Source organism: Hemitrygon akajei, unplaced genomic scaffold (genome assembly GCF_048418815.1).
Source record: "Hemitrygon akajei unplaced genomic scaffold, sHemAka1.3 Scf000160, whole genome shotgun sequence".
NCBI lineage: Eukaryota > Metazoa > Chordata > Chondrichthyes > Myliobatiformes > Dasyatidae > Hemitrygon > Hemitrygon akajei.
Window position 1 is genome coordinate 963195 of NW_027332046.1, and position 127614 is coordinate 1090808.

Here is a 127614-nt window from a genome sequence, read left to right on the forward strand (position 1 = left end):
CGAATTAAAGACAAGAGCGATTTTTTTTTTTTTTAATTGGACGATCTTCCGAATAGAAAGACTTATTAAAACTTAACATACGGGGGGAAAAAAACGAGACGGTGTGGTGACCAAAATGGTAATTAATAGAAAGGAAGTAAGTTGGCCAACTGAACGAAGTGTGTTCTGTTAATCGCTGCCTGTCGAGGGCTCCATTGTGTTTAAGAAGTACAATCCAATAAATCCTGCGGCTGCATTTACAGAGAGCTGATTGAAAGCAAATTATCAGAACTAAGCTGGACAGGCTACACGTATGATTCGAGGAGTTGGCACCCAATCAATATCCCTGCTTCAGCAGGCACTTCCTGGAATATCATCTCATGAAAATGTATTCTGATGGGAAAACGGGAGGAAACCCGAAGTTGCAAATTGGATACTTTATTGCGAATGCACAGCTCTCGGAGGGCGGAGATACGGAATCGAGAACATAAGCCAGAATGGAAGTAGGAGAGAAAAATATGTCATTTTATGAAAGAGTATTGGGATAAATAACGGGAACATTTAGAAAAATATCAGAAAACTTGTAATTGTTAATGTGCAACGTGTTTGATTTTGAGAAGTAGGTCTGGATCGGTTAGTCCTTCGGATCATTAAGACGTCAACAAAAGCAAGAGGTTAAATCGGAATTTCAATACAGAGTGGACTTAATTAATTTACTAGCATTAACTAAATAAGGCGATCATTTAACTGACCGCAGAGCTTTGTAGTATGCAAAGAAGCTTCCAAGTGTTTATTTCTTTGTAAAACCTAGCCCAGTTAGTTAGTTCTCATTCTATTACAAAAACAAAACAAAAAACCTGAGCTCTTTCAGACAGGGTTATTTGAACCGAAATATATCGTCGGGAGTATAAATAAAGACATAATAATGCCATATTTGTAATTATACATAAGTGCAGACGGAAAGGCACAATGGCAGGGAGAGTGGAGTAAAATTGAACTGTGTGTAAAGCTCAACATGACTTGCATCAAGAATAGTTGAATAAAAACAAAACTTACCAGGAACCGCAATAATAACAAGTAAAGCGAAGTAGATTGGCTGGATACCCTTAAGAAGCAAAACAATCCGATCTTCGAGTGGTAAACTGCCATAATGTTCCGTAAGCTCGGTAAATGCCCAGAACACATCTTTTCCCATCCATTGAACATTAAAATCGACTTTTCTCAGTTCTCTCTCCGTTTCTGTATCATTCATCAGCTTCAGATCCGCTGACAGAATGGTGGAATTGATTACCGTCAGGCTGTGATTTCTGCTCTCCATCCTCTGCAGATTTTAGTGTCTGTCAGAGGCGGAGCAGCTGCTTTTATTAACGTCAATGAATCGCTGATGAAGAACTCATTTGTTTCAGACACTCCAAGGAGTCAAATTAGCCCCAGGGAGACTGTGCTTAATTTTATCCAAATAACAATGTTAGCGGGAGGGGCAGATTCAATTAACCATTTTAATTCCACGCTGCACACTGCAGTACACAGAATATATGTCCGCATCAGATTATAATCTGAATTAGTTTTAATATCACTGATATACACCGTGACTTTCTTTTTGACTTTGTGACAGCAGTACAGCTTAATACATTATAATAGAGAAACTGAATTAATAAAGTAACCATAAATAAACTATATATAAAGTAAATATATAGTTATACATTTAAATAAAGTATAAAATGTCATCAGGTAGCGTTCGTTGTTTTCAATGTCCATTCAGATATTAAATAGTGAAGAGGACAAAGCTGTTCCTGTATTTCTAAGTGTTTGCCTTCGGGCTCCGCTAAGTGTATCCAGGTGGTAGAAATGTGAACAGGGCATGTCCTGGGTGATGTGGGTGTTTAACGAGAGACGCCGGCTTTCTGAGGCATCGTTCTTGAAGTTGTCCTCTATTCTGTAGAGGCTATGGAGCTGTGCAGCGTACAACTCTCCGCATCTTATCTCAGTTCTGTGTAGTGATACTCTTCTCCCCAACCCCAACACCCCGCCCCCGCATTCCATACGACAATACAGCCGGTTAGAATGTTCTCCCCGGTGTATCTGCAGAAACGTGCGAGTGTATGCCATACCAAATCTCCCGAAACACCTCATGAAATATAACTGCTGTTCTGCCGTCTTTACAGCGTCATCCCTATGTTGGGCCCAGGATAGAAACTCGGAGAAATTGACAGCCTGGGGCTTGAAATTGCTCACTGGCTCTTCTTCTGTTCCGTCTATGAGGGCTGGGGTGTCTAATCGAGATCCATGAAGAGTTAGCGGTTCAAAATGACGTTTAGTCAATCTGTCTAGAATGTGTCTCTTTTTGCGATTCAGAACTGAAATTAAAAATCGGATTAGATGTAAATAATGTCAGTGCGAAGCCAGTGACTGTTTGAATTATTATTGTTTTTTACGTAGTTGGCGGCCAAAACGTAAGAATCCTTACAGGGCTCATCTTCTAAGTCTTTCGGGGCTCATTTATTTTTGCATCCAGGACCCGTTAGCAGGGTGAGAACACTGTCAGCCTGAGTCTTCATTGGAGTGCGAACAAACTACATAATCAAATGCTGGTCCTTTCTCAATGTTTCCCACACTTTCTGCAGAGTTGCAGCTCTTCCACAGGTGTTGCGGATCTGACAGGCGTGCCGGACTATTCGCTAAGCCTTTCTGCGCTGAAAACGTCGCAGCATGGCCATTCTCTATAGGAAGGCAAACGAATTCTTCAAAGAAATTAATTTGATAGTATTTGATTCCAATGACTATGGAGGGACGAATCCTCTCATGCGCATTGATTCTGGCTTCTGTGGTAAAAATGCTATGTCCTCCTTTGGCACATTTTCTCTGAGGTCCAAACGACGAAGCCAGATGTCTGAATTTACTCTCCGTGCAATTCCGGTCTGGAAAAGCTGGATGGTCAGACCTCGTGAAGTTTGTGACCTTTGTTTGTCGATAGGACGCTGCCCCATGGATTGGAGGCAAATGTACTGTTTCAAATACTTTGCAGACAGTATGAAATCCTTCTTTCTATTTGGTAGTTATACATACAAAAACACACTTTGGATCATTTTGTTCATAATGAATGAGATGTCTATTGGAGTTGCTCTCCTTTTCCTTCAGTTCACCAATAACTTTGTAAACCCTTTTAATTCCTGTACTTACCCGAATGTCCATTAAACTTCGGAAATGGGCAGATTGCGATCTGATCTTTCCGATTCGTGGTCGCTGCTATACTCCGCCAACCTGAGAAACAACTTCAATCGCTTCACGCCAGTGAGTAGAGGTGGTTTTATCACAGCATCCACACCCTGTTTATCAATCTCTCGTCTCCCCAGGTTATGAGCACTCCCAGGTAACCAACCTGCTGCTGCATTACTTGAGTATTTTCATGGTTCCTCTTCAATCCCATCTCCTGTAAGAGTTATTGTAGTTTCTCAAGTATTTCATAATGCTCCTCTCGGGTCTTTGTACGAGGAGATCATCTACATATTGAAGTAAACACTGGGGAGACGAAAGAGCATTCAGTCCATTTGCAAACCATTCGTGGAAAATGGTCGGGGAACTGTGAAATCATTACAGCAGACCGTTCCATGTATGGTGTTGTCCTTGCCAAGTGAAAACAAATGTATGTTAACACTCACTTTTCAATGCAACAAAACTAAATCATTACTTATATCCAGTAAAGTAAACCGCTTTGCTAAAATACACTGTCTAATCCTTGTCTCTGGACTCTTGACTACAGTAGATGTTGTAAAAGAATAACTCGATTCTATTCTTAGTCATCTCCGGTGACTCTACAACTTCCATTGAACTGACCATATGGGCGAATCATTAGTGGATGCAATTTCTTCCAAAATTCCTGTGGTTACAAACCCTAAATAATTTTGTATATATGTGCTTCTGCTTGCTTCGGAGATCCGTATTGTTTCCGAAGTTTTAGATTAGAGACTTACTATCCATCCACATCACTCCAACAGTACATATCCTGTCTTCATATTGTCGTACTGGAATATCAAAAGGGATCTGCTCTCTATCCCAACTGACGTTCTTGATCAGTCCGCAAGTCGATGAGCACAACTGAGTGGAGCAATCTGTTTTGTCCCAACCGTAATTTCAATGGTGCAACCAAATTCTCTCGTCGTGAGTACCTAGTGCATCAAGTTAAAATAATATCTATTTTTATTGTAACTTGGTGCATTAAATGTGGCTGTATTTAGGCTTTCTCCCCAAAGCAGTCTATAGTTGCTTAGGATTTATTTTCTACTTCTACAAATGTTTGGGTTTGCAGATAGTAGCATCCGACCTTGCGGTTCACAATAATGTAACCCGGACCTAACTCCATTACTGAGCCACCATGTAAATCTGGGTGTAGTCTGGACAGAACACAAGAACCGCTATTACGTTCAGAATACAAAGGGCTCAACTCTTGTCAAGCCAAACAAGCTCCGCAGTAAACATTTTGCATCTTTCCTTTGCCCTTTCTCACTGTAGAGAGCACGATTGATGTGTGTTTAAAGAAGTCCCATGGGACAATGCTGTCGATCGTCCTCCACGACCATCCATGCAGTCAATTCCAGACCCTCACCGCTGAAAGATTTCCCTCGTTGTCCTTCGTGTTTCGTTAAACATTCAATTCCTCTGGAGTGGTGCTCCCTCGATAGTACGTGCGGTTTCTTCTGTATCCCTTAATTATTTATGTACAGCCAACAAACCCTCACACAACTGTCCGTATGACCACAATTCTTAACTTAACTTCAGTAAATGTCTTCTTTAATCGAGAAGCGCAACATGAAAAGTATAGGATACATTAAAATGTGTAACTAGAGTAAGTTAAAAGAAAGTAAATTCAAACAATTCCCTTATCTATTGGCGGCATTCAACACTGGTTGGGATAATGCAAATTCCACAAATTAATCACCATATGGGACAATCTGGATAAGATACGACAACGTCAGTGTGGTTGCCTGTCAAACCTGTTGTAATACTTGGCAACCAGAGGCCAAAACCTAATGTGTTCGGCAACGATCATTCATTGTTCATGCGGCTCGTATTAACCCTTCACAATCGTTTTGGTATGATATACTGACGCCAAACTTGATCACTTCTGGAAACGTTTCATATCCAGTGAATAACACAAAGTACTGGTTCCGAGTCGGTTTGAAGAAACGGCATATTCTAGTTATAATGTCCTGGTTAAGATTTTTATTACGTTGTTAACAATGATTCAGTCAATTGCAAAGTCAACACAAAATGACTACTTTTTTCGGGGGCGGGGGAATAATGTACTGCCCTGGTGTTTTAGCGAAATATGAGAGGAGAAAGTTTCACGTCGGACATCGTTGAGCATCGAGGTCTTTTTTTTTGGTGTGGCGGGAACCGCAGGGAGGAGATCGGGAGAGATGGCCGTCGGATTCCATCCGACTGGAAGGTGCGATTGCAAGCGGTAGTTCGCAAGTCGAAGGAGTTCAAGATGGGAAGTTCCACCGGTGAATAGGGATGAGAGGTCGGCGCCGTGAGTTTCGGACACACCCAGGTTTTGTAAGATAGAAGCTCCAGCAATATGCACATTTAAACTGGCTTAATTACAATGGCGCCTTTTCTGTTTTTTATTATTTTATGTTCTTTTCTTCATAATAACTGTTTGATGAAGCTGAAATTAGTAAATGCAGTTTATTTATAAATGAATGGATGTACCATCTGTTACTCCAGCGGGTGGGGATCGTCAGTCTCGGACGGCAGCCCGCCGTAGACAAGCAAAACTGTTTTTCAGTCTCCGCTGACTTGCGGCCATCGTCACCCGGGGAAAAGGCTTCCGGAGTAAACCTCGAGGATGAAATCTGCAGCCGGGATCCCAAAGGCAGTTTGATTTTGTTTAAAATTCACTCTGGTAACCTCTGCGATGATAGTCGTGCCAGGCTGCATTGGCGCTTCTCTTCCTTTAGACTGCACCAGAGACGTGGGCAAACAGCCGTTTCCTCAAAACTCCCGCCCAGTCTTGAACCATGGAGAGGACATAGTCCACCAGACGAGCAAACACGTGATCCCCTGGGATCGACGGCTGCCTGCTACTGTGATCTGTTATTTCATGCCTACGGATAATTGTGTCTCGGCAGCATTTACACAGCATTCTCTCAATCGGGGTTCCACCGTTCCATTGTCTCAACTCAACTTTCCGCTTTGGTGAGAGCCACATCATACCGACCCTAGACGTGTATTGTTTGACAAAGGTGGCTTTCTCACCGCTGAGTCAATTGACTGTAAGCAGAACCGGCTATCGATACAGGTTTCTATCCAAGCCCGGTGACAGGTTTTCGTACTATATGTAGATTCATGAAGTCAAAAAATCACAGAGACACACAGCACGGGAAAGCGCAAATGGTCAATACCGAACAGGATTGTCAGCTTGCATCGTCTCATTTAGCTGGGCTTGGCCAATGTACCTCTACAGCGTTTTGGTATCCGCAGATCCCTTTAGTCGATGTAACTTTCCTGTGCTCTCTAAATGCTGTTGATCGAAGTGACTGAGCTAAGTTCTTGGCAGGTCATTTTAGACAACGGCAGAAAAGGTTAACTCTTCAGTTCCCCTGACATCCTTTCCCTCTCGTCATTAATATATGCCCTATACAACTAAATTCGCCATCCCTGGGGAAACGATTAAGCGCGTTATCTCTCGACATAATATAAGACGCCTCTCCGACCTTTCCAGTGCAAGAAGATCCAGCCTGAGGAATACGTCCCTCGAGTCCCGTCTTCATCTTCGATGATCTTCAATGCATATGTTCCATCTTGTTGGCACCTTCCCTGTTCAAAGGCAACTAAACCCGAACGCAATATTGCAAACAGGGCAAAGTCTGAAGATGCTGGAAATCAGCCAGTGCCGGCGGCACTCAACAGGAAATATTACCAATGCGGTCGCAGCAGCGTCTTCTAGGTCTGCATCGTAAAATCGCAATACCTAAGCTTCATACCCTGACTGAAGTAGGAGAATCACTGTCCCAGACCAAGGTAGATTCAAACCCAGTGCTGCCAACCGCCCCGCAACAAGTTATTTTCAAATCTGCTGTAAATGTTGGTAACCAGCGATGGCCAACAAAACCGGAAATGCAGCAGTGCCTGCGATGGTTAACTCGTCACTGGGAATACCAGTGGATTCGATCTGATCTTTCCAATTCCCCTGAAAAGACATCGGTTAAGATAAAAGCACAGCACACTAAAACGTTCGGAGCTAAAATAAACAGTGAAAAGTCACTTAACCAACTAATTCTGTCAGCAGTGGAAAAACAAATGGATCAGTGAAAGGAACACTTTTGCGGAGTGCCTGCTGCTGTTTTTTACACAACTGCTACCGAAAGGCGGTAGGATGGGCAGGGCCGCTATTTATTTTGGATGTCGTCAGGAAAAATTGCCGGGGATCATAAATCGCTAGTAGACGCTTTCTGCAGTTGCTCTGGCCCTGTGAGCTGTGGGCTCCCACTCTAACGGTCTGTGCTTCACAGGTGACTAGCAATGTGTGGCTACACATGAAAGCCAGAAATACATATTTCACAACGAAACAGTTTCAAAGATGTCTGTAACGGTGCCTATGTGTTGAAAATCTTTTAATGTTTGCTTCATTGGGTGAGAAGATTGACTCAGCTCTAAGTTCGTCGCGCGAAGGTCTGTGTTTAGGATGCAGCCCAGCGTGTTTGTTACAAGAGGAGGTGGGTGGAGAGGAGTTCACTGAACGAACTCTTATACATTCCGGACAATCTGGCACGTCCTCTCCATGACCTACAGAATAAAGAGCAAAACATCCTTTCCAACAGAATATTCAGCACTGTTGCCACAAGGATTTTTGTAAAAAATATTTCCTAACATATGCAATAAAGATATACAACAGTTCATCCCTGTGCGACAGGAGAATATATCATAGTGCAATAGTCTCAGTTTCTCTCATTTCTTACATTGTTATTTTATATTATTTTACTTTATTATTGTTTATTTATTATCCTGTAAGTTATCATTAGTTAAGACTGCACGCTGATAAGTGTGTTTATAAAAGTTGCTGCTGTAACGAAAGAATTTCCCATTCAGGATCAATAAAGTATTGTTGTTATTATTATTATTATTATTATTATTATTATTATTATTATTATTATTATTAATATTATTATTATTATTATTATTATTATTATTCCGGGCTGCAGTTACGCTGTGTTAGGTGCAAAGCCACGTTTTTGCAATCAGGCAAATTTTAAAAGTTTCAGTTTAATTAATTTTGTAAAATACCACAACTTAATTAAAATAAACATGCTAATAAATGTATTTTCAGCTGGACTAAGCAAATGACATGCTCTGCCTACTGACATCAACGTGCCCGGTGTTGAGAGGGTTATCAGTTTTAAGTTGCTCGGCATAAGCATCACCGAGGATCTCACGTGGTCTGTACATACCGGCTGTGGGCATCTTTTACCTCAGACGGTTGAAAAAATTTGGCTTGTGCCCCCGAATCCAATGAAATTTCAATAGAATCACAATTGGGAGAATCCTGACTGGCTGCATCACTGCCTGTTTTTGGGAACTGTACTACCCTCGATCGCAGAACGCTGCAGAGAGCGCTGCGGACACCGCAGCACATGTATACATTTGTACTTCTCACAATTCAGGACAGTTACAGAGAGCAGTGTGTAAAAAGGGTCAGAGTCACTCCAATCACTAACTATTCCATCAACTTCGATCCGGGAACGGCAACGCAGCACAAAAGGCAGGTCCAACAGACTCTAGGACAGCATCTTCCACCAGGACATCTGACTGCTTAACTGATGCTGACACAATTGTATTTCTATCATTTATTGACTCTCTAGTTGAACATATACTGTATGTGAAGGATATAATTAGCACAGTTAAATCAATCTAACAAAGAATATTTAAATGTCGTTTTTTATACTTCCATTTTAAAATGCTTGATTCATGGAAAATTTGGCATATTTTACAATGCATTTGTGTTTGAATATAAACCTTTTAAAAATGGACCGAAGACATTTGCACAGCTGCCCACTGCTCATTGCACAACTAAAAATACTCACAGGTTTCACGGGTCTACACTGCACGGAATCAATACTTCTAACGCAGCACGATCAGAGCGTCCGATGTGCCTTTCAAAGTTAGTTCCTTTCTCCTGTGGTTGGCGCATATCGTGATATTATCCTTATCCGTGCCTAGGAATTCTGGTAACCATGGCAGCCAAGGAAAATAGAACTGGAATATGAAAACAAATGTGTGAAACATAAGCGGGGATTGCAAGTGATCGGAAATAAACTCAGAAAAATAAAACACAAACGGTTGAAGAGCAGACGAGGTGGCCGAGAGGTTAAGGCGATAGACTGTTAATCCATCGTACTTTGCACGAGTGAGTTCGAATCCGGTGCTGATCGTGATAGGTTACGATAGGTTACGAATTCAGAGCCTACATCTTTTGTCACACGAAATATAGAGGGCTTGGCTGGGAGTTATGAATAATAATTCAAAGCTGGGAGTTCTAATAATCTTAATAAATTTGGCCATAATACCAGAAGATATTGGGGCAGAACCCGGCCATTCCGTCCGTTCCATTATGGTTGATATATTATCCCTCTCAATGCCTTTCCCCTGCCGTATCTCCGTCACCTTTGACAGGGTTATTAATCAAGAACCTGTCAATCTCCGCTTAAAAATGGGATTGTGTTTTGGAGCCGGGACATAACGTTACAACTTTATAGGACCGTGGTCAGACCCCACTTGGAGGACTGTACTCAGTTCTGGCCACGTTATTACAGGAAGAATGTGGGAGCTATAGAAATCCTGGATTGGGGAGCATGCCTTATGAGAACAGGTTGAGTGAAAACGGCCTTTTCTCCTTGGAGCGACGGAGGATTAGAGGTGTATAAGATGATGAGGGGCATTGATTGTGAGGACAGTCAGAGTCTTTTTATTTCCAGGGCTGAAATGACTAGCACGAGAGGGCAGAGTTTTAAGTGCTTGGAAGTAGGTACGGAAGAGATGTCAGGGGTAAGATTTTACGCAGTGAGTAGTGAGTCCATGGAATGGGCTGCCGGCGGGGATGGTGGAGGCAGCTACGATAGGGTCTTTTAAGAGTCTACTGGAGAGGTACATGGAGCTTAGAAGATAGAGAGCTATGGTAACGCTTGGTAATTTGCGTAAAGTGCGTACATGTTCGGAACAGCATTGCGGGCCGAAGCGCCTGCTTTGTGCTGAAGCTTTTCTGTTTGTCTGTGCTCGGTTGAAACCATAACGCATCCTCAGCTCTGCGACAACAGCTTCGAAATGCTAATTCTCCGATAACGCAGCCCGGATCATCCATAAATATCCATTTGCTCAAATCTGTTTATTTTCTCCTGAAAATTAAATATCATATTTATTCTTTCTTATTTATTTAATCTACATTTGTCAGGTTTGAAATACTACGTGCTGCTGCTAGGAAAGCGATCTTTCATGACATTTACACCTTGGATGCCCATGACAGTAAACTTGAACACGAACTGAAAAGTTGAGTCTCAATTTCATCCCGAAGAATGATTCTGCCCAGGATTGAACTGGGAACCTTTCGCGTGTGAAGCGAACGTGATAACTACTACACTACAGAAACTGTGCTTTTGAGCAAAGACCCGAGGCATCCCACCCTTCTCTGAAGTACAGCAATAAGAACTAAATGTTGCCAACCGTTCCGTTCCGCTTTCAATATCAAGTATTAAAATTATGCGCGATATAAAATGATATGCATTAACAATTTCATGTTGGTCAGGGCGCGACATGTAACAGGTAACTGAACTATGTTGGATCTATAAAGCAAGGAATAAAAACATCTTCATTAGTCTCAATTCCAGCAGTCTCCTCAGGGTGGCGCCCCGGCTCATGTGCTCATTTCAGCAATGCCTTTAAGATTTCTCACCCTGTCACTCTCGGACGTTCTCTTCACATCAGATTATAAATTAATTGAAGTGAGTGACTGAACCATGTGCCGATACATTTATAGACAACAGAATGCGTTTCAAGCCAGACATACTTGTGAGATGATGCCGGCTGTGGAGTAATGAATTACGGCCAATCGTCCCACCGAGTCCGCACCAGCACCAGACTTACCATCAGACTGATACTTCATTAATGATCATGTTCCAATCTGATCCGGCGGATTGCAACAAGACCAAAACATTAACGGCCAATTAAACGACCTATTGTGAACGAAAATTATATCGGTAACAATAACCTTCAGGAACGGAGCGGCAAGTCGATCAGCTCTGATGTCGCAGTGGAGTGATCGCATTGTAGCCGGAAAGATCTTACCATTGGAAACAGAAGTTCAGCATACCAGTAGAATCAGGGGAGGTGTCATGTATTTAACAGAGGTTGGTGACCACGCGACATGTGAGAATTAATTTATAAATCTGTCCTGAAATATAGCTTCATGTTGAGACAGGGACAGAGGTAATGACATGTCGATACCATTTACGGTATTGAGGCTACGATTAATATTTCAGGCGTGTGCCTGAAACTATTCGCCGATGCAAGTAAACATTGAGTTTAATCGACAGCAGAACGAACCAAGGCGAAGTGCAGTTAGAGCGTTTTCTGAAGTATGGCTTCAGGAAAGGTCGGGCTCGTTACTTCACTATTCTATTAATTGAATTGAGAAGACAGAGATATGGGGGACACGTGATGCCTTGACTCAACAAAGAAACCACTTATTCAGATAAGTTCAACAACGGGACGTGGGGCTACGCGTGTTGTACCAAAGACGAAAAATGCTTGCAGCAATATGGGCACATGTCTTGTAGTGAATAAGGGAGGATATACTGCGACGCTTGTAAACTCATGCTCTCTTGCCCAGATCAAAGTCAAAGAGGTATCACTGCGAAGTTAAATAAAAAATAATAAGCACAGTGTCTCACAAGCACAAAATCAAATGCAACATTTCAGTTGAATGTTCAGCTTGAGAGCGCCCAGTCACCTGGGCGTTGCAAGCATTAAGATCATGAGTGCTCTAGGTAAGGCTCGAAATCACAGCCTCGGCATTTCTCCGCCGTGTACAGCCGTATGAGTACCGCGCCCTAACCGATTGCGTCACTAGAGCCTAGAGCTGCAAACACGTGGTTTTAACTATCTAGAAAGAAAAAAAAGAAGAAATTCATATAACATGGAGCACAGATCATAGAACTATACGTGAGAAGGGCTTTCGGCCCACAATGTATTGCCATATCAACCAGAAAGCAAATCAAAAACACTCAAACTCTAATCTCTCCATCCTACCATGTCCATATCCCTCAATCCTCCTTACCTCCATCTACATATCGAGACATCAAATGTGCTTGTCAAATAACAACTATAAATCTATCGATGATGCAAATATATTTGGTAGAATCGCAGATGGACCCTAGCGGGCACACTGGAGCGAAATATGCCAACTAGTTGAGTAGCGTCGCAGCAACAACCTTACACTGAACGACATTAAGACGAATGAACTTATTCTGTATTTCAGGAAGGATAATACGAAGGAATACATAACAATCCTCATGGAGGGATCAGAAGTAGAGAGAGCAAGCAATATCTCTGAGGACGTAACCTTGTCCCAACATATCGATGCAGTTGCAAAGAAGGCAAGATAACGGCTGTACTTAATTAGGAGTTGAAGAGATTTGGTATATCAAGGAACACAATCAAAATCTGCTCTCGATGTACCGTGGAGAGAGCTCTGACAGGCTGCATCACTGTCTGGTATGGGGGGAGGGGAGTGCTCGGTGGGTGGGGTGCTACTGCACCGGATGGGGAGATAGAGATATCGGGAGGTATGAAATGGGGAGCCTTATGGTCTTGTGGATGTACGCAGAGAGCTACAGGTGGTGGAGAACCCCTGTACAGATTAATGTCTCTCACAATTGAGCTCTGAGTACTCAGTAGATGACCTATAAGTACAGACTTTCCATGAACGAAGGTGGCAGACAATAATTGGCCGTCTGAATCTAAACGTAACAGCGGCATCTAAGCATACTCCGGGGAACAGGAGTACAGAAACTTGGATTGCAGTCGTTGTTATGTTGGAGAAAATGACACTGGAACTTTTCCCTGGTTTGAACTGTATCTTCATTACGTTAATGTTCATCCCCTCTTGAATCTTCCTTTTTACATTGTTCCTTTGTATGTTCAGTCGTGGCGTGCTTGTCTTTAGGCCTGCGAACTTGAGTTTTCATTTTAGTTGATTATCGGCTGACAGTGCTTTGTTTTCTCAGCCAGATCTCGTGAAACTTCAGTTATCTTTTGCACTCTTGGTCCGTCCAACAATATATCATCAATGCTGTTAAATCTGGGACAAAAAGTGAGAGATTAAACTCTACCGACTTGTTGGCTACCGGATCATGACATTCAGTCGGCCTTTATAAATGCCGTCGAAGTAATATTCGAATGGCAAACTGACGTCATTTGCATGTCACAGCGTTTCAATCTTGTGGGCATCGGCCCAGTAAGATTGAGAAAATAATCATTTCCAAAATTCCAAAAGTGCTTCTCATTGATAATCTCCTTGTGAATTCCGCTCCATCAAATTCGCAATATCTGACTCAACAGCAGGTGAATGAAATATAGTTAGAGGGGCAAGCAGACAAAGAAACAGGCAGCCTGACAGACGGATAGATAGATAGATAGATAGAAACACAAACACACAGAGTCGGACAGACAGAAAAAGCAGTCCAGAAAGAACTATAAAGTACAAATCAGTGAACAAGAACAGCTCAAGATTAGATATTCTTACTCAGGGATGGATATTCTTAAACAGATGTGAGCAAGGGAAATGAACATCACTATAGAAGAAACGAGAGAGCAGTTCAGCCGTTGTAAGAAGAAAATACATCGATGTTTGTACCCAATCTTTGCACTTCGGTCAGGTGGATGATGTTCATGCTCTGCCTCACGATGCCAGTGGAGAAGGCCATAGACAGGGGAAATTGTCCTAAGGTCAGTGGTATAAGCTTTAGCAGAGAACGCAGGAATATCCACGTGAACCTTTCGCAAGTATTCCAGAGGCCGAGCACCCAAACACGGTTGTTTTTATTCTAATGTAAAAGAGACATCATTGAGAACTAAAGTTCAGTAGCCTGCTTCGCCGTGTTATAACTAAATTGCTGCGTCATATCCCGACATCAGAAGACAATCAACACCTTCCCCTAAAGTACGATAATACTTCCACTTCCAATAAACCTATTCCTTATTATTAGATACGCCACATATGGAGAAATAGTTAACCACTACGAACACCTGTATGTCTCTAATATTTTTTAAACTTCTTTATGAAGCACCTCTTCCTCCTCCGTTTCCGGAAGCGAATGATAAATTGTCCGCTGATATCTGAAATGTTCCATGTTCGGCAACTTCCCGGTGAAACCCTTCTGCATCGGTTTCTCTGCAATCACATCTAAAAGTCACCTGCTCTAATCAGACCAGAATAATAGATCACTGCATCATGACCTCTCCCGTAAGTGAAGGCGTGGTTTCGGAATGTATTGAACTACACTCTATCCATCCTTCATTCATGTTTGAAATCTCATTTCCTTGTCCTTCTCTAAATGAGCGCCAGAGAACCCCATCACTCTTAGCCAATTTCCCGACCATATTCATCCAATGAAAGCAATCGCCATGTACCTCAATATTTACCATTACGTACTCTTCGATGACTATTGATAGGTTGATCAATTTCACAGCATAACTGACGACCCTTAGGCTTATTACCGCCAGGAGTATCTGGCACTTGAAACGCTCTTATCTTTTATTCAGTTCACTCCATTCAGTACATAAATACCTCCAAGTAGCACGTCACGGCAAAAACAACAAAAAAGTCTGAATATACAATATCGCTATAGATTTAGAGCAGAGGCGCAGTTTAAATCTATCAAGTAAGTGTATGCCACTATGTACCTCACTATCAACAACGCAACCGATGTAGCGTATCTGACACAGTCATTGTTGGTACAAATGTAAGGAATGTAGATACTCTGACCATTGCATGAATTCAATGGTCATGTATACAATGATTGAAATACTGGTGGGAACTTTGAAGGGAGCAGGTTTGCGCTGCGAGGTACTGCACCAATTTGATGTGCATACAAAATGCAGGATGAAAGCAAGTTAGGTAGCGTCTATGGAAATGAATGAGCAATCGGTATTTCGGATCGCAACCTTTCCACTGGAAAATAAAGGGGTTGCGGAGGAGAGGAGGACAATCTACACGGTGTTACTTGGAGCCAAGTGGATGCAGTAGACGGACGAAATAAATGGCTGCGGATAATGTGAAAAAGCATAGAGCTGGAGATGAACGAGTCCAGTAGGAGAGAAGATCATGGGAGAAAGGGGCAGTAAGTAGAGGTGATAAGTTGGTCAGGAGAAGAGAATATGGCCAGAGTGGGGGAATGAAGGAGAGAGAAATTGAGAGGGGGAAAACGGGAAGATAGAGATATTCATCTTCATGCCATTATATTGATCGTTGCCAAGACGTAAGCGGTTACTCCCCCAACGTGAGAGTGGCAGAAGAGGACGCCATGGAGCGACATGTCGGAACAAGATTTGAGATAGAAATTGAAATGGCTGGCTACTGGGAAGTCCTGCTTTTTGGTGATGGAGCTGAGGGGATCGTTGGAGCCTTAATTTTGAAGAGGTTTCGGACAGGGTTTTCATAACTATAGATGTTGCCTGATCTGCTGAGTTCCTGCAACATCTTGTGTGTGTGTAACAATTCATTAGATTAACATTTTACATGCGTTCAGTATCTTCGTCAGCCTGGACGCTTTGCTAGTTTAAGGCTTCCCACTATCTTACAGTAGCCTACAGACAGCATTGACAAATATATTTCTATTCCAAGATCTGCAACCGACAAAGCTACCGGAGTGAAACCGGGCAGTGACTGCCCAGTGACAGTATAGCATAGGACTATGATGACAAAGTCTATGGAGCCGAGGAATGGACAAGAAAACATTCACCACCGTGAGACCGGGAGGTGAGCCTGAGAGTGTTTCGCAACACCATTCACTGACTTCTCGAGTCGTCATCTCTTTGTCTTTGAGATTTTGCAATTTCACGACAAGCTGTGCATACCTCATCACAATTGGGAATTTACTTGAATGACATCATGTTTATTTTTAATCCTGTTGTTGGAAGACACGTCAGCTTTGTGCAGTTTTGAGTATTCGGTGTTCTGGAGCGGGTATAAATGATTGAGCGTGGAGATTCATCGGCTCAGAGTTTCTTTAGCGAGATCGCTGCAGCTGGGAGCAGGGTGAATCTGACACAGTATGCTTGAAACATTCTACATTGTGAGGAAGATATATTACATGATTATTGCAGTTATTGGAGCTCCTGGTAAGAACATAGGAAAACCAAGATTTGCAATTCTGTGTCCACTGTCTTTGGACGCATTCAGTCACCGACAACGTTGTGATGCCGTGTACCAGAGAATGCGCTGCAGACATTGTGACAAAACTCTGTGTTCGTTCAGAAGATCCCTGCGGATAAACGGTGGTCTCAGCTGAATGTACACTGGAATTTGAAAGTGGGAGACGGGGGAGATAGAGTCACTTTTTTTTTCTAGATTCATGGCAGGCAACTTTGATTTATCAACGATAAGCCACTGTCAGAGTAAACACCGATAATCCAGTGCTCTCGGTATCTTTACGGGTTACTTGGTGTTTTTACGTGTCAACAGTAAACAATGATTTAAAGTCAAATTTTAATGTATTGTGCAGCGTTTTAAGAAATTGATTCAATTTTTGAAGGGAATTTGGGATGCGAAACGCCGGTGAGATTCAGCCGTGTGGTAGACATCACTGATGAGTTATATTCTGAACCATCGGGAGTTTCGAAAATTCAAATAGGTGTCGTTTTGTTTCCACGTCCGTGTTGTCAGTGAAGTGAACGGGGAGTGGAGAACGCACATGGTGGTGTACGATCGAGGTACAACGGGGCGAGGTTCTTGTAATTCTCCACTTTGGAACAACAAGCATCGAAACATTTAGAACTGTGCTGCAGTAAACTGGAGCAACTCCTAAAGGACTCAAATTCATTGAAGTACGTAGATTGCCTTTGCTTCGGAATATGGAAGCTTTCAGTGCCAACGTGCACAGTACCTGAAACGCTCAGGGATCAGGCAGTATCTTTAAATACGAAAATAAGATCTTTCTGACCGGGGACATCGACGTATTGTGTACGAATTCGTCAAAAAGTATTAATGAAATTTAAAAGAAGCCAGCTGTGTAGGTGGGTAACATAAGGGAAGTCGAAGAGGAGACGAAGGCATGCGAGCGGGGAAAATAACTTTGTTTTGAATATTCAACTTTGTAAATGTACAGAGGCGGAGCGAGCGGGTATTCGCTGTATGCAGAGAGTGCCAGAACGCAGGTGACGGGGATGCAGCAATCACCATTGCTGATAAGATTGTGGAGGTATCCAGGCTTTATACATCAGTGAAAAACCTGATGGTAGGAGATTTATATAGATTTCTCTAGAGCGCCCTCGGTGATCAGTTGACAAAGCGTCCTTCTCAAGCACTGGTCCTTTTCCGGTCCTGAGTGTCGTATAATTTCACACAGCATCACACTTTCAGAGATTTGAGACTCGCGCTTTACACATTTTAAATCGCCTGAAGTGAGCTATCTGCACAGTTTGATTGGTGTTCATTTACTCCGCACTGAGACATAGCGAGCGGCGAGAGAATAATTAACTAATTATTTTTACTGTTCCCCCAGTGGATTTAGTGGCGATTGTGATCCTGTCCAGGGGTAAATGCGGCCTCTCCACCTGCACCACTCGCTATCTGGTGGCGATGGCAACGGCGGACCTACTAACCATCATCTTCCAGGTCATACTTTGGCAGATCCGTATCGTTTACTTCCCCGGGACATTCCTGGACATCACCCCCGTATGCAGTGTGATCTTTGCGGTGGGAATAGCAGCCACGGGCTGTTCTGTCTGGTTCACTGTCACTTTTACCTTTGATCGGTTTGTCGCCATTTGTTGCCAGAAGCGCAAAGCAAAGTATTGCACCGGGAAAACTGCGGCTGTGGTTGTGACAACAACCGGCGTGTTCCAATTCTTTAAAAATATACCCTACATCTTTATATTTCATCCAGTCAAAGTGATTGACGATGTACCCTGGGACTGTATTATAAAGTCTGCTTACTTTACCGATCACGGGTGGGTGGGATACAGATGGTTTTCTGCCGTTCTAACGCCATTACTCCCGTTCTTGTTATATTACTGTTCAATGGTCTGACAGTGAGACACGTTTTAGTGACTAGTCGTATCCGGAAGGGGCTGAGGGGTCACAGCAAGGCGGAGAACGGAAGTGATCCGGAGATGGAGAGCAGGAGGAGGTCTCTGATCTTACTGCTCACCATCTCCGGAAGCTTCATCATCTTGTGGTCAGTGATGGTTGCCGATTTTTTGTATAACACCAGTACTGGATTGAATCGAAATAATTAAATTCGGAATATATAGCTGATCAATCTGGATCCATGCTGATGATATTAAATTGCTGCACAAACACGTTTATTTATGCAGTAACACAGTCCAAGTTCAGAGAGCAGTTCATCAGGGCAGCGAAATGTCCATTCATATCAACATTTCAACTCGTTAATAAACAAAATAGCTAAGTTCTTCTCAACGATGGTCGCAGTGTCATCCATTTGAAACTACAAAACTGGCGATCATCGGATAACGTAGCAGCGGTGAGAAATGAAAATAGTTTCGAGCCCGAGAGAGTCACAGCACAGGAACAGCCCACTAAACTTAACGTCCACTTCCTTCTAATAACTAACCTGACTTTTACTTGTATTCACCATATTTCCGCTCTCGTCACCGCTACGCCCTTTCGACAATATAGAGCGGGTCCGATTCTGAGGAGGTTCAAGTCAAATCGGCGGAAATGCCTCGCATTCACTACTTTACTCTTTTGCATAAGAATGAAACGAAATAGAGAGTTAGCAGTCTGCTGGAACTTACAGTAATCGTTGCACTGTTCTTTCACATTAGACAAACCTGACATGGCGAAGTGCTGAACACTACAGAATTCATGCATTGGGTTGATAAGTGTCCACATTTCAATGGAACCGCCCCCCCCCACCGCGATGATTATTTTTCATAATGGAAGGACTGTCATCTCACTTTCTGATTTCTAATAAATTCCCATCCGAGCATCTGTATGTTGAATCTCCTGCATTCACTCTCGATAATTCGCATTATTATCATTATTTTTCATTTTTCAGCTAAAACTGGTCAAACCTGCTGTCTGGAGACAGACAAGCACGCTCATTTCTCAATTGCGAGGTGCTCTCGGCCAATTCTAATGCTGTTTCATTCTGTGTCTTTACTATACTATGTAATCACTGCTATGTACTGAATATTACTATGTATTATTTTACTAGACGCATTTCGCTATGCATTGTTTTACTAGATAACTTGTATTCTCTAAGCTACATACCGTGGCAGTCAAAGAACACCTGTTTAGCATTAGCAGCACTAATTAACTGAAATGTACTCCATATATTATACAACAGCATGGCTTATGAAGAGATAACGGTGGCAGACAGGATGGTATGAACAGGAAATGTGAAGTGAGGGAGGTTGAGGGAAGCTGACTGAGGAAGAACTGTGGCCAGGAATGAGGCCCCAAGATGTGAACCGGTAAGAAATACTGGTGGCGCACCGACAGCGAGGCAAGAGCCTTAAATTAGATAATGTATAGATGATATGCAACTAAAAATTTATTGGGTATGCTGATAAAACCGAAAATGTAATTGAGATAAGAAATTACTATAAAGAATGCTGAACACCGGAGCTCGGTGGGCTTTCGGTGATAAGTTCATTGATTGCCTCAGCCTTTGTTTGCAAATAAAGGTTTAAACTTCTCGAAGAATTGTCTGCGTCTCCTGGTCATTTCAAGTAGCCACGACAAAATTGGCGTCGCTAACAGGTTTGGAAAGAGACCCGAGAAAAGGATTCGGCGGGTTGATGCCGCTTCCCAGTCCCTCGAGACCCCTCACAGAGCTAACAGAATTACGGGTGCACCCAGAAAAAATATAAGCTCTTTTTGCGACAATTTGGACAAAAATTCTGTTGGTTTTGGGGGTCTTGGGGACTCAGAGATGTGTACCAACTTCCGAAGGGTCTCTCCGATCCAAAGAATCTGGCAGAATTGGGGGTTTAACAGGAGGCTCAGAGGATTGATCGAGAACACTGCAGTGGGGGTAAGTACGAATAAGGTAATAAGAAGTTGAGTAAAGAAAATTCCACGTGGTGTTGGTAAGATCCTGTGGATACCGCTTCGCACAAAGCGAAGGGCTGAACGGGCAGGGAAAGGAAAAATAGAGAAAATCCCTGTGGATACTGCTTCGTATGAAATGAAGGGCTGAACGGGCAGGGAGAGTGAAGAAAATTCCACGTGGTGTTGGTTAATCCCTGTGGATACTGAACGGGTTGAACGGGCAGGGAGAGTGAAGAGAAACTTCAGTGAGTACTGCCCTAGGTTGAGGGCTGCTCGGACAGAACGGAATACAAGGTAAGGAGAATTTGATAAATTGCTTGAACACTGTAGGGCCAGGCGTGGAGGTAGGATCGGGGAGGTATTTGAACTGTGAGATTTTTTTAAAGAAATAATACCTAAGAGAAGAAGAGAATAACATGGCGGAAGAAAAAAGAACAGCAGTATACATACTGTGCAAGAAATTCCCGGTAAGTAGAGGTGAGATTATTGCAATTTCAGAGAAATGGGAAAAAGAACCAAAAACCTGCGCAGGAAATGGCCAAAAGAAGGGACATTCGATGTAAGCTTGTGTGAAGAGATGGAAGCTCTAATTAAAAATCATAAACCAAACGATATGTCCAAGAAAAGGGAGGAAAGGAGAGAGCAGGAGATGGAAGTACTGAAACCTTTTAGGATGGAGGGAGAGAGATTGAGAAAGACAGGCAGGATATTGATAATAAACGAAAAAGACAACAGGGAACAGGAAAAACAGTCGGGTGGGGGAGAGGAAAAGCCTAACAGAAACCCGGCTTCAGCTCCATACCCGAATCTGAAAGAAGTAGAAAGACCCCCTCCCTATTATGAGAAGGGAACACCCAAGCAGTGCCCCATGATATCAGGAACAGTAAGCCTGCAGGGGGAAGTAGAGGTCTGGGACCCTGAGGAGGAAAGAAGGAAATATGAGAGGGTGAGAGAGGTGCTGAGGAACGAGATAGAGGGAGAAAAGTTAAGGATGGAACAGGAAAGAAGGGAGATGGAAAGAGAAGTGGAAAGGCTACAGCAGCTGAAAGAGAAGAGGGATTATGAGGAGTATCGGTTATACTGTAGAGACGGACAGACTAGAAGAGAACAGGAATCATCTAGACGGCAAGAACGGAGTGAGTTGAGAGGAAGATGGAGGAAGGTAGGAGACGAGAAAGCTTTGGAGGAAGCACGAGAGAGAACAGAGACAGATATTGGAGATGGAAGAGGGGACTAGAGGAGAGAAGGAGCAAGGCAGAAGGTATACCCCAAGGAGGCATGAGTGGCAGCCAGTAGAAATAGGGTCAGCAATAGATGAAGAACCAAGTGCGGAAGGAAGCTTGATTACATGGAACGGGGGAAAGGAAATTCTGCCATTGCTGGTAAAAGGATCAGGACAAGTACAGTATATACCTTAGGGATCCCAGGACCTGGAAGGGCTGAAAAATACTCTGCCTAGTCTGCACGGGGGGGGGGGGGGGAAGAAAGTGGATTAGAGCCTTTGAGGAGGAAACAACGGGACGATTGTTGGCTATGGGAGATTTGAAGGCACTGCTGATAAGGTTGATGGGAACTTCCAAGCTAAAAGAACTGATGGAAATGGCTGGCTTATAGAATGTGGACAGCCCACAGACTGATGGGACCAATTTTGATCCAGTGAGGCAGAGGGTATGGCAGGCCCTCAGGAAGCTTTATCCGCCCAGAGTGGATCCCAAATCCTTAAATGGGGAACCACTGGGAGACACTGAAAACCCAGCAGCCTTTGTAGAAAACCACTTGAAAAAGTGGAGATTGGAGACTGAGCAATAGGTGGAAAATAATTTCTTTCTGAACTCCCGGTTCCGACAGAGCATTCTGGATGCAATGCCTCCACTGGTCAAGTCTAAATTGGCGGAAGTAGTTGGGCTGTCGTCGCTGACCCCAGAAGCATTCAGCGATCACGTAGTCCTCGCGGTGGAGAAATATCGGAGAGACAAATGAAAGCTGGCTGAGCAGACAGAAGAGGTGCAGCGAAAGCTATTGCAAATGCAGCTCGAAGAACTGAAAAAGAAAGAAAAAGAAAAAAGCAATAAGATGCTGCCAGCCACCACCAGTGTGAGTACAGCCATTACACCATTAGATGGAGCAACCGGCCATTCTGTCAGTCAAGGGCCAGAAAACCCCATGCCAATAATGACTGTCTTCGGAGGAGCATTTCCACAGATGCCCTATCAGGGACAGAGTAGATTTAAGCAACAGCACAGACAGGACTGGAAGTCCCAAGGAGGGGGGCAGAGGAGTTATGGGCAAACTGGTTAGAAAGCAGACTAGAGGGATGGGGTGCGTGGCTGACCAAAATGTCAATAGCTGCAGGTGTTGTATTGATAAGTTGTGCATTTATTCTGTGCTGTTTTCTTCCATGTCTCAAGACTTTGATAGTGCGTGCGACAGCAAAACAATTCCCGATGCTCCTGGAAATTGTTGAATCTGGCCCCAGACATGGAGAAAAACTGATGATGTACTGTTACAGTCTGCGCGATGCATCAGATGGACTGGAGGGTGTTAATGATGTGGACACTAGTCTGTAAAGGTGTCTGAGTCCTTTTTCCTGTCTCAGCTACGGAGGGACAGGTTTTTGGCTCAGCAGCCTAGGGTAACAGAAAGAGATCATTTTGAGCTCCGAGTACGGAAATTGTAGTTGACCCAAATTTGGGATTAAAATGCTGGACTTTATTTTGGCTTTTGTGCACGGCCTCTGAGTGTTCTCTTTCTGTGTGAGACCCTGTGGGTCTCAAAAGGGGGATTATATTGAGAAATATACCTGACATAATCATTATATATACCTGAAATATAATCACTATGTACTAGCTATTTACTATACTATGTAATCACTTCTAGGTACTGAATATTACTATGTATTATTTTACTAGACACATTTTGCTGTGTATTGTTTTAACTAGATACTTTATACTCTCTTAGCTGCATACTGTGGCAATTACAGAACACCTGTTTAGCTAGCAGCACTAATTAGCTGAAATGTACTCCATGTATTATACTCAGCCTTTGTTTAGTAAGAGCTAACGGCGGCGGACAGGATGGTACGAGTAGGAATTGTAATGTGAGGGAGGTTGTCTGGAAAAATAGCCTTGGCCAGGAATAGGGCCCCAATGCGAACTGGAGAGAAATAATGGTGGCACACCGAGAGCTAGGCAAGAGCGATTGATTAGTTAATGAATAGATGATAAGCAATTAAAAATTGATTGGGCATGCTAATAAAACCGAAATGTAAATGAGATAAAAATTACTATAAAGAATGCTGTACACCGGAGCTGCAAATTTCCAGCATGCAGCTCATTGAAACTTTCTCCCCAGTGTGAACACGGTAGTGTGTCACAAGTGTAACATGCTGCAAGGTTTCACTGCTCATGTAATGGCCTCTCTGTAATGTTTCACTGCTGAGGTAATGGTTTCTCTGTAGCAGCAATGTTTAGGTTACGACTAGAGGCAACAGGGTTTTGGAGTGTGGGGCTATCCAATGACAGAAATGTTGTTCTTTCTTGTGAGTCTGGAAGAGAGATTTTTGTGGTTTGCAAGCGAGAGATGAGAAGATGTGAATGGAGAGATTGGGCCCAGTTTCTTTTATTTTCATTTTCTTTACTAACCCTAAAGTCAAAGTAAGATTTATAAAGCTCAACCGTTTAATCGCATATTGTGTACCATTTGTTATTTCGGGGTACTGATCTGTAACAGGGGACACATCATGCAGCATCCAGCCAGACGAGATTTCTTAAGTTTGGCCGGACTGGGGGGGGGGGGGGTGGGGGCTATCACCCCCAATATTAAGATGCTAACCGAAACGAGAGTTACATAAGGTTAGATGACTGAGTGGATCTCTTCCCACAGTCTGAGCAGGTGAACGGCCTCTCCCCAGTGTGAACTCGCTGATGTACCTTCAGTTTAGATGACTGAGAGAATCCCTTCCCACAGTCTGAGCAGGTGAATGGCCTCTCTCCAGTGTGAACTCGCTGATGTACCTTCAGTTGCGATGACTGAGTGAATCCCTGCCCAAAGACTGAGCAGGTGAACGACCTCTCTCCAGTGTGAACTAACTGGTGTCTCAGTAATTGAGATGACAATGTGAATCCCTTCCCACAGTCTGAGCAGGTGAATGACCTCTCTCCAGTGTGAACTCGCTGATGTATCTTCAGTTCAGATGGACAAGTGAATCCCTTCCCGCAGTCTGAGCAGATGAATGGCCTCACCCCAGTGTGAACTCGCTGATGTACCCTCAGTTGGGATGACTGAGTGAATTCCTTCTCACAGTCTGAACAGGTGAATGGCCTCTCTCCAGTGTGAACTCGCTGGTGAGCCATTAGGTCAGTTGACCGAGTGAATCCTTCCCCACAAATTCAGCAGAAGCCCAACCTCTGGCCAGTGTGAACTAACTGTTGTGTCCACAGGTGGGTTGACCGACTGAATCCCTTCTCACACACAGAACAGGTGTATGGCCTTGTCCCAGTGTGAACTTGCTGATGACCCTTCAGTTGAGATGACCGAGTGAAACCATTCCCACAGACTGAGCAGGTGAACGGCCTTTCCCTTCGGTAAAATGACGGGCGTGCCAGTCGGTCAGGTGAACGAGTGAATCCCTCCACACAGTCTGAGCAGAAGGATGGTTGAATAAATCCTTTGCTCCTCTTCTTAAATATCTGGATAGAGACAGCAAAACCGGCGTGTTCTGTTCAAGATTCCCGTAGACAAATTCCTTGTCATTTTTAACCTGTAAAATGATTTACAAAATCCATCAATGTGTGAAGGACAACATTTCAGACGAGAGCACTTGGGTTCTCAAGGTGTGATCTGGCATCACACTGTTACAGTGAAGTTCAACCCAAGTGATGGGTAAGTGGCGAAGGTGAAAATTTAACGGGAGTGTGTGGAAAAGCTCTTCACTGAAATAGTTGTGAGAGTGTGGAATGAGATGCCAGCACGTGGTGAATATGAGCTCGGTTTCACCATTTCAAAGCAATTTGGATGGGAGCCTGGATGGTAGGGTTATGGAGGGCGATGGTCCCGGTGTAGATACTTGCATTCGACAATTTATTTATTTTTTTTGACATTGGCAAGATGGGCTAAATAGCCTGTTTCTGTACTGAACTTCTCCATGTTTCTATGACAGAGAAGATGGCCAAACTTGTAAGGGGAAAGGTAGGAGTGACAACGGAGCAGCAATGGCTGGAGTTTCTGGGAGCAATTCGGGAAATGAGTGATCGATACATCCCAAAGAAGTGGAAGCATTGGAAAGGCAGGAGGACACAACCGTGGCTGAAATGAGATGCCAAAGCCAACATAAAAGCCAAAGAGAGGGCAAACAAAAGAGCAAAAACTATTGGGAAGCTTTTGGAAACTAACAGAAGATGAGTAAAAAAAAGTCAGATGAGCTCAGTGCGTGGAATCATGATATTGTAGTCATTAATGAGTCTTGGTAGCACCCAACAGTCTGAGGCATTTAGAGGAACAAAATATCCGGGCCTTCAATATCTCTTGAAAAGCAAGGTTCCCTGCACCAGGTTCCTTTCAATATTTATTTTGACAGACACATGCAAACTCCATACACTCAAAATTTCACTTCTGAAGGCCTCCCACTTACCAAGTACTCCTTTGCCAGAAAACAGCCTGTCCCAAGCCACACTTGTCAGATCCTTTGTGATACCATCAAAACTGACCTTTCTCCAATTTAGAATCTCAGCCCATGGTCCAGACCTCTCTTTTTCCATCTTTATTTTCAATTTCATGTCATTATGATCACTAATCTGTCACCAGCCCTGAATCAGTTCCTAACAGCTAATTGTACACTTCTACATAGGGAATTCTATGCACTGATTAAGGGCACATTTGACAAACTTTACCCCATCTAATCCGTTTACACTATGGGAGTCCCAGTCAATATATGGAAAGTCAAAATCACTTACTGAATCAACCTTTGTTTCTTGGCATGTTCTGCGATCTCTCTACAAATTTATTCCTCTAAATCCCTCAGACTGTTGGGTGCAACCAAGTTCCAGTAATGGCTACAATATCATAATTCCCTGTCCTGAGCACATCTGGCTTTCCTACCATGCTTCTTGCATTGTGATATACACAGCTCAGCACATTCATCGCACCATGCTCAGCCACTTGATTGCTGACTCTGTCTGGGGTCTGAACAACATCTGACTGGTGTCAAGAAAACAATCTCTCCCTCATTGCCACAAAACAAAGGAGCTGATTGTGGACAACAGAAAGAATGAAGACAGGGTACGCTTTTGCCATCAATGGATCTGGGGTCGAGAGGGTGAACAGCTTTAAGTTCCGTGGTATAAACATCACCAAGGATCTCACGTGGTCTGTACATACCAGCTGTGTTGAGAAAAAAAGCATAAAAGCACCTCTTCCACCTCAGATGGTTGAAGAAGTTGAGAGCACCCTTACTGCCTGCATCACTGTCTGGTACAGGAACTGTACTTCCCTTAATCGCAGGAACCTGCAGAGAGTGGTGCGGACAGCCCAGCATATCTGTAGACATGAACTTCCCATGATTCAGGACATTTACAGAGATCGGTGTGTAAAAAAGGCCCAAAGGATATTTGGGACCCAATTCACCACAACTACAAACCGTTCGAACTGCTACCGTCCAGGAAATGGTCCCATAGGAAAAGGACCAACAGGCACTAGGACATTATCTTCCACCAGGCCATCAGACTAATTGATTGATTTCTATGCTATATTGACTGTCCTATGTACAAACTATTTATTATAAATTAATATAAATTTACACATTGCACAATATCTAGGCCTCATATGGAGCCAGTGATCATTAATGGAGAATGTGTGGAGCAGGTTAAGACCTACAAGTATCTGGGAGTACAGTTAGACGAGAAGCTAGACTGGACTGCCAACACAGATGCCTTGTGCAGGAAGGCACAGAGTCGACTGTACTTCCTTAGAAGGTTGGCGTCATTCAATGTCTGTAGTGAGATGCTGAAGATGTTCTATAGGTCAGTTGTGGAGAGCGCCCTCTTCTTTGTGGTGGCGTGTTGGGGAGGAAGCATTAAGAAGAGGGATGCCTCACGTCTTAATAAGCTGGTAAGGAAGGCGGGCTCTGTCGTGGGCAAAGTGCTGGAGAGTTTAACATCGGTAGCTGAGCGAAGGGCGCTGAGTAGGCTACGGTCAATTATGGATAACTCTGAACATCCTCTACATAGCACCATCCAGAGACAGAGAAGCAGTTTCAGCGACAGGTTACTATCGATGCAATGCTCCTCAGACAGGATGAAGAGGTCAATACTCCCCAATGCCATTAGGCTTTACAATTCAACCGCCAGGACTTAAGAACTTTTAAAAAGCTATTATGAATGCTTTTTGAGATAGTGATTTAGATGCATATCATATTTTTTACTGAGTTAAGTATTGTATGTAATTAGTTTTGCTACAACACGTGTATGGGACATTGGAAAAAAAGTTGAATTTCCCCATGGGGATGAATAAAGTATCTATCTATCTATCTATCTATAAGACAGAGACGGAACATAAAGATTTCTACTCCTCATGTATATGAAGAATTTATGTAATAAAGTCAATACAATTCAATTCACCCTCTCCACTATCTGTTCTGTCAGTCTGGCTCCTGTTCCCTCTATAACTTATTAACCACATCACCTTCTCCCCCCACACTAGCTCTAGCAATCCTTACCACGAGGATATTCATCCCCTCTTGTTCTGTTCCCCTAACTAACCAATCCCCTATCACCCCTTTACTTTCCTCTGCCAGGTAATCCCCCCCAAAAGTTTTAAAGTGCTCCACCTGTTGTTGTGTGGCATGGCCATTACAGTACTCTGTGAAGGCTATTTAACCACATTTCCCCTTCCTGACTCTCACCCAGTTTCCTGTGTCCTGCACCTTGGGTGTAACTCACCTTTCTTCATGTCATAACTATCAACCCCTCCAACTCCTGGATGATCCAGAATTCATCCATTTCAGGTTCCAACTCCTTAAACTGCAGGGTTACAAGCTGCAGCTGGATGCACATCTTGTAGGTGAGGGCATCAGGGACACTGGAGGTCTCCCCACCTTCCCACCAATGTCCCCTTTAATTTGTAATGAACAGTGTGCACATAATTCTAGTACTGCGGATTTTTTTACCCAGTGACAACATGTGCACAGTGAATTTTATATAGAGAGGTATTCATTTTATCAGCCAGCAGATCACTGTAGGTAAGAACTTTGATCTCCTTTGGGTTAGATCGAGATCATCTGCATCCTCACACAGCCTATGTAACAGGCCTGTAATGGGTACTGAAGGATTTTCTCACCAGAGCTTTTGTATATTGTCCATATGTGGTTTGCTTGCTAAATTACCCTTAAAAAAAAGTCAGATTTCCAAATATCACTCCACTTCTTCCCACTTGCAAATTCTCCAGCAACTTTTGCATCACCAGAAAAGACACAGGTATCACCAGTTTCTATATTGGACATAAATATTTCCCCGCAACTCTCCTGAGGAATTGAGGATATATAAAAACAAATATTTTGAACCTATGTAACCTCTAGCTAAAAGATTAATTGGGACTGAACAGGGATGTTTGAACTGAAGTAAACTCTGTTTTCAGCAGTTAGCTAAGACAGGCTCACTACTAATTATCTGCGGCTTACAGAGACACACTGAGAGCAGATAACATTATACATTGTAGTCTCATTAGTTGATAACATTTTATATTGTACCCTCGTTTGAGTAAAGGGAGAATTGATAAATAATACATCGTACCCTCGTTTATCTGGGGAAAGGGAGGACTCACTGATAAGGACAGGAATGAACATGTCTGTAGTTAAGTCAGGTCCTTGCAAAGGGAATAAATGATAAGGACTGGACAGTACATCCATCTGTAATTAGACCCTTGATTGAGCAAACTCTTATCTAAGTACAGTCGGCCCTCCTAATCCGCAGGGGATTGGTTCCAGGACCCCTCGTGGATACCAAAATTCACAGATTCTCAAGTCCCTTATACAACCTGTCTCAATGCAGTGGACCTTAGGACCCAGCGGAACCCTAGACCTTATTTAACCTGTGTCTGTACGGTGGACATTAGGACCCGGCGGTAGTGATCCGAATTGGCAGTGTTTCTGTTCGCAAAAATAATCACAAACAGTGGAAATAATAAAGCGATCTGAAAGAGGTGAAACACCATCGGTCATTGGAAATGCGTTAGGCTACGTCGGTCAATGATCGGAACAATTTTAAAGAATAAGGTGAGAAAGACTACCCCGATGAAAGCTACAATCATTACTAAGCAACACAATGGTTTAATTATTGGGTTTTGGGGTTTTGGGTTTTTGATCCTCTGCATCAACCCGACACGGTGGAGAGCACATTCAGGAGCCATCTCTCCCGAGTCCCAAGAACTTCTGTTCCTGAGCCCAGTGTTCTTATACACGATCTAAAATATACGTTCTTAAGTGTTTTTTATATGCATAGAAAGGTAGAATATATACCATATTTTAAGACACTAAATAACTGTCTAAATTGACTAACTGACACTAAATAATACTGGGTGTACCTGTTCCGACTTACTAAGTAAGAGAAATTCCGATTATTTTCGATCCTGATCCATGATAACCTAAGCACATCCTCCCATATATTTTAAATCATCTGTAGATAATTTATCATACCTAATACAACGTAAATGCTATGTAAAGTGATTATTATACTGCATTGTTTTGGGAATAATGACAAGAAAAAAAAGTCTGCACATACTCGAGCAACAAGTGCTGGAAGAGGACTTCTGGGTTTTTGCGATTCGTAGTTGGTTGAGTTCGCGGATGCCGAGTTCGCGGATAAGGAGGGGTGACTGTAATTACATTTTGCACCAACATACCTGTTGGGTGAACCAGTTCAAAAAACATCCTGAAATAGTAATGTATGGGGCTTACTATGTATAAATACATGGCTGTAACCTGACTGAGTCAGTCCACTTGTCATATGGTGGCAGTGCTTACGTGCCTTCCCTTTGACAACTGGGTCTCAAACTCCTACAGGAGAATGCACAATAAACCATGGTGACGATAAGAAGCTGGTCTCCCGGGTTTTATTCAGATTCAACTTTAACATTTGGTGTCACGAACAGGATACCAAATCAAAACTGATGTTCTCTAAGTAATTACCTGGCACAAAGCCTCCTGCTCAATTAACAATCAGATAAATTTACCTGACTGGCACCTCCTGCCCACTTAGTAAAATGTACCCGGTACCGCCTCCTGCTCAGTTAATCAAATTTGCCTACCTTATACCGGTCTCCCGACAGTTCAAGCAGACGGGCTGAGTAAGCGGCTGGACCACTCTGGGGACTGCGGAGACCGACCGGGTGCCCAATAGATATTTTACATGTTGTCGCTCACTGTTAGTTCTTTGGAGGAACAGTACCTCGCCGAAGGCTAATCACATACCTTGACGGGATCGGGGAAAAAACTGTCGGGAGACCGGTATAAGGTAGGCAAATTTGATTAACTGAGCAGGAGGCGGTACCGGGTACATTTTACTAAGCGGGCAGGAGGTGCCAGTCAGGTAAATTTATCTGATTGTTAATTGAGCAGGAGGCTTTGTGCCAGGTAATTACTTAGAGAACATCAGTCAATTGCAGTCGATTGATACAAGTGGTCCGGGAGCAGCCCTAAATAATATATGTGAGAGTTTTCCAGACAAGGAAAAAGATTTGTGAATGTTGAGTGCAGCGCTGAATAAGAAATTGGGGAACAAAATCTGGCCACTGGGGGGGAGCTTGGGATATTACCTCATGAGAACGAGCAGTAAATTTGATATGGAAAAAAGAACTTTGGAAAGAAGTGGAAATTGTTGGAAAGGGAACGGAAGGATAAGGCAAAGTGGAACAGCACATTATTAGCAAGTTGGAGGTATAATGCATGTGACAAAGGGATAGAGGTATGTAGTGCAGAAGGAACACCAGGTGATGCAAATTTCAAAGCTTTATAAATACCCTGAAACCTCAAACCATGTCCCTAGCACTCTGAAAATTAAAATAAATAATGCTCACAAAGCAGGAGAAGGCTATTAGAAGACAGTAACGTGTTTTCAGTTTGTAATGTAATTAAGAAATGACAGTTAACAGGAAGGGTGAAGGTCAAGTTGAAGTCTGGAAGACCAAGAAATCTTTCCGAGCGAACTGTTTGTAGGATTGCGAGAAAGGCAAATCAAAACACCCGTTTGACGGCAAAAGACCTTCAGGGAAGATTTAGCAGGCTCTGGAGTGGTGGTGCACTGTTCTACTGTGCAGCGACACCTGCACAAATATGACCTTCATGGAAGAGTCATCAGAAGAAAAGCTTTCCTGCGTCCACACCACAAAATTCAGCATCAGAAGTTTGCAAAGGAACAGCTAAACAAACCTGATGCTTTTTGGAAACAAGTCATATGAACTAATGAAGTTAAAATAGAACTTTCTGGCCGCAATAAGCGAAGGAATGTTTTGAGCCAAAAAGTGCCGAATTTCATGAAAAGAACACTGCTCCATCTGTTAAGTAAGGAGGTGAATCGAACATGCTTTAGGCTTGTGTTGCAGCCAGTGGCATAGGGAACATTTCACTGGTAGAGGGAAGAATGAATTCAATTAAATAACAGCAAATTCTGGAAGCAAACATCACACCATCTGTAAAAAAGCTGAAGATGAAAACAGGATGGCTTCTGCAACAGGATAATGATCCTAAACACACCTCAAAATCCACAATGGACTACCTTAAGAGGCGCAAGCTGAAGGTTTTGCCATGGCCCTCACAGTCCCCAGATCATTGAAAATCTGTGGATAGACCTCAAAAGAGCAGTGCATGCAAGATGGCCCAAGGATCTCACAGAACTAGAGACATTGAAGAATGGGCGAAAATCCCCCGAACAAGAATTGAAAGACTCTTAGCTGGCTACAAAAAGCATTTACAAGCAGTGATACTTGCCAAAGGGGGTGTTACTAAGTACTGACCATGCAGGGTGCCCAAACATTTGCTTCGGGCCCTTTTCCTTTTCTGTTACTTTGAAACTGTAAAAGTTGGAAATTAAAAAAAAGTAATCTTGCTTAAGATATTAAAGAATGTGTGATCTTTAACTTTCTTCCTTTTGGAAATCAGGTAATCTTTTACTCGCTTAGCTATTCACGGTATCAGAAATTTTGACCACAGTTGCCCAAACTTTTGCATGTCACTGTATGTGATTTTCTTGCTAAATGATGCCTTACAAAGTCAGATTTCCAAATATCGCTCTCCTTCTTCCCACTTGCAAATTCTCCAGCAACTTTTGCATCGCCACAATACACACAGATAACACCAGTTTCTGTATTGTACATAAATATTTCCCGTGAGCCCGTCCCCAGGTGACTGACAGTGGTGAACTCATTAATGACAATGCCAAGGAATATGAAGGGAAGGACAGTAGTCTGTCTCACTGGAGTCTGGCACATTTGTGATGTGAAAGCTACTTGTTGCCCAGGACAAAGATGTTTGATACCATTATGTACCCAGAAAGAATGGGTCAAAACCTGTTCTCACAGGCAGAAAAGTCCAGAACAAGAGGAGGTAGAACAAGCAACGCACACAAAATGCTGGGGGAATTCAGCAGGCCAGGCAGCATCTATGGAAAAGAGTACTAATGCTGAGTTCCTCCGGCATCTTGTGTGTGTTGCTTGCATTTCCAGCATCTGCAGATTTTCTCTTGTTTGTGATTGGAAGTAGAACAAAGGTGATTTTCTCAACTGGTGATGTAAAAGATTGTTGTGCCCTATCTCCGAGTTCCCAATCCTTGCATTTAGATAGCTGGAACTCAGCTGTGTCTGAGAGATCCATCGGTTCCCATTCCCTCATCAGCCGAATGCTCCCAGGGGCCCGTGTAGGGACTGTGGGGCTGAGAGAGAGGGAAAAAACCTGGCCTGTCCCGAGTTTGTGGGCCACGGTGTCCGGAGCTTTCAGCAACTGTCACTCAATTATAGTCGAAAGAGCCCACCCTGCTTCCTTTCTTACCTCTCCGATCCTCCAGAGGCCTTTTGTGTACTGCGCGCATGCGTAATTATCGGAGACAGCGGCAACCCTGACGCCTGCGGATTTGATCGGTGCTTCAAGATCAGCGAAATTTTAAACGCACGGCTTTATGGGTAATCATGCTGCCATTAAAAGTTTCTGCAAGCTCCAGTTCCATGTCCATACCCCAGTCATGTATTTGTGTGTAGAAAACTCAGCAGCTTTTTTAACGCAAAGCGGCTCCCATAAACAATACACTCAATTTCAACAAGCATTTCGTGTATCTAATGTCAAACTACAACCCGCTTACAAATGCAGATATGAAATACAAGAGATTCTGCAGTTGCTGGAAAAAAGGGGCGCACACACACACAATGCTGAAGGAACTCTGCAGTTCAGGCAGCAACTAAGCAGAGGAGTACACAGTCTAGGCATACTGAAGGGGGTCGGCTTAAATGCAGCCTATTTATTCCTCTCCACATTTACTGCCTGACCTGCTGATTACCTGCAATATTTTGTAGAAATTAACCATTTTGTTTTTCAATTAACCAGTTTCCAAATGTTTCTCATCTTTTATTCAAAGCCACATCCTGCTGGTCTGATTCTTCTTCCTCCTCCTGCTCCTTACCTCCAGACCCCATCTCTTTCTAGAGACACAAATCCCTGATTGGTGCTGGCAACTCTTTGGTTTTTGACTCTGCTCCATCGAAGATTCACTCGCTCGTTTGCGGTCAGACTTTGGAGTTGTATTGTAACAACCCAGCTGTCTGAGGTCCAGTCCTTTGAAATGAGTGAAAATGACCAAAACTTTGCAAAGAGCAGGGAAGAAGGAGTTTAACCACCTTAGTCCAGAGCCCTGGGAAAGGTAAAATACTCAGTGAGCTCTTCGTGTTAATTAGCCCAGGGAAAATCATGCAGGAAATTCATACGGTGAATAAGATGATGAGAGGGATTGATCGTGTGAATAGTCAGAAGCCTTTTCTCAGGACTGAGATGGCTAACTCCAGGGGGCATAGCTTAAGGTGCTTGGAAGTAGGTCAAGGCAGATGTCAGAGGTATCTTTTTTTTACACAGAGAGCGGTGTGCATGTGGGATGCTCTGCCAGCGACGGTGGTCGAGGCAGATACAATAGGGTCTTTTAAGAGAATCTGAGATAGGTTCATGGAACTTAGAAAATTAGAGGGCTCTGCGGTAGGGTAATTCTAGGCAAGTTTCTAGAATCGGTTACATGGCCGGCACAACATTGTCAGATTTGCTGCAGATTTCTATGATTCTATGAAATTCGAGGGAAATCTCTTCTCCCACGGAGTAGTGACTCTTTGCAACAGGGAGAGTGAGAAGTAAACGGCAGAGATAAATTTTAAAATACTGATATGGAACAGAAACATGGGCAGGGACCAGATGGGCTGAGTGGCCTCTCTCGTGTACATTGTGAGAAGCGGAGACGGGATTTGATACAAAACTAATTTATCTTTCACAACATTAAACCTCAGTTTAGTTTAAGGCTAACATCAGCAGAACAGACTCCTCCAATGCTCAGTGACCAGGGTTCAGGCCTGGGTGCGATGAGCAGCCGCAAGAACTGCAGAATCTGACAGTAACAGTCCCTCATGATCCTGCAGCTGCCTTCAGTCACCGTGATGGTTAAACATTTAACACGGAGCTGATTAGAACATCCTCCCTGATGTGAAGTTGCTGGTGTTGCCGCAGCTGGGATGACTGAGTAAATCTCTTTGCTCACTCCGGACAGAAACGTGACCTCTATTTATTGTAAACTCACCGGAGCATCACAAGGTGGGTTAACTGAATGAGTCTCTTCGCACACCCGGAGCAGGTGAACGGCCGCTTCCCAATGCGAAGCTGCTGGTGTAATTGCGATGGCCGACTGAATCCCTTCCAAAATGAGAGCCAGTGAATGACGTCACACTGCTATGAACGTCATGGCAATGTATCCAATCAGATGACGGACATGGACACGTGATTGGGCTCTCCTCGTAGCGAGTGGAGCGCTGTCTTCTCCAGCATCTCCGCCTCCACATTCAAGGATCGGTGGCATTCAAGCGCTGGTGAACAGGCAGGTACAACGGAACTAACGTGCTGTTGTGTTTGTGATTCCCATACACAAATCTTTTGCCTTTTCTACACTGTTAAATGTTTACAAAGAATGTCAGGAGGAGAAGTACAACATTTCAACTCAGATAATTTTAGTCTCCATGGTGCCTTCTGATAAAAACACTGTCACAGTTCAAAACAATTTGCAGGAACAAGACTTCATCTTCTAACTGGCTACAGTTCCGGCATCAGGCACACGATCAAACTCTCTGCTTCCCTCTCTGTATCAAAATGGATCATTCCTCCCCTTCATCAGTCTGTGACTTGGCTCAGTTTGTCTGTCTCCTTCGCATTCTGAGCATGCGCCACACACGTACTGAGATCACATTTTACTTACACGGCTACGACTAGAGACTTTCTGATTACTATGTCGCTCCTGGCATTTGACGGTGGTAAACTCAGAGTCAGCAATGGTACTGACCCTCAGGAGTAGGTGATTAGGTTGCTTTTAAGGTGCTTTTAAATACGAACGCTCGCCCACATGTGACGTCACACAGTTCGCCCCTACGCGCCTGACGTCACAGATGGGGTCTCCACACCGGGATCTGCCCTCACGTGCGCGGTGTCTTACGTCACCCGCGCCCTGCCGTGTTCGAGCTTTATCGGTTTAACAGCTGAACCACTAATCACGCGACCAGCCCCTCCCCCACCGCTTTCAGCAGAAGCTTCGGGAGCTACTCGATTTCGGTTGGTGCGAAGTGATGTCAGTGACTGTTTACACACAATAGAGGAGCCGGAGCAGCGGAGAGGGCGTTACCCACGCTGATTCCGTCAGCCACACCGGCCCCGAACTGTCTATCTGAGCCGAATAAACCTCCAAGTAAATGTTCCGCTTTTTGATTTACTTCCATTTCCCTCCGAGGGAGGTTGGGGAGTTTGTGAAGCGTCTCCTGCGGACGGAGTCTGATGTATCGCTGAGAGGTAGGAGGAGACCGCTCGGTCCGTCGGTTTGATGCCGGTTCCCCTGGGAGGGAGGGAGAGGGGGGATTTTATTGAAAGGATAAAGATGGTGTGAGAGGGGGCGGACAGGATGTTTGTCCCGGTGGGGACAGGAGGGGCTCATCTGTGGAAACGTCTGAGCCCACGGTGGTGGCGAGCAGAGGGATTCACCACATTGGGGGCAAATGCCGGCAGACCGTTGACCTGCAAGTGGGGCCAATGGTCTGGGCAAAGTCACAATTATTTGGGATTTGTTGAGCTTTTACCAGGAATATGGTGTAAAATCCCGCTCCCCATACTAACACGGGTTATATAGACCTAAGAACAATCTGCCATAGGAACTCAATGGGTCGGGCAGCATCTGTGGAAGGAAATGGACCGTCAACATTTCTGGCCGAGACCCTCCCTCTGGACTGCGAGTGGACGGGAAATAGTCAGAAAAAAGAGGTGAGGGGTGGGGATGGGGCAAGAGCTGGGGAGTGAGAAGTGGATCCAGGTCAGGGGGGAGGTGGGAAGGTGGAAATAGTGACAGGGGTGGGAGTTGAGTGATTGGGAGTTGGCAACACAGGGATGCAGAAGATGGAAATTAATTCCATAGAGGATTAACAAAGAGGTTAGAGAGTATTTGTTATAGAGATTGCAATGAAGATTCACCAGACTGATCCGTGGAGTGGTGGGGTCATCATATGAAGAAAGATCAAATGTGATAACCTTTTCATTTAGACTAGAGAATCGAGGACTGAGAGGTGAACACATTGAAATGCACAACATCATTACCGGTTGAACGAGGGATCCCAGTCTCTGAAAAAGGGGTGTGGACTGACCGGGACTGAGATAAGGGGAAATGTCTCCACTCCGAGGGTGGTGAATGTTTGTAAATCCCCACCACAGAGGGCGGTGAAGACTCAGTGATTGTCCTCACATAAAACAGAGGCTGGCGTTATGTCGAGACTGAAGGGATCGAGGAAATGAGGATCAGGCAGAAACGTGGCAGAGATGGGAGAGCAGCCGCCATCTTGTTGATGGTTAGAGGGGCTGAATGGCCTACCTGTTTCTCACTTGATGTTTCAGTGTTCCTGTCCACTGAGGCCGGAGGAATGTGAATAGAAATTAGTGTTTATAAACATGGACAGATTTTAATGAAACCAGCACTTTTCCTGTGTGGTCTGAATTGTGTGTCTGCCCGGGATGGGAATCGAAACTTTAGCTCAGAGAACTCTGTGACCTGGGGGTGGAGGGAAAGGGATCGGAGAAGATATGGAGGGAAAAAAAACTAAATACGTATCAAGTGTACATATGAAAATAATACAGGGAAATAATGAAATGATGTGGGAAATGCTGCGGTGGGTCGGGCAGCATGTGAGGGGCGAGAACCGGAGTCTCCGGGTCACGTGGGAGACCCTCCACCGTCATGTGAACCCGTTTTTACCACGGATCGGCGGCACCAGTGGGTTTGTTTCCGAAGCCCCGCCCACTGCCTGATGACGCTATTACAGATCGCGCATGCTCAGTCCTGGATGGGCCCCGTTGTTTTTTCGTCCTTTGCGGAAGCGGGTCGGCGGAGGGATCGGGATCGGGAGGGGTCTTCCCTCCTGGGGCGAGGAGCCGGGACGGATTATTCTCTGCGGGGCAACACCAACAATTTCCCTCCGGTGAGTATTGATGCCGGTCCCGAGCGGAGTGGTCTGACGTTGGGTAGTGAGTTAACTCTCCCGAACTCCAGCAGGAGAAAATCTGCAGATGATGGAATTGAGAGCAACGCGCATGAAATGCTGGAAATCAGCAGGCCACGCAGCATCTAGGAAAAGAGTACAGTTGGCGTTACGGGCCGAAACCCTTCGGCAGGACTGGAGAATAAAAGGTGGGGGTGGGGAAGGGAGAGAGAAACGCAAAGTGATCGGTGAAACCTGAAGGGGGCGGGGGGGGGGGAATGAACTTTCCCGAACTGGCGGCCTCGCCTCGCTTCCTTCATAGAAACTGCCGGGGTCGGTCCGGTTTGTGAGTCCTTCACACAGAACCGTCTGAGATGAGCCGCCGCTCAGCCCCTGTTGTTCTGGTCCTGTTAGCAGGATGACGTAAAACATATTTCTATATTGTTACTGACAGAGAATCGTATAATTTATGTTCCGTGTGTTATCTGAATGTACTTGCCTGTGATGCTGTTACAAGTCAGTGTTTCTCTCAGTTTGTACCTTCCCGTACTTGTGCACTTGGCAACAAATTCAGTAGGACCTGAGAGAACTCAGTGAGATTTGATTAGCGATTATCATCTTGGCAGCTCGGTAGGTCGAATGTATGAGACAGTACACTGTTAAATGCAAAACCCTGAGCAGTGCTGATAATCGGAGGGATCTTAGACTCCAAGTTCATCGCTCCCTGAAAGAGACTGCACAGATTGATCGGGTGGTTAAGAAGGCAAATGGCATGATAGTCTTTATTGAAGCATTGAGTTCAAAAGTCGGGAAGTTGTGTTGCAGCTTTATAAAACTAGTTAGACCACATCTGGAGTGTTTCATACAGTTCTGGGCGCCCCCATTCTCGGAAGGATGTCAGGGCTTTGGAGAGGGCCCAGAAGAGGTTTACCAGGATATTGCCTGGACTAGAGGGCATGAGCTGTAACAAGAGGTTGGATAAAATTGTGTTGTTTTCTCCAGAGCGGCGCAGGCTGGGGTGAGATTAGATAGACGTTTATAAGATTATCAGAGCATTAGAAGCAGCGTCTCAGAAAGGCAGCGTCCATTATTAAGGAGCTACAGCACCCAGGGCAAGCCTGTTTCACAATGTTACCATCAGATGGGGAGGCACAGAAGCCTGAAGGCACACACTCAGTAATTCAGGAACAGTTTCTTCCCCTCTGCCATCCAATGGCTAAATGGACAATGAACCCTTGAACATGACTCAGTTTTTAAATATATAATATTTCTGTTGTTTGCACGATTTTTAATTTATTCATAGAAACATAGAAAACCTACAGTACATTACATGCCCTTTGGCCAAAAAGTTGTGCTGACTTGTCCCGACCTTAGAAATGACTAAGGTTACCCATAGCCTCTAGTTTTCTAAGCTAGTTTATCTGTAGTGTCTCCAGGTACCTATCCAAAAGTCTCTTAAATTCTCAATCATACCCACCTCCACCACCGTTACCGACAGCCAATTCCATGCAGTCACCACTCTCTGAGGGAAAAACTTACCCCTGACTGTAAGTCTCCTCTGTACCTACTCTCCAGCACCTTAAACCTGTGTCCTCTTGTGGCAACCATTTCAGACCTGGGAAGAAGCCTCTGACTATCCACATGATCAATGCCTGTCATCATCTTGTACACCTCTATCAGGTCACCTCTCATCCTCCATCGCTGCAAGGAGAAAAAGCTGAGTTCACTCAACCTATTCTCATAAGGCATGCTCCCCAATCCAGGCAACAGCATTATAAATCTCCCATTTCGAAGGGTTCCATATACTTCCTGTAGTGAGGTGACCAGAATTGAGCACAGTGGGGTGTGACCAGGGTCCTATATAGCTGCAACATTACCTCTCGGCTCCTAAACTCAATCCCATGACTAATGAAGGTCAATGCACCGTACACCTTCTTAACCACTGAGTCAACCTGCATAGCAGCTTTGAATGTCCTGTGGACTCAGACCTCAAGATCCCTCTGATCCTCCATACTGCCAAGTGTCTTACCATTAATGCTATATTCTGCCATCATGTTTGACCTAACAAAATGAATCACTTCATACTTATCTGGGTTGAACTCCATCTGCCATTTCTCAGTCCAGTTTTGCATCCTATCAGTGCCCTGCTGTAACCTCTGACAGCCCTCCACACTATCCACAACACCTCCCACCTTTGTGTCATCAGCAAATTTACTAACCCATCCCTTCACTTCCTCATCCAGGTCATTTATAAAAATCACGATGAGCAAGGGTCCCAGATATATGTATACTGTAATTGATTTAGTTATTTATTTTATTTTGTTTCTTTTTGTTCTATATTATGTATTGTATTGAACTGCTGCTGCAAAGTTAAAAAATTTCATGACACAGGCCGGTGATAATAAACCTGATTCTGCTTCTGAGTCAACAGACGATATATTTTTCCTGGGGGTTGAACTGTTTAATACATTTAAGGTGTGAGGAGATGTAAGTGGCAAGTTTGTCTCTTTCCACAGAGTGGTGGGTAGCTGGAGTGCCTGGTGTGGGAGACCCCACCGGTCTTGTGATCTCATTTGCTCCTCCCATTTAACCGTAGATGGGCAGCATCTGCACATCTGTTTCAGAGCCCCGCCCTCTGGATGATGCAGTAATCTCTTTGTACATGCTCACAGTCTCCAGATGGGTGGTATTTTCCATTCTGCTCAGTGCTGAGGTGGATCATCTGCAGGATGGGAAAGTGTTCTCGCCTCCTGGGTCAGGGAGCCCGTGTCAGGAGCACTGTTTGTGGGCCAAAGGTTTCACTTTCCCATCGGTGAGCATTGAGACAGATCCCGAGCAGGGAGATCTGATGTTGGCTGTGAGTCCCGAACTGAGGGCCAATTACTCATTTATTTTCCAATTATCTGGGCTCATCAAAAATGTGTTGACTTTACTTAATCTGCATTGAATGATCCAGATTCCAGGCTGTCTAGTTCCGCAGAATTGAAATTGGAGTCCTGCCAACAGGTCATGTGAGTCTGTTTACTGCAGATCTGCTTTGTGGTGTGGGTGCGCAGTCTCTGGATGAGTGGTGATGCTTCCTCCGTGTTGTTTTGGGGAATCTGATGTTGGGCACTGAGTCCCTTTAACTTCCCCCAAATCACCTCACTTCCTGAGGCTCCTTGCATTTGTCCTTGCGCTTTATGGCTGTTGTCTCCTCCCAGATTGGGGTGGATGAGAAAGGAGAACAACACTGGGTGTGGAGATCTTTGATTTCACTGCCCGCTTTACTGAGGGACTGGGAAGTCTAGGGGGGGAAAGTGGTTTCTGTGATGTGCTGACCTCTATCCAAAGGTCTCTGCAGTTCCTCACAGTCACAGGCAGAGCAGTTACCATGCAAAGCGTGAAGTGTCCAGATGGGAAACTTTCTATGGTGTGCTGATAAAAATTTGGTGAGGGTCAAAGTGAAAATGCCAAAGTTCTTGTTGCCTGTTGAAACTTTGTCATTTTAGGATGCTTTATACAGTAGCGTGTACTATTAATTCAGTATCTGTGTATTGCCAGAGAACTATCATTGATTGTCCTTGATCTCCTCTCTACCTGCTTCCATCTGCTCATTCCCTGCCATCTTGTTCAACCTCTTGTCCGGTCTCTCTCCCCCCGCACCCCCCGCCCAGCTTCAGTGATGTGCATGAACCATCTGGGTCAACTTGGTCCACCCTGTATCACACCTCTGCAAAGCTATACATCAGCAATCCTTCTTCTCACCTTTGTCTTCAGTGTGAAGTATTCTTTTACACCTGTGTCCTCGCTGGGTTATTTCCAAAATGAGTTTTTGTTAGCTAGAATGCCGGAGGGTCATCAGGTACCAGTTCTGTTGTGCATTGGTGTGGAGGTGCTAGTTTCTGAACTGTGACTGGCTGACATACTTTATCATATTACTGTCAGCAAAGAGTACTGGGAGAGTTGGTATTTGGGCTATAATCCTGTGATCTACATACCAGGCAAATGGAACTGTCAGTGTTTTGGTTTTGACTTTGGTTAGTGCTTATACAGATGGGGATGGATGGTCATCTTTCTGCAATGAAGCAGAAATTTTGAGTAACTGGATATTGGTTATGGGGAAATCCTAGATTGCACTACCCAGTGTGAGATTTGTGGATGATGTGTGAGACTATCAGGGTCGGTGAGTGGCAAATTAAGCTGTGTGACTCTGTGTGCTTTGCTCCTGGGATATCACAGCTTTTCATCCAGGTAAAATGGACCCGGGGATCAAGCTGCTTCAGCTGATGAGGTGTTGAGCGAGTATTTCTGGTCTAGGATCAGATATTTTTTTCTGGAGAAGCAATAACTGCTAATCTGAGGAGAGGATGAGTTCCCATTCCATCCTCACAGGAAGAGGCTATGAGTAAATGGGCTGTTCCATGTTTGCAATAGTAGAAATAGACCCGTGAGTTTGGTGTTCAAAATGTGTTTGTAAATTCCACACCAGCCCCCCCCCCCCACTGTTACCTGTCTGTCACTCGGTGGAAATCAGGCAGAATCTCAAGTTGCTAGAAATCTGCACTAAAAACTGAAAATGTTTGAAGTCATTCTGACGAAACATTATTAGCCTGAATTGTAAAATTTGTTCCTCTCCCTGCAGCTGTTCCTTACCTGCTGAGCATTTCTGGTAATTCCAGTTTCTATTTATTACATTCACCCTGGAATGGCTTATATTTCCTGAAATTAACCTGGGAATGGAAATGGCTCATTCTGTGATAGTAGAACAGCAGAGAAACCACAGCTTTCCCTATAAATTATCCTGGTACCAATTTATCTCTTATTCCTAGAAATGTGTTCAGTACATTTGTTGCTAACGAGGTTTACAGGAATAATCTCAGTAATGTTCGGCTTTATGTATGAGGAGCATTTGATAGTTCTGGACCTGTGTTCAATAGAGTTCAGAGGGATGGTGGGGGTGGTGGAGGGATGTATGGATAAGTAAACCTACCGAATGCTGAAAAGCCTGGATACCGTGGACATGGAGAGGATGTTTCCATTGGACGGAGAGTCGGTGATCTGGCAGCACAGTTTCAGAATAAAGATGCTTCCCTTTAAAACTGAAATGAGAAAAAACATTTTTGGCCAAAAGATGTTTGATCTGTGGAATTTGTTGCCACAGAGGTTGGTTGAGGCTGCCATTTGGGTATGTTTATGACAGAGATTAATATATTGATTGCTAAGTAGCTTCAGGGTTACAGGAGGAAGGCAGGAATATGGTGTTGGAATGAAAATCAGCCATGATTAAATGGTGGAGCAGAGCAGGTGGATCGAATCATGTAATTCTGCTCCTGACTGAATGATGGCTCTTTCTTACCCCATATCGTTTAGTGACGTGTGAGGGACAATAAAAAAAATTGTTTACTGAGATCATTATATCTGTCTTCAACATTTAAATTTCAGTGAGTTTTGTTCTTAGTAACATTAAGCAGAAATGTTTGCTTCTCCTTTTTATTGTTAATCTGCTTTATTATCTCTCTGGTCAAAGTTAGACCTCTAGTGAGCGGTTTATTGGAAGAAAACCCCAAATGGAAGCAAACCACGACTGAAGACGAGGGAGCAGCAACAAGTGAACCAGCCCAAGGACTGAGAGTACCAACTGGAGAGAACCCATCTGACTCGGAGTCACATTTGATTCAGTCAGGAGAAAGTTTGGTGAGTCTCATTTACTCAGTCACTGGTACTTTAGATATTACAAACCTGTTTCCCGGGTAGGAAATAGTTGGAGTGAGACTGAATGTGCCCAGACGAACCAGTTATGCCTCTGTCAGACCCATTTACAATCTCTCCAGGTCTTGTAACGTGCTTCCAACAGCCCAGCCCTTTAAAACCACTCCCATTGTGTGGAAGTCGAATCTGGATAAAGTCACTCAGAAACCGTATAAGTACAATTTTTTTACTCCAAGCACCCAGGGCTTATTCAGCTAGTCGCTCTAACAGGAACAGTCTATGACTATTCCCACCCAATCTACTAACTGATTACAATTCCCCCTACACCACAGATATATCCATCCAGATACCCTCCACACAAGACAGGCTGGAGACAAAGTTATTTACTACATGACTGCCCCTAAAGACAAATTACAAAATAGTCATAATGGCTTACACACACAGAACAGACTGAAGCTGTCCTATCTCTATGCATGAGTGCACAAGGAGATAAGTATCTGGAAACCCTAGCTAGCTGCCCTCAAGAAGAAATATGGCTCAACATGTATTAGATCATCGGTTGATCATCAGCAGTTTCATTCAGAAACCAGGCTGCTATTGTTTAACCAAGTGTTAACCCTTTTACATACGTTATCATTCCCTCCTTTTGATCATTACATGATCATTAAGCAGTAACTTTTTACAGAGAAAGCAACCGAAAGCAACTTTGACATCAGTGGCTAAAAAGAGTGAACATCTGTAATTATAACAATGATATGTACAACTATTAGGCCATAATGCAATATAATGCCCCACATATTACCGAACAGGGCCTCCAAGACCACCATTTCAACCCTTCGGTGGACCTGTGTAAATCTGCCACTAATTTCTTGATGTTGCCAGTCTCCTTGGCAATGTTCTCGGAGAGGGATGTAATGTTAGTAGACTCATCAGGGATATAGGTGCAGCATTCTCTGTCAATAATAGCACAGGTTCCCCCTTTCTCAGATAGGATAAAATCTAAAGCCATATGATTCTGTAGGACTGTTTGCTGGATTGCAATCATTTCAGGAGATATTTCAGTTACTTGGGCCTGTGTTTCTGTCAGGGCCTCTGCAGTATTGTGGCCAGCTCCTCAAGTGCTGTATCCAAATTGATTATCTCTCATGAATTCCTGCAAGTATGGTCAGGATGCATGCTTCCCAGTCTAGGAAGTTCCGCTTGGTGGGGGCCTGAGATACCATCCCTCAGAACACTGACAGCCACAATCATCTCTGATTGAATCACAGTTCCTCACCTCACTTCCCAGGGTGTTATTTGAGAAAGCCTAGTCTGAGAGTTCCTCCTCTGGTTGAGCGGGATTACTGACATTGGAATCATAGTTTCACCATGCTGCAGAATTTCATCATAAACCCTGCCCAGCCCCTAGATCAACTACTTTGGCATAGGTGTGACAGAGAGATAGAAAGGTGTTAGCATGGGGACCCTGAATGCTGGGGTGAGCCCTCTCAAAGAAGTAAACACAAGCACCACTGTTATGTACCCGTAACATTTTAAATGACCTATCAGCAATAGACCAGACCCGGATTCTGGTTTTGTTGTTAAAACCACTAACTTTATTAGTATCTACTTATAATATAACAACTTAAGCAAAATAATCAAAAATTAACAGTGTTATGAGTGTGCATATGTGTAAATAAAACTCCCAAACCATTGAGCTCAGGGGATACCAAGCTTAAAGTCTTGAGATGGTAAGGTATGAAAGTTCAGTTCATCCACGGAATCAATGATGAGAGAGAGATATTTGTAATCCAAGGTGACTGTCGAGAGAGGTAATTACATCAAATTCCATAAATTCCACAGTGGTAAAACAGGATAACAGTTGCCGTAGTTCTTATCCATCGTAATTCCAAATCCACATATGAATTATCATCAAAAGTAGCTTATCACAGCGGTACCGAGTTCAAAGGGAACTACCACCCAGGCAAGGGTGAACATACAGGTAGATTCCACAAGGTTCTCCCAATCCAGATCCAACACACAAAGTATTAGATAGATAGATAGATAGATAGATAGATACTTTATTCATCCCCATGGGGAAATTCAACATTTTTTCCAATGTCCCATACACTTGTTGTAGCAAAAACTCATTACATACAATACTTAACTCAGTAATAATATGATATGCATCTAAATCACTAACTCAAAAAGCATTAATAATAGCTTTAAAAAAAGTTCTTAAGTCCTGGCAGTTGAATTGTAAAGCCTAATGGCATTGGGGAGTATTGACCTCTTCATCCTGTCTGAGGAGCATTGCATCGACAGTAACCTGTCGCTGAAACTGCTTCTCTGTCTCTGGATGGTGCTATGTAGAGGATGTTCAGGGTTTTCCATAATTGACCGTAGCCTACTCAGCGCCCTTCGCTCAGCTACCGATGTTAAACTCTCCAGTACTTTGCCCACGACAGAGCCCGCCTTCCTTATCAGCTTATTAAGACGTGAGGCGTCCTTCTTCTTAATGCTTCCTCCCCAACACGCCACCACAAAGAAGAGGGCGCTCTCAACAACTGACCTATAGAACATCTTCAGCATCTCACTGCAGACATTGAATGACGCCAACCTTCTAAGGAAGTACAGTCGACTCTGTGCCTTCCTGCACAAGGCATCTGTGTTGGCAGTCCAGTCTAGCTTCTCGTCCAACTGTACTCCCAGATACTTGTAGGTCTTAACCTGCTCCACACATTCTCCATTAATGATCACTGGCTTCATATGAGGCCTAGATCTCCTAAAGTCCACCACCATCTCCTTGGTCTTGGTGATATTGAGACGCAGGTAGTTTGAGTTGCACCATATCACAAAGTCCTGTATCAGTTTCCTATACTCCTCCTCCTGTCCATTCCTGACACACCCCACTATGGCCGTGTCATCAGCGAACTTCTGCACATGGCAGGACTCCGAGTTATATTGGAAGTCAGATGTGTACCGACAGTGATTTCCACAGAATACCTTTCTCACAAGTGGTTACCACATAATACTCCCGAATCCAGCTAAGGGTTAACAAAAGTGGTTGCCACGGGATACTCCATCAAAATCTGCATATGGATTATACGAATTATCACCAACAGTGATTTGTCACAGGGGTAGCCTCTTCAAGTGAATTACCACCCCCAGGCAAGGGTTAGCACAAGTGGTCTTCACAGGATACTGCCAAACCTAAAGATCCACTCCAGTGGATCAAACAATGTGACAATCACACATTCGGTATATGCTGGATCAATAATCAACCGCCCCTTGTGTGCACAGGAGAGTCCAAACAGTGACCTTTGGCCACTAGGTTCTTTGTTTCGAACCTTCTATCATCTTTCTCTCCATCCGACTGTGGGTCTATGACCGTGTTTGCTTAAATAAAACAAACTGTGAGCTGTGTAGAGCAAGTGTAAACACGCTGCATTGTCAAATAGTTCCGCCCCTCCCTCTCTCTGTAAGAATCAAACAGGAGCCGAGAAAGCCGGTGACTGACGTCACTCAGGCACTCTCTCTTAAAATGACAGTCCATGGCAAGTAAACTAGGGGTTCATCACTTTCCACTAGCAACCAATAGATTTTACTTTAGTCCGAGAGAGTCCAACTACTCAGTTCCTTCAGTAACACGTTTGCAGTCTGTTTGCTGTATCGACCGAGATTGCCCTTCAATTTCACAGCCGTGGGAGTGGTCAGTAACACCTGAGATGGTCCTCTTCACCGAGGTCCGAGTTTCCCTCAATCCCATTTCTTAATTAGGACAAAAATCCCAGGTTCTGTCGTGGGACAGTCACTCCTCTCTGCGGGGTAGTTCTCTTCCTTATACGCCTGTTGTACCTGTGAATGTAGTGCTTGGAAAATTTTGGTTAATTGGCATATATATTTCCCCATCTCTTCCCTTAGCGTTTGCATATCCAATTTTACTGGTAGACTTTCTAGGAGCAATGGTACACAAGGTCTTGGTCCCCAGGTTGGCCTCATGGGCCGTCCATAAATGATTTCAGCTAGTGCCATCCCTGTTTTCCCCAATGGGGTAACCCTCATGTAGAATAGGGCTAACGGTAGGACCTTCAACCAAGTGCGTCCAGTCTCTGCAAGTCCTGACGAAGGGTCTTGGCCCGTAACATCGACAGTCCTTCTCCTTATAGAAGCTGCCTGGACTGCTGTGTTCCACCAGCATTTTGTGTGTGTTGCTCCAGTCTCCAGCATTAGTTTGGCCAGTTGGGTCTTCAGAGTGCCATTGGCTCTTTCCACTATGCCAGCAGCCCGTGGGTGGTGTACACAGTAGAATTGTTGCTTGATAGCTAGTTTCTTACATACCTCTTTGTTCACTTTCAACACAAAGTGTGGGCCATTGTCAGAGCTCAGCATCTCTGGCTGGCCATACCTGGGAATTATCTCATGTAATAATACCTTCACAACAGTCATAGCAGTATTATTGGGAGTTGGAATAGCTTCAATCCATCTACTGAACACATCTATAATAACTAAGCAGTATCTATCGCAATGTAGTCTAGGCAATACAACAAAATCAAGTTGTAGTCCTGAAGAAGGTCCACCTGTCAAAGGAATCGTACCCGGTGTGCAGGGTACAGGTTACTACTCAGTCCCTCCTTTCCCAGATGCATACAGTTACGTATATAATCAAACAATATTGGTAAGAACTATGTTGGAACACAAACCTGTACCGCTGGGGCGATCCAAAAACCTAGGTCAGGGTCTTTCTGGCACCCCGCCTGGGACCACAGTTTGCGCTGCTCCTCAGAGGCGTTCCCCTGAAAAGTACGTACCTCCTGCATGTCTGGCAAACCCATTCTGCTTAAGTCACAGAGGGTTTCTTGACTAGAACCCGAGGGGACTACGACTAACAAGAACGATGAGTCAGCTTACATTGAGGAGGTGCAGCAGCTAACGGACTGGTGCAGAGCCAACAACCTGTCTCCTAATGTGAACAAAACAAAAGAGATGGTTGTTGACTGCAGGATAGCACAGAGTGACCACTCCCCACTGAACATCGACGGCTCCTCGGTAGAGATTGTTAAGAGCACAAAATTTCTTGGTGTTCACCTGAAGGAGAATCTCACCTGGTCTCTCAAAACCAGCTCCATAGCAAAGAAAGCACAGCAACGTCTCTACTTTCTGCGAAGGCTGAGGAAAGTCCATCTCCCACCCCTCATCCTCATCACATTCTCCGGGGTTGTATGGAGAGCATCCCGAGAAACTGCATCACTGCCTGGTTCAGAAGTTGCACCATCTTGGATAGCAAGACCCTGCAGCGGATAGTGAGGTCAGCTGAGAGGATCATCGGGGTCTCTCTTCCCGCCACTGACATTTACATGACACGCTGCATCTGCAAAGCAAACAGCATTATGAAGGACCCCACACACCCTTCATATGAACTCTTTTCCCTCCTGCCATCTGGGAAAAGGCAGCGAAGCATTTGGACTCTCACGACTAGACTATGTAATAGTTTCTTCCCCCAAGCTATCAGACTCCTCGATACCCAGAGCCTGGACTGACACCTTGCCCTACTGTCCTGTTTAATATTTATTGTAATGCCTGCTCTGTTTTGTGCACTTTATGCAGTCCTGGGTAAGTCTGTAGTCTAGTGTAGTTGTTTTTTTTTTCTCTCTGTGTTGTTTTTTACTTAGTTCAGTCTAGTTTTTGTACTGTGTCATGCAACACCATGGTCATGAAAAACGTTGTCTCATTTTTACTATGTACTGTACCAGCAATTATGGGCAAAATGACAATAAAGTGACTTGACTTGACTTCACTTGATTGTGCTGCAATTTTCGCTGTCTTATCTGCTAAAGCATTGCCTTTGTTGACCCGGTCGGACTTGCGGGTATGGGCTGCACATTTAATAATAGTCAGAACTTGAGGTAGCCCTAGAGCGGTGAGAAAGTTGTTTCAAAGGTGGCATTACTAATGGGGTGGCCAGAGGAAGTCAGGAATACCCATGTTCCCAGAGAGCCCCGTAGTCATGTACAACTTCAAATGCATAACGGGAGTCTGTGTAAATGTTGGCACTTTTGTCTGTTGCCGGGATACAGGCACGAGTCAGAGCAAACAGCTCAGCCTTCTGGGCGGAGACAGCTGCTTCAAAAGAGACCTGCTCAACTATTTCACTGCTCGTCACTATTGCATAGCCAGAATATTATTTTCGAGCTTCCATCCTCATAAAATGTCGCCTCGGGCTTGAGGGTGTATTGCGGAATGGATGGGAGAGTCTGTCCTTCTTTCACGGTGATCCGGACAGTGGATCAGTTGGTGCGGCCAACTTCATGGCCTGAAATTCCCCAGAGATGGGGTACAACGTCCTAGATTCGGTCAATATTAAAATAATGTCTTGCCAGATGTCCCGTCTTCACCTCAGTATCAGAGTTGGCCCGTGGCCGAGTGTTGCCAGTCTCCCTTGGTACTGGAGGCTTGATTCATCAGGGTGTAGGCAAGGAACTGTAGGCTCTTTGGCTTGAACCCAGGGCAAACCCTAACAGTAGTATGGGGAATGACTGGTCCTATCTGTCGCCAAAGGAAATCCGGAACTTCAGCCAGTAATGCACTGCCCTTTCTTCTTGTAACCTCACCAATCTCCGTGACTGGGAATTTCTGTCCCTCGAGGGGTGCATAATACTGGCTTTCCTCAGTGGAGCACCCCGTAGTGTCATAGCACAGAGTCACATCAGAGTTGGCTGCTGGCAGGAGTGGTTCAAATACAGTGGAATTCAGATTAAGTGCCCACCACTGGGGGGGGGGGGGGGGGGGTCGGAAACAGGGGAAGCTGTTGGTTGTTTACTAGTCCCAAGGTGATACCCTCATCTGTGCATAGAATCTCGACTTCCAACGGACAGTGTAAGACTCTCCCTGTTAGATTACACCCCCGACTGGTGGTAACTGTAAATGAAACCTCACACTGGTTCCCCTTGGAATTCCACCTGCAGTGGCTGGGTACATGAATACGTACGTTCCAATCCTGCAAAAGCAAACTGAGTGATTGCAGTGTCTGAGAGATGGAATCCCTTTTCCGATACTATTTCCTGATCGAGAGTGGTTGTGGTTGCCCCCATATCAATCATAAATGGAACAGGAATTCCAGTAACTTGCAATATTACATTGGGCTCCTCCTGAGGGGTGGTACTCACGGTAGGAAGCATCTTTGTTTGATAGGTTTTTGTTCCCATTTCTGATCCCCAGATATAGCCCACTTGCGTCCTTCTTCCCGCTGAACATATTCACCTTTAATATTAGTTCCCTTCGGGGTTGATCAGGAGCCGAGTCTCAATAATATGTCAAAGCTCGTCGCATTCCATTTCAGTCTTTGTCAGGCCAATCCATATTATTTGTTTTAATCATGTTGGCTAACTTAGTTGGTAAGTATTGGAGCAGTAAGGCATTAAACTGGGGGGACAGATTCCCATCTTTAAAGGCTTGGTCTCCTGTGAAAGGGCCCTAGCAGGCCACAAATCTCTCCCAATAGTCTGGTCCTGATTCCCCAGGCTTAGGTTTGCATTCAAGTACTTGAGTGATGTTTCCAGGTTGCTGGAGAGCCCTTTCCAAGGCTTGAATGATCTGGTTTGTCTGTTCATTCTCATTATGGTTTCCTGCCTGTAACTCCTGATAGGTTTGGTATCTGAATTCAGCCTTCCATTTCCGCCCCTCATCAGCTGAGGGAATCATGCAACAGAGACCGAATAAATCTTGTGTGGTTGTATTAAACATTTGTATAGTACTGTGGACACACTGAGCAAACTGTGCTGGTTTTTCTTTTCTTTATGGGGCCTGGTTCATGATCATTATCATTTCTTGAGGATTCCAGGGTGCATACACAGGAATCACTGAGGGCTGTCCCTTCTCCTGATCGTGGATTGGGCAGCATTTGGATGGGCAATTCTCTTTGTGGAGCCATTAATCTGGGGGTTTATTGGATTCTTCCCTCCCTATCTCAGAATAATCCTCAGTATTCCCTTTCTGGATCTCAGGGTATCGAGATCTCTCCTTCCCTGCCGCTAGTGTTTTACCCGAGCACCCACCGTATCGGAGTATTGGGAGGATTGGGGTTCAGGAGCACTGGGTGCACTTGGCCTCTGGTAAGGTGGGGGGTGGGGTACGGTAGGTGCCCACTCCTCATCATTGTCCTCAAACAGGGTTGGTATGCCAGACATGGGTTCGGGATCCCTTGTTTCCCTATCACTTTGAACTTTACGCTGACGTTCCTGCACTTCTCTCCTATCTAGACCAGCCTTGGATTGCTTATGTTGTTTTTCCTGCTCTCGTTTTCGGCGCCCATCCATCCATTCGCGTTCCACCTTTACCGCCTCCCAGCCTTTTGGTGTTTCATCTGCAGTACATACTTATATCCCTTTTTCACATGCATTATTCCTCCAACTTGCTAATAATATACTGTTCCACTTTACGTCTGTCTTTTCCTTCCATTCCCTTTTCAACAATTTCCACTTCTTTCCACAGTTCTTTTGCCTTATCAAATTTACTGCTTGTTCTCAGGAGATAATATCCCAGGTTCCCCCACCCCCACCCCCAGTGGCCACATTTCGTTCCCCAATTTCTTATTCAGCGCTTCACTCAACATTCGCAAATCTTTTTCCTTGTCTGGAAAACTCTCACTCATATTGTGTAGAGCTGCTCCCAGCCCACTTGTATCAATCGACTGCAATTGACCCAAGTTCTCTAAGTAATTCACCCAGCTGGCACCTCCTGCCCACTTAATAAATTTACTCAGCCGGCACCACCTACTCAATTGAGAAATTTGCCCGATACGGCCTCCTGCCGACTTAATAAAACTTATACCTCCTCTTATTTACCCCTCAATCATGACCCTATGAAAGAGCACCAGTCCACTGTCTCCCACACAATCACCAACATTATCAGCTCTGGAGATCTCCCATTCACTGCCACCAACTTCATAGTTCACACACCCCGAACTTCCCATTTCTACCTCATACCCAAGATCCACAAACCTACCTGTCCAGGTAGACCCATTGTCTCAGCTTGCTCCTGCCCCACTGAACACAGTTCTGCATACCTTGACACTGTTTTATCCCTCTTTGGTCAATCCCTTCCCACCTATGTTTGTGACACTTCTCAACACGTTGAATTTTTTCAATGATTTTATGTTCCCTGGCCCCCACCACCTTATTTTCACCCTGGACGTCCAGTCCCTATATACCCCCATCCCCCACCAGGAAGGTCTCAAAGCTCTCCGCTTCTTTTCGGATTCCAGACCTAGCTAATTACCCTCTACCACCACTCTCCTCCGTCTAGAGGAATTAGTTCTTACTCTTAATAATTTCTCCTTTGGCTCCTCCCACTTCTTCCAAACCAAGGGTGTAGCCATGGGCACCCATATGGGTCCCAGTTATGCCTGCCTTTTTGTTGGCTTTGTGGGGCAGTCCATGTTCCAAGTCTATACGGGTATCTATCCCCCTCTTTTCCTTCGCTACATGGACGACTGCATTGGTGCTGCCTCCTACATGCATGCTGAGCTCATTGACCTCATTAACTTTGCCTCCAACTTTCACCCTGCCCTCAAATTTACCTGGTCCATTTCTGACACCTCCCTACCCTTTCTTGATCTTTCTGTCTCCATCTCTGGAGACGGCTTATCTACTGATATCTACTGTAAGTCCACTGACTCTCACAGTTACCTGGACTATTCCTCTTCCCACCCTGTCTCTTTCAAAAATGCCATCCCCTTCTTGCAATTCCTCCATCTCCACCACATCTGCTCTCCCGATGAGGCTTTTCATTCCAAGTCAAAGGAGATGTCTTCCTTTTTTAAACATTGGGGCTTCCCTTCTTCCACCTTCAACTCTGCTCTCAAACACATCTCTCCCGCTTCCCACACATCTGCCCTCAACCCATCCTCCTGCCACCCCACTCCAGATAGGGTTCCCCTTGTCCTCACCTACCACCCCACCAGCCTCTGGGTCCAACGTATAATTCATTTCATTTTTCAATCTTTTTATTGATTTTCAAATAAAGAATATACAAATCAGAGGAGGAGTTTCACAAACAGATAATATAAATGACATTTAAACAACAAGAAAAAAACCAGGAAGTATATAATGTCAAAATCAGATAGGTAAAATGTTATGCTCTTAGATATAAAATATAGTCAAAAAACTTTTGTCCTGCCATCGTACGTGGAGAAGTCTGTGGAGGCAGCTCAAGTGGAAGTGGTTGAACTGTGTGCTGTAGATAGTCCAGGTCTCGCTGGCATAGAGGAGGGTGGTGAGAACCACTTCTCCACGTACGATGGCAGGACAAAGTCCCAGACGCGGAAGTCCTTGAACGGGCTAGCACCCACAGTGTCTACACCCTCCTACAGAAAGCCCAAGCCAGATGGGCTGGCCATGTCGTCAGGATTTCTGACAGTCGGCTACCAAAACAGCTGCTGTATGGTGAGCTAAGCCAGGGCAAGCGCTCAGGTGGAAGGCAGAAGAAACGTTTCAAAGACAAAGTCTCGCTCAAACACCTCAAAATCAGTCTCGGTAGCTGGAAATCGCTGGCTGTGGACCGCCCAACCTGGTGGAGCAGGACCACTAAAAGTGTGTATGCAGCAGAAATCAGACGCACCGCAGAGGCTCAGAGGAAACGCGCCACGCGCAAGGCTCGAGCTACCTCCGCTTCCACTGCAGCACCTACCCTCATGTGTCCCACATGTGGGTGAGCTTTCAGGGCCCAGATTGACCTCATCAGTCACCTCCGGATCCACAGTCACAAACCCTCCACCTGACAGAAGTCGTGGTCATCTTCGACTCCGAAGGTCGAACAACAACAACAACATAGTCCAAAAAAAAAACTACAACTCCTCATAGCAATCATAAAAAAAGATTGGAAATTCTATTTAATAAAATGAAAAAAAACACTAACTAAACAAACAAAAAAAAATGAGAAAGAAAAAAGAAAGAAAAAGGAACATTGAGCAGTCCAATTGAGGATAAAAAAAATTAAAAAAAGAAAACGAAGAAAAACATCCTCCGATCCTTCGAGGATAAGGATTTTCCTAAAAGAGAACAAAGATAGATAGATAGATAAATAAATAAATAAATAAATAGATCGATCAATCAATCATGTGGAAGTATTGAATAAAGGGTTGCCAGACTTGTTCAAAATTAAAGGATATATCAAATGTCTGGCTTCTAATTTTCTCCAAGCTTAGGCACAACATAATGGAGGAGAGGCAATAAAAAACAGTAGGTGGATTAGATTCTTTCCAATATAGCAAGATAGCTCTCCTAGCCAGTAAAGTTGAAAAGGCTATCACACTTTGTTTGCTTCCTCTGGAATAATCCCAAAAATTACAGTAAGTGGATTAGGTTGAACATCCACATCTATAACCTTAGATAATATTCCAAACACATCCCTCCAAAAATTGTTGAAGCTTACACATGACCAAAACATACGAGTTAGAGTAGCCACTTCTGTGTTACATCTGTCACAAATAGGGCTTATATTAGGAAAAATATGCGCCAATTTACCTTTGCATATAAAGGCCCTGTGTACTATCTTAAACTGAATTAAGCTGCGGCTTGCACAGATAGATGAATTATTGAATAGATAATAAATTTTACTCCATTGATTGTCTGAAAGTGAATGTTGAAGTTCTACTTCCCAGATGTGTTGAACCCTATCATTAGGTGACATGCAAGCACTCATTAACTGTTTATAAATGATAGCTATTAATCGTTTCTGAAAAGGTTTAAGCTGAAAAATAGCATGCCAAATTTAATGAACAGGCCAGAGGGTAATTCGGTAAGAAATCACGTAAAAAATTCCTAACCTGTAAGTATCTGAAAAAATGTGTATTAGACATATCATCTTTATCCATTAACTGCGAAAAGGAGATTAAACAGTCCTGTAAAAAACAATCTAAAATAGTTTTTATTCCCTTAACTTTCCGTTAAAAAATCCTTATCCAAAGTTGATGGTTTAAAAAAGAAATTAGAATAAATATTACTAGAAAGTAGAAAATAATTTAATTCAAAAAATCTAAGAAACTGAAACCAAATTTTAGAGTATGTTTAACAATAGCGTTGAGAGCTTGTCTACCTATTCTGGAGAACAAAAACGGAAGGGGAGCTCCTAATAAAGAAGCTAACGAAAACCCCGTTACTGACTTTTCCTCCAACTGCAACCATGAAGGGCGAACTTGGTCATCTATATCATAAATCCAAAAAGTAATATAATGAATATTAATTGCCCAATTGTAAAATCTAAAGTTTGTTAAGGCCAGTCCTCCATCTCTTCTTGGTTTTTGCAATAAAAGTTTACTCACTCTAGAGCTTTTATTATTCCAAACATAAGAAGAAATCAGAGAATCTATTTTATCAAAAAATGTTTTTTGGAATGAAGGACGGAACTGCTTGAAATATATATTAAAATGTTGGTAGAATAACCATTTTTATAACATTTATCCAACTTATCAATGACATTGACATAGGCGACCATTTAGAAAGCACCTGTTACGTATATTCAACTAAAAGGGAGAAATTATACTTATATAGGTCTTTAAAATTTTTAGTAATTTTGATACCAAGGTAAATGAAATGGTTTTTGGCAATATTAAAGGTATTTGATCATAATAATCAGAATAATTTTTAATGGGAAATAATTCACTTTTATGTAAATTAAGTTTATATCCAGAAAAGATACCAAATTCCATAAATATAGATAACATAAAAGGAATAGATTTCCTAGGATTTCAAATGTAAACTAATAAATAATCTGTGTATAACAAAACCCTATGTAATTTATCCCCTCTCCTAATACCCTGCACAGAATTAGAATCCCCAAGAGCAATAGCAAGTGGTTCTAAAGCCAAATTAAATAATAAAGGACTGAGGGGATAACCCTGACGGGTACCTCTATATAATCTATAATAAGGAGACTTTTGATTATTAGTTATAACCGCAGCTACCGGGGCCTGTCAAATCAATTTAATTCTGGAAATAAATCCTGGACCAAAATTAAACCTCTTCAAAACATGAAATAGAGAAGGCCACTCCACCCTATCAAAGGCTTTCTCTGCATCCAAAGATACAATACATTCAGATTCTTTGGCTGAGGGAGAATAAATGATATTGAACAATCTTCGAATATTAAAATGTGAGTACCTATTTTTTATAAATCCTGTTTGATCATTTGAGATAACATTAGGCAGGATATTCTCAAGCCTATTTGTTAGAATCTTAGAGAAAAGTTTAAAATCTGCATTCAGTAAAAAAATAGGTCTATAGGATGCACAATCCACTGGGTCTTTTACTTTTTTTGGAATCAATGAAATTAGTGCCTCATAGAAAGCTTTAGGAAGGTTCCCAGAGGATGTAGAATCAGTAAACGTTTGATGAAGATGTGGTATGAGCATTTCATGAAAAGTCTTGTAAAATTCTACCGTATAACCATCAGGTCCCAGAGCTTTATCTAATTGCATAAAGGATATAGCCTTGGCTATCTCCTCTTGTTAAAAAGGTGCATCTAACATATCAACATCTTGAATCAAAATTTGAGGTATGTTTAACCTTTGCAACAATCTATTCATAATAATAGTGCTATCGGAGAATTCAGATTTATAAAGATTAGAATAGAAGCCCATAAATAACTTGTTAATTTCATAAGGATCTAAAGTTTCTGTTCTATCTGGACGATGAATTTTTAGAATCTGTCTTCTGACCATCTCGGCCTTTAACTGACCCGCTAAAACCTTAGCAGATTTTTCCCCATGTATATGAAATAAATTTTTAGATTTAAAAATTTGCTGTTCAATGTGAAAAGTCAGAAGCAAATCATACTGTGATTGAAGTTCGACCCTTTCTTTATATAGGTCTTCAGTAGGTTTAACTGAACACGCTTTATCTGTCTGTTTAATTTTATTAACAATCTCTGACAATTCCGCTTTGGTTTTCTTTCTCAAGGCTGCTGAATATGAGATTATCTGTCCCCTAGGAAAAGATTTCAGCATGTCCCATAGAACCAGATTTGACATTCCTTCAGTTGTATTAAATTCAGAAAATATTGATATTTGCTCCTTAATAAAATTAACAAAAGCTGGATCCTGAACCAATACGGGATTCAATCTCCACTGTGAGATTTTCAAGAATCTATCGGAAAGCTTAAGGGTTAACATTAAAGGCGTGTAATCTGAGAGCACAATGATGTCATACGCACATTCAACAACGGAATTTAACAGACCTGTAGCGAAGAAAAAGTAATGAATTCGAGAATAACAGTGATGAATGTGTGAGAAATAGAGAAATCTTTATCATTGGGGTGTTTATATCTCCAAATATCGACGAGGGCATATTCTAATAAAAAAGAGTTAATACAAGCTGCCGCTTTATTAGGAAGCAACGGATTGGTTGATGACCTGTCAGTCGCTGGATTTAAACAACAATTAAAGTCACCACCCATGATCTACTTATATTCATTGAGATTCGGTAACTCAGAAAAAAGTTTCTTAAAAAAATCAGAATTATCTACACTTTGTACATTAGGTGCATATACACGCACCAGAGCTACCTTTTGCTCGCATAATAAACCAGTAACAATTAAATATCTTGCAATCAAATCAGTAGTAGTATTGAGGTGTACAAAAGGAATTTTCGGGCTAAGAAATATAGAAACGCCTGTTATTTTACAATTAGATAGCGAGTGGAACAAAGGCGCTTTCCAAAAGCGGAAAAAGCTGTCCTCATCCTGTTTTCGTATATGATTTTCTTGCGCAAAAATAATATCTGCATTAAGAGTTTTTAATTTCTTATTCTTTTTACGCTTAATGGGGTGATTGACACCGTTCCAATTCCAAGATATTATATTGATGTTATTAACATCCATGTTTAAAATTGAATTTAATATATAAAAGAAATGTTACACAAGTACAGATTAAACCAGAATGCGCGGGTATAACCAGAAGGAATGATGCATTTTCAAAAGAGAAATCCATCAAAAGAACTGCCCAATTAAGGAAAAAAATCCTACTCTAATAGACCCCGCCCACACCCGCCTTCCAAAAGATAAGAACTAAGAGACCGATAGGTTGGTCCCATGCTAACTAATAACCCTTGACCCTGTTCTCCATCTTGCAGCTCTGTATATTAAAATAAAGCAAGGATCCCACAGGAAATAGTCATAATAAAAGGCACAAGCAGAATTCAACTACTATAATGTTATGTCTAATAGTAATAAAAACATAATCAACAACGGCCATCTTAGAATCAGCTAAAGTAGCTTAAACACATATTCAAAAAAAGAGAATAAATTTGATCAAATAATATTACAAACATTATTCTTTCTTTCGAAAAAGTAAAGTAAATGAGTATATATGTAACAGACCTAAAACTATAAGTATTGACACAAATAAAATAAATTAAAAAAATAATACACAACAGGTCCTACAGAGACCATTAGTGTACAATACTATAAAGGTACCCTACAAAACAGTTACATATGTACTAATTACTAATAAGGTAAAAAAAAATTAGATCAGCCATGTCCCATACCAAAGACTGAAAAGGTATAGAATGTACTTAACTCAGAAGATCCATAAACAACATACAGCAAATACTTCAAAATTGCGTATTGAATAATTGGAATGACTTTAATATTTTATTCAGTAGGCTTAACTTTAAGATTTTTAATGTACTCCCATCCCTCCTGAGGAGAGTAGATTCTCAGTGACTGAGATTTTTCAGGAAAAATTAGCAGCTTTGCTGGAAAGCGAAAGGATCAGTATAAATCTATACATTTCACTCATAACTTCTCGATATTTCCTTCTTTCAGCAAAGATTTCAGGAGGATAGACTTCGACTATATGAATCTGTGTTGAATTAAAGATTAATTTCTGCTTCTTTCTGGCTTCTTGAAGAATAGCTTCTTTAGTCGTATAATAATGCAAAGAAAGTACAACTGGTCGAGGACGTAATTCGGATGAACGCCGAGAAAATGGAAATCTGTGGGCTCTGTCAATAGACAATAGAGAGTAGGTGCAGGAGTAGGCCATTCGGCCCTTCTAGCTAGCACCCCCATTCACTGTGATCATGGCTGATCATGCACAATCAGTACCCCATTCCTGCTGTCTCCCCATATCCCTTGACCCCTCTATCTATAGGAGCTCTATCTAACTCTAACTTGAATGCATCCAGAGACTTAGCCTCCACTGCCTTCTGGGGCAGAGCATACAACATATCCACCATCAAGGGGATGTCGATTAAGGGGCTTGCTTTGAGGATCACATTAAAAAGTGAGTACAACATATCTGAGAAAAATTTTAACAGATCACCGGCTTCAGTATTTTCAGGCAGTCCCAGAATTTGCAAATTACCTTGATGCCCTCTACTATCTAAATCAACCATTCTTTTCTTTGTTTTGGATAGTTCCTAGGTAACTTCATTGATTTTCTTTTCCATCAAAGATATCTCCTCTCCTTGTTCTTTAATAGTTTGCTTAAATAAATCATGCTCATTCTCAATTCGTGTTGTAGTCTGCTGAAGTGTTAGAAGCTGAGAGTCCAAATTTTTCAGATTCTTGAATCGTAGAAATAGCTTTTTCAAGCTTCTCATTTGAACTGGCCAGATGATCAATTTTAATATTAAGCAATCTGAATTATGATTTCATGTCTTGTATTGAAGAAAATATTCCTGCTAATGTAACAGATTGCTCCGTTTTCTTGGTTTGTTCCGTTTGCTCCATTTCAGGAGAAGTTTTGCCGCATCTCAGTTCAATACCAGAACAATTTTTTTCGGCCATTGTAATTCAGTCGTAAATCCTTCAATAGAAGTAATAGATCCTTCAGTAGAAGTAATAAATTATCAAAGCTAAAAGGGATCTGTTAGTGGGATATAAAATATATTAAAAGAGAGAGCTGCTAGGAAGGCGACTTACTTCATATGCTACAAAATGGAAATTCCCACTGTATAATTCTCCGTAACTTCCGCTACCTCCAACGGAATCCCACTATCAAGCACATCATTCCCTCTGCCTCTTTTTGCTTTCCACAGGGATCACTCCCAATGAGACTCCCTTGTCCACTTGTTCCCCCACCCCCAATCCCTTCCCACCAATCTCTCTCCTGGAACTTATCCTTGTAAGTGGTACAAGTGCTATACCTGCCCTTATACTTCCTCCCTCACCACCATTCAGGGTCACAAGCAGTCCTTCCAGCTGAGGCAACACTTCACTTGTGGGTCGGCTGGAGTGGTATATTGCTTCTGGTGCTCCAGGTGCGGCCTTTTATATATTGGTGAGACCCGACGCAGACTGGGAGACAGTTTCGCTGAATACCTACACTTTGTCAGCCAGAGAAAGCAGGATCTCCCAATGGCCACACATTTTAATTCCCTGTCCCATTCCCATTCTGATATTCCCATTTCCATGGCCTCTACTGTAAAAATGAAGCCACAGTCAGGTTGGAGGAACAACACCTTATATACCGTCTGGGTAGCCTCCAACCTGATGGCATGAACATTGACCTCTAACTTCTGTTAATGCCTCTCCACCTTATCCCTGATTTATTTATTTCCCCCCTCCCTTTTTTTCCTCTCTCTTCCCATCACTCTGCCTGTTCTCCATGTCCCTTCCTGCTTTTGTTCTCCCGAGGCCTCCTGTCCCATGATCCTTTCCCTGCTCCAGCTCTGTATCCCTTTCGCCAATCACGTTTCCAGCTCTTAACTTAATCCCACCCCATCCAGTCTTCTCTCATCTTTTCACATTTCCCCCTTCCCCCACTACTTTCAAATCTCTTACTATCTTTTCTTTCAGTTAGTCCTGACGAAGGGTCTCGGCTGGAAACATCAACATTGCTTCTTCCTATAGACGCTGCCTGGCCTGTTGCGTTCCACCAGCATTTTGTGTGTGTTGCTTGAAATTCCAGCATCTGCAGATTTCCTCATGTTTGCTGAGATAAGAGAGTTCGCTAAATCAAGGTTTTAATTACAGATGGATGTACTTTCCGGTCCTTATCAGTTATTACCTTTGCAAGGCCCTGACATAATTACAGACAGATGTTCATTCCTGTCCTCCTCCCTTTACTCAAATGAGGGTACAATGTATAATGTTATCATCTCTCAGTGTGTCTCTCTGAAAGCCGCAGAGAACTGGTAATGAGCCTGCATTAGCTAGCCAGAGAAGTCGGGAGTTTATTTCAGTTGAAAAAATCCTATTCAGTCCCAATTATTCTTTTAGCCAGAGGTTACATAGGTTCAAAATGATTTTTTTTTTATATATCCTGAATTCCTTAGGAGGTTTCAGGAGAAATACTTATGTCCAATATAGAAACTTGTACTACTTGTGCGTATTGTGGTGATGCAAAGGTTGCTGGAAACTTTACAAACGGGATGAAGTGGAGTGATATTTGGAAATTTGACTTTTTAAAGCATTATTTAGCAAGACAACCACATATGGACAGTGTGCGGAAGCTCTGGTGAGAAAATCCTTCATTACCTGTTACAGGCCTGCTACATAGATTTCGTGAGAGTGCAGATGAACTTGATCATACCAAGAGGAGATCAAAGTTCTTGTCGACAGTTATGTGCTAGTTGTTAAAATGAATACGTCTCTATATAAAATTCACTGTGCACATGTTGTCACTGGGTTGAAAATGCACAGTACAAGAATTATGTGCACACTGGTCATTAAAAATTAGTGTGGTCATTGGTGAAAAGGTGGGAGATCTCTAGTGTCCCTGATGCCCTCACCTACAAGGTGTGCATCCAGCTGCAGCTTGTAGCCCTGCACTTTAAGGAGTAGGAACTTGAAATGGATGAATTCCAGATCATCCAGGAGATGGAGGGGATGACAGATATGACGGGAAGAGAGGTGAGTTGCACCCAAGTTGCAGGACACAAGAAACTGGGTGAGAGTTAGGAAGAGGAATTATGTTAAATAGCCATTGCAGAAAACTCTTGTTGCTGTCCCACACAACAGCAGGTGGACCACATTAGAAACTGTTGCAGGAGAATAACTTGGCAGAGGAAAGTCAAAGGGTTGATATAGGATTTGTTAGTTACAGGAACAGAACAAGAGGGGACTAATATCCCAGTGGTAAGGTTGCTAGTGCTAGTGTAGGGGAGGAGGGTGATGTGGTTAAAATAAGTTGTAGGGGGAATGGGAGCCAGAATGACAGAACAGATAGTGGAGAGGGTGAATTGAATTGAATTGAATTGACTTTCTCACATACATCCTTCATATACATGAGTAGAAATCTTTATGATACTTTACATCTCCTTCTAAATGTGGAGTGTATAATTTATAGTAATTTATAATAAATAGTTTGTACATAGGATAGTCAACATCACACAGAAATGCAATCGCATCAGCATGAATTAATCAGTCTGATCGCCTGGTTGAAGATGATGTCCCGGAGCCTGTTGATCCTTTTGCTGTGGTACCATTTCCTGGATGGTTGCAGCAGGAACAGTTTGTGGTTGTGATGAATTGGGTCCCCAGTATCCTTTGGGCCCCTTTTACACACCTGTCTCTGTAAATTTCCTGAATAGTGGCAAGCTCACATCTACAGATGCACTGGGCTGTTTGCACCACTCTCTGCAGGGTCCTGAGATTAAAAGAAGTACAGTTCCCATACCAGACAGTGATGCAGCCAGTCAGGATGCTCTCAATTCTGTTCCTGTAGATAGTTCTTAGGATTTGAGGCCCCATCCCAAAGTTCTTCAACCATCTGAAGTGAAAGAGGTCTGTTGTGCTCTTTTCACAACACAGTCGGTATGTACAGACAATGTGAGATCCTTGGTGATGTTTATGCCGAGGAACTTAAAGCTGTTTACCCTCTCAATCCCAGATCAATTGATGTCAATAGGGGTTAGCCTGTCTCCATTCCTCCTGTCATCCACAATCAGCTGCTTTGTTTTTGTGACAATGATGGAGAGTTTGTTTTCTTGACACCAGTCAGATGTTGTTCAGACCTCTGACAGAGTCAGCAATCAAATGGTTGAGCATGGTGCGATGAATGTGCTGAGCTGTGTATATCACAATGCAAGAAGCATCGTAGGAAAACCAGATGAGCTCAGGACAGGGAATTATTATATTGTAGCCATTATTGGGACTTGGTTGCACCCAACAGTCTGAGGGATTTAGATGAACAAATTTCTAGAGAGATTGCAGACCATGCCAAAAAACAAAGGTTGATTCAGTAAGTGATTTTAACTTTCCATATATTGACTGGGACTCCCACACTGTAAAAGGACTCGATGGGGTAGAGTTTGTCAAATGTGCCCTTAGCCAGTATGTTGATTTCCCGACATAGAAGTGTGCAATAAGCTGTTAGGAAATGATCCAGGGCTGGTGACAGCAATTAGTGATCATATTGCCATGAGATTCAAAGTAACTATGGAAAAAGAGAGGTCTGGAGCACAGGTTGAGATTCTAAATTGGAGAAAGGACAATTTTGATGGTAACAGAAAGAATCTGACAAGTGTGGTTTGGGACAGGCTGTTTCCTGGCAAAGGAGTACTTGTAAGTGGGAGGCCTTCAGAAGTGGAAATTTTGAGTGTGTGGAGTTTGTATGTGCCTGCCAAAATATAAGTTGAAAGGTATCTGGTGCAGGGAACCTGGGTTTTCAAGAGATATTGAGGCCCCGGATATTTTGTTCCTCTAAATGCCTCAGACTGTTGAGTGCTACCAAGACTCATTAATGACTACAATATCATAATTCCAAGCCCTCAGTTCATCTGACTTTCTATTTAGTCGACTTCTGTTGGTTTCTAAAAGCTTCCCAATAGTTTTTGCTCTTTTGTTTGCCCTCTCTTTGGCCTTTATGTTGCTTTGACTTCTCATTTCAGCCACGGTTGTGTCCTCCGGCCTCTCCAATGCTTCCATTTCTTTGGGATGTATCGATCACTCATCTCCCGAATTGCTACCAGAACTCCAGCCATTGCTGCTGCATTGTTACTCCTACCAATTTTCCCTTCAAAACAGTTTTCCAAACAAGTTTGTCCAGATTCTCTGTCATAGAAACATGGAGAAATTCAGTACAGAAACAGGCGATTTAGCCCATCTTGCAATGCGGAACAAATATTTAATCTGTGTAATGCAACTGCCTGCACCGGGACCATTGCCCTCCATTCCCCTACCATCCAGGCTCCCATCCAAACCTCTTTTAAATGGTGAAATTGAGCTCATATTCACCACTTGTGCTGACATCTCATTCCACACTCTCACGACCATTTCAGTGAAGAGCTTTTCCACATGTTCCCTTTAAATTTTCACCTTCCCCATTTACCCATGACCTCTGGTTGTCATCCCACACAACCTCAGTGGAAAAAGCTGCTTGCATTTACCCTATCTATACGCCCATAATTTTGTAGACTTCAAACAAATCCTCAAAGCAATGTATAATTTCCTTATTTATGTTTAGAGCCTTTTTTTTTAGATGTATATGATGAGGGGCATTGATCATGTGGATAGCCAGAGGTTTCTTCCCAGCACTGAAATGGCGAACTCAAGGGACCATAGTTTTAAGGTGCTTGGAAATAGATACCGAAGGGATGTCAAGGGTAAGTTTTTTACTGAGAGAGTGGTGGGTGCGTGAAATGCACTACCGGCTATTTGTGTGAGAGTGTTTCAGTTATTGTGGGGCCAGGCACCCAGGCAGCTCAGTGGGAACAAGGAATAATACAAATAGAGAGAGTCAAACTGAGCCAGGTCACAGATTGGAGATGGCAGAAATGCCCCATTCTTATAGAGACAGGAAGGGCATCAGAGAATTTGTTGGTCATTCCAGATACCAGCACTGTGCCGAGTTAAAAATGATTTCTCTCTCCAATTTGGATTGAACTTCACTGTAACAGTGTGATGCCAGATCACACCTTCACAACTCTAGTGATCTCATCTGAAATGTTGTCCTACACCCACTGATGGATTTTGTTAATATGATTACAGGTTAAAAATGACAAGGAATTTGTCTATGGGAGCTTGAACCTAGCATGCCAGTTTTGCGGTCTCTGTCCAGATACTTAAGAAGAGGAGCAAGGGATTCACTCGATCAACCTTCCTGCTCAGACTGTGGGGAGGGATTCACTCGGTCATTTCAACTGAACATACATCAGAAAGTTCACACTGGGTAAGGCCATTCATCTGTTCTGTGGCTGAGAAGGCATTCAGTTGGTCATTCCAACTGTGGACACACTAGTCAGTTCACACTGGGCAGAGGCTTGTCATCTGCTGAACTTGTGGGGAAGGATTCACTCGGTTACTTGACCTAATGGCTCACCAGGGAGTTCACATTTGGGAGCAGCCGTTCACCTGCTCAGAATGTGGGAAGGGATTCACCTGCTCATCGAACCTGAAGGTCCATCAGCGAGTTCACACTGGAGAGAGGCCATTCACCTGCTCAGACTGTGGGAAGGGATTCACTAAGTCATCTCACCTACTGAGACACCAGTCAGTTCACACTGGAGAGAGGCCGTTTATCTGCTCAAAATGTGGGATGGGATTTACTCAGTCATCTGAACTGAAGGTACACCAGCGAGTTCACACTGGGGAGAGGCCATTCACCTGCACAGACTGTGGGAAGGGATTTACTCAGTCATCCACACTGAAGGTACACCAGCGAGTTCACACTGGAGAGAGGCCGTTCACCTGCTCAGTGTGTGGGAAGGGATTCATTTGCTCATCTAAACTGAAAGTGCACCAGTTAGTTCACACTGGCGAGCGGCCATTCACCTGCTCAGATTGTGGGAAGGGATTCACTTGCTCTTCCAGACTGAAGGTACACCAGCGAGTTCACACTTGGGAGAGGACGTTCACCTGCTCAGACTGTGGGAAGGGATTCACTCAGTCATCAGAACTGAAGGTACATCAGCGAGTTCACACTGGAGAGAGGTCGTTCACCTGCTCAGACTGTGGGAAGGGATTCACTTCCTCATCCAAATTGAAGATACATAGGCGAGTTCACACTGGGGAGCGGCCGTTCATCTGCTCAAACTGCGGGAAGGGATTCACTCAGTCATCTGAACTGAAGGTACATCAGCGAGTTCACACTGGAGAGAGGCCATTCACCTGCTCAGACTGTGGGAAGGGATTCACTTCCTCATCCAAATTGAAGATACATAGGCGAGTTCACACTGGGGAGCAGCCGTTCATCTGCTCAAACTGCGGGAAGGGATTCACTCAGTCAACTGAACTGAAGGTACACCAGCGAGTTCACACTGGGGAGAGGCCATTCACCTGCTCAGACTGTGGGAAGAGATTCACTCAGTCATCCACACTGAAGGTACACCAGTTAGTTCACACTGGCGAGCAGCCATTCACCTGCTCAGACTGTGGGAAGGGATTCACTTGCTCATCTAAACTAAAAGTGCACCAGCGAGTTCACACTGGAGAGAGGCCGTTCGTCTGCTCAGACTGTGGGAAGGGATTCACCAAATCATCTTACCTACTGAGACACCAGTCAGTTCACACAGGGGAGAGGCCATTCACCTGCTCAGACTGTGGGAAAGGATTCACTTGCTCTTCCAGACTGAAGGTACACCAGCGAGTTCACACTGGGGAGAGGCCATTCACCTGCTCAGACTGTGGGAAGGGATTCACTCAGTCATCAGAACTGAAGGTACATCAGCGAGTTCACACTGGAGAGAGGCCATTCACCTGCTCAGACTGTGGGAAGGGATTCACTTCCTCATCCAAATTGAAGATACATAGGCGAGTTCACACTGGGGAGCGGCCGTTCACCTGCTCAAACTGCGGGAAGGGATTCTCTCAGTCATCTGAATTGAAGGTACATCAGCGAGTTCACACTGGAGAGAGGCCATTCACCTGCTCGGACTGTGGGAAGGGATTCACTAAATCATCTCATCTACTGAGACACCAGTCAGTTCACACTGGGGAGATGCCGTTCACCTGCTCAGTCTGTGGGAAGGGATTCACTTGCTCATCCGAACTGAAGCTACATCAGCGAGTTCACACTGGAGAAAGGCCGTTCCCATGCTCAAACTGTGGGAAGTGATACACTCAGTCATCTAAACTGAAGGTCCACCAGCGAATTCACACTGGGGAGAGGCCAATCACCTGCTCAGACTGTGGGAAGGGATTCGCTCAGTCATCCTAACTGAAGATACATAGATGAGTTCACACTGGGGAGCGGCCGTTCACCTGCTCAAACTGCGGGAAGGGATTCACTCAGTCATCCCATCTGAAGGTACATCAGAAATTTCACACTGGAGTGAGGCCATTCACTGCTCAGACTGTGGGAAGTGATTTACTCGGTCATCCACCCTAATGGCACACCAGCGAGGTACTGTGGGGAGCAGCCATTCACCTGCTCCGACTGCGGGAAGAGCTTCTCTCAGCCAATTCAACCAAATGTGCATCATTGAGTTCACAGTGGGGAGAGGCCGTTCACCTGCTGTGAATGTGGGAAGGGATTCACTCAGTCATCAAACCCTGTGTAACTCTTGCTTCAGCTAGCAGCTTAATATTGGGGGTGATAGCCTCCCAGCCCGCCCAAACTTAAGAAATCTCGTTTGGGTGGATGCTGCTTGATGTTACAAATCAGTAACATGAAATAACAAACAGTACACAAAATGCGATTAAATGATTAAGTTTTATAATTCTTACTTTGACTATATGGTTAGTGAAGTAAACTAAAAACAAAGAAAAAGGGCCCACTCTCACCATTCGTGTCTTCTCATCTCTCCGTGGCAAAAGTCCACGAAAACCTATCTTCCAGACTGACAAGAAAGAACAACATTTCTCTCATCAGATAGCCCCGAACTCCAAAACCCTGTTATCTCTGGTCATAACCTTAACATTGCTGCTGCAGAGAAATCATTACCTCAGCAGTGAAACATTACAGAGAGGCCATTACAAGAGCAGTGAAACCTTGCAACATGTTACACTTGTGACACAATACCATGGAGAAGGTTTCAATAAGCTGTTCGCTGGATATTTATCCATCACCATTGCTGAACACTATTTTGAGAGTAACTGTCGGTGCTGAACTCTGTAATTATTGCTGCTGCTCACCACACCCAGTTATCACCCTGGTCACTGTGCATGGGAGGAATTTCTGCTGCATATTCACCTTTAATGGGACTTGAGTTTAATATGGACTGGAGTGGAGAGCGGCCAGTGAAGGAGTGGAGCTATGAGGCTTTGGCTTGAGAGGTTTTGGCGAGCAGAGGGGGAAGACGAGTTTGCTCCCAGTAAGGTAAGGCCGGGTAGGTTTCTTTAATTAATTTCATTATCTTTGGAGTTGGTAATGGAGGCAGAAGATAAGGCAGTCCAGTGCTCCAATTGTAGAATGTGGGAAGTCAGGGACAGTACAGTTGTCTCTGATGACTACACCTGAGAGAAGTGCATCCAGCTGTGGCTCTTGTCAAACCGAGTTAGGGAACTGGAGCTGGAGCAGATCAGAGTTTCAGGGAGGCAATCATCCCTAAAAGTCAGGAGGCAGGTAACTGGTTAACTGTCAGGAGAGGGAAGGAGGATAGACAGAAAGAGCAGAGCACCCCTGTGGCCGTTCCCATCAATAATAAGTATACCATTTTGGATACAGTTGGGAGTGACCTACCAGGGACAAGTTGTAGTGGTCGTGTCTCTGGCACCGCAACTGGACCCTCAGCTCAGAAAGGAAGGAGTGAAAAGAGGAGAGCAGTAGTGATCGGGGATTCGATAGTTTGCGGGACAGATAAGAGGTCCTGTGGGAAAGATTGAGAATCCCGGATAGTCTGTTGCCTCCTTGGTGCCAGGGTCTGCGATATCTTGGATCGAGTTCTCAGCATTCTCAGGAAAGGGGGTGAGCAGCCAGATGTCGTGGTCCATGTGGGGACCAATGACATATATAGGAGTTAGGAAAAAAGTTAAAAAGCAGGACCTCAGGGGTGGTAATCTCAGGATTGCTACTTGTGCCATGAGACAGAGAGGGTAGGAACAGGAAGTCACGGCAGATGAATGCGTGACTGAAGAGTAGATGCTTTAGGCAGGAGTTCAGATTTCTGGAACTTTGGGATCTCTTCTGGGGAAGGTCTGACCTGTACAAAAAGGACGGGCTGCACATGAACTGGAAAGGGACCTGGTGGCCAGTTTTGTTAGAGCTGTTGGGGAGGGTTTAAACTAGTTTGGCGGGGGGGGGGGCGGAATCAGAATGTGAGTGTAGAGTTTAGAGTAGAAGGACAAGGGCATGATGCTATGTGTTCTGAGTTGGTGAGGAAGGACAGGCAGGCGATAAAACATAAATGTAGCCACAGAGGGGTTGAAATTTGTCTATTTCAACGCTAGGAGTATTAGGAATAAACGGAATGAACTTAGAGCATGGATCAGTACGTGGATCTACGACGTTGTGGCTGTTGTTGAAACTTGGCTGATGCAGGTACCGGGGTTTAGGTGTTTTAAAAGGAATAGGATAGGAGGTAGCAAAGGGGGAGGTGAGTAGCATTGCTGGTATCATGGCTACTATCAGGGATAGTATCATGGCTATAGAAATGGAGAGGGAGTATCCACTGTGTCGGTCTGGGTGGAAGTCAGAAATAGGAAAGGATCAATCACTGTGCTGGGAGTAGTCTGTAGGCTCCCAAATTGCCCTTGGGACAGCGAGGAGCAGATAAGAAGGCAGATTTTAGAATGGTGCAGGAAAGACAGGGTGGTAGTTATGGGTGATTTCAACTTCCCTCATATTGACTGGCACCTCCTGAATGCAAGGGGGATTGATGGGGCTGAATTTGTCAGGTGTGATCAAGGATTCCTGACGCAGTATGTGGACTGGCCGATGAGAGGAGAGGCTATATTGGATCTAGTTCTGGGTAATGAACCTGGTCAGGTGACAGACCTCTTGGTGGGGAAGCATTTTGGTGAGAGTGACTGCAACTCCCTTAGCTTTAGCATAGCTATGGAAAAGGTTGAAAACAGATAAAATTTGAAAGTCCTTAACTGGGGAAGGGCTAACTATGAAGGGATGAGGCAGGAACTAGCGAGAGTAAATTGGAAACAGATGTACAAAGGTGAAAGCACAGAAGTAATGTGAAGGAAGTTTAGGGAACACTTGTGCTGGGTCAGGATAGGTATGTCCCACTGAGGCAAGGAAAAATGGTAGGAAAGGGGAACCGTGGCTGATGAAACACGTGAGGCAACACATCGAGGAAGAAGGAAGCATATGTTAGATATATGGAGCAGGAAGCAGGAGGGGCTCATGAGAAATTTAAGGTAGCCAGGAAGGAGAGTAAGAAAGGACTTAGGAGAGCTCAAAGGGGGCATGAGAAGGCCTTGACATGTAGGATTAAGGAGAACCCCAATGTGTTCTATCCATATATCAAGAACAGAAAGATGACAAGAATGAAGGTGGGGTCAATAAAGGATAAAGATGTCAACATGTGCCTGGAGGCGGAGGAGGTTGGGGAGGTCCTAAGTGAATACTTTGCTTCAGTATTCACAAGTGAAAATGATGTTGGTCAGGCTGAGGTTGAAATAGAACAGGCCTGTGTGCTGGACAATGTGGACATTAAGGAAGAAGAAGTGTTGGATCTTCTTAAGAACATCAAGATTGATAAATCCCCAGGGCTGCGGACATGATATACCCCAGGTTGCTGTGGGAAGTGAGAGAAGAGATTGCTGGAGCAGTAGCTTTGCTCTTTGAATCCTCTTTGGCTGCAGGGGAGGTGCTGGAGGATTGGAGAATGGCAAATGTAGTACCCTTGCTTGAAAAAGGTAATAGGGAGAATCCTGGAACTATAGACCAGTGAATCTTATGTTGGTGGTCTGCAAACTATTGGAAAGGATTCTTAAGGGTAGGATCTACGAGTATTTGGAGAAGTACAGTCTACTCAAGGATAGTCAACATGGCTTTGTGAAGGGAAGATCTTGCCCCATGAGCCTAATAGAGTTTTTTGAAGAGGGAACAAAAGAAATTGATGAGGGTAGCATGGAAGATGTGGTCTACATGGATTTTATTAAGGCATTTGACAGGAGCCTCACAAGAGACTCATCCAGAAAGTCAAGAGGCATGGGATCAATGGAAACTTATTTGTTTGAATAAAAATTGGCTTAAAGGAAGAAAGTAGAGAGTAGTAGTAAAACGAAAGTATTCTGCCTGGAGGTTGGTGACTAGTGGAGTACTGCAGTTATCTGTCCTGGGACCCTTGCTTGTGTGATTTTTATAAATGACATGGATGAAGAGGTGGAAGGATGGGTGAGCAAGATTGCAGATGACATGAAGATTGGAGGAGTTGTGTATGGAGCTGTAGGTTGTTGAAGGTTACAAGAGGATATAGGCAGGATATAGAGGTGGGCAGAAAAGTGGCAGATGGACTTCAATCCGGATCAGTGTGAGGTGATGCATTTTGGAAGGACAAACTAGAAGGCTGAATACAGGGTTAGTGGTCGGTTACTTAAGAGTGTGGATGGAAAAAGGGGCCTTGGGTTTCAAATCCATACATCCCTCAAGGTCGCTGCACAGGTTGATATGGAGATTACAAAGGCCTATGGGATGCTAGGCTTTATTAATAATGGGATTGAGTTCAAGAGTAGAGAGCTCATGTTGCAACTCTACAAATCTCTGGTGAGACCACACTTAGAGTGTTGTGATCAATTCTGGTAACCTTATTATAGGAAGAATGTGGAAGCTATGCAGAGGGTGCAGAGGAGATTTACCAGGATGTTGCCTGGATTGGAAAACAAGTTTTATGAGGTGAGATTATCAGAGCTGGGACTTTTTTCTTTGAAGCGTAGAAGAATGAGAGGGGACTTGATAGAGGTCTACAAGATTATAAGAGGCATAGATAGGGTGGATAGCCAGGATCTGAATAGCAAACACCAGAGGGCATATGTACAAAGTTAAGGGAAGGAAGCTTAGGGGAGACATCAGGGGTAAGTTTTTTTACACAAAGGTTTGTAGTTGCCAGGAATGACTTGCCGGGGATGCTGGTGGAGGATAAAATATTAGGGGTTTTTCAGAGCCTCTTGGACAGCCACATGGATGAAAGAAAAATAGAGGGTTACCGGGTGGTGTGGGTTTAGTACTTTTTTTAGGGGATTATATGGGTGGGCACAACATTGCAGGGCTGAAGGGCCTGTACTGTGAGGTAGTGTTCTATGGTTCTGTATCTGTGACAAATAAATCAGTTCTATTTTAAACTCTGTCTTTGGTACTTAGTGAATTTATAACACAACTAGTGCACTCAGGCCTGCTGGACCCGGCCAGTGATTCTGTTCCATGACAGTCCTTTAAAATCCTCCCCTGTTGTTCCCCTCTTGCTCTCCCTGTGGTGATGGGTTCCAAACAGTCACCACTATGTGGGTGAAGAGGTTCCCCTTGAATTTTCTGCAGACTGAAGAAGTCGAGATGACTGCAGTTCTGTCTGAGATGTTCTTCGCTCCTCAAATCTCTGGGCTGAGGAAAAATGACATTGGGAGTTAACCTCCTTAATCAGGGTTCATTTCAATATTATGGGTCATTTTCCCTGCTTCTAAAGGGTTGTTAGAAAACACCACTGTCCTCTAGAGACTGAAAGCAGAATAGGAAACCATTAGTTGGATGTTCAATGGAGCAGAATGAGAAACCACAGGCGGGTCCACTCAGGGCCGAATTTGGGGCTCTGGATGATGGTCGGGGTAAGAACGTATGATGAGCAGAAGGGATTCAGCAGCGGGGCGTGGCAACAAATGATAGAGTAGCAACATTTCGAAGCTGATTGACGGAAAATAATTTGGTTGTCAGACTAACAACACAAACAATGTCTGTGGTGAGATGCCCCGTTGGTCGAGGCAGATGTATGTGTTCAGAATGGTTATATCCATTGAGGGAGTTGTTCCTGCTTGTTTATCCTTTAATATTATATCCGGGTGTTTACTGTAGATTATCCTATCTGTATTAACTTATTGATGATCATATAAATTGTGAGATTCTGTCCCTAACTGGATCAGGCTTGAATTTATGGAGCCTTAGTGAAGTTATGGTTGTGATTCATGAGTTTATATTTTAAAGCAAGATTTTGGTGAATGATATATGCCACTTGATTGTACCTGCATAAGTAATCCGATTGAGTTAAACTGCTGCAGGATCCTGGAATGTGTTAGATTGTGTCTGGTTTCTCATGGCATTTTCTGCACTTGCTGCCTTGTTTGTTTGTATTGTATGTATTTCTGATATTTTTATTCGTTTTGTTAACCACCTTGTCCTGTATTTCTGCAAGGAATCCCTCTGTTTCTGGGAAGAGGTCTCCAAATCTCAGTCAGGTGCTCGATGCTTCCTCGTCACCACCTCGTCTGCTCAGATTGTTGAGATGTCTCCCTTGGAGGGTCATACTCATTCCACTGGTTAATGTTTTCTTTCATATTGATAATTTATTTTTCTGAGTTAGACTCTCATTTAAGTTTTCTGGTCTGTATTTCTGATTGCAATTGCATATACACACAAGGAGCGTTGAATCCTGTTCATTTCTGATGAAAGTATATAGTTAGAAGTGTAAGGGGTTTCTTTTTCATGTTAACTGCTATGGCTAATAAAATGGCTTCTTTGTAATATTAAGTGCTGATGTAAAGGGTTCTCTATAGCAGCATATTTGGGTTTTAACCATAGATTACTTGACTTTGGATTGCCGTTGCTAAGCAACTGAATAGATGTAATTCTTTCTTGCGTGTGAAAGCTATTGTTTTTCGCAGGCTTTGGTCAGAAGGCACAGTGGGGACAGAGGGAGGAGACACGACCCGAGAAATTCTGTAAGCTGGCTGACTGAACCCACCCCAAGTGGCAGTCCGAGGCCCAGGGTCTTTAGTGAGGAGAGGGGACAAGGACAGACTTTTGTGGAGCATTTTGGTCGACATCTAAGGGTGGTCCCATTCGAGGGTCGGTGGAGTTTGGAGGACATCGTCTGGAGGAAAAGATACCTGATTCATGAGCAACGAATTATTTGTGCACAGAACTGATAGAGTTACTGTCTTGGTGCCTTTATTGCATTTATTTCTACTAACCCATCACCCAGAAGTACTTATAAAGTGTAATTATTTAATTGCATATGGTGTACTGTCTGTTATTTTGCAGTGTGGGGTACATCACACAGCATCCACACACACTCGATTACACACCTTGGCAGGGGCAAAGACTGCTCCTCCTAGAAGAAAGTGAGCTGAGCGAGCCTGAGGCTTACCAGAAGGCTACAGAAGTTTTATCTGACTGTTGTGTGATTTTTTTTTCGTTTGTTTTTCCTCTTCCTCCTTTTGTCCAAGGTAGTTTAATCTTACGTGGGTCTGAGTGTAAATAGAGTTCTCTAATGTTGTCATTTCTTATTTATCTCTGTAAATTTTACTGATGAAATGAGAGCGATATTTTCATTAAAAAGTCAATGTTGGTATTGATGGAAGTGTTTATTGCCTTTGTTGTATTTGTTAATTATTGAGCTCTGTTTGACAGGTTTCAGCCTTGAACTAAATTTTGGCAAAGGTTTTCCTGATTTTGCACTACTTTCTATTGTCTTTGCTTGTTAATTCTCCAGATATGTGGGTATCAATGAAGAAGGATCTTGGTAAAAGAAGTGGTATTCTAAAGGTAAGGTGTGAAAACCATGGCTCATAACAGATGTCAAAGACAACATAAAACCCAACCAGAGGGCTTAGAGCAAAAATTACTTGGCAGTTAGAGGATTGGGAAGCTTTTAAAAACAAACAGAATGCAACTAAAATAATTAAAGAAGGAAAAGATGGAATACATAGGTGAGCTAGCCATTAATATTAAAGAGGTTTCCACAGTTTTCTTCAGGTACATATAGTGTAAAAGAGAGGCGGAAGTGGATATCAGACCTCTGAAAGATAATGCTGGAGAGGTAGTAATGGGGTCGGGGTACAAAGTGATGGCAGGTGAACCGAATAAGTATTATAAATCACTCCTATCGAAGACACTGGCAGGAATATGGAAGTCACAGTTGTCAGTGGTCAGAATTGTAAAGTTCTCGGGAGAAGGTTCTTGGGAAACAGAGATTGTCTGAAGGTAAATAGGTCACTGGACCAGATGATGTACACCCCAGAGAACTGAAAGTTGTGGCTGAAGAGATGTGGAGGCATTAGCAATGAACTTCCGAGAATCGTTAAGGAAATTATATCCTAAGAAGTTTTTTTTTTCCTTCACTAATCCTCCTCTCCCAGTTTCACCTATCGCCTACCACTTCTTCCACCCCTTTCTCCCCCACTCTGCTTCCTCTGACGTCTCATCTCCCCACACCACCCCCCCGACCTGATGAAGAGTCTCGGTGCGAAACATCGACTGTTTACCATTTCCCATATATGCTGCCTGGCCTCCGAGGTTCCTGCAGCATTTTGTGTTTGTGTCGCTTGGATTTCCAGCATCCACAGAATTTGAAAGAAATAAAAGAAAAAGTGGGGTCATATAACACTGCAAGAAAATAGTGGGAAGTTCGACGATTTTAAAGCTTTTACATAACCAACAGGAGACAACTTAAAAAAACACACACGGGAGAGACAAGATGAAAAATTAAGGTAAGTGAACCATAATATCAAGTATCAAAAGTTGTTTAGATATATAAAGAGTAAAAGAGAGGCAAGAGTTGATATTGTACCGCTGGAAGATGATGCTGGTGATTTGGTAATAGAGCAAAGAAATAGCGGCCAAACGTAACAGGTATTTTGTGAAAGTCTTCACTGTGTAAGACACTAGCAGTATAAGACCATAAGACATTGGAGCAGAATTAGGCCATTCAGCCCCATCGAGTCTGCTCCAGCGTTCTATCATGGCTGATCGTGGTTCTCACTCAACCCCACGCACCTTCCTCCTCGACATATCCTGCAATGCCCTGACTGATCAACAAACTATTAGCTTCTGCCTTAAATGTACCCACAGTTTAGCTCCCGCCGCTGTCTGTGTCAGAGAATTCCACAGATTCACTACTCTGACTAAATAAAATCCTCCTTAACTACTCGAAAAGGTTGCTCCTGAGTTTTGAGGCTGTGCCTTCTGTTATGGCTACCCCCACCATACGAGAAGTCATCTCCTCAACCACACTATCTACACCTTTCCAAATTCGGTGAATTTCTGTGAGATTTAACACCCCTTTCCACACCACCCGCATTTATTAAATGTAGGTCAGTGCAGGAGTACAGGTCCAAGGCGGGCAAACGCTCCTCATATCTTAACCCCTTCATTCCCGGAATCATCTTCTTGAGCATCCGCTGGACTCTCTCCAATAACAACACGCATTTTCTGAGATATGGGTCCCAAATACTCTCAGTGCAGCCTAAGTTGTGTCTTATAAAGTACCAGCATTATCTTCTTGCTTATAGATTCTACTTCACCTTAAATAAATGCCAGCATTGCATTTGCCTTCTTTACCACAGGCTCAACCTGTAAATTAACCTGCGAGTCTTACCTGAGGACTCATATATACTTCTGTACTTCTGTTGTTTGAACCTTCTCCCTGATCAGATAATAGTTCACTATTGTTCCTTTTGCCAAAATGCACTATCGTACATTGCCCAACATTGTATTCCATCTTCCACTTTTTTGCCCATTCTTCAAATTTGTCTGTGTCCTGCTGCAATCGCATCGCTTCCCCAGCACTACCAACACCTCCACCTATCTTTGAATCATCCACAAACTTGCCACAAAGCCATCAGTTCCATTATCCAAATCACTGACAAACAATGGGAAAAGTAGCGGACCAATTACTGACCCCTGAAGACCACTAGTCACTGTTAGCCATCCAGAAAAGGCAACTTTTCTTCCGACTTGCCACCTCTTGGCTGTCAACCATTCCTCTATCCACACCAGCATTTCTTCTGATTTTTATCCTTTAAGCAGTCTCATATGTGACACGTTATCAGATGCCTTCTGAAAATCCAAGTAAATTACATCCACTGCCTCTTGTTTGTCCATCCTGATTATGACTTCCTCCAAGAACTCTAACAGATTTTTCAGCAAGATTTCCCTGTACAGAAGCTGTGCTGGCTTTGACTTATTTTATCATTAGTCTCCGAGTACCCCGAAACATCATCTGTTGTAATAGACTCAAACGCTTTCCCAGCCACTGAAGTTAGGCTAACTGGACTATAACTAGCTTTCTTTTGCCTTCATCCCTTCTCAAAGAGAGGATTGACATTTGCAATCTTCCTTTCCTCCGGGACCTCAGCAGAATCAAATGATTCTTGACAGGTCATGACCAATGAATCTGTTAGCTCTTCAGCAACCTGTCTCAGGACTCTGGGATGTAGTCCGTCTGGTCCAGGTGACTTATCCACTTTAAGAACCTGAGTTTGCCTAGCACGTTTTCCTTTGTAATCGCAATGGCACTCACTCTTCCTCCCTGACACTCACGGATCTCTGGCACACTGGCGGTGTCTTCCACAGAGAAGTCGGATGCAAAGTACCTGACAAGTTCATCTACCATCTCTTTCCCATTTGTACCCCATGAGCATCATTTTCCAGTGGTCCAATATCAACTCTCGCCTCACTTTTGCATTTTTATAATAGTTTATATTATTGTCTAGTTTCTGTCAGAATTTCACCTTTCCCCTTCATATAGTTTTTCCTTTAGTTGCTTGTTGTTGGATTTTAAAAGCTATCCAAATATCGAACTTCCTATTCACTTTTGCTACCTTATATGCACTTTCCTTGAGTTTTACACAGTCCTTAACTTATATTGTCAGCCACCGTAGCCTAGCCCCACTGTTTGAGAACTACTTCTGCGGGACATATCTATCCGGTACATTATGAACTATTCCCAGTAATGTCAGCCATTTCTGCTTTGGTATCATCCCCACCAGTATCCTTCTCCAATCCACTTGGGGAATCACCTCTCTCATGCCTCTATAATTCCCTTTATTCCATTGCGATACAACACATGTGACCTATGCTTCTCCCTCACAAATTGCAGTAGGAATTCAACCATATTATGATCACTGCCTTCTAGTTTCCTTTACATTAACCTCCCTAATAATATCTGTGTTATTACACAAAACCCTATGTAAGATAGCAGTTCCTCGAATAGCCTCAACCATCAGCTGCTCTAAAAAGCCATTTTTTAAGCATTCAATACATTCCCTCTCTTGAGATCTGACTTTCCCTATTCTCCTGCAGATTGAAATCAGTTACTACAATTGTGTCATTGAATTTATTACATAAATGCCAAACATTTAGGAGTACCTGGGGCAGAAGTGGGGATACATGCTTTTACGTGTTTTGAAGCTGAAAGGCCTGAAGGCAGATAAGAATCCTGGACCAGTAGGTGAACACCCCAGGGTTCAGAAAGAGGTAGCTGAAGAAATTGTGAAGGCATTGGAGTCATAGAACACTACAACACAGGGAAATGCCACTCGGCCAATCTAGTCAGAGCCAAAGCATTAATCTGCCGAGTTCCAACAACTTCCTACTGGACAGCACTAAGTTTTCTCTTAAAGTAGTGAGTAATGATCTATGAAGAATCGCTAGATTTTGGAACGGTTCTGGCGGACTAAAAAGTTGCAAATATCACCCCACTCTTTAAGAAGAGAGGGAGGCAGAAGAATGAAAATTATAGTACAGTTAGTCTGACCTCAGTGGTCAGGAATATGTTCGAGTGTATTAAGGGTGAGTTTTTTGGAAACTGTAATTGCAGATGCATGTTGAAGTAGGACAAAGTCAGCACGATGCTTTTACAGGAAATCGTGTCGGACAAATCTCTTGGAATACTTTGCGGAAATAACAGGCAGGATAGATAAAGCAGAGGCAGAGGCTGTTGTTTGCTCCGATTTTCAGATCATCTTTAACAAGATACCCTATGCAAGGCTTATTGAGAATATAAGGAGGCATGGGATCCAAGGGGACATTGCTTTGTGCATCCAGAACTGGCTTGGCCACAGAGGCAAAGAGTAGTTGTAGACGAGTCGTATTCTGCATGGAGGTCGGTGACCTCTGGTGTGCTTCAGGGATCTGCTCTCAGACCCCTACGCTTTGTGGTTTTTATAAATGACCTGGATGAGGAAGTGGAGGGATGGGACAGTAATTTTGCTGATGATGCAAAGTTCGGGGTGTTGTGGATAGTGTGGGGGGCTGTCAGAGGTTACAGCGGGTTTTTGCGAGGATGCCAAACTGTGCTGAGAAGTGGCAAATAGAGTTCAACCCAGATAAGTGTGAGGTTATTCATTTTATTAGGTCAAATATGATGGCAGAATATAGCATTAATGGTGAGACTCATGGCAGGGTGGAGGATCAGAGGGATCTTGGGGTCCGAGTCTATAGGACACTCAAAGCTGTTACGCAGTTTGACCCTGTGGTTAAGAAGGCATACGGTGCATTGGCCTTCCGTGGGATTGAGTTTAAGAGCAGATTGGTAATGCTGCAGGTATACAGGACTCTGGTCAGACCCCACTTGGAGTTATTTGCTAAATTCCGGTCGCTTCATTACAAGAAGGATATGGAAACCATAGAAAGGGTGCAGAGGGGATATACAAGTCGTGTTGCCTGGATTGGGGAGCATGCCTTATGAGAATAGTTTGAGTAGAATCAGCCTTTTCTCCTTGGAGTGACGGAGGATGAGAAGTGACCTGATAGAGTTGTATAAGATGATGAGAGGCATTGATCGTGTGGACAGACAGGGTTTGTCCCAGGGCTGAATTGGTTAACACGAGAGGGCACAGTTTTAAAGTGCTTGGAAGTAGGTACAGAGGAGATATCAGGGGTAAGTTTTTTGTGCAGAGAGTAGTGAGTGAGTGGAATGGGCTGCCAGCGACGGTGGTTGAGGTAGAAACGATAGGGTCTTTTAAGTGTCTCCTGGATATGCACATGAAGCTAAAAAAAAAATAGAGGACTATAGGTAAGCCTAGCTAGTTCTAGGGTAAGGACATGTTCAGCACAGCTTTGTGGGCCGAAGGGCCTGCATTTTGTTGCAGGTTTTCTATGTTTCTAAGGTGCTGCACGTGAGACTGCTTAACAAGATCACAGCTCATGGAATTACGGGGAAGATACTTGTCTGGATCGAACGTCGGCTGACTGACAAGGGAGAAAGAGTCAGAATAATGTGGAGAATTCTGTTTTGCTGCTGGTAACTAATGATGTTCCGTAGGGGTCAGTATTGAGACCGCATCTTTTCATGCTAATTATGAATGATATTGATGACGGAGTTGATACCTTGGTGACGAACTTGGCAGTTGATGCAAAGTTAGGTATGGGACAGGTAGTTTAGAGCAAAGTGAGTGTCTGCAGCAGGTCTTCGATAGGTTTGGAGAACAGGCAACGAAGTAGCAGATGACATATAGTGTATGCAAGTGTACGGTCATGTACATCTGGTAGAAGGAATAAGGGCGTAGGGAAAGAAAATTGAGAAAATTCAAAAATCAGACGTGTATAGAGACTTCGGAGTCCTTGAGAAGGAGTTCCTAAAGGTTTGCTTGAAGATTGAGTCGATTAAGGATGACAACTGTAATATCAGCATGTAAGAGCAAGGACGTGATACTGTAGCTTTATAACGTATTGGTCAGATCGCTCTTAGTGTATTGTGAGCAGTTTCCGACCTCCTATCTGAGAAAAAGATGTGCTTGCATTGGAGCGGGTCCAGAGAAAGTTCACGAGAATGATTCCAGGAATGAAAGGGTTAACGTAAGAGCAGCGTTAGATGGCTTTGACCCCGTACTCTCTGGTCTAGAAGAAAGAGAGGGGATCTCATTGAAACCTATTTAATATTCAAAGGCCTCGACAGAGTGGCTATGAAGAAGATGTTTCCTATACTGTGAGTCTGGGGCCAGAGGCCACGGCCTCAATATACAGGGCATCCGCTGAGAGCAGAGATGAGGAGGAATTTCTTCAGTTAGGGACTGGTAAATATTTGGAATTCGTTGCCACGGACGGAGTAGAGGCCAAGTCATTGAGTGTATTTTAAATGGATGTGCAAAGATTATGTGGAGAAGACGGGAGATTGGGATTGAGAGAGATGATCAATTGGACCCAAAGGAATGGCTGAGCAGCCTCTGTCTCATATCTCATGGTCTGAAGAAGAGGCTAGTAAGGTTGCATTAGGGTAAGGTTATTGTTGGTCGTGCTGCTTTCGGAGAGAGGACGTCAAGCAGTGAGTACAGTGTCGATTTACTCGAGGGGCTGAGTTCTGGAGAGAGGTTGGGCAGGTTGGAATTTCACACCTGTGGTGAATTACATATACCTGTCTGGACACCCCCCACTGCTGACTGCTCCTGGGGCTCCTCCCACGGACCGTGGCTCCTCCCACGGACCCCGGTCTAAAGGCGATTGGAGACACAGCCCCGGCCTCAGTCTCCAGGATGTAGTGTGGTGGTCATTTGTTGCTTGTTCCAGCTAATAAAAGCCTATATCTCGCCTCACGTCTCCGAGAGTTATTGATGGTCCATCAACACCTTCAAGTGCAGGAGATTGAGGCTGACATTATTCAGGTGTTCCAAAATATGAGAGTACAGAAATGGGGAATGTGCGCAGTCCTTTTCCCCACTTTTCTGGAATCAACAACCAGAGGACACCGGTTTAAGGTGAGAGAATGTTGATTTAATAGGGATCCCAGGGGAAAATTATTAATCCACTCTCTCTTCCGGTTCATCTTTTAACTAACTCGATGTGTGCACCCTCAGGTTGGAGAAGCAACACCTCATATTACATCCGGGTAGTTTACAACCCGATGGCATGAACATCGATATCTTTAACTTCTACCTCCACCTTTTCTTTTCATCAACCCATACGCCCGTCTCCTCCATTCTGTCTCCCCACTTCTCTCTTCTCCACTGCGGATCGTCTCACTCTGGTTCCTCTTTTACTTCAATTTTTTTCCCATGGTCCGCTCTCCTATCCCATCAGATTCCTTCTTTTCAGCCCTTTGATTTTCCACCTCCCACCTCTCAACGTTTCACTTCATCTCCCATCTCCCCCCACCCACTCACCTTCACTCTTATCTGCCTTCACCGATCATCTACCAGCTTGGACTCTTTCCACTCCCTGCACCATCTTATTCCGGCTTCTCCCCACTTCCAGTCCCAATGAAGGGTCTCGGCAGGAAATCTCAGTTTTGCTTTATCCCCTCTATAGAAGCTACCTGACCTCCTGACTTCCTCCAACATTTTGTGTATGTTACTCTGCATCTCCAACACCTGCAGAATCTCATCGGGACAGAGTGCAGAATGCAGAGACTACATCGGGTCTCACTGATGTCGAGGAGGCCACAACTGGAAAACTGGAAACAGTGGATGACCCCAACAGGCACGATGTTGAAGAGTTGCCTCATGTGCAAGGACCGTTCGGGACGGTGACTAATGATGAGGGGAATTGTTTGGGGCAGATCTACCACTTCATCCACTTGCAGAGTTGGCTTCCAGCCCCTACACCCCTGCTTATCGCTGTTAACCTCTCCCTTTTGAGGACAACACTTCCCCCTGGTGGTGATTTGCCGCTGTAACAGGACCCCCGATTTGTGGACTCCATTGTCACCAGGTGGCGCTCTGCCACAATAACGCTGAGAGACGGAAATGTGACGCAGCAGCCTGCTGAAATGTTTATTCAAGATTCAAGTTTGTTTAATTCCATTTCCAGAAGACAAGTCTAAATGAGATGGAAATAATTCTTACTCCGTCTCCAAAGCAGTACAAAAACACGATAGTGAAAACATATATCCACAGCTTATATAATGTGCATGGATTGATTGTATGGCCATAAAGTGACGCTCGGCATAGGATGCCTGCAAATAAGATGACAGACAGAAAATTATAAAGTAGCGGTGTTTGGTGATGTGGAAGGATAGGTTAGTGGTTAGGGGTATTTAACAGCCTTAACTGCTTGGGAAAAGTAGCTGTCCCAGAGTCTGGTTGTTCTGGTGAGGAAGCTGCATAGTCTACCCACATCACACCCCCCCCCCCACCACCACCCCCGATGGGAGTGGGACAAACAGTTCACGAGCGGGATGGGTGGAGGTTGATTATGAAAATCAGATTGATCTCAAGAGAGGGAGTTTGGAAATACCTGTGAGATGCTATTAGAATAGCTTGTAATTGTGCACATTAGAGTAAAAATAATTCTGGATTGGGTTTTGTGCAAAGAAGCAAATTTGATTAGGGAGTCTCTGGTAAAGGAAACATGTGGACGCAGTGATCACAACAGGTTAGAATTAACCCTGCACTTCGAGAGGGGAAAGGTACAAAATGCATCAGTATTAGTACAGTGAGGGGAACTATGGAGGCACGGGAGAAGAGCTCACCAATGTTGATTGGAAGGGGACACTAGCAGGGATGATGGCAGAATAGCGATGGCTGGAGTTGATGAACTTGACAGTCTCCCGGTTGAAAAGAAATATTCCAACTGCGTAGCTCCGACCTGAAGGCATGAATAGCGATGTATCTTTCCAGTAAAAAAATCACTGCTCACGTGCATTAAGATGTTTTTAAATACGACAGGTCCCGCAGGTGACGTCACACAGCCCCCCCCCCCCCACGCGCCTTACGTCACCCACGCGCTGCTGTGCTCGAGCCTGGTCGGTTCAACGGCTGGTCTGCTAACCGCGTGACTACTCCCCACCGCAGACAACAAACGCTTCAGGCGCTGCGCTTTTGCCATTGGTGCGCAGGACTGTCAATCACTGGTTACACCCAATAGAGGAGGCGGACCAGCGCAATGGGCGTTACCCCTGTTAACATCGTCTCCCACTCCAGTTCGATTTCCCGTTTACTGATTTATTTCCATTTCCCTCCGAGGGAAGTTGCGGGGTTTGTGAAGCGTCTACTGCGCCCGGAGTCTGATGTAGCGCTGAGAGGTAGGAGAAGACCGCTCGGGCCGTCGGTTTGATGCCGGTTCCCCGCGGAGGGAGGTAGAGGGGGATTTTATTGAAAGGATGAAGATGGTGTGAGAGGGGGCGGACAGGATGCTTGTCCCGGTGGGGACAGGAGGGGCTCATCTGTGGAAATGTCTGAGCCCACGGTGGTGGCGAGCAGAGGGATTCACCACATTGGGGGGCAAACACCGGCAGACTGTTGCCCTGCAAGTGGGGCCAATGGTTCGGGCAAAGTGACAATTATTAGGGATTTGTTGAGACTGTCCCTGGAATATGGTGTAAAATCCCGCTCCTCATACTAACACGGGTTATACAGACCAAAGAACAAACTGCCGGAGGAACTCAGTGGGTCAGGCAGCATCTGTGGAGGGAAATGGACCGTCAACATTTCGGGCCGAGACCCTCCCTCTGGACTGAGAGTGGACGGGAAATAGTCAGAGAAAAGAGGTGAGGGGTGGGGATGGGGCAAGAGCTGGGGAGTGAGAGGTGGATCCAGGTGAGGGGGAGGTGAGAAGGTGGAAATAGTGACGGGGGGGGGGGGAGGTGAGTGTTTGGGGCAACACCGGGCTGCAGAAGATGGAAATAAATTCCATAAAAGATTAACAAAGAGGTTAGAGAGTATTTGTTATAGAGAGTGCAATGAAGATTCACCAGACCGATCCCTGGAGTGGTGGGTCATCATACGAAGAAAGATCAAATGCGATAACCCTTTCATTTAGAGAATCGAGGACTGAGAGATGAACACATTGAAATGAACAACATTATTACCGGTTGAACCAGGGATCCCAGTCTCTGAAAAGGGAGTGGACTGTCCGGGACTGAGATGAGGGGAAATGTCTCCATTCCACGGGTTGTGAATGTCTGTAAATCCCCACCACAGAGGGCGGTGAAGACTCGGTGATCGTCCTCACATAAAACCGAGGCCGGCAGATGTGTGGAGACCGAAGGGATCGAGGAAATGAGGATCGGGCAGAAACATGTAACTGTGATGGGTGAACAGCCGTCATCTTGTTGATGGTTATTGGGGTTGAATGGCCCACCTGTTTCTCACTTGATGTCTCAGTGTTCCTATCCAGTGAGGCCAGAGAAATGTGAATAGAAATTAGTGTTTATAAACATAGGCTGATTTAAATGAAACCAGAAAATTTCCTGTGTGGTGTGAATTGTGTGTCTGACCGAGCTGGGAATCGAAACTCTAACTATAAGAACTCTGTGACCTGGGGGTGGAGGGAAAGGGATCGGAGAAGATATGGAGGGAAAAACTAAATACATATCTGGTGTAAATATGGAAATTACATTGGGAAATATTGAAATAATGTGGGAAGGCGGCGGTGGGTCCGGCAGCGTGTGAGGGGAGAGGAGCGAAGACTCCGGGTCACGTGGGAGGCGCTCCACCGTCACGTGATCCCGTTTATCGCAGATCCGCAGCATCTGCAGGTTTGGTTGCGATGTCCCGCCCACTGCCTCATGACGCCTGTTTCGCAGCACGCATGCTCAGTCCGAGATGGGCCCTGTTGTTTTTCGTTCTTTGTGGAAGCGGGCCGGCGGTGGGATCGGTATCGGGAGGGGTCTTCCCTCCTGGGGCGGGGAGCTGGGACGGATTATTATCTGCGGGGCAACACCAACAATTTCCTTTCGGTGAGTATTGAAGCCGGTCCTGAGCGGAGAGGTCTGACGGTGGGTGGTGAGTTAACTTTCCCGAACTCAAACAAGAGAAAATCTGCAGATTCTGGAAATGCGAGAAACGCGCACAAAATCCTGGGGGAACTCAGCAGGCCGGGCAGCATCTAGGAAAAGAGTACGGTCGACGTTACCGGACGAAACCCTTCGGCAGGACCTGACAATAAAAGGTGGGAGTGAGGAAGAGACAGAGATAGATAGATAGATTCTTTATTTATCCCCATGGGGAAATTCAACTTTTTTTTTCCCAATGTCCCATACACTTGTTGTAGCAAAACTAATTACATACAATACTTAACTCAGTAAAAAGTATGATATGCATCTAAATCACTATCTCAAAAAGCATTAATAATAGCTTTTAAAAAAGTTCTTAAGTCCTGGCGGTTGAATTGTAAAGCCTAATGGCATTGGGGAGTATTGACCTCTTCATCCTGTCTGAGGAGCATTGCAACGATAGTAACCTGTCACTGAAACTGCTTCTCTGTCTCTGGATGGTGCTATGTAGAGGATGTTCAGAGTTTTCCGTAATTGACCGTAGCCTACTCAGCGCCCTTCGCTCAGCTACCGATGTTAAACTCTCCAGTACTTTGCCCACGACAGAGCCCGCCTTCCTTACCAGCTTATTAAGACGTGAGGCGTCCCTCTTCTTAATGCTTCCTCCCCAACACGCCAATGAAACTCAAGGTGATCGGTGAAGAGGGAGAGGGAGGGGATGAACTTTCCTGAACTGGCGGCCTCGCCTCGCTTCCTTCACAGAATCTGCCGGGGTCGGTCCGGGTTGTGAGACCTTCACACCGAACCGTCTGAGATGAGCCGCCGCTCAGCCCCTGTTGTTCCGGTCCGATTAGCAGGATGACGTTAAACATGTTTCTATATTGTTACTGACAGAGAATTGCATATTTATGTTCCGTGTGTTATCTGAATGTACTTGCCTGTGATGCTGCTACACGTCAGTGTTTCCCTGTGCCTGTACCTACCCGTACTTTCTCACTTGGCAACAAATTCAGCAGGATCTGGAAGAACTGTGACATTTGATTAGTGATGATCATCTTGGCAGCTCGGTAGGTCGAATGTATGAGACAGTATACTGTTAAATGCAAAATGCTGAACAGTGTTGATAATCAGAGGGATCTCAGACTCCAAGTTTATCGCTCCCTGAAAGAGACTGCACAGATTGATCGGGTGGTTAAGAAGGCAAATGGCGTGGTTGTCTTTATTAGTTGAAGCAGTGAGTTCAAAAGTCGGGAAGTAGTGTCGCAGCTTTATAAAACTAGTTAGAGCACATCTGGAGTGTTTCTGACAGTTCTGGTCGCCCTCATTCTCAGAAGGATGTTGGGGCTTTGGAGAGGGCACAGAAGAGGTTTACCAGGATACTGCCTGGATTAGAGGACCTGAACTATAACGAGAGGTTGGACAAGATTGTGTTGTTTTCTCTGGAGCCGTGCCGGCTGGGGTGAGACTGGGTAGACGTTTATAAGATTACCAGAGGATTATAAGCAGTGTCTCAGAAAGGCAGCGTCCATTATCAAGGACCTCCAGTACCCAAGGAATGCCCTTTTCTCAATGTTACCATCAGATAGGGAGGTTCGGAAGCCTGAACGCGCACACTCAGTAATTCAAGAACTGATTCTTCTTCTCTGCCATCCAGTTGCTAAATGGACATTGAACCCAGAAACACTAACTCACTTTTAAAATATATAGTATTTCTGTTTCTTGCACGATTTTTACTCTATTCATAGAAACATAGAAAACCTACAGCACAATATAAGCCCTTTGGCCCACAAAGTTGTGCCAACATGTCCCGACCTTAGAAATTACTCAGCTTACCCATAGCCCTCTATTTTTCCAAGCTAGTTTGTTTTCTATTTTTCTCTGATGTGTCTATGTACCTATCCAAATGTCTCTTAAAAAACCCTATCGTATCTGCCTCCAGCACCGTAGCTGGCAGCCCATTCCACATACTCACCACTCTCTGAGTAAAAAAAAAACTTGCCTCTGACATCTCCTCTCTACCTACTCCCCAGCACCTTAAACCTGTGTCCTCTTGTGGCAACCATTTCAGCCCTGGGAAAAAGCCTCTGAGTATCCACATGATCAATACCACTTACTATCTATGCACCTCTGTCAGGTCACGTCTCATCTTCTGTCACTCCAAGGAGAAAAGGCTGAGTTCACTAAACCTATTTCCATATGGCATGCTCCCCAATCCAGGCAACATCCTTGTAAGTCTCCTCTGCACACTTACTAAGGTTCCACGTCATTCCTGTAGTGAGGCGACCAGAACTGAGCACAGTGGGGGGTGAGCAGGGTCCTATATAGCTGTGACTTTACCTCTCAGCTACTGAATTCAGTCCCATGATTGATGAAGGTCAATGCACTGTACGCCACCTTAACTACAGTGTCAACCTGCTTAGCAGCTTTGAGTGTCCTATGGACTCGGATCCAAGATCCCTCTAATCCTCCGCACTGCCAAGTCTTACCATTAATGCTATATTCTGCCATCATGTTTGACTTAACAAAATGAATCACTTCACACTTATCTGGGTTGAACTCCATTTGCCACTTCTTAGCCCAGTTTTGCATCTTAACTATATCCCACTGTAACCTCTAACAGCCCTCAACAATATCCACAACACATCCAACCTTTGTGTCATCAGCAAATTTACTAACCCATCCCTCCACTTCCTCATCCAGGTCATTTATAAAAATCATGATGAGCAAGGGTCCCAGATATATATATACTGTAATTGATATAGTTATTTATTTTTATTATTTTATTTTGTGTTTTTTTTCTTCTGTATTATGCATTGCATTGAAATGCTGCTGCAAAGATAACAAATTTCATGACACATGCCGGTGATAATAAACCTGATTCTGATTCTGAGAGGCACATTCAGAGAGTTCAGAGGTAATCTACTGTAAACAGAGTACTAATTGTCTGTAAATGATTGAAAATGATTTATTCCGTGAACTTCTCTAACTGGATCACCTACTGCAAATTCTAATCTGTGATTAAGATAGTGCCAAATTGTCACATCACGGTAATGTTCCTTGAGAATTGTAGCAACACCAGATTTTACGCCATGCATGACGCTCACTCCGTCACTAGCAAATGCTACAAGGTTCTGTTTCAAGTAAGAGTCATCAAACCCATGGTTAATGAGACTGTTCAATAGATGCTCAGCAATAGTTGCAGCTTTCTGATCAGGCAGTTCAATTAGATCTAAAAACATAAAATGGGGGTCACCTGCCTTGTCACTTTCACATTTCAAATAATCTATTAATGCTTGTTGATTCATCCATGAGAACAGAAAATCTGCCATTTATCTGCTTGATACACTTGCAAATTTTCTTTTTTTCATATTAGCTGCTACAGTTGAAGTCAGAAGTTTACATACACTGTAGCCAAATACATTTAAACTCAGTTTTTCACAATTCCTGACATTTAATTCTAGAAAACATTCCCTGTCTTAGATCAGTTGGAATCACTGCTTTATTTTAAGAATGCGAAATGTCAATAATAGAAGAGGGTGTAAAAGTGGTTTACCAGGATATTGTCTGCATTAGAGTGTGTGAGGTATAATGAGAGGTTGGACAAACTTGTTTTTTTTTCTCAGAGCGACGCAGGCTGGGGTGAGACTGGATGGACATTTATAAGATTATGAGAGGAATAGATAGAGTAGACAGACGTTATGTTTTTCCTGGGGGTTGAAATATCTGATACAGTTAACATGAGAGGAGATGTGAGAGACAAGTTTGTTTCTTTCCACAGAGTGGTGGGTAGCTGGAGTGCTCTGTCAGCAGTGATGGTAGACTCTACCAGTCACGTAACCCCATTTGCCTCTCCCTTTCAACCGCAGATGTAACAATCTCTTCGCGCATGCTGTGTCTCCGGATGATTGGTGTTTTTTTTCCTTTTCGCTCAGTGTTCAAGTGGATTGTCTTCGGGATTGGGGAAGTGTCCATGCCTCCGGGGCCGGGGAGCCAGGGGTTGGGGTCGCTGTCAGTGGACCGATGATATCACTTTCCCCTTGGAGTATTGAGACCGATCCGGAGCGGGGAGACCTGGTGTCAGCCATGAGCCCCGAACTGAGGGCTAATTGCTCATTTAGTACCCAGTTACCTGGCCTCATTAAAAATGTGTAGACTTCTCTTCATCTGCATTGAATGATCCAAACCGGGAGTCAAGACTGTCTATTTCTGCAGATTTGAAATTGAAGACCCACCAAAATGTCACGTGAAGCTGTTTACCGCAGATCCGGCCTGCCCTCTGCTTTGTGACATAAGATCACGTGGTGTGTGCGCATAGTCCCTGGATGGGTGGTGATGCTTCCGCCATGTTGTGTTGGGATGTCTGATGTTGGCCACGAAGTCTCTTTAACTTTCCTCAAAATGCCTCACATTTGTCCTTGAGATTTACGGCTGTTGTGTCTTCTCCCGAACTGGGGTGGGTGAGAAAGGAAAATGTCCCATGTTGTGTGATCTTTGATTTCACTGCCTGCTTTACCGAGGGACTGGGAAGCCTAGGGGGGAAAGTGCTTTCTGTGATATGCTGATCTGTATCCAAAGGTCTCTGCAGTCCCTCACAGTCACAGGCAGAGCAGTTACGATGCAGAGCGTGAAGTGTCTGGATGGGAAACTTTCTATGGTGTGTTGATAAAAATTTGGTGAGGATCAAAGTGTAAATGCCAAAGTTCTTGTTGTTTGTTTTGTTCTAACTTTGTCATTTTAGAATCTTTTTATACAGTAGTATGTACTATTCATTCACTATCTGTGTATTGCTGGAGGATCATCAGTGATTGTCCTTGATCCCTTCTCCCACCTGGTTCCATCTGGTCATTCCCTGCCTATCTTGTTCAGCCTCTGTCCAGTCTCCTCACTCCTGCTTCAGTGATATACATCAACCATCTGGGTCAACCTCGGTCCACCCTGTATCCCACCTCCGCAATGTTATATATCAGCAATCTTTCTTCTAAACTTTTTTTCATTGTGAAGTGTTCTTTTGCACCTTTGGCCTTGCTGAGTTATTTCCAGAATCGTTTTTTGTTAGCTGGAATGCCGGAGGGTCATCAGGTACCACTTCTGTTGTGCATTGGTGTGGAGGTGCTAGTTTTTGAACAGTGACTGGCTGACACCCTACAGCATTTTACTGGCAGCAAGGAGTACTGGGAGAGTTGGTGCTTGGGCTATAATCCTGCGATCGGCATTCCAGGCATATGGAACTGTCGGTGTTTTGGCTTTGACTTTGGTTACTGCTTCTACAGCTGGGGCTGGATGGTCGTCCTTCTGCAATGAAGCAGAAATTTCGAGCTGCTGGACATTGGTTGTGGGGAAATCCCAGATTGCACTACCCAGTCTGAGATGTGGGGACGATGTGTGAGACTCTCAGGGTGGGTAAGTGGCAGGTTCAGCTGTGTGAGTCTGTAAGGTTGGATATCTCAGTTTTAGATCCAAGTAAAATGCCCTTGGGGATCAAGCTGCCTGGATCAAGCTGTCAGGCAGTGGGAATCAAACAGAAACTCAAGTTGCTGGACATCTGCACTAAAAACTGAAAATGTTTGAAGCCATTCTGACAAAACGCTATTACCCTGAATTGTAAAGTTTGTTCTTATGCCCATAGCTGTTCCTTACCTGCTGAGTGTTTCTGGTAATTCCAGTTTCTTTTTATTACATTCACCCTGGAATGCTTTATATTTCCTGAAATGGACTTGTTTTAATCTGGAAAAGGAAATGGCTCATTCTGTGATGGTAGAACAGTGAAGAAACCACAACTTTTCCCTGTAAATTATCCTGGTATCAATTTGTCTCTTATTCCTGGTAATGTATTCAGTACAATTGTTGCTAACAAGGTTTATATGAATAATCTCAGGAATAAACAGCTTAATGTATGAGAAGTATTTGATGGTTCTGCACCTGTACTCAATGGAGTTCAGAGGGACAGTGGGGGTGGTGGAGGGATGTATGGTTAAGTAAACCTACCAAATGCTGAAAACCCTGGATACAGTGCACATGGAGAGGATGTTTCCATCTTAGTTTTGTTCTTAGCAGTGTTATGATACCAGCCCCCTCCTTTGTGAGAATTGCAAGAGCCCTAGTGAAAGAGGGGTCAATGACCCGAGAGAGAGAGCAGGAGAGAGAGAGAGACAGGCCGAATGGACACAGGAAATGGAAAGACAGCGACGTGCTGGATACCGCATTCCACTGGGACAAAAGCTGGTGACTGTGGCATTGTTCTCAGGAGACACCTGGGAACTGCAGACGTGCCAACTCGCAGGGACATTGTAAAGCCCTCGGGCAAAGTGGGCTGGTTGAGAGAGAGATTGCATCACCTGCAACCTGATTGACACCTGAGATCCCGTGAGGCAGTATAAAGGAGGGTCTGAAAGAGGACGACCCTCAGACGCACCAAGGAGACACCAAGAAGCACGATACCGCTTCCCGTGGGAATGGGAAGCCATTTTGAAGTAAGCCACGTGCGTTAAATTCCGAATGCGGAGTTTGTGGCTAGAACCAACAGAAGATCGCTTTTAACTAACAACGGGGAAGATCGCTCCCCTGATTCCACGGATGTTTTGGGCAAGTTTTTCCGTTTATCTCTCTCTCTCTCCAACACGTGACACCAAAAGGGAAAAGCCTGCAGACTTCAGAGTGACTCTTTATATTTCCAATTGGACTCAGTATTATACCCTAGACAACGAAAGAGCTTATTTCTGAGTGATTATTAAAGTACCTGCGTTTTAGATTGAGTATTGACGCATGTTATCTGAATGTTTGTATTAACCTTAATTTTTGTGCCCCTTTATTAATAAAACTTTTGAAAATAGTACCATTGGACTTCAACTGACATATCTATCTTTGCTGGTAAGTGAAACCAGTTACTGGTTTCATAACAAGTGGGGTTCTCGTCTCGGGATTTGACACCAAAAAGGGGGAGGTCAGTCAATCGGGATTGTAAATCAAAAAAAATAATTTGGATCTGGTACGCAGGTAGCCAGACAGAAAAACCAGCAAAGATGGACGTGTGTGAATTTATGAAAAACGCGACTGTGGCAGCGCTAGAGGTGTGCACCAAATCAGACTTGTTAAATTTGGCGAAGGGGTTAGAAGTGGAAAACGAGCAGGATCAAGCTGAGAGGCAAAGACAGCATGAAATTCGGATCAGAGAGTTAGCAGCAGCCGAGAGAGCGGCAGCGGGGAGAGAAAGAGAGAGGGAGGAGCTAAGGAGAGAGCGGTTTAATGTTAGTCGGGAGCTGAGAGTAGTACCTCCGTTCGAAGAGACGGATGTTGATAGTTATTTCTTGTTTTTTGAAACGGTGGCAGCTATGATGCCGACCCGCAGACTGGCGAGTGCGGTGGCCCCGCCCCTAGAGTCCCAAAGCTATCGCGCATGCGCGGTCACACGCAGCCTGTCGGAAAAAGCGGCTGAGAAAGAGGACAGTTTAAATGAAGCCAGCGGTGATCTGGCCAAGATGTTTTTACCGACCCTGTACCATGAGGGTTCCGAGGGTGGTAAAACAGAAAGCAGTAAAGTAAAAGGGGGTAAGGGAAAGGAAATAGCCCTGCCCTTAGTGAAGAGAAAGGTCCTAGAGGTAGGAACTAAAGTTGAGAAACGGATAAAGTTGTTAAAATGTCCAGAGTTGGACATGGTTAATCTGTCTGGTTTGGCAGAATTGTTTGAAGAAGTTCAGAGTTCTAAAGGTGTTCTCGATGGTCCCGAGGAAGGGTATCCTTGCTGTGGAGAAGTCAGCTGAAATGGCCGAGGAGGTTGTTTCAGCTCGCAGGGTTGCGCCTTCCCCAACGGGGGGCTGCCTAGAGAGTAACTGGAAGGATCGGGGTACGTTAGAATTTGAAAAAGGTACGGGTATTGAAAGCCTGGAAGGGGCCAATGTCCCGTTTGAGTGTGTCCAAGATGGGGGCGCACGTGGTGCTGAACCTGGTAACAGAGCTCAGGGGAAGTCTGAGGTGTTTGATTCAGGGGGACGGGGCGGCCGTCTTTGTGGATCAGATAGGGTTGGTTCAGTAGGAAAAGGGTTAACCTTGGTAACCGTGGGAAGTGTGAGTTCCACGGTGTTTGTATTCGAGAGTGGGGCCAAGGTTAATGCCGAATTTAAGGGGGGAATGAGGATTGTTATTGAAGGAAACGGAAAGTCTGTAGTTCCCAAGTCGAAGGAAGAAATTTTAAACCTGGCAGATCGCTCACAGAGTGAGTCGGGAAATAGCGGGGCCCCCCACTCTATTGTTACGCCAGGGTGGGGTGTGAAGAGGTTGCATTCGAAATGCTACCTGAAAGAGGAGTTGGAATTAAAAACAAATAGCCTGAAGGGTCTTGACAGTTTGGGGCATGGTGTTGAAAAAATAGCCCCGATGAACGAGGCGGGCGGGAATTCACCACGCCAAATTACTCAAAGTCCCAAACGGGGGGACTCGCCAGAAAAGAGGTGACGGTTAATGGGGATGCCATTTTTTTTAAACAGCAAAGCAGGTTTTACGGGTTGCGCCAAAGCCTGTGAATAATAAAGACAGACCTTTGGAGACCTGCCGGCGAAGTAAACCGACCGAAACGATTAGTATTCGCATAAACTTTTGTAGATGCACCTAAGCTAAGATCACACCTCCGCAGTTTTGTTGCTGAAAACAATAAATAAATAGGTGGTTATTGAATTGAAGTCTGATGTTACAAGACTTTAGTACGGTACGCAATGTTAAGATATTAACTAAAGGGACACTAATTGTTAACTGTTTAGATGCTGACTTGAATGTATAACTGTATTACTCTGTAGTGAAAAGAAAAGCTTCTGTATTGTGTTAGATTCAAAATTTCTGTAAGACTCTGTACCACTCTGTGTTTTTAACCGCTGGTAAAAAACCTTTAAGAGGGGAGGTGTTATGATACCAGCCCCCTCCTTTGTGAGAATTGCAAGAGCCCTAGTGAAAGGGGGGTCAATGACCCGAGAGAGAGAGCAGGAGAGAGAGAGAGACAGGCCGAATGGACACAGGAAATGGAAAGACAGCGACGTGCTGGATACCGCATTCCACTGGGACAAAAGCTGGTGACTGTGGCATTGTTCTTAGGAGACACCTGGGAACTGCAGACGTGCCAACTCGCAGGGACATTGTAAAGCCCTCGGGCAAAGTGGGCTGGTTGAGAGAGAGATTGCATCACCTGCAACCTGATTGACACCTGAGATCCCGTGAGGCAGTATAAAGGAGGGTCTGAAAGAGGACGACCCTCAGACGCACCAAGGAGACACCAAGAAGCACGATACCGCTTCCCGTGGGAATGGGAAGCCATTTTGAAGTAAGCCACGTGCGTTAAATTCCGAATGCGGAGTTTGTGGCTAGAACCAACAGAAGATCGCTTTTAACTAACAACGGGGAAGATCGCTCCCCTGATTCCACGGATGTTTTGGGCAAGTTTTTCCGTTTATCTCTCTCTCTCTCCAACACGTGACACCAAAAGGGAAAAGCCTGCAGACTTCAGAGTGACTCTTTATATTTCCAATTGGACTCAGTATTATACCCTAGACAACGAAAGAGCTTATTTCTGAGTGATTATTAAAGTACCTGCGTTTTAGATTGAGTATTGACGCATGTTATCTGAATGTTTGTATTAACCTTAATTTTTGTGCCCCTTTATTAATAAAACTTTTGAAAATAGTACCATTGGACTTCAACTGACATATCTATCTTTGCTGGTAAGTGAAACCAGTTACTGGTTTCATAACAGCAGAAATTAAGCAGAAATGTTTGGTTCTTTTTACTGTTAATGTGCTTCATTATCATTCATGTTAAAGTTAGACCTGCGGTGAGAGATTTATTGGAAGAAAAACCCCAACTGGAAGCAAACCACGACTGAAGACGAGGGAACAGCAACAAGTGAACCAACCAAAGGATTGAGAGCATCAATTGGAGAGGACCCAACGGACTTGGAGATTCCAGTGATTTAGTCAGGAGAAAGTTTGGTGAGTCTGATTTACTCAAACACTGGTCCTTTAGATATTACATACCCGTACAAAAGAAGGTAGGAAATAGTTGGCGTGAGACTGAATGTGCTCAGAAGAACCAGTTATGCCTCTGTCAGATGGAGTTGCAATCACTCCAGGTCTGGTAATGTGCTTCCAGCAACCCACCCCTTTAAAACCACTCCCATTGTGTAGAAGTTGAATCCGGATAAAGTCACTCAGAGACCGTATAAGTACAAACACTTTATTCTAAGCACCCGGGGCTTATTCAGTTAGTCGCTCAAACAGGGACAGTTTTTCACTGCTCCTACCTATCCACTAACTGACTAACAATTCCCCTTACACCACAGATATATCCGTCCAGATATCCCCCACACAAGACAGGCTGGAGCCAAAGTTATTTACTACATGACAGCCCCTAAAGACAATTTACAAAACAGTCATAATGGCTTACACACACAGAACAGACTGAAGCTGTCCTATCTCTACACGTGAATGCACAAGTAGATAAGCATCTAGAAACCGTAGACAGCTACCCTCAAGCAGAAATATGGCTCAGCATGGCTTAGCACATCTGTTGATCACTAGCAGTCTCTTTCAGAAAAAACAGGTTGCTTTTTTTTAACAAACTGTTAACACTTTTACATACTTTATCATTCCCTCTTTTTGATCATTACATGATCAACAAAGCGGTAATTTTTTACAGAGAAAGCAACCGAGTACAGCATTGACTTATCAGCGTACAACAGTAATTATAACAATGATATGCACAACTATTGGGCCATAATGCAATATCATGCCCCACATATTACCGAACAGTCCTTCAAAGACTACCATTTCGACCCTTCAGTGAATCGGTGTAAATCCTGCCCTACTTTCTTGATGCTGTCAATCTCCTTGGCAGTGTGCTTGGAGAGGGTTGTAATGTTAGACTCATCAGGGATATAGGTGCTACATTCTGTGTCAATAATAGCACAGGTTCCCCTTTCTCAGCGAGGATAAAATCTAAAGCCATAAGATTCTGTAGGACTGTTTGTCGGATTGCAATCATTTCAGTGGATATTTCTGTTACTTGGCCCTGTGTTTCTGTCAGGGCCCCTGCAGTATTGTGGCCAGCTCCTCAAGTGCTGTAGCCAAATTGATTATTTCTCATGAATTCCTGGCTACTCCATAGGAGAGAAAAGCGATCATCCAAAATCGCTCAGTCTCAGTTATTACTCTCGGCTGCTGGGCACCTGCAAGTATGGTCAGGATGCATGTTTCCCAGTAAAGGAACCTCCATTTGGTGTGGGCCTGAGATACCATCCCTCAAAACACTGACAGTCACAGTCATCTCTGACTGGATCACAGTTCCTCACTTCTCTTCCCTGATTTGAGAAAGCCCAGGCTGAGAGTTCCTCACTCTGGTTGAGCGGAATTACTGACATTGGAATCATAGTTTTACCGTGCTACAGAATTTCAGCACAAACCCAGCAAGACCCTAGTTCTACCGGTTTGGCATAGGTGAGACAGAGAGACAGAAAGGTGTTAACATGGGGGCCCCTGGATGCTGAGGTGATCCCTCTCAAAGACATAAACACGAACACCACTGTTACGTACCCATAATGGTTTAAATAAACCAGCAGCCATAGACCACACCTGGAGTCTGGTTTTGATGTTAAAACCACTATCTTTATTAGTATCTACTTATAATATAACAACAAGCAAAATAATCAAAAACTAATGGTGTTATGAGTATACATATGTGTAAATATAACTCCCAAACCATTGAGCTCAGGCAATACCAAGCTTAAAGTCTTGAGATGGTAAAGTATGAAAGTTCAGTTTATTCACGGAATCAAAGATGAGAGAAAAATTTGTAATCCAGGGTGAATGTCGAGAGAAGGCAATTACATTGAATTCTACAAATTCCACACTGGTAAAACAAGATAACATTCACCATAGGTCATATCCATTGTCATTCCAAATCCACATATGAATTATCACCAAAAGTAGCTTATGACAGGGGTACTGTCTTCAAAAGGAACTACCACCCAGGCAAGCGTTAACACCAAGGCAGATTCCACAAGCTACTCCCAATCCAGATCCAACACACAAATTACCAACAGTGACTTCCACAGAATATCACCTCTCACAAGTGGGTACCACATAACACTCCCGAATCTAGCTAAGGGTTAACAAAAGTGGTGGCCATGGGATACTCCCAACAAAATCCACATACGGATTGTAGGAATTATCACCAACAGTGATTTGTCTCAAGGGTACCCTCTTCAAGTGAATTACCACCCCCAGGCAAGGGTTAGTACAAGTGGTCTTCACAGGATACTTCCAAACCAACAGATCCACTCCAGTGGATCAAACAAATTGACAATCACACATTTGGTATACGCCGGATCAATAATCAACCCGCTCTTGTGGGCACAGGAGAGTTCAAACAGTGACCTTTGGCCACTAGGTCCTTTGTTTTGAACCTTCCATCTCCTTTCTTTCTCTTCGTCTGACTGTCTGTCTCTGACTGTCCTTGCTTAAATAAAACAAACTACGAGCTATGTAAACACAAGCTGTGAGCAAGTGTAAACATGCTGCATAGTCAAATAGTTCTGCCCCTCTCTCTCTCTCAGTAAGAATCAAACAGGAGCCGAGAAAGCCAGCGGCTGACATCACTCAGGCACTCTCTCTTAAAATGACAGTCCACGGCAAGCAACGTAGAGGTTCGTCACACCACTATCAACCAATACATTTTCATTTAGTCTGAGATGGTCCTTCTACTTAGTTCCTTCAGTAACACATTTGTAGTATGTTCGATGTATCCACCGAGATTGCCCCTTCAGTCTCAGAGCCGTGGAGTGGTCAGTAACATCTAATATGTTCCTCTTCACCGAGGTCGGAGTTTTCCTCGATCCCAGTTCTTGTTCAGGACAAAATTCCCAGGTTCTATGGTGGGATAGTCACTCCTCTCTGCGGGGTAGTTCTCTTCCTTGTAAGCCTGTCATACCTGTGAACGTAATGCTTGGAAAATCTTTTTTAGTTGACATATATATTTCCCCATCTCTTCTCCGGGGGTATGCATATCCAATTTGCTGGTAGACTTTCTGGGAGCAATGGTCTAGGTCCACAGGGTGTCCTCATGGGCCGTCCATAAATGATTTCAGCTGGTGATAACCTTGCTTACCCCTGTGTGGTAACCCTCATGTGGAATAGGGCTAACGGCAGGACCTTCAACCAAGTGAGCCCAGTCTCCACTGTTAGTTTGGCCAATTTCCTCTTCAGAGTACCATTGACTCTTTCCACTATGCCAGTGGCCCGTGGGTGGTGTAGACAGTGGAACTATTGCTTGATAGCTAGTTGATTACATACCCCTTCGTTTACTTTCACCACAAAGTGTGGGCCATTGTCAGAGCTCAGCATCTCTGGCAGGCCATACCTGAGAATTATATCCCGTACTAATACCTTCACAGCAGTCATAGTGCTATTATTGGTATTTGGAATAGCTTCAATCCATCTACTAAACACATCTATAATAACTAAGCAGTATCTATAGCAATGTACTCTAGGCAACTCAGTAAAATCAACTTGTCCACCTGTCAAGGGAGTCGTACCCGGAGTGCAGGGTACAGGTTACCAACCATTCCTTCCTTTCCCAGGTGTGTACAATTATGTACATAATTGTCCAATATTGGTAAAAACTGTGTAGGAACACAAACCTGTCCAGCTGGGGTAATCTTAAAACCAAGGTCAGGGTCTTTCTGGCACCCCATCTGGGACCACAGTTTGCGCTCCTCCTCAGAGACATCCCCCTGAAAAGTACGTACCTCCTGTATGTCTGCAAACCCATTCTGCTTAAGTCATGGAGGATTGATTGATGGGAACCCGAGGAGACTACAACTACCGAGGATTGTGCCGCACTTTTCGCTGTCTTATCTGCTAAAGCATTGCCTTTAGTGACCCGGTCAGACATGTGGGTGTGGGCCGCACATTTAATAATACCCAAAACTCGAGGTAGCTGTAGAACAGTGAGTAAGTTGTTTACAAAGGTGACATTACTAATGGGGTGGCCAGAAGAATTCAGAAATCCCCCTGTTCCCAGAGAGCCCCGTAATCATATTCAACTCCAAATGCATAACGGGAGTCCGTGTAAACGTTCGCACTTTAGTATGTTGCTAGGATACAGGCACGAGTCAAAGCAAACAGCTCAGCCTTCAGGGTGGAGACAGCTGCTTCAAAAGAGGCCTGCTCAATTACTTCACTGTCCATCACTATCGCATCGCCAGAATATTGTTTTCCTGCTGGATCCACAACAGAGCTTCCATCCTCATGAAACGTTGCCTCGGGCTTGAGGGCGTATTGCGGAATGGCTGGGAGAGTCTGTCCTTCTTTCATGGTGATCCAGACAGGGGGAGCAGTTGGTGAGGCCAACTTCATGGCCTGCAGTTGCCCAGAGACGGAGTACAACATCTAAGGTTTGGTCAATATTAAAAGAGTGTCTTACCAGATGTCCCGCCTTTGGATCAGAGTCCTTCCAGTATTTGAGTTGGCCCGCGACCAAGTTTTGCCAGTCTCCCTCATTGCTGGAGGCTTGTTACATCAAAATGTAGGCAAGGAACCCAGGCTCTTTGGCTTGAACGCAGGGCAAACCCTCACGGTAGTATGGGGAACCACCAGTCCTATCTGTCGCCAAAGGAAATCCGGAACTTCGGCCAGTAATGCACTGCCCTCTCTTCCTTTAATCTCCAATCATTGTGACTGGGAACTTCTGTCCCTCAAGGAATGCATAGCACAGAGTCACATGAGGGTCGCCCGCTGGCAGAAGGGGTTCAAACGCAGTGGAGTCCAGATTAAGTGCCCACCACTTAATCATCAGAAAGTGGGGATGTTGTCGGTTGTTCACTAGTCCCAGAGTGATACTCTTGTCCACGCAGACTATCTCAACTTCCAACGGACAGAGCAAGTCTCTCTCTGCTGGATTACACCCCCGACTGGTGGTGACTGTCAATGAAACCTCACACTGGGTCCCCTGGAATTCCACCTGCAGTGGCTGGGTACGTGAATACATATGCTCCGTCCCTTCGAACCCAGACATAGTGATTGTAACGTCTGATAGCTGGAATCCTTTTCCGATGCCATTTCCTGGTAGAGAGAGGTTGTGGATGCCCCCATATCAATCAGAAACAGAAGGGGAATTTCAGCAACTTGCAACATTGCATTGGGCTGTTCCTGAGGGGTGGTACTCACGGTAGGAAGCATCCTTGATTGTCAATTTCTAAACAGGTTGCTGTCCCCACCTGTCCCTAGGTCGGTTTTTGTTCTCATTTCTTATCCCCAGATATAGCACACTCATGTCTTTTTTCCCACCGAACATATTCACCTTTAATATTAGTTCCCTTTGGGTTTGATCGGGATACGAATGTAGGGTCCCAATAATATGTCAAAGCTCATCACATTCGATTTCAGTCATTGTCAGGCCAATCCATTTTATTTGTTTTAATCATGTTGGCTAAATTAGTTGGTGCGCATTGCAGCAGTAAGACAATAAACTGGGGGGAACAGATTCCCATCAGTAAAGACTTGGTTTTCAGTGAAAGTGCCGTAGCAGGCCAGAAATCGCTCCTGATAGTGTGGTCCTGTTTCCCCAGGCTTAGGTTTGCATTGAAGTACTTTAGTGATGTTTACAGGTTGCTGGAGAGCCCTTTCCAAGGCTTGAATGATCTGGTCTGTCTGTTCATTCTCATTATGTAACTCCTGATAGGTTTTGATATCTCAGTTCTGCCTTCCATTTCCACCCCTCATCAGCTGAGAGAATCATGCGGCAGAGACCGAATAAGTCTTGCGTGGTCGCATTAAACATTTGTATAGTACTGCGGACACACTGAGCAAACTGTGCTGGTTTTTCTTTTCTTTATGGGGCCTACCTTATACGAGTCTCCCAACAGATTCTTTCCCAATCCTATCAAGGTACATAATCAGCCTTGGGCGAGGGTCCCTACCTTGAAAGGACCTAACGAAAAGTAAAATACCAATTGGACTCAGTCTCCGCCGTCCCCAGAGTGGTCCAGCCGCTTACTCAGCCCATCTGCTTGGCACTCCCTATTTTGGGATCCTGTTCGTGATGCTAAACGTTAAAGTGGAATCTGAATAAAACTTGGGAGACCAGCTTCTTATCGTCACCACAGTTTATTGCGCATTCTCCTGTAGGAGTTTGAGACCCAGTTGTCAAAGGGAAGGCACGTAAGCACTGCCACCATCTGACAAGTGGACTGACTTAGTCAGGTTACAGCCATGTATTTATACATAGTAAGCCCCTACATTACTATTGCAAGATGTTATTTGAACTGGTATGCCCACCAAGTCTGTAGGCGCAAAACTTAATTACTTAGATAAGAGAGTTCACTAAATGAAGGTTTTAATTACAGATGGATGTACTGTCCAGTCCATATCAGTTGTTACCTTTGCAAGGCCCTGACTTAATTACAGACGTGTTCATTCCTGTCCTAATCAGCGAATCCTCCTCCTTTTACACAAACGAGGGTACAATGTATAATTTTATCAGCTAATGAGGGTAGAATGTATAATGTTATCAACTAACGAGGGTAGATGTATAATGTTATCAACTAATGAGGATAGAATGCATAATGTTATCAGCTAACGAGGGTACAATGTATAATGTAATCATCTCTCAGTGTGTCTCTCTGCAAGCCGCAGAGAACTGGTAATGAGCCTGTCTTAGCAAACCACTGAAAACAGAGTTTACTTCAGTTCAAAAACTCCTATTCAGTCCCAAATATTCTTTTAGCGAGAGATTACATAGGTTCAAAATGTTTTTTTTTAATATATCCTTAATTCCTCAGGAGAGTTCACAGTAAATATTTATGTCCATTATAGAAACTTATGTTACCTGTGTGTATTGTGGTGATGCAAAAGTTGCTGTAGAATTTACAAGTGGGAAGAAGTGGAGGGATATTTGGAACTCTGACTTTTTAAAGGGTAATTTAGCAAACAAACCACTTACGGACAACATGCAAAAGCTTTGGTGAGAAAATCCTTCATTACCTGTTACAGTCTTGCTACGTAGTTTGTGTGAGAGTGCAGATGAACTCCCACACAAAGAGGAGATCAAAGTCCTTAACGACAGTGATTTGCTAGCTGTGAAAATGAATACCTCACTATATAAAAATCACTGTGCACATGTTGTCACATATGCACAATACATGATTTATGTGCACACTGGTCATTACAAATTCGAGGGAACATTGGTGGGAAGGTGGGGAGACCTCCAGTGTCCCTGATGCCCTCACACAAGATGTGCATCCAAATGCAGCTTGTAACCCTGCACTTTAAGGAGTTGGAACTTGAAATGAATGAATTCTGGACCAGCTGGGAGTCGGACGGGGTGATAGATGTGAGTGACATGAAGAGACGTGAGTTACTCCCAAGGTGCAGGACACAGGAAACTGGGTGACAGTTACGAAGGGGAATGAGGTTAAAGTGCCGTCGCAGAGTACTCTTGTGGCCATCCCACACAACACCAGGTAGACCACTTTAGAAACTGTTGGGGGGGATTACCTGGCAGTGGAAAGTCAAAGGGGGTGTTAGGGGATTTGTTTGTTATGGGAATGGAACAAGAAGGGGACTAATATCCTAGTGTTAAAGCTTGCTAGAGCTAGTGTGGGGGGAGAGGTGATGTGGTTAAAATAAGTTGTAGGGGGTATTGGAGCCAGAGTGACAGAACAGATAGTGGAGAGGGTGAATTGAATTGAATTGACTTTATTACGTACATCCTTCATAAACATGAGGAGTAGAAATATTTACGTTACATCTCCATCTAAATGTGCAATGTGTAAGTTATGGTAATTTCTAATAAATCGTTTGTACATAGGACAGTCAATATAACATCGAAATGCAATTATATCAGCATGAATTAATCAGTCTGATGGCCTGGTAGAAGATGATGTCCCGGAGCCTGTTGGTCCTTTTGCTGTGGTACCGTTTCCTGGATGGTAGCAGCTGGATCAGTTTGTGGTTGTGGTGAATTGGGTCCTCAATATACTTTGGGCCACTTTTAAACAACTATATCTGTAAATGTCCTGAATCATGGGAAGTTCACATCTACAGATGTGCTGGGCTGTCTGCACCACTCTCTGCAGGTTCCTGTGATTAAGGGAAGTACAGTTCAGATACCAGGCAGTGATGCAGCCAGTCAGGATGCTCTCAATTGTCTCCCTGCAGAAAGCTCTTAGGATTTGAGGCCCATACGAAACTTCTTCAACCATCTGAGGTGAAAAAGGGGTTGCTATATTCTTTTCACAACACAGCCGGTATATACAGACAATATGAGATCCTTGGTGATGTTTGTGCTGAGGATCTAAAAGCTATTTACCCTCTCAACCTCAGATCCATTGATGTAAATAGGGGCTAGCTTTTCTCCATTTCTCCTGTAATCCACAATCAGCTCCTTTTTTTTTTGTGCCAATGAGGGAGAATTTGTTTACTTGACACCAGTGAGATGTTGTTCAGACCTCAGACAGAGTCAGCAATCAAATGGCTGAGCATGGTGCGATGAATGTGCTGAGCTGTGTATATCACAATGCAGGAAGCATCGTAGGAAAGCCAGATAAGCTCAGGTCAGGGAATTATGATATTGTAGCCATTACTGGGACTTGCTTACACCCAACAGTCTGAGGGATTTAGAGGAACAAATTTCCAGAGAGGTCGCAGACCATGCCAAGAAACAAAAGTTGATTCAGTAAGTGATTTTAACTTTCCAGATATTGTCTGGGACTCCCATGCTGCAAAAGGACTAGATGAGGTAGAGTTTGTCAAACGTGCCCTTAATCAGTATGTTGATTTCCCGATGTACAAGTGTGCAATAAGCTGTTAGGAAATGATCCAGGGCTGGTGTCCTGGTTTTCTGATCGCGTCCAAGATATCCTGAAGTGGGAGGGTGAGGAGCCAGAGGTTGTGGTACATGTAGGTACCAATGACATAGGTAGGAAAGGGGAAGAGGTCCTGAAACGAGAGTATAGGGAGTTAGGAAGGCAGTTAAGAAGAAGGACCGCAAAGGTAGTAATCTCGGGATTACTGCCTGTGCCACGTGACAGTGAGAGTAGGAATGGAATTAGGTGGAGGATGAATGCGTGGTTGAGGGATTGGAGCAGGGGGCTGGGATTCAAGTTTCTGGATCATTGGGACCTCTTCTGGGGCAGGCGTGACCTGTTCAAGAAGGACGGGTTACACTTGAATCCTGGGGGGACCAATATCCTAGCGGGGAGGTTTGCTAGGGCTACAGGGCAGACTTTAAACTAGTAAGATGGGGGGGGGGGGGCGGAAATCAATTTGAGGAAACTATGAGAGAGGAGGTTAGTTCACCAGTAGAGCAAGTAAGTAGACTGTGTGAGGGAGGAAAGGCAGGTGATGGAGAAGGGATGCGCTCAGCCTGAAGTTGTAGGGGAGAAGAAAGAAAAGGATAATAAAATTTGAATGCATTGCTAGGGATGAAAAGAGAGGAGGAGGTGGAGAGTATCTTAAATGTATCTATTTTAATGCTAGGAGCATTGTAAGAAAGGTGGATGAGCTTAAAGTGTGGATTGATACCTGGAATTATGATGTTGTAGCTATTAGTGAAACATGGTTGCAGGAAGGGTGTGATTGGCAACTAAATATTCCTGGATTTAGTTGCTTCAGGTGTGATAGAGTAGGAGGGGCCAGAGGAGGAGGTGTTGCATTGCTTGTCCGAGAAAATCTTATGGCGGTGCTTTGAAAGGATAGATTACAGAGCTCCTCTAGGGAGCCTATTTGGGTGGAATTGAGGAATGGGAAAGGTGTAGTAACACTGATAGGAGTGTATTATAGGCCACCTAATGGGGAGCGTGAGTTGGAAGAGCAAATGTGTAAGGAGATAGCAGATATTTGTAGTAAACACAAGGTGGTGATTGTGGGAGATTTTAATTTTCCACACATAGATTGGGAAGCTCATTCTGTAAAAGGGCTGGATGGTTTAGAGTTTGTGAAATGTGTGCAGGATAGTTTTTTGCAACAATACATAGAAGTACCGACTAGAGATGGGGCAGTGTTGGATCTCCTGTTAGGGAATGCGATAGGTCAGCTGACAGATGTATATGTTGGGGAGCACTTCGGGTCCAGTGATCACAATAGCATTAGCTTCAATATAATTATGGAGAAGGACAGGACTGGACCTAGAGTTGAGATTTTTGATTGAAGAAAGGCTAACTTTGAGGAGATGCACAGGGATTTAGAGAGAGTGGATTGGGTCAAGTTGTTTTATGGGAAGGATGTAATAGAGAAATGGAGGTCATTTAAGGGTGAAATTATGAGGGTACAGAATCTTTATGTTCCTGTTCGGTTGAAAGGAAAGGTTAAAGGTTTGAAAGCGCCATGGTTTTCAAGGGATATTAGAAACTTGGTTCGAAAAAAGAGGGATGTCAACAATAGATATAGGCAGCATGGAGTAAAGGAATTGCTCGAGGAATATAAAGAATGTAAAAGGAAACTTAAGAAAGAGATTAGAAAAGCTAAAATAAGTTACGAGTTTGGTTTGGCAAATAAGGTGGAAGTAAATCCGAAAGGCTTCTACAGTTATATTAAAAGCAAGAGGATAGTGAGGGATAAAATTGGTCCCTTAGAGAATCAGGGTGGTCAGCTATGTGTGGAGCCGAGGGAGATGGGAGAGATTTTGAATGATTTCTTCTCTTCGGTATTCACTAAGGAGAAGGATATTGAATGGTGTAAGGTGTGGGAAACAAGTAAGGAAGTTATGGAACCTATGACAATTAAAGAGGTGGAAGTACTGGCGTTTTTAAGAAATTTAAAAGTGGATAAATCTCCGGGTCCTGACCGGATATTCCCCAGGACCTTGAGGGAAGTTTGTGTAGAGATAGCAGGAGCTCTGACGGAGATCTTTCAGATGTCATTAGAAACGGGGATTGTGCCGGAGGATTGGCGTATTGCTCATGTGGTTCCATTGTTTAAAAAGGGTTCTAGAAGTAAGCCTGGCAATTATAGTCCTGTCAGTTTGACATCAGTGGTGGGTAGATTAATGGAAAGTATTCTTAGAGATAGTATTTATAATTATCTGGATAGACAGGATCTGATTAGGAGTAGCCAGCATGGATTTGTGCGTGGAAGGTCATGTTTGACAAACCTTATTGAATTTTTTGAAGTAGTTACGAGGAATGTTGACGAGGGTAAGGCAGTGGATGTAGTCTATATGGAGTTCAGCCATGCCTTTGACAAAGTTCCACATGGAAGGTTAGTTAAGAAGGTTCAGTCGTTAGGTATTAATGCTGGAGTAATAAAATGGATTCAACAGTGGCTAGATGGGAGATGCCAGAGAGTAGTGGTGGATAATTGTTTATCGGGATGGAGGCCGGTGACTAGCAGGGTGCCTCAGGGATCTGTTTTGGGCCCAATGTTGTTTGTAATATACATAAATGATCTGGATGATGGGGTGGTAAATTGGATTAGTAAGTATGCTGATGATACTAAGGTAGGAGGTGTTGTGGATAATGAGGTGGGTTTTCAAAGCTTGCAGGGAGATTTATGCCGGTTAGAAGAATGGGCTGAACGTTGGCAGATGGAGTTTAATGCTGAGAAGTGTGAGGTTCTACATTTTGGCAGGAATAATCCAAATAGAACATACAGGGTAAATGGTAGGGCATTGAGGAATGCAGTGGAACAGAGAGATCTAGGAATAACAGTGCATAGTTCCCTGAAGGTGGAGTCTCATGTAGATAGGGTGGTGAAGAAGGCTTTTGGAACGCTGGCCTTTATAAATCAGAGCATTGAGTACAGAAGTTGGGATGTAATGTTAAAATTGTACAAGGCATTGGTAAGGCCAAATTTGGAATATTGTGTACAGTTCTGGTCACCGAATTATAGGAAAGATATCAATAAATTAGAGAGAGTGCAGAGACGATTTACTAGGATGCTACCTGGGTTTCAGCACTTAAGTTACAGAGAAAGGTTGAACAAGTTAGGTCTCTATTCATTGGAGCATAGAAGGTTGAGGGGGGATTTGATCAAGGTATTTAAAATGTTGAGAGGGATAGATAGAGTTGACGTGAATAGGCTGTTTCCATTGAGAGTAGGGGAGATTCAAATGAGAGGACATGATTTGAGAGTTAGGGGGCAAAAGTTTAAGGGAAACACGAGGGGGTATTTCTTTACTCAGAGAGTGATAGCTGTGTGGAATGAGCTTCCTGTAGAAGTAGTAGAGGCCAGTTCAGTTGAGTCATTTAAGGTAAAATTGGATAGGTATATGGACAGGAAAGGAGTGGAGGGTTATGGGCTGAGTGCGGGTAGGTGGGACTAGGTGAGATTAAGAGTTCGGCACGGACTAGGAGGGCCGGAATGGCCTGTTTCCATGCTGTGATTGTTATATGGTTATATGGTTATATGGTGACAGCAATTAGTGATCATAATCCCATGAGATTCAAAGTAAATATGGAAAAAGAGAGATCTGGATCATGAGTTGAGATTCTAAATTGGAGAAAGGTCAATTTTAATGTTATCATAAAGGATCTGACAAGTGTGGTTTGGGACAGGCTGTTTTCTGGCAAAGGAGTACTTGGTAAGTGGGAGGCCTTCAGAAGTGAAATTTTGAGGGTGTAGAGTTTGTATGTGTCTGCCAAAAGAAAAGTTGAAAGGTAACTGGTGCAGAGAACCTGGGTTTTCAAGAGATATTGAGGCCCCGGATATTTTGTTCCTCTAAATGCCTCAGACTGTTGGGTGCTACAAAAGAGTCATTAATGTCTATAATATCATGATTCCACGCACTGAGCTCATCTGACTTTTTTCTAGTAATCTGCTGTTGGTGTCTAAAAGCTTCCCAATCATTTTTGCTCTTTTGTTTGCCCTCTCTTTGGCTTTTATGTTGGCTTTGGCTTCTCATTTTAGCCACAGTTGTGTCCTGCCTTTCCAGTGCTTCCCCTTCTTTGGGATGTATTGATCACTCAGCTCCCGAATTGCTCCCAGAAACTCCAGCCATTGCTGCTCCGTTGTCACTCCTACCTTTTCCCTTCCAAACAAGTTCGGCCAACTTCTCTGTCATAGAATCATGGACAAGTTCAGTATGGAAACAGGCTATTTGGCCCATGTAGTCAATGCTGAAAAAGCATTTAATCTGTCTAATGCAACTACCTGCACCAGGACCATTGCCCTCCATACCCCTACCATCCAGGCTCCCATCCAGACTTCTTTTAAATGCTGAAACTGAGCTCATATTCACAACTTGTGCTGGCATCTCTCTCCACACTCTCACAACCATTTTAGCAAAGAGCTATTCCACATGCTCCCATTAAATGTTCACCTTCCCCACTTACCCATGACCTCTGGTTATCATCGCATCCAACCTCAGTGGAAAATGCTGCTTGCATTTACCCTATCTGTACCCTAATAATTTTGTATACTTCTAATAAAACCTCCAAGCAATGTATGATTCCCTTGTTTATGTTTAGAGCATATTTTAGGTGTATAAGATGATGAGGGGCATTGATCCTGTGGATAGCCAGAGGCTTTTTCCCAGGTCTAAAATGGCTAACACGAGGGGTATAGTTTTAAGGTGGTTGGAAATTTATACTGAGGGGATGTCAGGCGTAAGTTTTTCACACAGAGAGTGGTGGGTGTGTGGAATGCACTGCTGGCTATTTGTGTGAGAGTGTTTCAGTTACTGTGGGGTCAGGAACCCATACAGCTCAGTGGGAACAGGGAATAATACCAATGGAGAGAGTCAAACTGAGCCAGGTCACAGATTGAAGATGGCAGAAATGCCCCATTCTCATAGAGACAGGAGGAGCATCAGAGAATTTGAGGGTCATTCCAGAGGTGCCCAATTAGAAGATGATTTCTCTCTCCAACTTGGGTTGAACCTCACTGTAACAGTGTGAAACCATATCACACCTTGACGAGTCAAGTGATCTCATCTGAAATGTTGTCCTACACCCATTGATGGATTTTGTAAATCTTTTTACAGGTTGAAAATGATGAGGAATTTGTCTACTGGAATCGCAAACAGAACACGCCAGTTTTGCTGTCTCTGACCAGATATTTAAGAAGTGGTGCAAGGGATCACTTCATCTTCCTTCCTGCTCAGACAGTGGGAATGGATTCATTCGGACATCTCAACTGAAGGTACATCAGCAAGTTCACACTGGGACAAGGCCATTCACCTGTTCTGTGTGTGAGAAGGGATTCAGTCGGTCTTCCCACTTGTGGACACACCAGTCAGTTCACACTGGGCAGAAGTTGGTCATCTGCTGAATTTGTGGGGAAAAATTCACTCTGTCATCTGACATAATGGCTCACCAGTGAGTTCACAACGGGGAGAGGCCATTCACCTGCTCAGACTGTGGGACGGGATTCACTTGTTTATCTGACCTAATGGCTCATCTGCGAGTTCACACTGGGGAGAGGCCGTTCACCTGCTCTGACTGTGGGAAGGGATTCACTCAGTCATCTCAACTGAAGGTACATCAGCGAGTTCACACTGGAGAGAGGCCATTCACCTGCTTGGACTGTGGGAAGGGATTCACTTGCTCATCCCAACTGAAGGTACATCAGCGAGTTCACACTGGAGAGAGGCCGTTCACCTGCTCAGACTGTGGAAAGGGATTCATTCGGTCATCTGACCTAATGGTACACCAGCGAGTTCACACTGGAGAGAGGCCATTCACCTGCTCGGACTGTGGGAAGGGATTCACTCGGTCATCTCAACTGAAGGTACATCAGCGAGTTCACACTGGGGAGAGGCCATTCACCTGCTCAGACTGTGGGACAGGATTCACTCAGTCATCCTCGCTAATGAAACACCAGCGTGTCCACACCGGGGAGCGGCCGTTCACCTGCTCGGACTGTGGGAAGGGATTCATTTGCTCATCTAACCTGAAGACACATCAGCAAGTTCACACTGGTGAGAGGCCATTCACCTGCTCAGACTGTGGGAAGGGATTCATTCGGTCGTCTTACCTAATAGCTCACCATCGAGTTCACACAAGGGAGCGGCCGTTCACCTGCTCGGACTGCGGGGAGAGATTCATTTGCTCATCTAACCTTAAGGTACACCAGCAAGTTCACACTGGCAAGAGGCCATTCACCTGCTCAGACTGTGGGAAGGGATTCCCTTGCTCATCTCAGCTGATGGTACATCAGCGAGTTCACACTGGAGAGAGGCCATTCACCTGCTCAGACTGTGGGAAGGGATTCACTTACTCATCTGACCTGACGGTACATCAGCGAGTTCACACTGGGGAGAGGCCATTCACCTGCTCAGACTGTGGGAAGGGATTCACTTGCTCATCCCAACTGAAGGTACATCAGCGAGTTCACACTGGAGAGAGGCCGTTCACCTGCTCAGACTGTGGGAAGGGATTCACTCGGTCATCTATACTGAAGGTACATCAGCGATTTCACACTGGCGAGTGGCCGTTCACCTGCTCAGACTGTGGGAAGGGATTCACTTGGTCATCTGACCTACTGGTACACCAGTCAGTTCACAATGGGGAGTGGCCATTCATCTGCTCAGACTGTGGGAAGGGATTCACTTGGTCATCTGACCTACTGGTACACCAGTCAGTTCACAATGGGGAGTGGCCATTCATCTGCTCAGACTGTGGGAAGGGATTCCCTTGCTCATCTAAACTGAAGGTACATCAGCGAGTTCACACTGGCGAGTGGCCGTTCACCTGCTCAGACTGTGGGAAGGGATTCACTTGGTCATCTGACCTACTGGTACACCAGTCAGTTCACAATGGGGAGTGGCCATTCATCTGCTCAGACTGTGGGAAGGGATTCCCTTGCTCATCTAAACTGAAGGTACATCAGCGAGTTCACACTGGAGAGTAGCCGTTCACCTGCTGTGAATGTGGGTAGCGATTCACTCAGTCATCTCGGCTTATGTAACTCTTGCTTCGGTTAGCAGCTTAATGTAGGGGGTGATAGCCCCCAGCCCGGCCAAACTAGAGAAATCTTGTTTGGGTGGATGCTGTGTGATGTGTCCCCTGTTACAAATCAATTCCCTGAAATAACAAACAGTACACAGTATCCGATTAAACGATTGAGCTTTATAATTCTTACTTTGACTATAGGGTTAGTAAAGTAAACAAAGAAAAATGGCCCGCTCTCTCCATTCACGTCTTCTCATCTCTCCCTAGCGAAAGACCACAAATTCCCTCTTCCAGACTCACAAGAAAGAATGTTTCTATCATCGGATAGCCCCGCACTCCATAACCCATAAGTCTGGTCATAACATAAACATTGCTGCTACAGAGAAACCATTACATTAGCAGTGAAACCTTGCAGCATGTTACACTTGTGACACACTACCGGGTTAACACTGGGGAGAAAGTTTCAATGAGTGCATGCTGGATATTTGTCCATCACCGTTGCTGAATGCAATTTCGAGATTGACTGCCGGTGCTGAACTCTGCAATTATTGCTGCTGCTCACCACACCCAGTTCTGCACCCTGGTCACTGGGCACGGGAGGAGTTTCTTCTGCTGCACATTCTCCTTTAATGTGACTGTGGTTTAATATTCTGGATCTGAGACAAATAAATCAGTTTATTTTAAACTCTGTCTCTGGTACTTAAGTGAATTTCTAACACACCTAGTGAACAGTAGAGAGTCAACTCTGGCCAGCTGGACCCTGCCAGTGATTCTGTTCCATGACAGTCCTTTTAAATCCTCCCCTGAACGGCTAAAGTTGGCATGGTTTTCCTCAGGAGAAATCTTCCCAGACAGATCTGTTGGAATTCTTTGGTGAAATGAGGAAGGTGGTGTGTGTTGTTTGTTTGGATTTTCAGATGGTTTTGAACAAGGTGCTGCACCTGAAGCTGCTTAACAAGACACCAGTTCATGGTATTTGATGTCTCTGTGCCTGTTCCCGCTGAAGTTTAGAATTATGGGCGGGGTGTAGAGTTGCGGGAGCGGGGTTCCCAAATACTGTAAAGCCGAGACAGAGAGGATACGGAGAGGATGTTTCCCATAATACGGAGCCCAGGTCCAGGGATACACCCTCAGACTACAGGGAAATCAATTCAGATGAGGAGGAAGTCTTATGATATCATGTTTATTCAGCATGGCCGTGTCTGATCTATGCTTCTGTGCCCTTCCCCCTGTATCTCCAGCTCAAATGTACCCAGCCACCCGCCTACACTCAGATAGATAGACACTTCATTGATTCTAAAGGAATTTACATGGAAGATTTAGAATTTTAGAAAATTCCATATGTCTCCATTTAAAATGAGTGGCCCTTTTCGATCCCTGTCTCTCACTGATCAACAAGAGATATCAAAAGGCCCGTCCCTTTCCCTCGTATATCTCCACCAGCTCAATCCCTGGTTTCTATCCCAGTTTAACTCTCTATCTCTCTTCCCTCCAGTATTCCCTCCAATCTCTCTCCTCAGTCATTCTCTCCCACGCCTCCTTCTGCCCCCTCACTCGCTCCTTGTTTATTTCTCACCCACATCCATCTCCCCGCCATTCTCTCCCCTCACTGGTTGTCGCCACCATCTCTCTCCCCTGTTTCTTGCCTCCGCCACTTCCCTCTCATCTCTCCTCAGTCTGTCTCGCTAACACTCCTACTGTCTCTCGATTCTCTCTCCCTCTCTTTCAATACCACCACTCAGCCTGTTCTCTCTTCTCTCTCTCTCTCCCCCCCCCCCACTCTCTCTATCTCTCCCTCCACCTCTCACTTTCCCACTGTACCTTCTCTCCTTCTCCCTCTTCCTCTATCTCTCTGTCTCTTTCTTGCCCTCCTTTGCTTCATCCAACTCCAAGTGCCAGTAAGTTCCGATGTCACCGTTGCACATTGAAAGGTGCTATCATGGAGTGAACATGGGCTGAGGATCCGGGTCGGTCTGTAAAGGTGGGGTGTGGTTTGTAGACAGAAAGTGGAGTAGAGAAGTGAGAGTGAGAGGAAGTTGGGGTGAGCAGAGTAAGAGAGGGAGGTGAGGAAGTGGGAGAGGTATTATTAAGATAAGAGTGGAGAGGAGGAAAGGCAGAGAGAGCAGATGGAGGAGAGAAGCAGAGAGGAATGTGTGCTGAGGATTGAGTGGAGGGTTAGGGGTAGGGAGAAAGGGACTGACAGATCTGGTGAGCGCACTATGGAGAGAGGAAGGAGCAAGATGTTGAGGGAGCTGCACACACTCAGTGTTGGGGGAGTTGCATTTCCTCTGTCCCACTCAGTAACTCTTCTAAGGATGTATTTGCATCAACAAAAGCAGGATTCAACACGCTGTGAGCGTGTGCTATTCTGAACTGAAATGAAAGCTCAACCCAGAAAGATGAAGAAATTATCACAATGGAACAGTGATTCCCTCTGGAGGCAGTTACGCGTCCTAAGATGGGTTTAGGAGCAAATAGCACTCGCCGGGGGTGGGGGGCATTCGAGATTCCTGGCGGGGCAATAAGCTGCCTCTAACTTGCGGTATCAGACCTGATCGACCGTTAGTAGAGCAGGTACTTCCAAAAAGGATGTGGCACTGGAATAAAGGAAGAAGCATCGCACTGCAGGCCTTGAGCATTCGTCGTCACAACGGGTCTGACACTTGGCGATCTCGTCCGACCGAACCAACCTAACAGACGTCGTTGGGGATTAGCAACGAGGGTGCTCGGCATTTCGCCTTGACTTGCGGCACTAGGGCTGGGAAACACTGCTATAGAAGAAAGATTTAGCCAATAGATCAGCATAATCGTCCATGGATGAGATCCCCACGATGTGAGCAAAGGAGGAAAGCGTCCAACGTCAGGCTCAAAGCTGGAAACCTCTTCCCAGAAACTGCGTGGTTCCTTGTGTCAATACAGGACCAGGCGGTTGACACAGAAATAGCAAAAATGCACATTAAAAGAGTCATAAACTCAAGACGAAGTGTTGTGCCTCTCACGGGGCTCTAAAGCAGAATATGCCGTTTGATTGCTTACACAGGCGCCATCAAGTGGCAAGCATCATTCACCAAAATCCTGCTTTAAGAGACGATCATGAAAGATACTATAGAGGACAATCAATACAAGCCTGATCTAGTTTTAGATTCGGAGTCAAACAATTGCATTGCTACCGATCCGTTATTAGAGATAGGGCGATACATGATCCCGGCCGGATATAATATCACAGGATAAACATGCAAATTAGATTTACTGAATAGATACAGGCATTCCGACACACACAGCACGCTGAAATCAATAAGTGAAAAAACCTGAAATATCCTATGGCGTTGATAGCAGTGTGATGTCATTCACTGGCTCTCGTTTTGGAAGGGATTCAATCGGCCATCGCAGATACACCAACAGCTTCGCACCCGGAAGCGACCGTTCACCTGCTCCGTGTCTGTGAAGAGACTCATTCAGTTAACCCATCTTGTGTTGTTCCAGTGAGTTCACAATAAATAGAGGCCACATTTCTGTCCGGAGTGAGCAAAGAGATTTACTCAGTCATCCCAGCTGCGGCAATACCAGCAACTTCACATCAGGGAGGAAGTTCAAATCAGTTCTGTGTTAAATGTTTAACCATCACGGTGACTGAAGGCAGCTGCAGGTTCATGAGGGACTGTTACTGTCAGATTCTACAGTTCTTTCAGCTGCTCATCGCAACCAGGACTGAACCCTGGTCACTGAGCATTGGAGGAGTCTGTTCTGCTGATGTTAGCCTTAAACTAGACGGGTGTTTAATATTACGCTCACTCTCTACTACACTCACAATGTACACTAGAGAGGCCACTCAATCCATCTGGTCCCAGTCCATGTTTCTGTTCCATATCAGTATTTTAAAGTGTACATCTGCCGTTTCTCTCTCATACTCTCTGTTGCAAATAGTCACTACTCCGTGGGAGAAGAGACTTCCCTTGAATTTCATAGAATCATAGAAATCTGCAGCAAATTACAGGCCCTTCAGCCCACAATGTTGTGCCGACCATGTACCCTACTCTAGAAACTGCCTAGAATTACCCTACCGCAGAGTCCTCTAATTTTCCAAGTTCCATGAACCTATCTAAGATTCTCTTAACAGACCCTATTGTATCTGCCTCTACCACTTCAAGCACCTTAAACCATTTTCATTCATTTCAAAGGACTGGGCGTCAGACAGCTGGGTTGTTGCAATGCATCTCTCAAGTCTGACAGCAGACTAGCGAGTGAATCTTCGATGGAGCAGAGTCAGAAACCAAAGAGTTGCCAGACTGAGTCAGGGCTTTGGGGCTCCAGAAAAAGATGGGGTCTGGAGGTTTTGAGCGGGAGGAGGGAAGAGGAATCAGACCAGCAGGATCTGGCTATGAATAAAAGATGAGAAACATTTGGAAACTGGTTAATTGAAAAACAAATTGGTTAATTTCTACAAAATATTGCAGATAATCAGCAGATCAGGCAGCAAATGTGGAGAGGAATAAATGGACAGCATTTTAGCCGAGCCCCTTCAGCATGCCGAGTCTGTGTACTCCTCTGCTTAGTTGCTGCCTGAACTACAGAGTTCCTTCAGCATTGTGTGTGTGTGCGTTCCTCTTTTTCCAGCAACTGCAGAAACATGCCCACTCTGGGTGATCAGAATGCTAATCTGTACGGGAGACAAAGTAGATGGGGGAGGTTTTAAATAGTAGTTTTACATCCGTATTTACTCAGGAGATGGACACAGAGTCTGCAGAAGTGAGGCAAAGCAGCATCAACTTCATGGACCCTGTACAGATTACAGAGGTGGAGGTGTTTGCTGTCTTAAGGTAAATTGGTGTGGATCAATCCCCAGGGCCTAATAAGTTGTTCCCTGGGACTCTGTGGAAGACAAGTGCAGAAATTGTCGGAGCCCAAGCACAGATATTTAAATCATCCTTAGTGACAGATGAGATACTGGAGGATTGGAGGACAGCCAATGTTGTTCTGCTGTTCAAGAAAGCCTCTAAAGTTAAACTAAGAAATTGTACATTGGTGAGCTTGTCATCAGTGGTGGGAAAGTTAATGGAACGTAAGTGCAGGAACTCGATATACAAGTTTTTGGATAGATGTGGACTGATTAAGGATAGATAGCATAGCTTTGTGCAGGGTAGGTCATGTCTAACCAACCTTATAGAGTCTCACGAGGAAGTTATCAGGAAAGTGGATGAAGGCAAGGCTGCTGATGTTGTCTACATGGACTTTAGCAAGCCACTTGGCAAAGTCTCACATTGGAGGTTGGTCAAGAAGTTTCAGACATTCAGCATTCAAGATGAGATAGTAAATTGGATGAGACACTGTCTTTGGGAGAAGCCAGAGTGTGGTAGCAGATGGTTGCCTATCTGAATGGAGGCCTGTGACTAGTGGTGTGCCATAGGGATCAGTGTGGGATGTGTTGTTGTTTGTCATCTATATCAGTAATCTGGATGATAGTGTGGTTAGCTGAATCAGCAAATATGTGGATCACACCAAGTCTGGGAGTTTAGCGGACTGTGAGCCGGCTATCGTGGCTTGCAGTGCGAACTGCACCAGCTGGAAAGATGGTTTGAGAAATGGAAAATGGAATTTAATGCAGACAAGTGTGAGGTGTTGCACTTTGGTAGGAGCCTACCAGTGTAGGTCTTATACAGTGACTGGTTTGGGCACTGAGGAGTCTTGTAGAGGAAAGGAATCGGGGAATACAAGTCTATATTTCACTGAAAGTGGTGTCACAATTCAAAAGGTATAGAGAGAAAGATTTTGGCCCATTGGCCTTCATAAACTCAAGTACTGTCAACAATAGACGGATGTTATGTTGGACGTTGTACAAGACATTGGTGAGGCCTGATTTGGAGTATTGTGCGCAGTTTTGATCACCAACCTACAGGAAAGATGTAAAAGAGGTTGAAAGAGTTCAGAGAAAATTCACAAGGATGTTGTCAGGTCTGGAGGACTTGGGTTAGAAGGAAACATTGAACTGGACTGGACTTTATTCCTTGGAAAGTAGAAGAGTGAGGGGATATCTGATGGAGGTATACCACAGTTTTGAGGGGACATAGTTGGGGTAAATGCAAGCTGGGTTTTTCCACTGAGATGGGGTGGGACCACATGACCAGAGGCCATGTTGTGGTTGCACGATTGCACCATGTTAGACGTCGGTATAGGTACCTGGATGGTAGGGGTATGGGAGTGGAAAGCGTAAATAGCTTGGCACCAACGAGATGGGCCAATGTGTCTGAATCTTTCTATGACTGTGACAAGAATCTTAAATAATACTAATATTCACACTAATTCCTTTTAACAGCTGTGCAGACCAACCATACATCTGAGTAGGAGATATTTACATGGCATTAAAACTGTGGCACTTTAAGTTAACAGTATATAAAAGAAAATCCCAGCTGCACGTCAACAAAGGGTATTTGTGTGAGAGTGCTTCAGTTCCTGTGGGGCCAGGCTCCCATGCAGCTCAGTGGGAACAGGGAATAACACCAATGGAGAGAGTCAAACTGAGCCAATTCACAGATTGGAGAAGGTAGAAATGTCCCATTCTTATAGAGACTGGAAGAGTATCAGAGAATTTGATGGTCATTCCAGACACCAACCATGTGCCCAGTTACAAGATGATTTCTCTCTGCAACTTGGGTTGAACCTCACTGTAACAGTGTGATGTCAGATCACACCTTGGTAACTAATGTGATCTCATCTGAAATGTCCTTCACACACTGATGGATTTTGTAAATCCTTTTACAGGTTAAAAATGACAAGGAATCTATGGGAATTCAAACAAAACACATCAGTTTTGCTGTCTCTGTCCAGATATTTAAGAAGTGGAGCAAGGGATTTCCTCAATCATCCTTCCTGCTCAGACTGTGGGGAGGGATTCACTTTATCATCTGACCGATTGGTACGCCCGTTATTTTACACAGGTAAAATTCACCTGTTCAGTCTGGGAATGGAATCACTCGTTCATATCAACTAAAGGTACATCAGCAAGTTCACACCCCGCGGGACAAGGCTATTCACCTGTTCTGTGTGTGAGAAGGGATTCAGACGATCTTTCCAGCTATGGGCACACCAATCAGTTCACATTGAGCAGAGGCTGGCCATCTGCTGAAATTGTGGGGAAGGATTCACTAGGCCATATCTGACCGAATGGCACACCAGCGAGTTCACACCGGGGAGCGGCCGTTCACCTGCTCAGACTGTGGGAAGGGATTCAAATGCTCATCTAAACTGAAGGTACATCAGCGAGTTCACAATGAAGAGAGGCCGTTCACCTGCTCAGACTGTGGGAAGGGATTCACTCAGTCATCCTCCCTATTGGCACACCAGTCAGTTCACACTGGGGAGTGGCTGTTCACCTGCTCAGTGGTGCGCGAAAGGATTCACTCGATCATCCTCCCTATTGGCACACCAGTCAGTTCACACTGGAGTATGGCCATTCATTTGCTCAGACTGTGGGAAGGGATTCACTCGGTCATGTGATCTGCTGGCACACCAGCGAGTTCATACTGAGGAGAGGCCGTTCACCTGCTGTGAATGTGGGAGGGGATTCGCTCGGTCATCTGATCTACTGATACACCAGCGAGTTCACACTGGGGTGAGGCCATTCACCTGCTGTGAATGTGGGAAAGGATTTGCTCAGTCATCTGATCTGCTGGCACACCAGTCAGTTCACACTGGGGAGCGACCATTCACCTGCTCAGACTGTGGGAAGGGATTCCATCGATCATCCGACCTTCATAGACACCAGCGATTTCACACTGGGGAGAAGTCGTTCACCTGCTCAGACTGTGGGAAAGGATTCACTTTATTATTTCACCTACGGAGACACCAGTCAGTTCATGCAAGGGAGAGGCTGTTCACCTGCTCAGTCTGTGGGAAGACTTTCACTCAGTCATCCACCCTACAGAGTCACCAACGAGTTCACACTGGGGAGAGGCTGTTCACCTGCTCAGACTGTGGGAAGGGATTCACTCGGTCATCTCATCTACTGAGACACCAGTCAGTTCACACTGGGGAGAGACCATTCACGTGCTGTGAGTTTGGGAAGTGATTCATTCAGTCAGCTTATTTACTCAGACAGCAGCAAGTTCACACTGGGTAGAGGCCAATCAGGCTTTGGGAAAAGATTCTCTCAGCAATCTCCACCAAATGTGCATCATTGAGTTCACACTGTGGAGAGGCCGTTCGCCAGCTGCGAATGTGGGAATGGATTCACTCAGTAATCTAACATTGTGACACACTACCGGGTTCACACTAGGGAGAAAGTTTCAATAAGCTGCATGCTGGATATTTGTCCATCACCGTTGCTGAATGCAATTGCGAGAGTGACTGTCGGTGCTGAACTCTGCAATTATTGCTGCTGCTCACCACACCCAGTTCTGCACCCTGGTCACTGGACTTGGGGGGAGTTTCTTCTGCTGCACATTCACCTTTAATGGGACTGGAGCTTAATCTTCTGCATCTGAGACAAATAAATCAGCTCTATTTTAAACTTGGTTTCCGGTACTTAGTGAATTTATAACACACCTTGTGTACAGTAGAGAGTCAACTCAGGCCGGCTGGACCCTGCCAGTGATTCTGCTCCAGGGGCAGTCCTTTTAAATCCTCCCCTATTGTTCATCTCTCCCTCTCCCTGTGGTGATGGATTCCAAACAGTCACCACCCTGTGGCTGAAGAGGTTTCCTTTGCATTTTCTGCAGACTGAAGAAGTTAAGCTGACTGCAGTTCTGCCTGACATGTTCTTCACCCCTCAAATCTCTGCGCTGATAGAGAATGACATTGGTAGTTAACCTCCTTATTCAGGGCTTTTCCCTGCTTCTACAGGGTTGTTATAAAACACCCACTCTCCTCTAAAGACTGAAATCAGAATGGAAACATTAATTGGATGTTCAACTGAGCAAGGTCAGAAACCGGAGGCGGGTCCGCACAGGGCAGATTTTGGTGTACTGGAGGATGGTCGGGGTAAGAACGTATGATGAGGAGAAGGGAATCAGCAGCGGGACGTGGCTACAAATGACAGAGTGGAAACATTTCGATGCTGATTGACAGAGAAAATCTTTTGTTTGTCTGACTGATGGCACAAGCAACACCTGTGGTGAGGTGCTCTACTGGTCGAAGAACATGTGTGTGTTGGGAATGGTTTTATGCTATTGAAGAAGTTGTTCCTGCTTGTTTATCTTGTAATGTTATATCCGGATGTTTATTATGGATTGTCCTATGTGAAATAATGTATTGATTATCATATAATTTGTAAGATTTTGGCTCTAAAACTGCATCAGGCTGGAATTCATGATGCCTTTCTGAAGTGATGGAGGGCATTCATGAGTTGGTATTTTAAAGCAAGATTTTGGTGAATGATATTTGCCACTTGTTTGTTGCTTTGTAAGTAATCAGATTGAGTTAAACTGCTGCAGGATCCTGGAATGTGTTGGATTGTGTCTGGTTTCTCTTGGCATTTTCTGTACTTATTGCCTTGTTTGTTGTATTAAATGTATTTTTGATTTTTTTTCTTACTTTTGTTAACTACTTTGTCCTGTTTTTCTGCAAGGGACCCCTCTGTTTCTGGGAAGAGGTCTCCAACTCTCAGTCAGGTGCTCGATGCTTCCTTGTCAACATCTCATCTGCTCAGATCGTTGAGATGTCTCCCATGGAGGGTCATTCTCATTCCAGTGGTTGATGTTTCCTTCCATAGTGATAATTAATTTTTCTGAGTGGGCCTCACATTGAAGTTTCCTGGTCTGTGTTACTTATCACAATTGCATATACACACATGGAGTACTGAATCCTGTTCATTTTTGATGAAAATATATACTTAGTTTTATCTGACTCTTGTGTGATTTTTTTTTCAATGTGTGTTATTTCTCTTCCTCCTTCTGTCCAAGGTAGTGTTAGTCTAGTGGTTATAAAAAAGCCAATAGACTTTTCTGAAATTCTTATTTATCTTCGTAAATTTTACTGATGAAATGGGACAAATATATTTTTATAAAAAAAAGTTAATGTCGGTATTGATGAAAGTTCGTATTGCCTCTGTTGTATTTGTTAAGTATTGAGCTCTGTTTTGCATTTTTTTAAAGCCTTGAACTAAATTTTTGTCAAAGGGTTTTTCTATTTCCACTACTTTCTATTCTTGTTGATTTTCCACATACGTGGGAATCAAGAGCCCCGGATGAATGGTCTTGGCCCAAAATGTTGATTCCCATCCATAGATGATGCTTGACATGCTGAGCTCCTGCAGCACTTTGTGTAATGTTCTCTAGATTTCTAACATCTGTAGGTCCTCTTTTTGACTGCTTCTTTCAACGGATGCTGCTCGACCTGCTGAGTTCAATCCAGCTTGTTTGTACGTCTTGATTTGACCACAGCATCTGCAGTGTACTTTGTGTTTGCAGGTCCTCTTGTTTCCCAGATCCCTACCTGTTTACTGTAAGAACAAGCTAAGAACAAGCTGGTAGTGGGGTTGTGTGGCTTTGTTGGTAAAAATATTAAATAGAATCATTAGAAAGAGGCGGCATAGGGTTGGAAAGTGCAGAATCTGTGGGTAGAATTAAAGAACTGCAAATGTAAAAAAAGACCCTCATGGGAATTGTATAGAGACCTCCAAACAGTAGTAAGTATGTGGTCCACAAGTTACACTGGGAGATGGAAAATGCGTACCAAAAGGGCAATGTTACACTAGTCATGGGGGATTGTCATCCAGGGTGATTAGGAAAATTAGGATGGTGTTGGTCTCAGAGGAGGAATTCCTTGAATCCCTACATATGTATGTTGTGCTTTTTTAGAGCAGTTCGTGCTTGAGCCCAGATGGGGATCAGCTATTCTGGATTGGGTGTTGTAATGAACCTGAATTAATTAGGTCACTGAAGTTGAAAGAGCTCTTAAAGACAAGTGATCTTAATATGATCAAATTCACCCTGACATTAGAGAAGGAGAAGCTAAAGTCAGATGTGGAATAAAGAGAATTAGAGAGGCATAAAAGAAAAAATTGGTCAAAACTGATTTGTAAAGAACTTGGGTACGGATGAAAACCGAGCAGCAGTGGCTGAAATTTCTGGAAGCAATTCGGAAGGCAGGGGATTTACACATCACAAAGAGGAAGTAGAATTGTAAAGGTAAGGTGACAAAATCGTGGCAGATAAGAGAAACCAGAGACTGCATAAAAAACAACGAAAAGGCATAGAGCAAAAATTACTAGGAAGTTAGTGGATTGGGAAGCTTTTAAAAACCAACACAATGCAACTAAAATAATTAAGAAGGAAAAGATGGAATACATAGGTGAGCTAGCCAGTAATAAAGAGGATACCAAATTTTTCTTCAAGTACATATAGTGTAAAAGAGAGGCGAAAGTGGATATCAAACCACTAAAAAATGATGCTGGAGAGGTAGTAATGTGGTGGGAGTGCAAGGTGATGGCAGGTGAACCGAATAAGTCTTGTACATCACTCTTATCTGTCGAAGATGCTGACAGGAATATGGAAGTCCCAGATGTCAGTAGTCAGAATGTGTAAAATCACGTTACTCGGGATAAGGTTGTTGGGAAGCAAATGGTCTGAAGGTAAATAGGTCACCTGGACCAGATGATGTACACCCCAGAGACCTGAACGAGGCAGCTGAAGTGATGTGGAGGCATTAGCAATGATCTTTCGAGAATCGTGAAGGAAATTCTATCCTAAGGAGTTTTATCCTTCACTACTCCCCCCTCCCAGTTTCACCTATCACTTACCGCTTCTTCCACCCCTTTCACCCCCACATTTCTTCCTCTGACGTCTCATCTTTATTTTTCCCCTGTCCTGATGAAGGGTCTTGGTCCGAAACGTCGACTGTTTACTATTTCCCTTATATGCTGCCTGGTCTCCTGGTTTCCTCCAGTGTTTTGTGAATGTGTTGCTTGGATTTCCAACATCGACAGATTTTCTGCTGTATTTGATCAAAGCAAAAGTGGGGTCATATAATATAGGAAGAAAACAGTGGGGAAGTGAGAGGATTGGAAAGCTTTTACATAAACAACAGGAGACAACTAATAAAACACACAGGAGAGACAAGATTAAAAATTAAGGTAAGTTAGACAAAAATATCGTATAAAAAGTTGTTTCAGATAGAGAAAGAGTGAAAGCGAGGCAAGAGTGTTACTCGGTGGATGAACCCAAGTGCAGAACACGGATGCGGAGGCAGAGTCGGGAGTCGTTATTAATGGAGTCGGTATCCAAGAGCGATGCTACACCTAGAACTGGTAGTCCTAAGAACCATGAAGCGAGGTTACTCACACCGGAGTTGACCAACGTACTGGCAGCTCCTTGTTGTGCTCACAGGGCTTTTAGACTGCATTTGCTGCTGGAAAGCAGGTGTTTTGTAGTTAGTGGAACCTGGGAATGATTGGGAACTAAACGAGGTGACTGAGGCCCAATTCCTGAGGAAAATAGCCAGGTGGGCGATTGCCCGAAGGGACCATGACATCTCCCCTCCCTCAACGGGAGCTGCCAGGCGATGCTCCAGGCCGGTCTGGATGTTCCCGATGAAAATCTTGGATGAGGGATGGGTCTAGGATGAAGAACGCTCTTCTGGACCACACCCTTCCCAGTCTACCAGGTATTGGAGACCCCTGCCCCCTACGGCGCACATCCAGTTGTCTTCGGACAGTGTATGCCGGATGGTCATCGATGATACGGCAGGTGGGGGAGTCTCAGCCGGGGGACACAAGGGGCAGTCGGAAACTCCGTTTAACTGGGAAACATGAAAAGTTGGGTGGATGCGCATGGATCTTGGTAATTTTGGGCGAACCGCTGCGGGATTGATAACACTTTCGACCTTGAATGGTCACAGGAAGCAAGGGGCAAGTTTCCTATGCTCGTTCTTCAGCAGGATGTCCTGGATGAAAGCCACACCATCTGCCCTCGTTGGTTCTCGGACACCGAAGTCCAGTTTCGGTCGGCTGTCTTCTTATTACGTCTTGCTGATCTGAGTAGGGCCGTGCGTGTCTCCTCCCACACCTTAAAGGACCTGAACCGATGGTACCGCAATATCCTCTACCTGCGCGGGGGACAGCGTGGGTTGGTACCCCAGGGAACACTGAAATGGGGATCTTCCAATGGCTGAGCTTACTACAGAATTGTGGGAGTACTCAACCCACGGGAGGTGGTCGCTTCCAGTCGACGGGTTGTTTGCTATTACAACGTCGTGTCCAATGGCTGAGCTTACTACAGAGTTGTGGGCGTACTCAACCCACGGGAGGTGGTCTACGGGTTGTTTGCCATTACACAACGTCGTGTCCAATGGCTGAGCTTACTAGAGAGTTGTGGGTGTACTCAACCCACGGGAGGTGGTCGCTTCAAGTCGACGGGTTGTTTGCCATTACACAACGTCGTGTCTCCTCCAGGTCTTGGTTGACCCGTTCCATCTGCCTGTTGGTCTGGGAGTGGAAGCTGGATGACAGGCTGACCGTTGTACCCAAGGCTTGACAGAAAGCCTTCCATACCAGTGAGATGAACTGAGGACCTCGATCGGAGACGATGTCTGCGGGGATTCCGTGGAGGCGGAAGACGTGGCGGATGAGAAGATCTGCGGTTTCTTAGGAGGAAGGGAGTTTAGGGAGGGCTACCAAGTGCCTTGGAGAATCGGTCTACCACGGTGAGTATGGTGGTGTTCTCATGTGAAGATGGTAGACCGGTGACCAAGTCTAGGGTGATGTGTGACCAGGGATGACCAGGGACAGGTAGAGGACGAAGTAAACCCGCAGGTGGCCGATGAGAGGCTTTTCGCCGAGCAGAGAAGGAACATGCCGAGACATAGGAGCATGTTTTTTTCAGGAGCGCTGGGGTCCGGTCACTTCTGGGGTGGCAGGTGAACTGAGACGTGTGCCCCCGTTGAAGAACCTGAGGCCTGACTGACACAAACAGGTGATCGCCGGGTCCATTGCCGGGGTCGGGGTCATCCGATTGGGTTTCTTTTACTTTCGACTTGATCTCCCAAGTGAGGGTGGCAACCACGCAGGATGGTGGGAGGACAGTCCCTGGGCTGGAAGTGTCCTCCTTGGAGTTGTATTGGCAGGAGAGCGCGTCCGGCTTCCCGTTCTTGGACCCTGGACAGTATGTGAGGGAAAACTTGAACTGTCGGAAAAATAATGCCCAACAGGCCTGCCGGGAGTTCAAATGTTTGGCGGTCTGAATATACCCCAGGTTTTTATGATCAGTCCATACCACAAACGTTTGTTCTGCCCCTTCCAGCCAGTGCCTCCATTCTTCCAGGACTAGTTTGACTGCCAGGAGTTCCGATTCCCCACATCGTCATTCCGCTCGGTGGGGGACAGTTGGCGAGAATCGAAGGTGCAGGGGTCCCAGGTCATGGTACTCTGTGGGAACTCGGGACAAATCGAGGGGTTCCGGAACAGGCGGGGTCGCGGTAGCTCCCCTGAGAGATGGGGCTGACCGCAGACAGTTGGCGTGAGAAGCCTGGCTCCATTTGGCTATCCTCCCGTAGATCAGTCGATGTGAGATTTGTGTCAGCCATGGATACCCTAGAACTACCGGAGCTTGAAGTGAACGAATGAGACTGAATAGTACCTCCTCCCGATGGTTACCGGTTAGGATCAAGGTCAGGGGAGGTGTACGGTGGGTCACCCGAGCCAGCAGCCTTCCATCCAAGGCCCGGGCCTTCAGGGGTGTAGTTAGCATCTCGCGAGGTATTCCAGCCTGGGAGGCTAAGTCCTCATCGAGCAGGTTGCCCTCGGCACCGGAATCCACCAGAGCGGGTAGGGACAGAGACTGTCGTTGGTAATTCACAGTAGCTGGGATCTGCATCCGAATCTAAGGGGGCTGAAGTGAGTGTCGTCAAACTCACCAGAACAGTAGGAGCGGGAGCTCTGTGAGGAACGGAAGTGGGAGAGAGGTTAGGGTTGGTTGAAGAAGGTAAGGTGGAACGTGGGATGGCCCGAGGAACGGAGCAACGGGTCTCCTCTCTCAGACGTTCTCGAAGTCGATGATCTAACCGAATGACTAGCGGGATCAGAGAGTTCAGACAGTCCGTGTCGTCCCTCGCGGCAAACTCATCCTTTATCTGGTCCGAGAGGCCCTGTCGGGAACCTCGCGTAGGGCCTTGTCATTCCACCCAGTCTGCGGCCAAGGTCCGGAACTCAATGGAATACCTGGCCACATTTCGCGAAGCCTCATGAAGAGGTAAGCAGCCGAAGAATCAGAAACGGAGACCCGGTCCGCTTGTTCACTGACCTCCTGCACATTCCTGGTTAGTGTCCAAAGGTTTTCCCTGATCTCCTGAAGTAGTTGGTCGTGGGCGCCCAATAGGTAGCCCTGGCTGGCCAGGGTCTGTTGTACGGGATCCGTGTCCGCTGGGTTCATCGTGGTCAGTTCGTTCTGTTGCAAGGACGTGGCTCTGGAACGAACCCAAACGCTGAACACGGGCGCGGAGGCCATGTCGGGAGGCGTTACGGTCGTAGCGAGCGCGGAATTGGTGCCAGGGGTGTCTTTACCCGGAGTCTTGGTTTTAGTACAGAATTCAGGAACGATGCTAGACTTAGAACTGACAGTCCTAAGAACCATGGAACGAGGTTACTCGTACACGAGTCGACCAATAAACTGGCAGCTCCTTGTGGTCACAGGATTTTTATACTGCAGTTACTGATAGACAACAGGTGTTTGTAGTTAGTGGAACCTGGG

General features: G+C 44.4%; 4 protein-coding genes and 1 non-coding gene across 10 annotated transcripts in view; 3 read left to right on the forward strand and 2 right to left on the reverse strand.

Annotated features, from left to right (window-relative positions):
• LOC140724091 (probable G-protein coupled receptor 139) overlaps positions 1 to 1297 on the reverse strand; it is a 2933-nt gene extending 1636 nt beyond the window's left edge. The window contains exon 1 of the mRNA XM_073038577.1: positions 1036 to 1297. Within this exon, the coding sequence (XP_072894678.1) occupies positions 1036 to 1297 (262 nt within the window). The remainder of the gene's footprint in view (positions 1 to 1035) is intronic.
• Positions 1298 to 10548: 9251 nt separating this feature from the next.
• On the reverse strand, positions 10549 to 10621 carry trnav-cac (transfer RNA valine (anticodon CAC)). The gene has a single exon. It is a non-coding gene; the product is annotated as a tRNA-Val (tRNA).
• Positions 10622 to 37863: 27242 nt separating this feature from the next.
• LOC140724087 (uncharacterized) lies at positions 37864 to 74959 on the forward strand. Of its 4 annotated transcripts, XM_073038572.1 has the most exons (5): positions 37864 to 37999; positions 43509 to 43675; positions 65600 to 68867; positions 73843 to 73966; positions 74312 to 74959. In XM_073038572.1, the coding sequence occupies exon 3, from the start codon at positions 65922 to 65924 to the stop codon at positions 67662 to 67664; it is 1743 nt and encodes a 580-aa protein (XP_072894673.1). In that variant the 5' UTR covers positions 37864 to 37999; positions 43509 to 43675; positions 65600 to 65921; the 3' UTR covers positions 67665 to 68867; positions 73843 to 73966; positions 74312 to 74959. The 4 variants fall into 4 exon arrangements, 3 of the variants coding, with proteins under 3 accessions (XP_072894673.1, XP_072894672.1, XP_072894674.1); XM_073038571.1 differs by having other exon boundaries at positions 73843 to 74959; XM_073038573.1 differs by having other exon boundaries at positions 43513 to 43675; positions 73843 to 74959.
• Positions 74960 to 85917: 10958 nt separating this feature from the next.
• LOC140724085 (uncharacterized) lies at positions 85918 to 112625 on the forward strand. Of its 3 annotated transcripts, none has more exons than XM_073038568.1 (3): positions 85918 to 86043; positions 95880 to 96047; positions 110032 to 112625. In XM_073038568.1, exon 3 carries the CDS (start codon positions 110439 to 110441, stop codon positions 111897 to 111899), a length of 1461 nt encoding a protein of 486 aa, XP_072894669.1. In that variant the 5' UTR covers positions 85918 to 86043; positions 95880 to 96047; positions 110032 to 110438; the 3' UTR covers positions 111900 to 112625. The 3 variants fall into 3 exon arrangements, with proteins under 3 accessions (XP_072894669.1, XP_072894670.1, XP_072894671.1); XM_073038569.1 differs by having other exon boundaries at positions 95884 to 96047; XM_073038570.1 differs by lacking the exons at positions 85918 to 86043; positions 95880 to 96047 and adding an exon at positions 108482 to 108630.
• A 5466-nt stretch (positions 112626 to 118091) lies between these two features.
• LOC140724092 (uncharacterized) lies at positions 118092 to 120002 on the forward strand. Its single transcript, XM_073038578.1, has 2 exons — positions 118092 to 118121; positions 119316 to 120002. Exons 1-2 carry the CDS (start codon positions 118092 to 118094, stop codon positions 120000 to 120002), a joined length of 717 nt encoding a protein of 238 aa, XP_072894679.1.
• The last annotated feature ends 7612 nt before the right edge of the window (positions 120003 to 127614 follow it).

Bases quoted from the DNA above. Each gene is read 5' to 3' on its own strand.
- LOC140724092 (XM_073038578.1), top strand. From the start codon at position 118,092: ATGTTAGACGTCGGTATAGGTACCTGGATG. The intron at 118,122-119,315 runs GTAGGGGTATGG...TCACCTGCTCAG, and splicing joins TCGGTATAGGTACCTGGATG to TGGTGCGCGAAAGGATTCAC.
- LOC140724087 (XM_073038571.1), top strand. From the start codon at position 65,922: ATGGCTCACCAGGGAGTTCACATTTGGGAGCAGCCGTTCACCTGCTCA.
- LOC140724085 (XM_073038568.1), top strand. From the start codon at position 110,439: ATGGCTCATCTGCGAGTTCACACTGGGGAGAGGCCGTTCACCTGCTCT.